Consider the following 142,419-nt stretch of genomic DNA (forward strand, 5'->3'; position numbering starts at 1 on the left):
AGGGGGAGACTGGGGTTAATGGAGAGAGACAGAGGAGTGGGGAGAGAGTGGGGTTAATGGAGAGAGACAGACGTGAGGAGAGAGTGGGGTTAATGGAAAGAGAGAGGAGTGGGGAGACAGTGGGGTTAATGGAGAGAGACAGAGGAGCGGGGAGAGAGTGGGGTTAATGGAGAGAGACAGAGGAGTGGGGAGACAGTGGGGTTAATGGAGAGAGACAGAGGAGTGGGGAGAGAGTGGGGTTAATGGAGAGAGAGAGGAGTGGGGAGACAGTGGGGTTAATGGAGAGAGACAGAGGAGTGGGGAGAGAGTGGGGTTAATGGAGAGAGACAGACGTGGGGAGAGAGTGGGGTTAATGGAGAGAGAGAGGAGTGGGGAGACAGTGGGGTTAATGGAGAGAGACAGAGGAGTGGGGAGAGAGTGGGGTTAATGGAGAGAGACAGAGGAGTGGGGAGACAGTGGGGTTAATGGAGAGAGACAGGAGGGGGAGACAGTGGGGTTAATGGAGAGAGACAGAGGAGTGGGGAGAGAGTGGGGTTAATGGAGAGAGACAGACGTGGGGAGAGAGTGGGGTTACTGGAGAGAGAGAGGAGTGGGGAGACAGTGGGGTTAATGGAGAGAGACAGGAGGGGGAGACAGTGGGGTTAATGGAGAGAGACAGAGGAGTGGGGAGAGAGTGGGGTTAATGGAGAGAGACAGACATGGGGAGAGTGGGGTTAATGGAGAGAGAGAGGAGTGGGGAGACAGTGGGGTTAATGGAGAGAGACAGAGGAGTGGGGAGAGAGTGGGGTTAATGGAGAGAGACAGAGGAGTGGGGAGACAGTGGGGTTAATGGAGAGAGACAGAGAGAGAGAGGAGTGGGGAGAGAGTGGGGTTAATGGAGAGAGACAGACGTGGGGAGAGAGTGGGGTTAATGGAGAGAGAGAGGAGTGGGGAGACAGTGGGGTTAATGGAGAGAGACAGGAGGGGGAGACTGGGGTTAATGGAGAGAGACAGAGGAGTGGGGAGAGAGTGGGGTTAATGGAGAGAGACAGACGTGGGGAGAGAGTGGGGTTAATGGAGAGAGAGAGGAGTGGGGAGAGAGTGGGGTTAATGGAGAGAGACAGGAGGGGGAGACAGTGGGGTTAATGGAGAGAGAGAGGAGTGGGGAGAGAGTGGGGTTAATGGACAGACATGAGTGGGGAGAGTGGAGTTAATGGACAGACATGAGTGGGGAGACAGTGGGGGTAATGGAGAGAGACAGAGGAGTGGCGAGACAGTGGGGTTAATGGAGAGAGACAGGAGGGGGAGACAGTGGGGTTAATGGAGAGAGACAGAGGAGTGGGGAGAGTGGGGTTAATGGAGAGAGACAGACGTGGGGAGAGAGTGGGGTTAATGGAGAGAGAGAGGAGTGGGGAGACAGTGGGGTTAATGGAGAGAGACAGGAGTGGGGAGAGAGTGGGGTTAATGGAGAGAGACAGACGTGGGGAGAGAGTGGGGTTAATGGAGAGAGAGAGGAGTGGGGAGAGAGTGGGGTTAATGGAGAGAGACAGGAGGGGGAGACAGTGGGGTTAATGGAGAGAGAGAGGAGTGGGGAGAGAGTGGGGTTAATGGAGAGAGACAGAGGAGTGGGGAGACAGTGGGGTTAATGGAGAGAGACATTAGTGGGGAGACAGTGGGGTTAATGGACAGACAGGAGTGGGGAGACAGTGGGGGTAATGGAGAGAGACAGAGGAGTGGCGAGACAGTGGGGTTAATGGAGAGAGACATGAGTGGGGAGACAGTGGGGTTAATGGAGAGAGAGGAGTGGGGAGAGAGTGGGGTTAATGGAGAGAGAGAGGAGTGGGGAGACAGTGGGGTTAATGGACAGACAGGAGTGGGGAGACAGTGGGGTTAATGGAGAGAGACAGACATGAGTGGGGAGACAGTGGGGTTAATGGACAGACAGGAGTGGGGAGACAGTGGGGTTAATGGAGACAGAGGAGTGGGGAGACAGTGGGGTTAATGGAGAGAGAGGAGTGGGGAGACAGTGGGGGTAATGGAGAGAGACAGAGGAGTGGCGAGACAGTGGGGTTAATGGAGAGAGACATGAGTGGGGAGACAGTGGGGTTAATGGAGAGAGAGGAGTGGGGAGAGAGTGGGGTTAATGGAGAGAGACATGAGTGGGGAGACAGTGGGGTTAATGGACAGACAGGAGTGGGGAGACAGTGGGGTTAATGGAGAGAGACAGACATGAGTGGGGAGACAGTGGGGTTAATGGACAGACAGGAGTGGGGAGACAGTGGGGTTAATGGAGACAGAGGAGTGGGGAGACAGTGGGGTTAATGGAGACAGAGGAGTGGGGAGAAAGTGGGGTTAATGGAGAGAGACAGACATGTCTAGAGATGTGCGCTGACTGGGCACCAGACTTCCTCGTCTCACTTCCCCTGCAGTCTGACAGCCCCTCTTGAAACCACAGTGAAGATGTAAAAATAACCCCTCAACACCACACAGCCTCTCACACAGCACAACGAAGCTCAACACCACACAGCCTCTCACACAGCACAGCGTAGCTCAACACCACACAGCCTCTCACACAGCACAGTGTAGCTCAACACCACACAGCCTCTCACACAGCACAGCGTAGCTCAACACCACACAGCCTCTCACACAGCACAGCTCAACACCACACAGCCTCTCACACAGCACAGCGAAGCTCAACACCACACAGCCTCACACAGCACAGCGAAGCTCAACACCACACAACCTCTCACACAGCACAGCGAAGCTCAACACCACACAACCTCTCACACAGCACAGCGAAGCTCAACACCACACAGCCTCTCACACAGCACAGCGAAGCTCAACACCACACAACCTCTCACACAGCACAGCGTAGCTCAACACCACACAACCTCTCACACAGCACAGCGTAGCTCAACACCACACAGCCTCTCACACAGCACAGCGTAGCTCAACACCACACAGCCTCTCACACAGCACAGCTTAACACCACACAGCCTCTCACACAGCACAGCGAAGCTCAACACCACACAGCCTCACACAGCACAGCGAAGCTCAACACCACACAACCTCTCACACAGCACAGCGTAGCTCAACACCACACAGCCTCTCACACAGCACAGCGAAGCTCAACACCACACAACCTCTCACACAGCACAGCGTAGCTCAACACCACACAGCCTCACACACAGCACAGCGAAGCTCAACACCACACAGCCTCTCACACAGCACAGCGAAGCTCAACACCACACAACCTCTCACACAGCACAGCGAAGCTCAACACCACACAGCCTCTCACACAGCACAGCGTAGCTCAACACCACACAGCCTCTCACACAGCACAGCGAAGCTCAACACCACACAGCCTCTCACACAGCACAGCGAAGCTCAACACCACACAACCTCTCACACAGCACAGCGTAGCTCAACACCACACAGCCTCACACAGCACAGCGTAGCTGAACACCACACAGCCTCTCACACAGCACAGCGAAGCTCAACACCACACAGCCTCTCACACAGCACAGCGTAGCTCAACACCACACAGCCTCTCACACAGCACAGCGAAGCTCAACACCACACAGCCTCTCACACAGCACAGCGAAGCTCAACACCACACAGCCTCTCACACAGCACAGCGTAGCTCAACACCACACAGCCTCTCACACAGCACAGCGTAGCTCAACACCACACAGCCTCACACAGCACAGTGTAGCTCAACACCACACAACCCAGAACCCAACACACAGCACAGTGTCATATAGACACACAACCCAGTCACACCACATAGTTGTGTGCACACGTGTGCTTGTTCACTTGTACGTTGTCTGCTGCTTGTTTGTGTGTTTATTGTCTTGATGCGCTGTCTGCACTTTGTGTTTTTACACTTTTTTACCATCGAGAGACTTTCTGTGAGTTACCACTCCAGTGCACCAGTACGTGAACCGGTCACACAGGGCAATAAAGTTTCAAGTTCAAGCAAACTCTCTCTCTCTCATGCAAAAAGTATAATTTTCAGCTTTTACCATCATGAAGTCCTCTGGCTGTGAAGTGCCTGTTTCTGGCTCTATTTTAATATTCTGTCTCCCTTTTCTGCATTTCTGATGTTTAAATAAAAACACACCTTCAGGGAGGGGAAAAGCAAGTGAAATGAAATCAGCCTGCGAAAGTCCTGCCTGAGCGGCTCGTCCGGCCAGCTCGGCCTCCTGCGAGGTCACTGCGCTCGCTCGGGCGCGGGAGCCCCTGCACCCCAAACCCGCGGGCCGGCTGTGTGCGACCTGCGGCAGGGGGACAGGACAAGCGCTCACGTGAGGAGACGGAGCCGAGCCGGGGTACTTCCCTCCCCCGGGCCTGACGCCTTTCCAACGCTGTTCGGAGAAAGGCGTGTGTGTGTGTGTGTGTGTGAGAGAGAGCGTGAGCGTGTATGTGCGTGCGTGCGTGTGTCTGAGAGTGTTTTGTGTGAGAGTGCGTGTGTGTGAGCGTGTGTACGTGTCTGTGAGTGTTTTGTGTGAGTGTGTGTGTGTGCATGCGTGCGTACGTGTCTGTGAGTGTTTTGTGTGAGTGTGTGTGTGTGCATGCGTGCGTACGTGTCTGTGAGTGTTTTGTGTGTGTGTGTGTGCATGCATGCGTGCGTGCGTGTCTGTGAGTGTTTTGTGTGTGTGTGCATGCGTGCGTGTGCGCATGCGTGTATGTGTGTGTGTGTGTGAGCGTGTGTGTGCGTGTCTGTGAGTGTTTTGTGTGTGTGAGCGTGAGCGTGCGTGTGTGTGAGTGTGAACACCCCCGAGTGGGCACAGAGCCGCCCCCAGTGTTTTATTAAGGCTCTCCCTCGGACCCGGGGCCGTGAGCTCCCTGCGCAGGGACGGGCCTCTGCGTGAACACACTTCTCCACCCAGCCAGACGACTGCCGCAGACGCAACACCGCTCTGACCCGGGAGCGACGCACGGGGGCCCTGGGGTGCAGGAACGTACAGGGAGGGGGGGGGCAGACCGGGGATATCCGTTTCCATGGCAGCCCAACCGCCCACAGCAGCGTCCAGCCGCACCAGGTCAGCCGGCGCTGGCCGGGAGCCCCCCGTGCCCCCTGCGGCCCCTCCTCCCGTCCTGCCCCGAGCCACAGTACGCAAGAACGCGCAGCATCCGCGAGGGGGCGACTATGTTCTGGGGGAGCTGTACCTCTCAGCTCACTGCAGGCGCTCCGGGCCGGACAGGCAGAGACTTTCCGCTCTCGTGCTGCAGTACCCCCGCCGGGCCTGAGAGGGGGCGCTCTCGCGCTGCAGTCCCACAGTCGGGCCCGAGAGGGGGCGCTCTCGCGCTGCAGTCCCACAGTCGGGCCCGAGAGGGGGCGCTCTCGCTCCGCAGTCCCACAGTCGGGCCCGAGAGGGGGCGCTCTCGCGCTGCAGTCCCACAGTCGGGCCCGAGAGGGGGCGCTCTCGCGCTGCAGTCCCACAGTCGGGCCCGAGAGGGGGCGCTCTCGCTCCGCAGTCCCACAGTCGGGCCCGAGAGGGGGCGCTCTCGCGCTGCAGTCCCACAGTCGGGCCCGAGAGGGGGCGCTCTCGCGCTGCAGTCCCACAGTCGGGCCCGAGAGGGGGCGCTCTCGCTCCGCAGTCCCACAGTCGGGCCCGAGAGGGGGCGCTCTCGCTCTGCAGTCCCACAGTCGGGCCCGAGAGGGGGCGCTCTCGCTCTGCAGTACCCCCGCCGGGCCCGAGAGGGGGCGCTCTCGCTCTGCGGTCCCACAGTCGGGCCCGAGAGGGGGCGCTCTCGCTCCGCGGTCCCACAGTCGGGCCCGAGAGGGGGCGCTCTCGCTCTGCGGTCCCACAGTCGGGCCCGAGAGGGGGCGCTCTCGCGCCGCAGTCCCACAGTCGGGCCCGAGAGGGGGCGCTCTCGCTCCACAGTACCCCCGCCAGGCCTGAGAGGGGGCGCTCTCGCTCTGCGGTCCCACAGTCGGGCCCGAGAGGGGGCGCTCTCGCGCCGCAGTCCCACAGTCGGGCCCGAGAGGGGGCGCTCTCGCGCCGCAGTCCCACAGTCGGGCCCGAGAGGGGGCGCTCTCGCGCCGCAGTCCCACAGTCGGGCCCGAGAGGGGGCGCTCTCGCTCTGCAGTACCCCCGCCGGGCCCGAGAGGGGGCGCTCTCGCTCCGCAGTCCCACAGTCGGGCCCGAGAGGGGGCGCTCTCGCGCCGCAGTCCCACAGTCGGGCCCGAGAGGGGGCGCTCTCGCGCCGCAGTCCCACAGTCGGGGCCGAGAGGGGGCGCTCTCGCGCCGCAGTCCCACAGTCGGGCCCGAGAGGGGGCGCTCTCGCTCTGCAGTACCCCCGCCAGGCCTGAGAGGGGGCGCTCTCGCTCCGCGGTCCCACAGTCGGGCCCGAGAGGGGGCGCTCTCGCGCCGCGGTCCCACAGTCGGGCCCGAGAGGGGGCGCTCTCGCTCCGCGGTCCCACAGTCGGGCCCGAGAGGGGGCGCTCTCGCGCCGCGGTCCCACAGTCGGGCCCGAGAGGGGGCGCTCTCGCGCCGCGGTCCCACAGTCGGGCCCGAGAGGGGGCGCTCTCGCTCCGCGGTCCCACAGTCGGGCCCGAGAGGGGGCGCTCTCGCGCCGCGGTCCCACAGTCGGGCCCGAGAGGGGGCGCTCTCGCTCCGCGGTCCCACAGTCGGGCCCGAGAGGGGGCGCTCTCGCGCCGCGGTCCCACAGTCGGGCCCGAGAGGGGGCGCTCTCGCGCCGCGGTCCCACAGTCGGGCCCGAGAGGGGGCGCTCTCGCTTCGCAGTACCCCCGCCGGGCCCGAGAGGGGGCGCTCTCGCGCTGCAGTCCCACAGTCGGGCCCGAGAGGGGGCGCTATCGCTCTGCAGTACCCCCGCCGGGCCCGAGAGGGGGCGCTCTCGCACTGCAGTCCCACAGTCGGGCCCGAGAGGGGGCGCTCTCGCGCTCAATACCACAGTCGGGCCCGAGAGGGGGCGCTCTCGCTCCGCAGTCCCACAGTCGGGCCCGAGAGGGGGCGCTCTCGCGCTCAATACCACAGTCGGGCCCGAGAGGGGGCGCTCTCGCTCCGCAGTCCCACAGTCGGGCCCGAGAGGGGGCGCTCTCGCTCTGCAGTCCCACAGTCGGGCCCGAGAGGGGGCGCTCTCGCGCTGCAGTCCCACAGTCGGGCCCGAGAGGGGGCGCTCTCGTGCTGCAGTACCCCCGCCTGGCCCGAGAGGGGGCGCTCTCGCTCCGCAGTCCCACAGTCGGGCCCGAGAGGGGGCGCTCTCGCGCTGCAGTCCCACAGTCGGGCCCGAGAGGGGGCGCTCTCGCTCCGCAGTCCCACAGTCGGGCCCGAGAGGGGGCGCTCTCGCTCCGCAGTCCCACAGTCGGGCCCGAGAGGGGGCGCTCTCGCTCTGCAGTCCCACAGTCGGGCCCGAGGGGGGCGCTCTCGCTCTGCAGTACCACAGTCGGGCCCGAGGGGGGCGCTCTCGCTCTGCAGTACCCCCGCCGGGCCCGAGAGGGGGCGCTCTCGCGCTGCAGTCCCACAGCCGGGCCCGAGAGGGGGCGCTCTCGCTCCGCAGTACCACAGTCGGGCCCGAGAGGGGGCGCTCTCGCTCCGCAGTCCCACAGCCGGGCCCGAGAGGGGGCGCTCTCGCTCTGCAGTACCCCCGCCGGGCCCGAGAGGGGGCGCTCTCGCGCTGCAGTCCCACAGTCGGGCCCGAGAGGGGGCGCTCTCGCTCTGCAGTCCCACAGTCGGGCCCGAGAGGGGGCGCTCTCGCGCTGCAGTCCCACAGTCGGGCCCGAGAGGGGGCGCTCTCGCTTCGCAGTACCCCCGCCGGGCCCGAGAGGGGGCGCTCTCGCTCCGCAGTCCCACAGTCGGGCCCGAGAGGGGGCGCTCTCGCGCTGCAGTCCCACAGTCGGGCCCGAGAGGAGGCGCTCTCGCGCTGCAGTCCCACAGTCGGGCCCGAGAGGGGGCGCTATCGCTCTGCAGTACCCCCGCCGGGCCCGAGAGGGGGCGCTCTCGCACTGCAGTCCCACAGTCGGGCCCGAGAGGGGGCGCTCTCGCGCTCAATACCACAGTCGGGCCCGAGAGGGGGCGCTCTCGCTCCGCAGTCCCACAGTCGGGCCCGAGAGGGGGCGCTCTCGCTCCGCAGTCCCACAGTCGGGCCCGAGAGGGGGCGCTCTCGCGCTCAATACCACAGTCGGGCCCGAGAGGGGGCGCTCTCGCTCCGCAGTCCCACAGTCGGGCCCGAGAGGGGGCGCTCTCGCTCTGCAGTCCCACAGTCGGGCCCGAGAGGGGGCGCTCTCGCGCTGCAGTCCCACAGTCGGGCCCGAGAGGGGGCGCTCTCGTGCTGCAGTACCCCCGCCTGGCCCGAGAGGGGGCGCTCTCGCTCCGCAGTCCCACAGTCGGGCCCGAGAGGGGGCGCTCTCGCTCCGCAGTCCCACAGTCGGGCCCGAGAGGGGGCGCTCTCGCTCCGCAGTCCCACAGTCGGGCCCGAGAGGGGGCGCTCTCGCTCTGCAGTCCCACAGTCGGGCCCGAGAGGGGGCGCTCTCGCGCTGCAGTCCCACAGTCGGGCCCGAGAGGGGGCGCTCTCGTGCTGCAGTACCCCCGCCTGGCCCGAGAGGGGGCGCTCTCGCTCCGCAGTCCCACAGTCGGGCCCGAGAGGGGGCGCTCTCGCTCCGCAGTCCCACAGTCGGGCCCGAGAGGGGGCGCTCTCGCGCTGCAGTCCCACAGTCGGGCCCGAGAGGGGGCGCTCTCGCTCCGCAGTCCCACAGCCGGGCCCGAGAGGGGGCGCTCTCGCTCCGCAGTCCCACAGCCGGGCCCGAGAGGGGGCGCTCTCGCGCTGCAGTCCCACAGTCGGGCCCGAGAGGGGGCGCTCTCGCTCCGCAGTCCCACAGCCGGGCCCGAGAGGGGGCGCTCTCGTGCTGCAGTACCCCCGCCGGGCCCGAGAGGGGGCGCTCTCGCGCTGAAGTCCCACAGTCGGGCCCGAGAGGGGGCGCTCTCGCGCTGCAGTACCACAGTCGGGCCCGAGAGGGGGCGCTCTCGCTCCGCAGTCCCACAGTCGGGCCCGAGAGGGGGCGCTCTCGCTCTGCAGTACCACAGTCGGGCCCGAGGGGGGCGCTCTCGCTCTGCAGTACCCCCGCCGGGCCCGAGAGGGGGCGCTCTCGCGCTGCAGTCCCACAGCCGGGCCCGAGAGGGGGCGCTCTCGCTCCGCAGTACCACAGTCGGGCCCGAGAGGGGGCGCTCTCGCTCCGCAGTCCCACAGCCGGGCCCGAGAGGGGGCGCTCTCGCTCTGCAGTACCCCCGCCGGGCCCGAGAGGGGGCGCTCTCGCTCTGCAGTCCCACAGTCGGGCCCGAGAGGGGGCGCTCTCGTGCTGCAGTACCCCCGCCGGGCCCGAGAGGGGGCGCTCTCGCGCTGCAGTCCCACAGTCGGGCCCGAGAGGGGGCGCTCTCGCTCTGCAGTACCACAGTCGGGCCCGAGAGGGGGCGCTCTCGCTCTGCAGTACCACAGTCGGGCCCGAGAGGGGGCGCTCTCGCGCTGCAGTCCCACAGTCGGGCCCGAGAGGGGGCGCTCTCGCGCTGCAGTCCCACAGTCGGGCCCGAGAGGGGGCGCTCTCGCTCTGCAGTCCCACAGTCGGGCCCGAGAGGGGGCGCTCTCGCTTCGCAGTACCCCCGCCGGGCCCGAGAGGGGGCGCTCTCGCTCCGCAGTACCCCCGCCGGGCCCGAGAGGGGGCGCTCTCGCTCTGCAGTCCCACAGTCGGGCCCGAGAGGGGGCGCTCTCGCGCTGCAGTCCCACAGTCGGGCCCGAGAGGGGGCGCTCTCGCTCTGCAGTCCCACAGTCGGGCCCGAGAGGGGGCGCTCTCGCTCCGCAGTACCCCCGCCGGGCCCGAGAGGGGGCGCTCTCGCTCTGCTGTCCCACAGTCGGGCCCGAGAGGGGGCGCTCTCGCGCTGCAGTCCCACAGTCGGGCCCGAGAGGAGGCGCTCTCGCGCTGCAGTCCCACAGTCGGGCCCGAGAGGGGGCGCTCTCGCTCCGCAGTCCCACAGTCGGGCCCGAGAGGGGGCGCTCTCGCTCCGCAGTCCCACAGCCAGGCCCGAGAGGAGGCGCTCTCGCGCTGCAGTCCCACAGTCGGGCCCGAGAGGGGGCGCTCTCGCGCTGCAGTCCCACAGTCGGGCCCGAGAGGAGGCGCTCTCGCGCTGCAGTCCCACAGTCGGGCCCGAGAGGGGGCGCTATCGCTCTGCAGTACCCCCGCCGGGCCCGAGAGGGGGCGCTCTCGCACTGCAGTCCCACAGTCGGGCCCGAGAGGGGGCGCTCTCGCGCTCAATACCACAGTCGGGCCTGAGAGGGGGCGCTCTCGCTCCGCAGTCCCACAGTCGGGCCCGAGAGGGGGCGCTCTCGCACTGCAGTCCCACAGTCGGGCCCGAGAGGGGGCGCTCTCGCTCCACAGTACCACAGTCGGGCCCGAGAGGGGGCGCTCTCGCTCTGCAGTACCCCCGCCGGGCCCGAGAGGGGGCGCTCTCGCTCCGCAGTACCCCCGCCGGGCCCGAGAGGGGGCGCTCTCGCTCCGCAGTCCCACAGTCGGGCCCGAGAGGGGGCGCTCTCGCTCTGCAGTCCCACAGTCGGGCCCGAGAGGGGGCGCTCTCGCTCTGCAGTACCCCCGCCTGGCCCGAGAGGGGGCGCTCTCGCGCTGCAGTCCCACAGTCGGGCCCGAGAGGGGGCGCTCTCGCTCTGCAGTCCCACAGCTGGGCCCGAGAGGGGGCGCTCTCGTGCTGCAGTACCCCCGCCGGGCCCGAGGGGGGCGCTCTCGCGCTGCAGTCCCACAGTCGGGCCCGAGAGGGGGCGCTCTCGCTCTGCAGTCCCACAGTTGGGCCCGAGAGGGGGCGCTCTCGCTCCGCAGTCCCACAGTCGGGCCCGAGAGGGGGCGCTCTCGCTCTGCAGTCCCACAGTCGGGCCCGAGAGGGGGCGCTCTCGCTCTGCAGTACCCCCGCCGGGCCCGAGAGGGGGCGCTCTCACTCCGCAGTCCCACAGTCGGGCCCGAGAGGGGGCGCTCTCGCGCTGCAGTCCCACAGTCGGGCCCGAGAGGGGGCGCTCTCGCTCTGTAGTCCCACAGTCGGAGGAGCTAATGTAAGCTGTTCTGCTAAGTCATGTCTGTGAACCGTGAGCCTGTCTCTGTTTTAACCTCTCTCTGTCCTCGGATCTCAAGAAGCACAGGACAGGACAGGACAGGCCAGCACCTCAGGGAACACGAAGGAGGAGACAGGACGCCACTGTCTTCAAACATACAAAACTTTACTGAGAGGAAGATTATAAAATCACATCGGTGTCAGTCCGGGTCTGGAGACAGGAGCAAGGAGGGGGAGAGAGAGAGAGAGGGAGAGGTGGAGACGGGAGGAAGACAGACAGGAACAGAGAGGGGGAGACGGGAGGAAGACAGACAGGGAGAGAGAGGGGGAGACGGGAGGAAGACAGACAGGGAGAGAGAGAGACAGAGAGAGAGGGGGAGACGGGAGGAAGACAGACAGGGAGAGAGACACAGAGAGAGAGGGGGAGACGGGAGGAAGACAGACAGACAGGGAGAGAGACACAGAGAGAGAGGGGGAGACGGGAGGAAGACAGACAGACAGGGAGAGAAAGACAGAGAGAGAGGGGGAGACGGGAGGAAGACAGACAGGGAGAGAGAGACAGAGAGAGAGGGGGAGACGGGAGGAAGACAGACAGGGAGAGAGAGGGGGAGACGGGAGGAAGACAGACAGGGAGAGAGAGAGAAAGAGAGAGGGGCAGAGAGAGGAGGGGGAAGGGAGCGAGAGGAGGGATCGGGGAGATGGAGGAGAGGCAGGCAGGCTGTGACCCTGGTCCAGCTGGGTCACCAGAACCTCTCGCCCTGGGTCCTGTCCTGGGCTCTGCCAGCCCGCCGGGCCCGCCGGGCCGGTCCTGCTCCTCCGCGCTCCGCGGGGTGATCCGCCCGGCTCGCTCCCGGACGGGAGCTCGCTCCTCTTCCTGGGAACGGCCCGTCGCGCTGCGGGGATGGAGGGCCCCGGGGCCCTGATCTCAGGGCGGGGCCATCGGAGAGCCGAGGCACAGCGACTCGAACCCGTGGCCCTCCCCTCGGGAGCCCGGCTGTCAGTCCACACTGCTGCAGATCTTCTCCACCGTGCGGTTGAAGTCCTCAGGCTGGTCAGCGTACACGTGGTGCGAGGCTCCTTCTATCACCTGGGAGAGAGAGGAGAGAGAGAGGGGAGAGAGAGAGAGAGGAGAGGGGAGAGGGAGGAGAGGGAGGAAGAGAGGGGAGAGGGGAGAGGGGAGAGGGGAGAGGGGAGAGAGGGAGGGAGGAGAGATTAAGTTACCTGTCTCTCTGCATGATTGTGTTTCTGTGTGTCTCTGTGTCCTGCTGTCTGTGTGTGTGTGTGTGTGACTGTGTGTCCTGCTGTCTGTGTGTGTGTGTGACTGTGTGTCCTGCTGTCTGCGTGTGCGTGTGTGACTGTGTGTCCTGCTGTCTGCGTGTGTGTGTGACTGTATGTCCTGCTGTCTGTGTGTGTGTCTCTGTGCGTGTGCATGTGTCTCTGTGTTCTGCTGTCTGTGTGTGTGTGTGTGACTGTATGTTCTGCTGTCTGTGTGCGTGTGTCTCTGTATGTGTGTGTGTGTGTGGCTGTGTGTCTGGCTGTCTGAGTAACCTGCTGTCTGTGTGCGTGTGTCTCTGTGTGTGTGTGTGGCTGTGTGTCTCCGTCAGACTCACCACTGTCTGTGTGAAGCTCCCGGGTCTCAGCTGTTTCACTCTCTCCCCAGTGTTGAAGTCAACCCAGGACTGAGCTCCATACACAAGAGACACGGGCAGCGTGGGGGACAGCTGGGTCACTCTGGGAAGCATGGGCCTCTTCGCCCACCCCAGAGACTGAGACAAGGCCTTGAACCCTACCTCACCGCTGGAGAGAGAGGGGTTCATACAGACACACTGACTGACTGGACACTCCAGTACATTAACACTGCACTGAGAGAGAGGGGTTCATACAGACACACTGACTGACTGGACACTCCAGTACATTAACACTGCACTGAGAGAGAGGGGTTCATACAGACACACTGACTGACTGGACACTCCAGTACATTAACACTGCACTGAGAGAGAGGGGTTCATACAGACACACTGACTGGACACTCCAGTACATTAACACTGCACTGAGAGAGGGGGGTTAATACAGACACACTGACTGGACACTCCAGTACATTAACACTGCACTGAGAGAGAGGGGTTCATACAGACACACTGACTGACTGGACACTCCAGTAGATTAACACTGCACTGAGAGAGAGGGGTTCATACAGACACGCTGACTGGACACTAGAGTACATGAACACTGGTCCAGGCAGCAGTCGGTCAGTGTACCTGGGACTCTGAGCGTTGCAGTGGTAGATGTAGTCAGTCATGGTGTCGTCGTCAAACAAATCCTCAAACTTCCTCTTGAAATCTGGGCGGAAGCGGTGTACTAACCCTGGACCTGAGACAGAGGAGAAGACATGAGAGCACACTCACACTCACACTCACACACCTGCCGCCGTCAGACACTCACACTCACACTCACACACCTGCCGCCGTCAGACACTCACACTCACACACCTGCCGCCGTCAGACACTCACACTCACACTCACACACCTGCCGCCGTCAGACACACACACTCACACACACACCTGCTGCTGTCACACACACACACACCTGCCACTGTCACACACACACTCACACACCTGCCGCCGTCAGACAGACACACACACTCACTCTCTCACACTCACACACACACACACACCTGCCACCATCAGACACACACACACACTCTCACACACCTGCTGCTGTCACACACACACCTGCCACTGTCACACACACACTCACACACCTGCCACCATCAGACAGACACACACACTCACTCTCTCACACTCACACTCACACCTGCCGCCGTCAGACACGCACACACTCACACACACACACCTGGCACTGTCAGACACACACACACACACACACACACACACACACACACACACCTGGCACTGTCAGACACACACACACACACACACACACACACACACACACACAGCACTGTCAGACACACACACACACACACACACACACACACACTGGCACTGTCAGACACACACACCTGCCGCCGTCAGACGCGCACGCACACACACACACCTAGCAGCCTGGTAAATAACTGGATGGGAGACCTCCTGGGAAAAACCAAGGTTGCTGCTGGGAGAGGTGTTAGTGGGGCCAACAGGGGGTGCTCACCCTGCGGTCTGTGTGGGTCCTAATGCCCCAGTATAGTGACGGGGACACTAGACTGTAAAAAGACTCTACCCTTCGGCTGAGACAAAAAACCGAGGTCATGACTCTCCGTGGGTATTCCTCGAAAAAAAATCAGGGTGTGACCCCAGTGTCCTGGACAGACTCCCCCTGGTCTTTACCAGTCATGGCCTCCTGATCACCCCCCTCTCTGAACTGCTCTCCTCCCCACTGAGAGCTGGAGCATCATCACACTGGGGGGGTGGAGGGGATCCCAGTACCAGTCAGAAAGGTGGTATATAAGCAGAAGGAAGTATCGGACACTCACCCCAGGGGCCGGCGGCGCGGATGACCGCCAGCGGGTTGAACAGCGACACCAAGGAGGCCACCATCTTGACCCAGCGGGGGGGGCCCTGCCTCTTCACCACGCTTGACCCCGAACCCGAGCCCGACCCGGGGGTCTCCGGCTCTCCCGCCTGGGGCCGCTCGGGAAAACCCCAGGGGTCAACCAGGATGAGGTGACTGACCCTGAGAGAGAGGTCAAACAGGGTTCAGTCCAGATCCCAGGACACTGTCAGTAAGAGTAGGGGTGTCCTGACTGCTGGTCAGTACAGATCCCAGGACACTGTCAGTAAGAGTAGAGGTGTCCTGACTGGTCAGTCCAGATCCCAGGACACTGTCAGTAAGAGTAGGGGTGTCCTGACTGCTGGTCAGTCCAGATCCCAGGACGCCGTCAGTAAGAGTAGGGGTGTCCTGACTGCTGGTCAGTCCAGATCCCAGGACACCGTCAGTAAGAGTAGGGGTGTCCTGACTGCTGGTCAGTCCAGATCCCAGGACACCGTCAGTAAGAGTGGGGGTGTCCTGACTGCTGGTCAGTCCAGATCCCAGGACACCGTCAGTAAGAGTAGGGGTGTCCTGACTGCTGGTCAGTACAGATCCCAGGACACTGTCAGTAAGAGTAGGGGTGTCCTGACTGGTCAGTCCAGATCCCAGGACACTGTCAGTAAGAGTAGGGGTGTCCTGACTGCTGGTCAGTCCAGATCCCAGGACACTGTCAGTAAGAGTAGGGGTGTCCTGACTGGTCAGTACAGATCCCAGGACAATGTCAGTAAGAGTAGGGGTGTCCTGACTGGTCAGTCCAGATCCCAGGACACTGTCAGTAAGAGTAGGGGTGTCCTGACTGGTCAGTCCAGATCCCAGGACACTGTCAGTAAGAGTAGGGGTGTCCTGACTGGTCAGTCCAGATCCCAGGACACTGTCAGTAAGAGTAGGGGTGTCCTGACTGGTCAGTCCAGATCCCAGGACACTGTCAGTAAGAGTAGGGGTGTCCTGACTGCTGGTCAGTCCAGATCCCAGGACACTGTCAGTAAGAGTAGGGGTGTCCTGACTGGTCAGTACAGATCCCAGGACACTGTCAGTAAGAGTAGGGGTGTCCTGACTGCTGGTCAGTCCAGATCCCAGGACACCGTCAGTAAGAGTAGGGGTGTCCTGACTGCTGGTCAGTCCAGATCCCAGGACACTGTCAGTAAGAGTAGGGGTGTCCTGACTGCTGGTCAGTCCAGATCCCAGGACACTGTCAGTAAGAGTAGGGGTGTCCTGACTGCTGGTCAGTCCAGATCCCAGGACACACTGCTCTAGTGGTCCAGATTATAGGTGAAGCTCTTTCAGATGAAAGTGCATTATGAATTCAGTGTGTCACTGTAAGGATATCAAAGGCATTTTGGATGAGAACCTTGAATCTATGAGTTACAAGATAACCAAAGGGCTAGACGAGCCCAGTGGCATCCTCTTATCTGCCGCCTGATTTATATTCCAATTTGTGAATACAACAGGAACCAGCCTCTGCAGATGGTCAACGAAATGAAATGAGACTTGGGCACAGCAGTGAACCCACAGGCTCCGCCCTCACCTCTCTGGATGGCGGACGGCATAGGAGGTTGCCAGGTAACCGCCAAGGCTGTGGCCCAATAGGATCATGCGCTCCAGCCCCATGGCCTGCCTCCACTCCTCGATGGCTGTCACGGATTGGTCCTCGGCCAACACGGGGTCAGAGGGGAATCGTGGGCGGGAGCTGCGGCCAAAGCCCAGCAGGTCGAAGGCGTGGACAGTTCGTGAGCGACACAGGGGGTCCAGATTCCTCACCCACAGACCCACACCTCCCCCAAAACCATGGAGCATCACCAGGGGAGTCCTGGAGGGCACTGAGAGAGAGGAGTTCATACAGACACTCTGACTGACTGGACACTCCAGTACATTAACACTGCACTGAGAGAGAGGGGTTCATACAGACACACTGACTGACTGGACACTCCAGTACATTAACACTGCACTGAGAGAGAGAGGTTCATACAGACACACTGACTGACTGGACACTCCAGTACATTAACACTGCACTGAGAGAGAGGAGTTCATACAGACACTCTGACTGACTGGACACTCCAGTACATTAACACTGCACTGAGAGAGAGGGGTTCATACAGACACACTGACTGGACACTCCAGTACATTAACACTGCACTGAGAGAGAGGGGTTCATACAGACACACTGACTGGACACTCCAGTACATTAACACTGCACTGAGAGAGAGGGGTTAATACAGACACACTGACTGACTGGACACTCCAGTACATTAACACTGCACTGAGAGAGAGGGGTTAATACAGACACACTGACTGACTGGACACTCCAGTACATTAACTCTGCGCTGAGAGAGAGGGGTTAATACAGACACACTGACTGGACACTCCAGTACATTAACACTGCACTGAGAGAGAGGGGTTCATACAGACACACTGACTGGACACTCCAGTACATTAACACTGCACTGAGAGAGAGGGGTTCATACAGACACACTGACTGGACACTCCAGTACATTAACACTGCACTGAGAGAGAGGGGTTAATACAGACACACTGACTGACTGGACACTCCAGTACATTAACACTGCACTGAGAGAGAGGGGTTCATACAGACACACTGACTGACTGGACACTCCAGTACATTAACACTGCACTGAGAGAGAGGGGTTCATACAGACACACTGACTGACTGGACACTCCAGTACATTAACACTGCACTGAGAGAGAGGGGTTCATACAGACACACTGACTGGACACTCCAGTACATTAACACTGCACTGAGAGAGAGGGGTTAATACAGACACACTGACTGACTGGACACTCCAGTACATTAACACTGCACTGAGAGAGAGGGGTTCATACAGACACACTGACTGACTGGACACTCCAGTACATTAACACTGCACTGAGAGAGAGGGGTTAATACAGACACACTGACTGACTGGACACTCCAGTACATTAACACTGCACTGAGAGAGAGGGGTTCATACAGACACACTGACTGACTGGACACTCCAGTACATTAACACTGCACTGAGAGAGAGGGGTTCATACAGACACACTGACTGACTGGACACTCCAGTACATTAACACTGCACTGAGAGAGAGGGGTTCATACAGACACACTGACTGACTGGACACTCCAGTACATTAACACTGCACTGAGAGAGAGGGGTTCATACAGACACACTGACTGACTGGACACTCCAGTACATTAACACTGCACTGAGAGAGAGGGGTTCATACAGACACACTGACTGACTGGACACTCCAGTACATTAACACTGCACTGAGAGAGAGGGGTTAATACAGACACACTGACTGGACACTCCAGTACATAAACAGGGAGAAAGGACTGAGTGTACCAGGCTGTGCAGATGTTTTGTTGGCTCTGTGGGTCACAGTCAGTGTCCAGATCTTCTCCTGGCTCTGGAGAGTGACAAACCGGGACCAGAGCTCATTCTGAATACCTGAGAGAGGTGGGTGGAGATCTGTGAAAATCACTGTCAACACAAGTACTTATGTCGTCATAAGTAATGAAATTTAGTGTAGTTCAGAGGAATGTATTTGACTGCAGTGATTTAGTAAAGAAAAATGTGATACAATATAGAGCAATGAATAGAAAAAAACAGAGCACAATATCTTTAGTAGAGTAATACCCACGATAAGACAGTGACTGAGAAGCAGCACAGTCCAACAGGGCAGAGACTCACAAGCTAGGATCTTGGCCTCTGTGCTCTTCAGCAGAGACATGGAGGTGGGACACCACGATGGCAACCAGCCTGACAACCAGCCCGAGGATCTGAGAGAGAGAGAGAGACAGAGGGGTTCATACAGACACACTGACTGGACACTCCAGTACATTAACACTGCACTGAGAGAGAGGGGTTCATACAGACACACTGACTGACTGGACACTCCAGTACATTAACACTGCACTGAGAGAGAGGGGTTCATACAGACACACTGACTGGACACTACAGTACATTAACACTGCACTGAGAGAGAGGGGTTCATACAGACACACTGACTGACTGGACACTCCAGTACATTAACACTGCACTGAGAGAGAGGGGTTCATACAGACACACTGACTGGACACTCCAGTACATTAACACTGCACTGAGAGAGAGGGGTTCATACAGACACACTGACTGACTGGACACTCCAGTACATTAACACTGCACTGAGAGAGAGGGGTTAATACAGACACACTGACTGACTGGACACTCCAGTACATTAACACTGCACTGAGAGAGAGGGGTTCATACAGACACACTGACTGACTGGACACTCCAGTACATTAACACTGCACTGAGAGAGAGGGGTTCATACAGACACACTGACTGACTGGACACTCCAGTACATTAACACTGCACTGAGAGAGAGGGGTTCATACAGACACACTGACTGGACGCTCCAGTACATTAACACTGCACTGAGAGAGAGGGGTTCATACAGACACACTGACTGACTGGACACTCCAGTACATTAACACTGCACTGAGAGAGAGGGGTTAACACACTGACTGGATGTTAAAGTACACTAACTCTGTGGATAAATAATTCCAAGAATGTCAAGGCATTAACATTTGAATTTTATTTGGCCTTGTGAATGTAAAAGAGAGAAAACAAAGAAGACTCTGTTTCAAACAATTGATACTGTACAAACACAGCTACCCAACACTGACAGAAACACAAAAGAAAGTGTCATTGTACAGCCATGACATCAAACTGGAGCTGTAGGAAACCACCAGAAGTGGTTTTTCAGTTAATGTGTATCTGATACAGTAAATGCTGAATCATTCCTCTTTGAACTAGTCTGTATTCAAGATGCGTGTATACAGTGTGTCCAGTAAGAGTCTGTACAGGTGTGTGTGTGTGTGTATACAGTGTGTCCAGTAAGAGTCTGTACAGGTGTGTGTGTGTGTGTGTATACAGTGTGTCCAGTAAGAGTCTGTACAGGTGTGTGTGTGTGTGTGTATACAGTGTGTCCAGTAAGAGTCTGTACAGGTGTGTGTGTGTGTGTGTGTGTATACAGTGTGTCCAGTAAGAGTCTGTACAGGTGTGTGTGTGTGTGTGTGTGTACAGTGTGTCCAGTAAGAGTCTGTACAGGTGTGTGTGTGTGTGTGTGTGTGTGTATACAGTGTGTCCAGTAAGAGTCTGTACAGGTGTGTGTGTCTATACAGTGTGTCCAGTAAGAGTCTGTACAGGGGTGTGTGTGTGTGTATACAGTGTGTCCAGTAAGAATCTGTACAGGTGTGTGTGTATATAGTGTGTCCAGTAAGAGTCTGTACAGGTGTGTGTGTGTGTATACAGTGTGTCCAGTAAGAGTCTGTACAGGTGTGTGTGTGTGTGTGTGTGTGTGTACAGTGTGTCCAGTAAGAGTCTGTACAGGTGTGTGTGTGTGTGTGTGTGTACAGTGTGTCCAGTAAGAGTCTGTACAGGTGTGTGTGTGTGTGTGTGTACAGTGTGTCCAGTAAGAGTCTGTACAGGTGTGTGTGTGTGTGTGTGTGTGTGTGTGTGTGTGTGTGTGTGTGTGTACAGTGTGTCCAGTAAGAGTCTGTACAGGTGTGTGTGTGTGTGTGTGTGTGTGTGTGTACAGTGTGTCCAGTAAGAGTCTGTACAGGTGTGTGTGTGTGTGTGTGTGTGTGTGTGTATACAGTGTGTCCAGTAAGAGTCTGTACAGGTGTGTGTGTCTATACAGTGTGTCCAGTAAGAGTCTGTACAGGGGTGTGTGTGTGTGTATACAGTGTGTCCAGTAAGAATCTGTACAGGTGTGTGTGTATATAGTGTGTCCAGTAAGAGTCTGTACAGGTGTGTGTGTGTATACAGTGTGTCCAGTAAGAGTCTGTACAGGTGTGTGTGTGTGTGTGTGTGTGTATACAGTGTGTCCAGTAAGAGTCTGTACAGGTGTGTGTGTGTGTGTGTGTGTGTGTGTGTATACAGTGTGTCCAGTAAGAGTCTGTACAGGGGTGTGTGTGTGTATACAGTGTGTCCAGTAAGAATCTGTACAGGTGTGTGTGTATACAGTGTGTCCAGTAAGAGTCTGTACAGGTGTGTGTGTGTGTGTGTATACAGTGTGTCCAGTAAGAGTCTGTACAGGTGTATGTGTGTGTGTATACAGTGTGTCCCATCAGAATCTCATTTGACACACTTCACAGTCTGTAAAGGTGTGTGTGCGTATACACTGTGTCACATCAGAGTCTGTACAGGTGTGTGTATGTATGTGTGTATACAGTGTGTCCAGTGAGAGTCTGTACAGGTGTGTGTGTGTGTATACAGGGTGTACAGGTGTGTGTGTATACAGTGTGTCCAGTAAGAGCCTGTACAGGTGTGTGTGTATACAGTGTGTCCAGTAAGAGCCTGTACAGGTGTGTGTGTGTGTATACAGTGTGTCCAGTAAGAGTCTGTACAGGTGTGTGTGTGTGTATACAGTCTGTCCAGTAAGAGTCTGTACAGGTGTGTGTGTGTGTATACAGTCTGTCCAGTAAGAGTCTGTACAGGTGTGTGTGTGTGTGTGTGTGTGTATATACAGTGTGTCCAGTGAGAGTCTGTACAGGTGTGTGTGTGTATACAGGGTGTACAGGTGTGTGTGTGTATACAGTGTGTCCAGTAAGAGTCTGTACAGGTGTGTGTGTATACAGTGTGTCCAGTAAGAGCCTGTACAGGTGTGTGTGTGTGTATACAGTGTGTCCAGTAAGAGTCTGTACAGGTGTGTGTGTGTGTGTATACAGTGTGTCCAGTAAGAGTCTGTACAGGTGTGTGTGTGTGTGTATACAGTGTGTCCAGTAAGAGTCTGTACAGGTGTGTGTGTGTGTGTGTGTGTGTGTGTGTGTGTGTGTGTATACAGTGTGTCCAGTAAGAGTCTGTACAGGTGTGTGTGTGTATACAGTGTGTCCCATCAGAATCTCATTTGACACACTTCACAGTCTGTAAAGGTGTGTGTGCGTATACACTGTGTCCCATCAGAGTCTGTACAGGTGTGTGTATGTATGTGTGTGTATACAGTGTGTCCAGTGAGAGTCTGTACAGGTGTGTGTGTGTGTGTGTGTGTGTGTGTATACAGGGTGCACAGGTGTGTGTGTATACATTGTGTCCAGTGAGAGTCTGTACAGGTGTGTGTGTGTATACAGGGTGTACAGGTGTGTGTGTATACAGTGTGTCCAGTAAGAGTCTGTACAGGTGTGTGTGTGTGTGTGTGTGTGTGTGTGTGTATATACAGTGTGTCCAGTAAGAGTCTGTACAGGTGTGTGTGTGTGTGTGTGTGTGTGTGTGTGTGTGTATACAGTGTGTCCAGTAAGAGTCTGTACAGGTGTGTGTGTGTGTGTGTACAGTGTGTCCAGTAAGAGTCTGTACAGGTGTGTGTGTGTGTGTGTATACAGTGTGTCCAGTAAGAGTCTGTACAGGTGTATGTGTGTGTGTATACAGTGTGTCCAGTAAGAGTCTGTACAGGTGTATGTGTGTGTGTATACAGTGTGTCCCATCAGAATCTCGTTTGACACACTTCACAGTCTGTAAAGGTGTGTGTGCGTATACACTGTGTCCCATCAGAGTCTGTACAGGTGTGTGTATGTATGTGTGTGTATACAGTGTGTCCAGTGAGAGTCTGTACAGGTGTGTGTGTGTGTATACAGTGTGTCCAGTGAGAGTCTGTACAGGTGTGTGTGTGTGTGTGTATACAGGGTGTACAGGTGTGTGTGTATACAGTGTGTCCAGTAAGAGTCTGTACAGGTGTGTGTGTGTATACAGTGTGTCCAGTGAGAGTCAGTACAGGTGTGTGTGTGTGTATACAGTGTGTCCAGTAAGAGTCTGTACAGGTGTGTGTGTATACAGTGTGTCCAATAAGAGTCTGTACAGGTGTGTGTGTGTGTATACAGTCTGTCCAGTAAGAGTCTGTACAGGTGTGTGTGTGTATACAGTGTGTCCAGTAAGAGTCTGTACAGGTGTGTGCGTGTGTGTGTGTGTGTGTACAGTGTGTCCAGTAAGAGTCTGTACAGGTGTGTGTGTGTATACAGTGTGTCCAGTGAGAGTCTGTACAGGTGTGTGTGTATACAGTGTGTCCAGTAAGAGTCTGTACAGGTGTGTGTGTGTGTGTATACAGTGTGTCCAGTAAGAGTCTGTACAGGTGTGTGTGTGTATACAGCGTGTCCAGTAAGAGTCTGTACAGGTGTGTGTGTGTACAGTGTGTCCAGTAAGAGTCTGTACAGGTGTGTGTGTGTGTGTGTGTCCAGTGAGAGTCTGTACAGGTGTGTATGTGTGTGTGTGTGTGTGTGTGTATACAGTGTGTCCAGTAAGAGTCTGTACAGGTGTGTGTGTGTGTGTGTGTGTGTGTGTATACAGTGTGTCCAGTAAGAGTCTGTACAGGTGTGTGTGTGTGTGTGTGTGTGTGTGTGTGTGTATACAGTGTGTCCAGTAAGAGTCTGTACAGGTGTATGTGTGTGTGTATACAGTGTGTCCCATCAGAATCTCATTTGACACACTTCACAGTCTGTAAAGGTGTGTGTGCGTATACACTGTGTCCCATCAGAGTCTGTACAGGTGTGTGTATGTATGTGTGTGTATACAGTGTGTCCAGTGAGAGTCTGTACAGGTGTGTGTGTGTGTGTGTGTGTGTATACAGGGTGCACAGGTGTGTGTGTATACATTGTGTCCAGTGAGAGTCTGTACAAGTGTGTGTGTGTGTATACAGGGTGTACAGGTGTGTGTGTATACAGTGTGTCCAGTAAGAGTCTGTACAGGTGTGTGTGTGTGTGTGTGTGTGTGTGTGTGTGTGTGTGTGTATACAGTGTGTCCAGTAAGAGTCTGTACAGGTGTGTGTGTGTGTGTGTGTGTGTGTACAGTGTGTCCAGTAAGAGTCTGTACAGGTGTGTGTGTGTGTGTGTGTATACAGTGTGTCCAGTAAGAGTCTGTACAGGTGTTTGTGTGTGTGTATACAGTGTGTCCCATCAGAATCTCATTTGACACACTTCACAGTCTGTAAAGGTGTGTGTGCGTATACACTGTGTCCCATCAGAGTCTGTACAGGTGTGTGTATGTATGTGTGTGTATACAGTGTGTCCAGTGAGAGTCTGTACAGGTGTGTGTTTGTGTATACAGGGTGTACAGGTGTGTGTGTATACAGTGTGTCCAGTGAGAGTCTGTACAGGTGTGTGTCTGTGTACAGTGTGTCCAGTAAGAGTCTGTACAGGTGTGTGTGTGTGTGTGTATACAGTTTGTCCAGTGAGAGTCTGTACAGGTGTGTGTGTATACAGTGTGTCCAGTGAGAGTCTGTACAGGTGTGTGTGTGTATACAGTGTGTCCAGTGAGAGTCTGTAGAGGTGTGTGTGTGTACAGGGGGTCTACGATAAGTGTACAATTGTCCAGTATGTGTCAGTACAACACAGCAGCAGGTGAGTTTCCAGTTATGTACTGAGTCACTTATGTAATGAGTCCTACCGTCAACTGGCGGTACTTACACAAGTGAAGTCGTGTTATATATCAGTAAAACAGACACAACGACGGAACGTAGAGTGTATAGCAGAAAGTGCCACTCTTCCTGCCCAACAAACAACTCCCGAATATGATAATTGATAGTATTCTTGTAATTGTTGTCGGATGTACTTACTCCGAGTCAGTCTCGTCGTGCATTGCAGCTGTCAGTAATGGCCGAGGGACAAAACCGCATTATCGAACATGAAAAGAAAAACAATTGAATCGGAGCCGCACGCCCGCTTCAGAGAGGAAGCTGCTCATCCGCTGTGTTAGTTTTGTAACCAACTTCGTGCTCCAGTCAGCTGACTCCTGCGTGACGCCATCGCGGCGCCCCGCTACCGGCTGGGGAAGAGAGGGGCGGGGCCGGACCGGACAGCTCATGAATATGCATGACCGAGCTCCTGCCTATCCGTCCCCTCCGTTCCGTCAATGAGCATAACCGGTCAATACGCTCTTCTAATTTGTATGGCTTCTTCCGCTGAAGGGCCTGTTGTCCCCTCTCTCTCGGCTCCGTGTCGTACAAATCAGTGAATCTGTCTCGCTGAATTTCGTCTGGGCTTTCCTGTTTGTGTTTAATCTCCCTCTATGTCTGTAACAAAAGGGCAAGAGGTATAGTCTATACACAGGCTGACTACATATACCGGTAATTAATTATCCAATGAGTCCTTTAAAAATAATATTCTCTGTTCTTCACACCGCGGTACTAATGCTTGAGGCTGGGGGGGGGCGAGTCGGTCCCTTTTCGCTGCGACACCGGTTTCCTGTCTCTCCCGACTGACGGAGCGACACGTCTTCTTCGGAGCGCAGCGCGGGGATTTCCGGTTCTGGACAGACGGGCACAAGGAGTGGGATTCCCAGGCACTTCGGCAGCGACCTCTTCAGCAAGCCCCACGCCCTCCTTCCCACGATGTCGAACTCGGTGCTGTCCGTGATCTCCCGGTTCCTGGACGAGTACTCCAGCAGCACGCTCAACCGGCTGAAGGTGGTGGACGCGTATCTGCTCTACATCCTGCTCACCGGGGCGCTGCAGTTCCTCTACTGCCTGCTGGTCGGCACCTTCCCCTTCAACAGCTTTCTCTCCGGCTTCATTTCCTGCGTGGGCTCCTTCATCCTCGGGGGTAAGACGCGCGGAGATGAAGACATTCCCGTGCGCGTGTCTGCGGTTTGAGTAGACGAGCCTTCTGTAATGTCCAGTGTGTGTACCCGCCTCCTCCTCCTCCTCCTCTAGCGCTTTATCACTTTGTTTCTGCATTCAGAGTGCAGTGTCAATGTACTGGAGTGTCCAGTCAGTGTGTCTGTATGAACCCCTCTCTCTCAGTGCAGTGTTAATGTACTGGAGTGTCCAGTCAGTCAGTGTGTCTGTATTAACCCCTCTCTCTCAGTGCAGTGTTAATGTACTGGAGTGTCCAGTCAGTCAGTGTGTCTGTATGAACCCCTCTCTCTCAGTGCAGTGTTAATGTACTGGAGTGTCCAGTCAGTGTGTCTGTATGAACCCCTCTCTCTCAGTGCAGTGTTAATGTACTGGAGTGTCCAGTCAGTCAGTGTGTCTGTATGAACCCCTCTCTCTCAGTGCGGTGTTAATGTACTGGAGTGTCCAGTCAGTCAGTGTGTCTGTATGAACCCCTCTCTCTCAGTGCAGTGTTAATGTACTGGAGTGTCCAGTCAGTGTGTCTGTATGAACCCCTCTCTCTCAGTGCAGTGTTAATGTACTGGAGTGTCCAGTCAGTCAGTGTGTCTGTATGAACCCCTCTCTCAGTGCAGTGTTAATGTACTGGAGTGTCCAGTCAGTCAGTGTGTCTGTATGAACCCCTCTCTCTCAGTGCAGTGTCAATGTACTGGAGTGTCCAGTCAGTCAGTGTGTCTGTATGAACCCCTCTCTCTCAGTGCAGTGTTAATGTACTGGAGTGTCCAGTCAGTGTGTCTGTATGAACCCCTCTCTCTCAGTACAGTGTTAATGTACTGGAGTGTCCAGTCAGTCAGTGTGTCTGTATGAACCCCTCTCTCTCAGTGCAGTGTTAATGTACTGGAGTGTCCAGTCAGTCAGTGTGTCTGTATTAACCCCTCTCTCTCAGTGCAGTGTTTATGTACTGGAGTATCCAGTCAGTCAGTGTGTCTGTATGAACCCCTCTCTCTCAGTGCAGTGTCAATGTACTGGAGTGTCCAGTCAGTCAGTGTGTCTGTATGAACCCCTCTCTCTCAGTGCAGTGTTAATGTACTGGAGTGTCCAGTCAGTCAGTGTGTCTGTATGAACCCCTCTCTCTCAGTGCAGTGTTAATGTACTGGAGTGTCCAGTCAGTCAGTGTGTCTGTATGAACCCCTCTCTCTCAGTGCAGTGTTAATGTACTGGAGTGTCCAGTCAGTGTGTCTGTATGAACCCCTCTCTCTCAGTGCAGTGTTAATGTACTGGAGTGTCCAGTCAGTCAGTGTGTCTGTATTAACCCCTCTCTCTCAGTGCAGTGTTAATGTACTGGAGTGTCCAGTCAGTCAGTGTGTCTGTATGAACCCCTCTCTCTCAGTGCAGTGTCAATGTACTGGAGTGTCCAGTCAGTCAGTGTGTCTGTATTAACCCCTCTCTCTCAGTGCAGTGTTAATGTACTGGAGTGTCCAGTCAGTCAGTGTGTCTGTATGAACCCCTCTCTCTCAGTGCAGTGTTAATGTACTGGAGTGTCCAGTCAGTGTGTCTGTATGAACCCCTCTCTCTCAGTGCAGTGTTAATGTACTGGAGTGTCCAGTCAGTCAGTGTGTCTGTATGAACCCCTCTCTCTCAGTGCAGTGTTAATGTACTGGAGTGTCCAGTCAGTGTGTCTGTATTAACCCCTCTCTCTCAGTGCAGTGTTAATGTACTGGAGTGTCCAGTCAGTCAGTGTGTCTGTATGAACCCCTCTCTCTCAGTGCAGTGTTAATGTACTGGAGTGTCCAGTCAGTCAGTGTGTCTGTATGAACCCCTCTCTCTCAGTGCAGTGTTAATGTACTGGAGTGTCCAGTCAGTCAGTGTGTCTGTATGAACCCCTCTCTCTCAGTGCAGTGTTAATGTACTGGAGTGTCCAGTCAGTGTGTCTGTGTGAACCCCTCTCTCTCAGTGCAGTGTTAATGTACTGGAGTGTCCAGTCAGTCAGTGTGTCTGTATGAACCCCTCTCTCTCAGTGCAGTGTTAATGTACTGGAGTGTCCAGTCAGTCAGTGTGTCTGTATGAACCCCTCTCTCTCAGTGCAGTGTTAATGTACTGGAGTGTCCAGTCAGTCAGTGTGTCTGTATGAACCCCTCTCTCTCAGTGCAGTGTTAATGTACTGGAGTGTCCAGTCAGTCAGTGTGTCTGTATGAACCCCTCTCTCTCAGTGCAGTGTCAATGTACTGGAGTGTCCAGTCAGTGTGTCTGTATGAACCCCTCTCTCTCAGTGCAGTGTTAATGTACTGGAGTGTCCAGTCAGTGTGTCTGTGTGAACCCCTCTCTCTCAGTGCAGTGTTAATGTACTGGAGTGTCCAGTCAGTCAGTGTGTCTGTATGAACCCCTCTCTCTCAGTGCAGTGTTAATGTACTGGAGTGTCCAGTCAGTCAGTGTGTCTGTATGAACCCCTCTCTCTCAGTGCAGTGTTAATGTACTGGAGTGTCCAGTCAGTCAGTGTGTCTGTATGAACCCCTCTCTCTCAGTGCAGTGTTAATGTACTGGAGTGTCCAGTCAGTGTGTCTGTATGAACCCCTCTCTCTCAGTGCAGTGTTAATGTACTGGGGTGTCCAGTCAGTCAGTGTGTCTGTATGAACCCCTCTCTCTCAGTGCAGTGTTAATGTACTGGAGTGTCCAGTCAGTCAGTGTGTCTGTATGAACCCCTCTCTCTCAGTGCAGTGTTAATGTACTGGAGTGTCCAGTCAGTGTGTCTGTATGAACAGTGTTAATGTACTGGAGTGTCCAGTCAGTCAGTGTGTCTGTATGAACCCCTCTCTCTCAGTGCAGTGTCAATGTACTGGAGTGTCCAGTCAGTCAGTGTGTCTGTATGAACCCCTCTCTCTCAGTGCAGTGTCAATGTACTGGAGTGTCCAGTCAGTCAGTGTGTCTGTATGAACCCCTCTCTCTCAGTGCAGTGTTAATGTACTGGAGTGTCCAGTCAGTCAGTGTGTCTGTATGAACCCCTCTCTCAGTGCAGTGTTAATGTACTGGAGTGTCCAGTCAGTGTGTCTGTATGAACCCCTCTCTCTCAGTGCAGTGTTAATGTACTGGAGTGTCCAGTCAGTCAGTGTGTCTGTATGAACCCCTCTCTCTCAGTGCAGTGTTAATGTACTGGAGTGTCCAGTCAGTCAGTGTGTCTGTATTAACCCCTCTCTCTCGGTGCAGTGTTAATGTACTGGAGTGTCCAGTCAGTCAGTGTGTCTGTATGAACCCCTCTCTCTCGGTGCAGTGTTAATGTCCTGGAGTGTCCAGTGTGATTAAAATGATATGTGGCTGGACAGGACAGTCAGTGCTTCTGCTTCACATGCTGTGGTCTGCTGTCTATGTGGAGTCTGCATGTTCCCCCATGTCCCTGGTGCCCTGCGGTCTTTCCTTCTCTGAATGCCCGCTAGACGGGTGTGATGGGCTGCAGTCAACTGTCCCTTTCTGTGCGGGGCTGGTGTCCGGGGCAGGGTCAGCCCTGTGCTCCGGCCCGTCGCTGCTCACCGGGACTGTGTGGGAACGCATGAGCGTGGAGTTCTGCCATGAGGCTGTGGATTTCTTGCTTGTTTTCCAGCTCTGTGGAGCTGCATCCCTTTGTCTGCTCTCTGGAGGTCGGCGGATAGCTGCGTTTATTCGGTCGCTCTGGGTTTTCCTGGGATGTGCGCTAACCCTGATATTGCCTCCCTGTTCCCTCTCTCTCCTCCTCCTCCTCTCCCAGTCTGCCTGCGCATCCAGATCAACCCCCAGAACAAGGGCGATTTCCTGGCCATCTCCCCGGAGCGCGCCTTCGCCGACTTCCTGTTCGCCCACACCGTGCTGCACCTCGTCGTCATCAACTTCATTGGCTGAGAGGACCGGCCCCGCCCCCTGCCCCTCCCCGCCCCTGGGCCAGGTGAGTGTGTGTGGTCTGCTGGGCCCGGAGTGGGGAACAAGCTGCCCAGCCATGTTGTTGAAGCCGATACCCTGGCTTCTCTCCAGACACAGCTGGGTGAGCTCCTCCAGTCAGGACAGGAGGCTCTTCTTTACACAGAGGGGGGTGAGGGTGGGGAACAAGCTGCCCAGCTGTGTTATTGAAGCCGATACCCTGGCTTCTCTCAGGACACAGCTGGGTGAGCTCCTCCAGTCAGGACAGGAGGCTCTTCTTTACACAGAGGGGGGTGGGGGTGGGGAACAAGCTGCCCAGCCATGTTGTTGAAGCCGATACCCTGGCTCCTCTCCAGACACAGCTGGGTGAGCTCCTCCAGTCAGGACAGGAGGCTCCTCTTTACACAGAGGGGGGTGGGGGTGGGGAACAAGCTGCCCAGCCGTGTTATTGAAGCCGATACCCTGGCTTCTCTCAGGACACAGCTGGGTGAGCTCCTCCAGTCAGGACAGGAAGCTCTTCTTTACACAGAGGGGGGTGGGGGTGAGGAACAAGCTGCCCAGCCATGTTGTTGAAGCCGACACCCTGGCTCCTCTCCAGACACAGCTGGGTGAGCTCCTCCAGTCAGGACAGGAGGCTCTTCTTTACACAGAGAGGGGTGGGGGTGTGGAACAGGCTGCCCAGCCCTGTTGTTGAAGCCGATACCCTGGCTTCTCTCCAGACACAGCTGGGTGAGATCCTCCAGTCAGGACAGGAGGCTCTTCTTTACACAGAGGGGGGTGGGGGTGGGGAACAAGCTGCCCAGCTGTTATTGAAGCCGATACCCTGGCTTCTCTCAGGACACAGCTGGATGAGCTCCTCCAGTCAGGACAGGAGGCTCTTCTTTACACAGAGGGGGGTGGGGGTGTGGAACAGGCTGCCCAGCCCTGTTGTTGAAGCCGATACCCTGGCTTCTCTCCAGACACAGCTGGGTGAGCTCCTCCAGTCAGGACAGGAGGCTCTTCTTTACACAGAGGGGGGTGGGGGTGTGGAACAAGCTGCCCAGCCATGCTGTTGAAGCCGATACCCTGGCTTCTCTCCAGACACAGCTGGGTGAGCTCTTCCAGTCAGGACAGGAGGCTCTTCTTTACACAGAGGGGGGTGGGGGTGTGGAACAAGCTGCCCAGCCATGCTGTTGAAGCCGATACCCTGGCTTCTCTCCAGACACAGCTGGGTGAGCTCTTCCAGTCAGGACAGGAGGCTCTTCTTTACACAGAGGGGGGTGGGGGTGTGGAACAAGCTGCCCAGCCATGCTGTTGAAGCCGATACCCTGGCTTCTCTCCAGACACAGCTGGGTGAGCTCTTCTAGTCAGGACGGGAGGCTCTTCTTTACACAGAGGGGGGTGGGGAACATGCTGTGGCTTCATGCTGTTGAAGCCGATACCTTGATTTCTTTCAACAGTGGAGATGCACAGGTATCCCAGTGGCGTTGTGGGATATTGGCGGGTCGAATGGGAGGTGTCTCTGCGCCCTGTCCCTGTCTGTTCTGGAGAAACTCCACTGGTGTGATGTGCTTCAGCCTAGCTGGCTTTATAAGTCGCCGTTAAATCACCGATTTCTCCCGGCCTGGAGAAGCTTAACAGTGATGAGCTGGACGGGCGACTGGCTTAAATTGAGGAAGTTAGGGACCATTTGACACCAAATTCTGAAGAGCGCTCAGCCCTCAAGGCCCAGAGTTCCCATATACAGCTGCAAGAAAACATTTGTGAACCCTTTGGAATTACCTGGATTTCTGCATTAATGACTCATAAAAATGTGGTCTGATCTTCAACGAAGTCACAATATTAGACAAACACAATCTGCTTAAACTAATAACACACAAACAAATGTACTTCTTCTTGTCAATATTGAACGCATCGCTTAAACATTCATAGTCCAGGCTGGAAAAATTGTGAACCCTTGTATTTAGTAACTGGTAGAACCTGCTTGAGCAGCAGTAACCTCCACCAAACGTTTCCTGTAGCTGCTGGGCTTGCAGAACGGATAGGAGGAATTTTAGACTATCCCTCCTTACACAACTGTTTCAGATCATTGATATTTCTGGGATTCCTTGTGTGAACAGCTCTCTTCAGGTCATGAGACAGCATCTCAATTGGGCTGACTTGGCCGTTCCAGAACACGAATTCTCTTCTGTTTAAGCATTTCTGTTGTTGATTTACTCCTGTGTTTCGGGTCATTGTCTTGTTGCATCACCCAACTTCTATTGAGCTTCAGGTGACGGACCACTACCCTGACATTCTCCTGTGAAATGTCTTGATACAGTTTTGAATTTCTTGTTCCCTCTGTGATAGCGAGCTGTCCAGGCCCTGAGGCAGCAAAGCAGCCCCAAACCGTGATGCTCCCTCCACCGTGCTTCACGGCCGGGATGAGGTTTTGGTGTCGGTGTGCAGTGCTTTTTTTTCCTCCAAACATAGCGTCGCGCGTTTCTGCCAAAGAGTTCAACTTTTGTCTCATCCGCACACAGAACATTGGCCCAGAAGCGTTGCGCAACATCCAGGTGGTCTTTTGCAAACTTGAGACGTGCAGCAGTGTTTTTATTTGGAGAGCAGTGGTTTCCTCCGTGGTGTCCTTCCATTAACACCCTTCTTGTTCAGTGTTTTTCTTATAGTGGACACATGAACAGAGACTTTGGCAAGTCCAAGAGATTCCTGCTGGTCCTTTGCTGTTGCCCTAGGGCTCTTTTTCACCTCCTTCAGCATTGCACGCTGTGCTCTTGCTGTGATCTTTGCAGGACGCCCACTCCTAGGGAGAGTAGCAGCAGTACTGAATTTCCTCCATTTGTAGACAGTTTGTCTTACTGTGGCTTGATGAACACCCAGGCCTTTAGAAATGCTTTCGTAGCCTTTTCCAGCTTTATGCGTCTCTACAATTCTTCTAAGGTCTTTTGATCGGGGCATGGTTCACACGAACAGCTCTTTCTTGAGAAGAGCAGACTCTGTCAGTAACCGGCCTTTGTGTGCCTTTTTTATAGGGCAGGGCAATTCCAGCCCACACCTCCAGTCTCGTGTCAGTGATGGGAACACCCGACTCCAGTTAGCTTTTGGAGAAGTCAATAGCCTAGAGGTTCACATACTTTTTTCCGTGAATGTTTAAACGATGTGTTCAGTACCGACAAGAAGACGTACAATTGTTTGTGTGTTATTAGTTTAAGTAGATTGTGTTTGTCTAGTCTTGTGACTTTCAGCTGAAGATCAGACCACATTTTTATGAAATCCAGGCGATTCCGAAGGGTTCACAAGCTTTTTCTTGCAACTGTAGGAACAAATGACCCTCCTGTTCGGTCTCTGGTCGTACGGAAAGAGTTGCCCCAGGGTGACCCGGATTGGAGCTCCGTAGGCCTGGGACCCCTGCCTTCGATCCGGACTCCTGATTTTACCGGGCTCTGTGCTGGCTGGGCTGCTAATGGGTCGGTGCGAGTGCGGTGGGCCAGGGTGTGAGGTCAGAGTCAGGGGGAGAAGGCAGGAACGCCCCCTGCTGCTGGTCACTGCTCACTGTGATGCTATTGGTCCTTCGGATATTTTTGATTCACTCAGGGCAGGCCCTGATTCGGCGCCCCCACCCCATCCCCATCTCTGCAGAGACAGCTTTGCAGTTGCTTCGGCATGAAAGGCACATGAAAAAAACCGCTAACGCTGCTAGCAGTACTCTGGTGCAATAGCGCCCCCTGTCAGGCACAGCTGGAGAACTGCAGTCAACAGGGTGAGACCACACAGGACAGAGAGAATGGCAGAGATGATCATATTCTTACACTTGTATAGCTGCATCGGGAATGGACAGAGCACTGCTCACAGGCTTCGCATGTTTTCAGCCCCCTGTTTTGTTCACTTGTTGGTGTTGTGTAGATGAACGAGTGGAGAGACGACGACTGAAACTCTGGATTTCGCTTTGGAATCTGTCCGGCTGCCCACCCTCAGTCTGCCCCGCCACCCTGGACCCCAGCAAAAAGCAACCCCGGTGCGCGAGAGAGCGCCCCCCTGAGCCTGCAGGCCCAGCGGTGGAACTGCAGCTGGCTGTGATGGCCGTAACATCGCACCGAGTTCCTCAGTCTGCGCGGTGACTCCTTCGTCGGCTCGTCTCCACAGCCCTCGGGCTCCTGGCTTGGGAAAGTTTGTGTGTTTTTTTTTTTCTAAACCTTCTGTAAAGAATAAACTTTCCTCCAGTAAGCCACTTGTTAACAAAATGAGCACAATGTGTTGGTTTCACTCTATGCATGTCCTATGTGCATTTGTCTCTGTGTGTGGGGTGTGTCTGTCAGACACTGTGTGTGTATGTATCTCCTCTGTGGGTGTACCTGTGTGGTGTCTCTGTGTGTGGTGTGTGATGTTGCCATTCCTGTGTGGGTGTGTGTGTGTGTTTTGTAGCGGGATGTGTTGCTGTAGGGGGTGAGGCGGCCTGTATGGTGAAAGGAAAAGCTTTTTGAAAGTCGGTTGTGGTGGATTCACTCTGGCCTGACCTACCTCTGAAAGCTAGTAGACGGAGTCTTTCCCAGCAGCTGCCAGAGTTTGAGGAAACGAGAAGAGGTAAAAAGTAAAACTTGCGTCACAGTTTCCAGCGGTAGACGGTCCGGTCCGGGTCTCCCGCACAAAAACACGGCTACAGTCGCCCGGGGCGGAAACGCTGTTGCTAAGCGACCAGGGCTACGGAAGTCACCGGGCGTCGCTAGGCAACCGGACGCCAAGGGCTGGACCGTCACAGGCGATTCGGCGGCAATGTACGGACCGGTCGAAGCGCGGTTAAAAACATATCGTTTACCACAGCGCTTCCGTCAGTTCAGTCTTTCCGCGGAAAGGACGTTTGTCACAGCAACCTGTTAAAGATGTCGCCCCCCAGAGCCCCGCCGGGATCATTCCTGCGTTGCGGAGGCACACGGAACCGGAAATGCGCCGCAATTCGCTTCCGTGTCGCAAAACACGACCGGCGACCTTTTCCGAAGAGTTTTTAAACCCCCTAGTAGTTATACTGGAGAACAGGATGTGCGGACTGTATTCCCAGAGTCATTTACCATGCCGCAGCGAGTGCTGGCGCCCTTAAGAGCGCTTCTCCACTCTGGTTGGAAAGGTAGCGGCCGTTGTTTCTGGGCCCGGGTGAGACAAACATCGTCCTGGGGCGGTTTCACCCACACGAACAGGACACGCGTGGGGCTGCACTGCCGCACCTTTATTACAGCAGTTTTGGTATCCAGGCTGTACACGACTGGGAAACCTCTCTCTCTCTCGCTCTCTCTCTCTCTCTCTCGCTCTCTCGCTCTGTGGTAATACACAGGATTGACCGCAAGGAGTCGCAGCGGTTTAGCGTTCAAGACTCAGTCTAAAAAATTCGTCCTGCTAATCGGACACTCCAGTACATTAACACTGCACTGAGAGAGAGGGGTTCATACAGACACACTGACTGACTGGACACTCCAGTACATTAACACTGCACTGAGAGAGGGCTTCATACAGACACACTGACTGACTGGACACTCCAGTACATTAACACTGCACTGAGAGAGAGGGGTTCATACAGACACACTGACTGGACACTCCAGTACATTAACACTGCACTGAGAGAGAGGGGTTCATACAGACACACTGACTGGACACTCCAGTACATAAACACTGCACTGAGAGAGAGGGGTTCATACAGACACACTGACTGGACACTCCAGTACATAAACACTGCACTGAGAGAGAGGGGTTCATACAGACACACTGACTGAGTGGACACTCCAGTACATTAACACTGCACTGAGAGAGAGGGGTTCATACAGACACACTGACTGACTGGACACTCCAGTACATTAACACTGCACTGAGAGAGAGGGGTTCATACAGACACACTGACTGACTGGACACTCCAGTACATTAACACTGCACTGAGAGAGAGGGGTTCATACAGACACACTGACTGACTGGACACTCCAGTACATTAACACTGCACTGAGAGAGAGGGGTTCATACAGACACACTGACTGACTGGCCACTCCAGTACATTAACACTGCACTGAGAGAGAGGGGTTCATACAGACACACTGACTGACTGGCCACTCCAGTACATTAACACTGCACTGAGAGAGAGGGGTTCATACAGACACACTGACTGACTGGACACTCCAGTACATTAACACTGCACTGAGAGAGAGGGGTTCATACAGACACACTGACTGACTGGACACTCCAGTACATTAACACTGCACTGAGAGAGAGGGGTTCATACAGACACACTGACTGGACACTCCAGTACATTAACACGTGCACTGAGAGAGAGGGGTTCATACAGACACACTGACTGGACACTCCAGTACATTAACACTGCACTGAGAGAGAGGGGTTCATACAGACACACTGACTGACTGGACACTCCAGTACATTAACACTGCACTGAGAGAGAGGGGTTCATACAGACACACTGACTGACTGGACACTCCAGTACATTAACACTGCACTGAGATAACAAGGAACTGGCAGAAGAAAGCAGATGACGGCAGACATCACCTCTCACTGGAGAATACCTGTGATACTGGCAGTATTTATTCATTTTGACAACAATCAAATACAAAATTTGTGTAGACACATTTAACAGTATACAGGCTACATGAGTTTGTGTACAGTTGACACATTTAACAGTATACAGGCTACATGAGTTTAACTGCGTACAGTCGACACATTTAACAGTATACAGGCTACATGAGTTTGTGTACAGTCGACACATTTAACAGTATACAGGCTACATGAGTTTAACTATGTACAGTCGACACAATTAAAACACCTTAACAATTATCCTTCACACAGCTCTTCAGGCAGGTAATACTGACGGAAACATTTGAGTACAGCAACAGTCACAATCATCAAGACTGAAGTCAGAGACTTCATGGAGGGGTTGACAAGTTCTGATTGACGGGAAAGGAGCAGGAGGACAGAAAGACTTCACTGCAGTCTGTGCATGAGCACGCCACACAGGCTGATGAGAGATTTTTAAATCATGTTTATAGTAGAGAGTAATAATAATAATAATGCTGAGGTTAAAAGCAATAACTAATGACTCTCCTACCTAACATCCTTGATGTCAGGCTCCACCAAACATATTACTGAAATGTCACAAACTATCTTTATATCAATAATTGTAAATGCCTGTCATTCAGTGGGAGTCTGAATATAATCACAGTCAATAACTAATCCAGTTTATGTTAAAGTCAGTCCAGACCAGGCTGGAGTGTCTCAGACTGCTCTGTCAGTGGAGTATGATTATAATCTCAGTTAATAACTAATCAAGATCACAGTCCAGTCAGTCCAGTCCAGCCTAGAGAGTCTCACACTGCTCTGTCAGTGTCAGTGGAGTCTGATTATAATCTCAGTTAATCACTAATCAAGATCACAGTCCAGTCAGTCTAGTCCAGCCTGGAGAGTCTCACACTGCTCTGTCAGTGTCAGTGGAGTCAGATTATAATCTCAGTTAATCACTAATCAAGATCACAGTCCAGTCAGTCCAGTCCAGCCTGGAGAGTCTCACACTGCTCTGTCAGTGTCAGTGGAGTCTTATTATAATCTCAGTTAATCACTAATCAAGATCACAGTCCAGTCAGTCCAGTCCAGCCTGGAGAGTCTCACACTGCTCTGTCAGTGTCAGTGGTGTCTGATTATAATCTCAGTTAATCACTAATCAAGATCACAGTCCAGTCAGTCCAGTCCAGCCTGGAGAGTCTCACACTGCTCTGTCAGTGTCAGTGGAGTCTGATTATAATCTCAGTTAATCACTAATCAAGATCACAGTCCAGTCAGTCCAGTAAAGTCCAGGAAAGCCCAGTGTGGCTCAGATTGCTTTTTCACTGGAGGTTTGTTTATGTCTCTAGTGACTGGTCACAGCTGATCCGGTTCACGGGACCTTTCTTTACAGTGCAAAGTCCGATCAGATCGTTATGAAAATAAAACAAAACAGATGTGAAATGTGAGAACCCTCTTGCCCTCCTCCCCTGTCTCTGTCTCTCCTCGTAGCTCTGCCAGAGGCTGACGTCTCCTCGGCGGGGAATCTGGCAGTGGTTACGCACCGGGACTGGGAGAGCCTCACTGGGACAGTTCTTGCTGGGGGTGGGTCAAGGAGACGCCCCCCGCCATGTGCTCTTTGGGGTGCACTCCAGCCTTGCGCCTCAGCCTCAGCCCTGGTCCCAGACGCCACGCTGCAGTGTTAGGGCCTGCTCCCTTTCGTGCTCGGTGTTTTGTGCCGTCGTTGTTTCGTGCCTCTACCAGCAATCGAGCATGAAGAATGGGAAACAGGGGCAGAGAGGCAGAGGACAGAGGGCAGAATGGACAGAGAGGACAGAGGAGCAGAGAGGACAGAGGACAGAGGGCAGAGAGGGCAGAAGACAGAGGGGCAGAGAGGGCAGAAGACAGAGAGGACAGAGGGTAGAGGGGCAGAGAGGGCAGAGGGTAGAGAGGGTAGAGGGGCAGAGGGGCAGAGGGGGCAGAGAGGACAGAGGGGCAGAAGGGGCAGAGAGGACAGAGTGGGTAAAGAAGGTAGAGAGGGCAGAGAGGTGTGTGTGTGTGTGGGGGAACATTCTCTGCCGGCGCTGTCCGCTGGTCACAGTGACAGGCTGAGATTCTGGTGCCCGGCCCTGTCCAGTCCGCCCACAGAGGGCACAGACCTCGTGAGCTGAAGGTGACGCCGCCTGACGATTACCGCCTCTCTGCGAGACGGCGCCTGTCCCCTCTCACAGCAGCGGAGGGAGGCTGGGGGGGGGGAGAGAGCTCGCAGCTGGAGAGACATGGCTGGAGAGCGCGGGGGGAGGGGGGGCTGGAGGGAGGGGGGCTCACAGCTTCTCCTTCACATTGATCTCCGTGACCCCGTGCACCTGGGTGAGCTGGCGGCAGTCCATCGAGGCGATTAGTTTCCTGAGGCCGGAGCGCGTGGGGACGAATTTCTCTGTCAGATTGACTGTGCAGTGTTTACCTATATCACTGAGAGAGAGACAGAGGGGTTAATACGGATATACACTGACTGACTGGACACTCCAGTACATTAACACTGCACTGAGAGAGAGGGGTTCATACAGACACACTGACTGACTGGACACTCCAGTACATTAACACTGCACTGAGAGAGAGGGGTTCATACAGACACACTGACTGACTGGACACTCCAGTACATTAACACTGCACTGAGAGAGAGGGGTTCATACAGACACACTGACTGACTGGACACTCCAGTACATTAACACTGCACTGAGAGAGAGGGGTTAATACAGACACACTGACTGGACACTCCAGTACATTAACACTGCACTGAGAGAGAGGGGTTCATACAGACACACTGACTGGACACTCCAGTACATTAACACTGCACTGAGAGAGAGGGGTTCATACAGACACACTGACTGACTGGACACTCCAGTACATTAACACTGCACTGAGAGAGAGGGGTTAATACAGACACACTGACTGACAGGACACTCCAGTACATTAACACTGCACTGAGAGAGAGGGGTTCATACAGACACACTGACTGGACACTCCAGTACATTAACACTGCACTGAGAGAGAGGGGTTAATACAGACACACTGACTGACTGGACACTCCAGTACATTAACACTGCACTGAGAGAGAGGGGTTCATACAGACACACTGACTGACTGGACACTCCAGTACATTAACACTGCACTGAGAGAGAGGGGTTCATACAGACACACTGACTGACTGGACACTCCAGTACATGAACACTGCACTGAGAGAGAGGGGTTCATACAGACACACTGACTGACTGGACACTCCAGTACATTAACACTGCACTGAGAGAGAGGGGTTCATACAGACACACTGACTGACTGGACACTCCAGTACATTAACACTGCACTGAGAGAGAGGGGTTCACACAGACACACTGACTGGACACTCCAGTACATTAACACTGCACTGAGAGAGAGGGGTTAATACAGACACACTGACTGACTGGACACTCCAGTACATTAACACTGCACTGAGAGAGAGGGGTTAATACAGACACACTGACTGACTGGACACTCCAGTACATTAACACAGTACGTGAACAGTATTAACTCCAGTTAATACAGACAGTGTGTGAAGTAAGACAGACTCAGAGACAGAGAAAAGGATGGACGTAGCTCTCTCACCCCACTGCGATCTCACGAACACTTTGCAGGCCCAGTCCCTCCACCCTGAAGACCACTCCCCTCAGTACGATGGGGAGGGGATTGGTAAAGGTGATCTTTGCCGTCATCTCGCTGCCCACCACAGCGTCCCCTAGTGGCTGGAAACGCACATTACAGCGATCAGAACCACCTGACAGTCGCGCAACTCACACCTGCTGGGCTAACAGCACACATTCCCTTTCCAGGACCTGCTAGTAAACATATGATTTTATCAATCATAGAAAAACGTATCTGGCACCCGCATTCTTGATTTACATTGATTATCACTCCCAGTGACCCGTGCAGGTCTGGTGTAATGGATTACCAGCTATTGATTAGTTGTCTAGATCGTGCATGAAGAGACAGCTGGCTGGTCCTTCTATTCTCATTTATTGATTCCTCGTTGCGGACCTGGATGTGTGGAAAACGCGTGAGTTACTCTTAGCTCTGAATGACTGATACCGTGCAGGTGGAAAAGCGTGATTGATTGATTGATTGATTGATTGATTACCTGTATGTTCAGGTCAGGCGTGCGTAAGCGGAACGAGTACTGAGTGGCCAGAACCTGTCCCGTCTCACTGACCCGGGCCGTCACAATGAGCATCAGAGCCGCCTGGTCCACCAGCTTGTCCTGATAGTCCTTATAGGGGAGGACCCAGTCCACTGTCTTCACTGAGAGAGAGAGAGGGGGGTTCATACAGACACACTGACTGACTGCTAGAAGGAAACTGATGTTATTGTAGCTCTGGACTGGTCAGTTCCTCCATTGCCATGACCACCGTTTCCCTCAACATCAACACAGTGCATCAGAGCTCACTGGCCACAGAGGGAGACCGACTCCTGTGTGGCTCCGAGTGTCCCTCGCCCCCGTCACCGGCCGGCGCGAGCCTGGCGCGAGAGGGCCACGGAGGCTCACCTTCGTTGCCCTGCAGCTCGATGAGCACCGTGTCCCTCCGGACGGCGGCCTTGAGCACGCCGGTGTAGTACATGACTGCCACCTGGCTGTGGACGGTGGTACTGCGCGGCGCGGCGCTGGTGTTGCGGATGGTGATCGCCAGGGTGGCGTCTCCGCCCATGCGGGGCTCCTCCCCCTTCAGGGAGACCTCGATGCCCACGTCTGCGGACGCGGGGGGGTTGTACACGTCGGGCTTGGTGCCATAGCGACAGGCCGTCTCCACGGCGATGCGTTCCTCCTCTGATCCTGGTGGACAGAGGCGGGGGGGGGGGGGAATGGCTGAGTGTACAGTGTAGGCTCTCCTCCTGTCTGTCCCTCACCCTCTCATCTCCTCTCTCTTCCTCCTGTCTGTTCCTCACCCTCTCACCTCCTCTCTCCTCCTCCTGTCTGTCCCTCACCCTCTCACCTCCTCTCTCCTCCTGTCTGTCCCTCGCCCTCTCACCTCCTCTCTCCTCCTCCTGTCTGTCCCTCACCCTCTCACCTCCTCTCTCCTCCTGTCTGTCCCTCGCCCTCTCACCTCCTCTCTCCTCCTCCTGTCTGTCCCTCACCCTCTCACCTCCTCTCTCCTCCTGTCTGTCCCTCGCCCTCTCACCTCCTCTCTCCTCCTCCTGTCTGTCCCTCACCCTCTCACCTCCTCTCTCCTCCTGTCTGTCCCTCGCCCTCTCACCTCCTCTCTCCTCCTCCTGTCTGTCCCTCACCCTCTCACCTCCTCTCTCCTCCTCCTGTCTGTCCCTCACCCTCTCACCTCCTCTCTCCTCCTCCTGTCTGTCCCTCACCCTCTCACCTCCTCTCTCCTCCTGTCTGTCCCTCAGCCTGTCACCTCCTCTCTCTCCTGTCCTTCACCCCTCTCACCTCCGCTCTCCCTCACCCTCTCACCTCCTCTCTCCTCCTCCTGTCTGTCCCTCACCCTCTCACCTCCTCTCTCTCCTCTCTCCCTCCTCTCTCTCTCCTCTCTCTCTCTCATCACTCTCTCTCTCCTCTCTCCTCTCTCTCTCCTCTCTCTCTCCTCTCCCTCCTCTCTGTCCCCTCTCTCTCCTCTCTCCCTCCTCTCTCTCTCCTCTCTGTCCCCTCTCTCTCCTCTCTCCCTCCTCTCTCTCTCTCCTCTCTGTCCTCTCCCTCCTCTCCCTCCTCTCTGTCCCCTCTCTCCTCTCTCTCACCCTCGGGGTGCTTGTAGAGGTCAGTGATGTCCATCCTCTCTCTGGAGCCCACAGCCTTGGTGCTGATGCTCTCTCTCTCCTCTCTCCTTCACCCTCTCTCCTCTCTCTCCTCTCTCTCTCCTCTCCCTCCTCTCTCCCTCCTCTCTCTCCTCTCTCCCTCCTCTCTGTCCCCTCTCTCCTCTCTCTCTCCTCTCTGTCCCCTCTCTCTCCCCTCTCTCTCCTCTCTCTCCTCTCTCCCCTCTCTCCTCTCTCTCTCCTCTCTGTCCCCTCTCTCCTCTCTCTCTCCTCTCCCTCCTCTCTCTCCTCTCTCTCTCCTCTCTCTCCTCTCTCCCTCCTCTCCCTCCCCTCTCTCTCTCCTCTCTCTCCTCTCTCTCTCCTCTCCTCTCTCTCTCCTCTCTCTCTCCTCTCTCTCCTCTCTCTCCCCTCTCTGTCCCCTCTCTCTCCTCTCCCTCCCCTCTCTCTCCTCTCTCTCTCCTCTCTGTCCCCTCTCTCTCCTCTCTCCCTCCTCTCTCTCTCCTCTCTGTCCCCTCTCTCTCCTCTCTCTCCTCTCTCCTCTCTCTCTCCTCTCTCTGTCCTCTCTCTCTCCTCTCTCTCCCCTCTCTCTCTCCTCTCTCTCACCCTCGGGGTGCTTGTAGAGGTCAGTGATGTCCATCCTCTCGCTGGAGCCCACAGCCTTGGTGCTGATGCTCTCTCTCTCTCTCCTTCATCCTCTCTCCTCTCTCCTCTCTCTCTCCTCTCTCTCTCCTCTCTGTCCTCTCTCTCCTCTCTCTCTCCTCTCTGTTCCCTCTCTCTCTCCTCTCTCTCTCCTCTCTCCCCTCTCTCCTCTCTCTCTCCTCTCTCTCCTCTCTCCTCTCTCTCTCCTCTCTCTGTCCTCTCTCTCCTCTCTCTCCTCTCTCTCCTCTCTCTCCCCTCTCTCTCTCCTCTCTCTCTCCTCTCTCTCACCCTCGGGGTGCTTGTAGAGGTCAGTGATGTCCATCCTCTCGCTGGAGCCCACAGCCTTGGTGCTGATGTAGTGGCCGACGGCCTTCGTCTCCGCGTGGATCTTTTTAAAGGTCCCGTCTGGGTTTCTCTGCCAGTAGATCTTGTCGCTGTTCACCTGGGAGACGGGGAGAGAAGAGGAGGGGGGGGGCAGGGGTCACCGACGACGCTCTGAGAAACTGGGCAAACATGATGGGTGGTGTGTGTCTGAGTCAGAGAGACAGACACAGACTTCATTCTTGAGATAGAGAGAGACAGGTACAGAGAGAGAGACGGGTACAGACACAGAGAGAGAAGGATCAGGGGAGAGACACAGGTACAGAGAGAGAGACGGGTACAGACACAGAGAGAGTAGGATCAGGAGAGAGAGACAGAGAGAGAGACAGGGACAGACACAGAGAGAGAAGGGTCAGCAGAGAGAGACAGGGGCAGACATACAGAGAGACAGGTATTGACAGAGAGACAGGTACAGACACAGAGAGAGAAGGGTCAGGAGAGAGAGACAGGGACAGACACAGAGAGAGAAGGGTCAGGAGAGAGAGACAGGTACAGAGAGAGACAGACACAGACACAGAGAGACAGGTATTGACAGAGAGACAGGGACAGACACAGAGAGAGAAGGGTCAGGAGAGAGACGGGGACAGACACAGAGAGACAGGGACAGACACAGAGAGAGAAGGGTCAGGAGAGAGACGGGGACAGACACAGAGAGACAGGGACAGACACAGAGAGACAGGTATTGACAGAGAGACGGGGACAGACACAGAGAGAGAAGGGTCAGGAGAGAGACGGGGACAGACACAGAGAGATGGGGACAGACACAGAGAGACAGGTATTGACAGAGAGACAGGTACTGACAGACACAGAGAGACAGGTACTGACAGACACAGAGAGACAGGGACAGGGACAGAGCCCCGCACCTCTGCGAAGATGAAGGGCGTGTCGTGCTTGAGGTAGACCATGCCCGTGCGGATGGCGCTGACAGAGGCCGGGCCGCAGCAGAAGGTGCCCTGGCTGGTCTCCTGGGGCGTGGCGTCCACCGCCTGCCAGCCGCCCATGCCCGGGGGCAGGTCCGGCCGCGCCATCCAGCAGTCGTTCCACACATGGAAGTTCCTGGGGGGGGCGAGGGGGGGGGAGAGGCGTGAGCGCGCCGCAGCCGGCCGAGCCGTGACGTCACGGCGATGAGGTCACGATCGCGCCGCCTCACCAGATGGAGTCGGAGTTCAGGCTCTCCAGCGGCTCCATGTCCTCGTCGAAGTAGATGTCGGTGGTCAGGGAAACGTCCGTGTCGTGGGCGGAGCTGAAGTTCGTAACAGGGCGTCCAGCAATACCCAGACAGCGCAGCACTGACAGACAGAGAGAGAGAGAGGAGTTAATACACTCCAGTACATTAACACTGCACTGAGAGAGAGGGGTTCATACAGACACACTGACTGACTGGACACTCCAGTACATTAACACTGCACTGAGAGAGAGGGGTTCATACAGACACACTGACTGGACACTCCAGTACATTAACACTGCACTGAGAGAGAGGGGTTCATACAGACACACTGACTGGACACTCCAGTACATTAACACTGCACTGAGAGAGAGGGGTTCATACAGACACACTGACTGGACACCAGTACATTAACACTGCACTGAGAGAGAGGGGTTCATACAGACACACTGACTGACTGGACACTCCAGTACATTAACACTGCACTGAGAGAGAGGGGTTCATACAGACACACTGACTGACTGGACACTCCAGTACATTAACACTGCACTGAGAGAGAGAGGTTCATACAGACACACTGACTGGACACTCCAGTACATTAACACTGCACTGAGAGAGAGGGGTTCATACAGACACACTGACTGGACACTCCAGTACATTAACACTGCACTGAGAGAGAGGGGTTCATACAGACACACTGACTGACTGGACACTCCAGTACATTAACACTGCACTGAGAGAGAGGGGTTCATACAGACACACTGACTGGACACTCCAGTACATTAACACTGCACTGAGAGAGAGGGGTTCATACAGACACACTGACTGGACACTCCAGTACATTAACACTGCACTGAGAGAGAGGGGTTAATACAGACACACTGACTGGACACTCCAGTACATTAACACTGCACTGAGAGAGAGGGGTTCATACAGACACACTGACTGACTGGACACTCCAGTACATTAACACTGCACTGAGAGAGAGGGGTTCATACAGACACACTGACTGACTGGACACTCCAGTACATTAACACTGCACTGAGAGAGAGGGGTTCATACAGACACACTGACTGACTGGACACTCCAGTACATTCACACTGCACTGAGAGAGAGGGGTTCATACAGACACACTGACTGACTGGACACTCCAGTACATTAACACTGCACTGAGAGAGAGGGGTTCATACAGACACACTGACTGACTGGACACTCCAGTACATTAACACTGCACTGAGAGAGAGGGGTTAATACAGACACACTGACTGACTGGACACTCCAGTACATTAACACTGCACTGAGAGAGAGGGGTTCATACAGACACACTGACTGACTGGACACTCCAGTACATTAACACTGCACTGAGAGAGAGGGGTTCATACAGACACACTGACTGGACACTACAGGAGGTCACACTGGTACCTGTGGTGGTGACGCCTGCGAAGACCCAGCACTGCCCATACTTGACCGGGACCCCCCCTGACTTGTGGTACTGCAGCAGGATGTCCACACTGCCTCCCCATGCAGTGGGGGCTCGTCCACACAGATAGTCACCAGACCAGTTCCCCTCCAGCACCCCGCGGTCATCCAGAGAGTTAATCTGAGAGAGAGGGAGAGAGGAGGTGTGGAATGGGAGAGAGATGGAGAGAGAGAGAATGGAAGAGAGGAGAGGGAGCGGTTGGGAGAGGGAGGGAACAGGGATTCAGATGAAAGAAGAGGGAGAGGAAGAGAGAAGGATAGGGGACAGAGAGAGAGACAGGTGCTTGTCAATTTACAGACACAACAGCAGGCTGTCAGTAATCCAGTGTTACAGCGCCCCCACTCCGTGTGCAGGCGCAGCTGGGAACTGCAGGTCGGAGTCGGCAATACTAATATAAAAAGTAGAAGTAATCATGATTCTCACCAAGGCAGAGATGATTCTGACCACGTTCACTGCATCCCCACGCCCTGAGTGGGGTGTATCACTCTTATCTAGCAGGAACAGACAGGCTTCCAGGACACCATTATCAAACTGAGAGAGAGAGAGATAGAAAGAGGTGAGTCAATAATAAAGCCAAACAGTTTTCTGATAGCAGCCCATGTCTCTACTGAGTCCAGACTGTAAATGAATGGCTGGCTAGGAACAGAACAATGACACAACAGAGCCACTGACTGACATACTGACAGACTGACTGACACACTTATTGAACAACACTGACTGACACACTGATACAGCTCACTTCATCTCACTGTGTCACGCTGACACTCTGAACAACGCTCTGACTGATACAATGATACAGGTCACTCCATCTCACTGTCTCACACTGAGACTCTATACAACACTCTGACTAACACACTGATACAGGTCACTTCATCTCACTGTCTCACACTGACACACTGAACAACACTCTGACTGACACACTGATACAGGTCACTTCATCTCACTGTCTCACACTGACACACTTAACAACACTCTGACTGACACACTGACACAGGTCTCTTCATCTTGCTCTTCGTCTCTCTGCCCTCACCTGCCCGTAGTTCCAGGTCCGCGCTCCGATCTGCTTGTCTGTGCCGTAGTAGATCATGCCAGTGTCGTTCAGCACATACTCCTTCCTCTCCTCTTCATCGTCCAGGAATACTGTGTCATCTAGGAATGACACACAGGAGTGTGGGTGTCTCTGTGCGTGTGTATCTATGAGGGTGTGTGTGTCTCTGTGTGTGAGTATGTGTCTGTGTGTGTGAGAGTGTGAGTGTGTGCTTGTGTGAGTGAGTGTGAGAGTGTGTGAGAAAGTGAGAGTGTTAGTGTGTTAGTGAGTTTAAGTGTGTGAGAGTGTGTTAGTGTGAGAGTGTGAGAAAGTGTTGAGGTGTGTGAGTGTGAGAGTGTGAGAGCGTGAGAGTGTGTGAGAGTGTGAGAGTGTGTGGGAGTGTGAGAGAGTGAGAGAGTGTGAGTGTGTGAGAGAGTGTGAGAGTGTCGAGGTGTGTGGGAGTGTGAGAGAGTGAGAGAGTGTGAGTGTGTGAGTTTGTGAGTGTGTGTGAGTGTGTGAGTGTGTGAGAGTGTGAGAGTGTGAGAGAGTGAGAGAGTGAGAGAGTGTGAGTGTGTGAGTGTGTGAGAGAGTGTGAGAGAGTGTCGAGGTGCCGCTGTGCTGACCTTCACACCAGGGGTTGAACAGGATGTAGACATCGCCCTGGGTGTTAGTGTGTGAGAGAGTGTGAGAGTGTTGAGGTGTGTGGGTGTGTGGGAGTGTGGGAGTGTGAGAGAGTGAGAGAGTGAGAAAGTGTGTGAGTGTGTGAGTGTGTGAGAGAGTGAGAGAGTGAGAGAGTGTGAGTGTGTGAGTGTGTGAGAGAGTGTGAGTGTGTGAGTGTGAGAGAGTGTCGAGGTGCCGCTGTGCTGACCTTCACACCAGGGGTTGAACAGGATGTAGACGTCGCCCTGGGTGTTAGTGTGTGAGAGTGTGAGAGAGTGTCGAGGTGCTGACCTTCACACCAGGGGTTGAACAGGATGTAGACGTTGCCCTGGGTGTTAGTGTGTGAGAGTGTGAGAGTGTGAGAGTGTGGGAGTGTGAGTGTGAGAGAGTGTGAGAGCGTGAGAGCGTGAGTGTGTGAGTGTGTGAGAGTGTGAGAGAGTGTCGAGGTGCCACTGTGCTGACCTTCACACCAGGGGTTGAACAGGATGTAGACGTTGCCCTGGGTGTTAGTGTGTGAGTGTGTGAGAGAGTGAGAGAGTGTCGAGGTGCTGACCTTCACACCAGGGGTTGAACAGGATGTAGACGTTGCCCTGGGTGTTAGTGTGTGAGTGTGTGAGAGAGTGAGAGAGTGTCGAGGTGCTGACCTTCACACCAGGGGTTGAACAGGATGTAGACGTTGCCCTGGGTGTTAGTGTGTGAGTGTGTGAGAGAGTGAGAGAGTGTCGAGGTGCTGACCTTCACACCAGGGGTTGAACAGGATGTAGACGTTGCCCTGGGTGTTAGTGTGTGAGTGTGTGAGAGTGTGAGAGAGTGTCGAGGTGCTGACCTTCACACCAGGGGTTGAACAGGATGTAGACGTCGCCCTGGGTGTTAGTGTGTGAGAGAGTGTCGAGGTGCTGACCTTCACACCAGGGGTTGAACAGGATGTAGACGTCGCCCTGGGTGTTAGTGTGTTAGTGTGTGAGTGTGTTAGTGTGTGAGTGTGTGAGAGTGTGTGAGTGTGACAGAGTGTCGAGGTGCCACTGTGCTGACCTTCACACCAGGGGTTGAACAGGATGTAGACGTTGCCCTGGGTGTTAGTGTGTGAGTGTGTGAGAGAGTGAGAGAGTGTCGAGGTGCTGACCTTCACACCAGGGGTTAAACAGGATGTAGACGTCGCCCTGGGTGTTAGTGTGTGAGAGTGTGAGAGTGTGAGAGTGTGAGAGAGTGAGAGAGTGAGAGAGTGAGAGAATGTGAGTGTGTGAGAGTGTGAGAGTGTGAGAGTGTGAGAGTGTGAGAGAGTGTCGAGGTGCTGCTGTGCTGACCTTCACACCAGGGGTTAAACAGGATGTAGCCCTGGGTGTTAGTGTGTGAGAGTGTTAGTGTGTGAGAGAGTGAGTGTGTGGGTGTGTGAGAGTGTGTGAGAGTGTGTGAGAGAGTGAAAGAGTGTGACAGAGTGTGACAGAGTGTGAGAGTGTGAGAGTGTGAGTGTGTGAGAGTGTGAGAGTGTGAGAGAGTGTCGAGGTGCTGACCTTCACACCAGGAGTTGAACAGGATGTAGACGTCGCCCTGGGTGTGAGTGTGTTAGTGTGTGAGAGAGTGAGTGTGTGGGTGTGTGAGAGTGTGAGTGTGAGTGTGAGAGAGTGACAGAGTGTGGCAGAGTGTGGCAGAGTGTGGCAGAGTGTGACAGAGTGTGAGAGTGAGAGAGTGTGAGAGTGTGAGAGTGTGAGAGAGTGTCGAGGTGCTGACCTTCACACCAGGGGTTGAACAGGATGTAGACGTCGCCCTGGGTGTTAGTGTGTGAGTGTGTGAGAGTGTGAGAGAGTGTCGAGGTGCTGACCTTCACACCAGGGGTTGAACAGGATGTAGACGTCGCCCTGGGTGTTAGTGTGTGAGTGTGTGAGAGTGTGGGAGTGTGAGTGTGAGAGAGTGTGAGTGTGTGAGTGTGTGAGTGTGTGAGAGAGTGACAGAGTGTGACAGAGTGTGAGAGCGTGAGAGCGTGAGTGTGTGAGAGTGTGAGAGAGTGTCGAGGTGCCGCTGTGCTGACCTTCACACCAGGGGTTGAACAGGATGTAGACGTCGCCCTGGGTGTTAGTGTGTGAGAGTGTGAGAGTGTGGGAGTGTGAGTGTGAGAGAGTGTGAGAGCGTGAGAGCGTGAGTGTGTGAGAGTGTGAGAGAGTGTCGAGGTGCCACTGTGCTGACCTTCACACCAGGGGTTGAACAGGATGTAGACGTCGCCCTGGGTGTTAGTGTGTGAGTGTGTGAGAGAGTGAGAGAGTGTCGAGGTGCTGACCTTCACACCAGGGGTTGAACAGGATGTAGACGTCGCCCTGGGTGTTAGTGTGTGAGAGTGTGAGAGTGTGAGAGTGTGAGAGAGTGAGAGAATGTGAGTGTGAGAGTGTGAGAGTGTGAGAGTGTGAGAGTGTGTGAGAGTGTGAGAGTGTGAGAGAGTGTCGAGGTGCCGCTGTGCTGACCTTCACACCAGGGGTTAAACAGGATGTAGCCCTGGGTGTTAGTGTGTGAGTGTGTTAGTGTGTGAGAGAGTGAGTGTGTGGGTGTGTGAGAGTGTGTGAGAGTGTGTGAGAGAGTGAAAGAGTGTGACAGAGTGTGACAGAGTGTGAGAGTGAGAGAGTGTGAGAGTGTGAGAGTGTGAGAGAGTGTCGAGGTGCTGACCTTCACACCAGGGGTTGAACAGGATGTAGACGTCGCCCTGGGTGTTAGTGTGTGAGTGTGTTAGTGTGTGAGAGAGTGAGTGTGTGGGTGTGTGGGTGTGTGAGAGTGTGAGAGTGTGAGTGTGAGAGTGTGTGAGAGAGTGACAGAGTGTGGCAGAGTGTGGCAGAGTGTGGCAGAGTGTGGCAGAGTGTGACAGAGTGTGAGAGTGAGAGAGTGTGAGAGTGTGGGTGTGTGAGAGTGTGAGAGAGTGTCGAGGTGCTGACCTTCACACCAGGGGTTGAACAGGATGTAGACGTCGCCCTGGGTGTTAGTGTGTGAGTGTGTGAGAGTGTGAGAGAGTGTCGAGGTGCTGACCTTCACACCAGGGGTTGAACAGGATGTAGACGTCGCCCTGGGTGTTAGTGTGTGAGTGTGTGAGAGTGTGGGAGTGTGAGTGTGAGAGAGTGTGAGTGTGTGAGTGTGTGAGTGTGTGAGAGAGTGACAGAGTGTGACAGAGTGTGAGAGCGTGAGAGCGTGAGTGTGTGAGAGTGTGAGAGAGTGTCGAGGTGCCGCTGTGCTGACCTTCACACCAGGGGTTGAACAGGATGTAGACGTCGCCCTGGGTGTTAGTGTGTGAGAGTGTGAGAGTGTGGGAGTGTGAGTGTGAGAGAGTGTGAGAGCGTGAGAGCGTGAGTGTGTGAGAGTGTGAGAGAGTGTCGAGGTGCCACTGTGCTGACCTTCACACCAGGGGTTGAACAGGATGTAGACGTCGCCCTGGGTGTTAGTGTGTGAGTGTGTGAGAGAGTGAGAGAGTGTCGAGGTGCTGACCTTCACACCAGGGGTTGAACAGGATGTAGACGTCGCCCTGGGTGTTAGTGTGTGAGAGTGTGAGAGTGTGAGAGTGTGAGAGAGTGAGAGAATGTGAGTGTGAGAGTGTGAGAGTGTGAGAGTGTGAGAGTGTGTGAGAGTGTGAGAGTGTGAGAGAGTGTCGAGGTGCCGCTGTGCTGACCTTCACACCAGGGGTTAAACAGGATGTAGCCCTGGGTGTTAGTGTGTGAGTGTGTTAGTGTGTGAGAGAGTGAGTGTGTGGGTGTGTGAGAGTGTGTGAGAGTGTGTGAGAGAGTGAAAGAGTGTGACAGAGTGTGACAGAGTGTGAGAGTGAGAGAGTGTGAGAGTGTGAGAGTGTGAGAGAGTGTCGAGGTGCTGACCTTCACACCAGGGGTTGAACAGGATGTAGACGTCGCCCTGGGTGTTAGTGTGTGAGTGTGTTAGTGTGTGAGAGAGTGAGTGTGTGGGTGTGTGGGTGTGTGAGAGTGTGAGAGTGTGAGTGTGAGAGTGTGTGAGAGAGTGACAGAGTGTGGCAGAGTGTGGCAGAGTGTGGCAGAGTGTGGCAGAGTGTGACAGAGTGTGAGAGTGAGAGAGTGTGAGAGTGTGGGTGTGTGAGAGTGTGAGAGAGTGTCGAGGTGCTGACCTTCACACCAGGGGTTGAACAGGATGTAGACGTTGCCCTGGGTGTTAGTGTGTGAGTGTGTGAGAGAGTGAGAGAGTGTCGAGGTGCTGACCTTCACACCAGGGGTTGAACAGGATGTAGACGTTGCCCTGGGTGTTAGTGTGTGAGTGTGTGAGAGAGTGAGAGAGTGTCGAGGTGCTGACCTTCACACCAGGGGTTGAACAGGATGTAGACGTCGCCCTGGGTGTTAGTGTGTGAGTGTGTGAGAGTGTGAGAGAGTGTCGAGGTGCTGACCTTCACACCAGGGGTTGAACAGGATGTAGACGTCGCCCTGGGTGTTAGTGTGTGAGTGTGTGAGATTGTGGGAGTGTGAGAGAGTGTGAGTGTGTGAGTGTGTGAGTGTGTGAGTGTGTGAGAGAGTGACAGAGTGTGACAGAGTGTGAGAGCGTGAGAGCGTGAGTGTGTGAGAGTGTGAGAGAGTGTCGAGGTGCTGACCTTCACACCAGGGGTTGAACAGGATGTAGACGTCGCCCTGGGTGTTAGTGTGAGAGAGTGTCGAGGTGCTGACCTTCACACCAGGGGTTGAACAGGATGTAGACGTCGCCCTGGGTGTTAGTGTGTGAGTGTGTGAGAGTGTGAGAGAGTGTCGAGGTGCTGACCTTCACACCAGGGGTTGAACAGGATGTAGACATCGCCCTGGGTGTTAGTGTGTGAGTGTGTGAGAGTGTGAGAGAGTGTCGAGGTGCTGACCTTCACACCAGGGGTTGAACAGGATGTAGACGTCGCCCTGGGTGTTAGTGTGTGAGAGTGTGAGAGAGTGTTGAGGTGCTGACCTTCACACCAGGGGTTGAACAGGATGTAGACGTCGCCCTGGGCCTCGTGGCTGCTGCTGGCCCTGATGCCCTGGCTGCTCGTGGACACGCTCAGCTGGTACCTGCTGACCACCGCAGTGGCTGGGGAGTTCACCGACAGCTTGATCTGGCAGCCCGACTTCTCCACTATCTTGGCCTCCCAGCGGTTATCTTCCAGCTCCTCAGCCAGCGGGATGATGATGTGTGTGCCCTTGGACACCTGCGGCACCGGACCTTAACAACAGAACACACAGGACAGTATAGCAGGATAGTCCAGTAGAGTAGAACAGTCTCCTTACAATAAGGGCTACAGTCCAGTACAGTAGAACGGTCCAGTTACAATAGGAGCTACAGTCCCAGTACAGTAGAACAGTCTGTTACAATAGGAGCTACAGTCCAGTACAGTAGAACAGTCCAGTTACAATAGGAGCTACAGTCCCAGTACAGTAGAACACTCCAGTTACAATAGGAGCTACAGTCCAGTACAGGAGAACAGTCTGTTACAATAGGAGCTACAGTCCAGTACAGTAGAACAGTCCAGTACAGTAGAACACTCCAGTTACAATAGGAGCTACAGTCCAGTACAGGAGAACAGTCCTGTTACAATAGGAGCTACAGTCCAGTACAGGAGAACAGTCTGTTACAATAGGAGCTACAGTCCAGTACAGTAGAACAGTCCAGTACAGTAGAACACTCCAGTTACAATAGGAGCTACAGTCCAGTACAGGAGAACAGTCTGTTACAATAGGAGCTACAGTCCAGTACAGGAGAACAGTCCTGTTACAATAGGAGCTACAGTCCAGTACAGGAGAACAGTCTGTTACAATAGGAGCTACAGTCCAGTAGAACTGGACCTGTTACAATAGGAGCTACAGTCCAGTACAGTAGAACAGTCCAGTTACAATAGGAGCTACAGTCCCAGTACAGTAGAACAGTCTGTTACAATAGGAGCTACAGTCCAGTACAGGAGAACAGTCCTGTTACAATAGGAGCTACAGTCCAGTACAGGAGAACAGTCTGTTACAATAGGAGCTACAGTCCAGTACAGGAGAACAGTCCTGTTACAATAGGAGCTACAGTCCAGTACAGTAGAACAGTCTGTTACAATAGGAGCTACACTGTACAGTCCAGTACAGTAGAACAGTCTGTTACAATAGGAGCTACAGTCCAGTACAGTAGAACAGTCCAGTTACAATAGGAGCTACAGTCCAGTACAGTAGACCAGTCCCGTTACAATAGGAGCTACAGTCCAGTACAGGAGAACAGTCCCGTTACAATAGGAGCTACAGTCCAGTACAGTAGACCAGTCCCGTTACAATAGGAGCTACAGTCCAGTACAGTAGAACAGTCTGTTACAATAGGAGCTACAGTCCAGTACAGGAGAACAGTCTGTTACAATAGGAGCTACAGTCCAGTACAGTAGAACAGTCTGTTACAATAGGAGCTACAGTCCAGTACAGGAGAACAGTCTGTTACAATAGGAGCTACAGTCCAGTACAGGAGACCAGTCCAGTTACAATAGGAGCTACAGTCCAGTACAGGAGAACAGTCTGTTACAATAGGAGCTACAGTCCAGTACAGGAGACCAGTCCAGTTACAATAGGAGCTACAGTCCAGTACAGGAGAACAGTCCAGTTACAATAGGAGCTACAGTCCAGTACAGTAGAACAGTCTGTTACAATAGGAGCTACAGTCCAGTACAGTAGAACAGTCTGTTACAATAGGAGCTACAGTCCAGTACAGGAGAACAGTCTGTTACAATAGGAGCTACAGTCCAGTACAGGAGAACAGTCTGTTACAATAGGAGCTACAGTCCCAGTACAGGAGAACAGCCCTGTTACAATAGGAGCTACAGTCCAGTACAGGAGAACAGTCCTGTTACAATAGGAGCTACAGTCCAGTACAGTAGAACAGTCTGTTACAATAGGAGCTACAGTCCCAGTACAGTAGACCAGTCCCGTTACAATAGGAGCTACAGTCCAGTACAATAGAACAGTCTGTTACAATAGGAGCTACAGTCCAGTACAGTAGAACAGTCCAGTTACAATAGGAGCTACAGTCCAGTACAGTAGACCAGTCCCGTTACAATAGGAGCTACAGTCCAGTACAGTAGAACACTCCAGTTACAATAGGAGCTACAGTCCAGTACAGGAGAACAGTCTGTTACAATAGGAGCTACAGTCCAGTACAGTAGAACAGTCCAGTACAGTAGAACACTCCAGTTACAATAGGAGCTACAGTCCAGTACAGGAGAACAGTCTGTTACAATAGGAGCTACAGTCCAGTACAGTAGAACACTCCAGTTACAATAGGAGCTACAGTCCAGTACAGGAGAACAGTCCTGTTACAATAGGAGCTACAGTCCAGTACAGGAGAACAGTCTGTTACAATAGGAGCTACAGTCCAGTAGAACTGGACCTGTTACAATAGGAGCTACAGTCCAGTACAGTAGAACAGTCCAGTTACAATAGGAGCTACAGTCCCAGTACAGTAGAACAGTCTGTTACAATAGGAGCTACAGTCCAGTACAGGAGAACAGTCCTGTTACAATAGGAGCTACAGTCCAGTACAGGAGAACAGTCTGTTACAATAGGAGCTACAGTCCAGTACAGGAGAACAGTCCTGTTACAATAGGAGCTACAGTCCAGTACAGGAGAACAGTCTGTTACAATAGGAGCTACAGTCCAGTACAGGAGAACAGTCCTGTTACAATAGGAGCTACAGTCCAGTACAGTAGAACAGTCTGTTACAATAGGAGCTACACTGTACAGTCCAGTACAGTAGAACAGTCTGTTACAATAGGAGCTACAGTCCAGTACAGTAGAACAGTCCAGTTACAATAGGAGCTACAGTCCAGTACAGTAGACCAGTCCCGTTACAATAGGAGCTACAGTCCAGTACAGGAGAACAGTCCCGTTACAATAGGAGCTACAGTCCAGTACAGTAGACCAGTCCCGTTACAATAGGAGCTACAGTCCAGTACAGTAGAACAGTCTGTTACAATAGGAGCTACAGTCCAGTACAGGAGAACAGTCTGTTACAATAGGAGCTACAGTCCAGTACAGTAGAACAGTCTGTTACAATAGGAGCTACAGTCCAGTACAGGAGAACAGTCTGTTACAATAGGAGCTACAGTCCAGTACAGGAGACCAGTCCAGTTACAATAGGAGCTACAGTCCAGTACAGGAGAACAGTCCAGTTACAATAGGAGCTACAGTCCAGTACAGTAGAACAGTCTGTTACAATAGGAGCTACAGTCCAGTACAGTAGAACAGTCTGTTACAATAGGAGCTACAGTCCAGTACAGGAGAACAGTCTGTTACAATAGGAGCTACAGTCCAGTACAGGAGAACAGTCTGTTACAATAGGAGCTACAGTCCCAGTACAGGAGAACAGCCCTGTTACAATAGGAGCTACAGTCCAGTACAGGAGAACAGTCCTGTTACAATAGGAGCTACAGTCCAGTACAGTAGAACAGTCTGTTACAATAGGAGCTACAGTCCCAGTACAGTAGACCAGTCCCGTTACAATAGGAGCTACAGTCCAGTACAATAGAACAGTCTGTTACAATAGGAGCTACAGTCCAGTACAGTAGAACAGTCCAGTTACAATAGGAGCTACAGTCCAGTACAGTAGACCAGTCCCGTTACAATAAGAGCTACAGTCCAGTACAGTAGAACAGTCTGTTACAATAGGAGCTACAGTCCAGTACAGTAGAACAGTCTGTTACAATAGGAGCTACAGTCCAGTACAGGAGAACAGTCCCGTTACAATAGGAGCTACAGTCCAGTACAGTAGAACAGTCTGTTACAATAGGAGCTACAGTCCAGTACAGGAGACCAGTCCAGTTACAATAGGAGCTACAGTCCAGTACAGTAGAACAGTCTGTTACAATAGGAGCTACAGTCCAGTACAGGAGAACAGTCCAGTTACAATAGGAGCTACAGTCCAGTACAGTAGACCAGTCCAGTTACAATAGGAGCTACAGTCCAGTACAGTAGAACAGTCTGTTACAATAGGAGCTACAGTCCAGTACAGGAGAACAGTCTGTTACAATAGGAGCTACAGTCCAGTACAGGAGAACAGTCCTGTTACAATAGGAGCTACAGTCCAGTACAGTAGACCAGTCCCGTTACAATAGGAGCTACAGTCCAGTACAGGAGAACAGTCCCGTTACAATAGGAGCTACAGTCCAGTACAGTAGACCAGTCCCGTTACAATAGGAGCTACAGTCCAGTACAGTAGAACAGTCTGTTACAATAGGAGCTACAGTCCAGTACAGGAGAACAGTCTGTTACAATAGGAGCTACAGTCCAGTACAGGAGACCAGTCCTGTTCCAATAGGAGCTGCAGTCCCAGTACAGTAGAACAGTCCAGTTACAATAGGAGCTACAGTCCAGTACAGTAGAACAGTCTGTTACAATAGGAGCTACAGTCCAGTACAGTAGAACAGTCTGTTACAATAGGAGCTACAGTCCAGTACAGTAGACCAGTCCAGTTACAATAGGAGCTACAGTCCAGTACAGTAGAACAGTCTGTTACAATAGGAGCTACAGTCCAGTACAGGAGAACAGTCTGTTACAATAGGAGCTACAGTCCAGTACAGGAGAACAGTCTGTTACAATAGGAGCTACAGTCCCAGTACAGGAGAACAGCCCTGTTACAATAGGAGCTACAGTCCAGTACAGGAGAACAGTCCTGTTACAATAGGAGCTACAGTCCAGTACAGTAGAACAGTCTGTTACAATAGGAGCTACAGTCCCAGTACAGTAGACCAGTCCCGTTACAATAGGAGCTACAGTCCAGTACAATAGAACAGTCTGTTACAATAGGAGCTACAGTCCAGTACAGTAGAACAGTCCAGTTACAATAGGAGCTACAGTCCAGTACAGTAGACCAGTCCCGTTACAATAGGAGCTACAGTCCAGTACAGTAGAACACTCCAGTTACAATAGGAGCTACAGTCCAGTACAGGAGAACAGTCTGTTACAATAGGAGCTACAGTCCAGTACAGTAGAACAGTCCAGTACAGTAGAACACTCCAGTTACAATAGGAGCTACAGTCCAGTACAGGAGAACAGTCTGTTACAATAGGAGCTACAGTCCAGTACAGTAGAACACTCCAGTTACAATAGGAGCTACAGTCCAGTACAGGAGAACAGTCCTGTTACAATAGGAGCTACAGTCCAGTACAGGAGAACAGTCTGTTACAATAGGAGCTACAGTCCAGTAGAACTGGACCTGTTACAATAGGAGCTACAGTCCAGTACAGTAGAACAGTCCAGTTACAATAGGAGCTACAGTCCCAGTACAGTAGAACAGTCTGTTACAATAGGAGCTACAGTCCAGTACAGGAGAACAGTCCTGTTACAATAGGAGCTACAGTCCAGTACAGGAGAACAGTCTGTTACAATAGGAGCTACAGTCCAGTACAGGAGAACAGTCCTGTTACAATAGGAGCTACAGTCCAGTACAGGAGAACAGTCTGTTACAATAGGAGCTACAGTCCAGTACAGGAGAACAGTCCTGTTACAATAGGAGCTACAGTCCAGTACAGTAGAACAGTCTGTTACAATAGGAGCTACACTGTACAGTCCAGTACAGTAGAACAGTCTGTTACAATAGGAGCTACAGTCCAGTACAGTAGAACAGTCCAGTTACAATAGGAGCTACAGTCCAGTACAGTAGACCAGTCCCGTTACAATAGGAGCTACAGTCCAGTACAGGAGAACAGTCCCGTTACAATAGGAGCTACAGTCCAGTACAGTAGACCAGTCCCGTTACAATAGGAGCTACAGTCCAGTACAGGAGAACAGTCTGTTACAATAGGAGCTACAGTCCAGTACAGGAGAACAGTCTGTTACAATAGGAGCTACAGTCCAGTACAGTAGAACAGTCTGTTACAATAGGAGCTACAGTCCAGTACAGGAGAACAGTCTGTTACAATAGGAGCTACAGTCCAGTACAGGAGACCAGTCCAGTTACAATAGGAGCTACAGTCCAGTACAGGAGAACAGTCCAGTTACAATAGGAGCTACAGTCCAGTACAGTAGAACAGTCTGTTACAATAGGAGCTACAGTCCAGTACAGTAGAACAGTCTGTTACAATAGGAGCTACAGTCCAGTACAGGAGAACAGTCTGTTACAATAGGAGCTACAGTCCAGTACAGGAGAACAGTCTGTTACAATAGGAGCTACAGTCCCAGTACAGGAGAACAGCCCTGTTACAATAGGAGCTACAGTCCAGTACAGGAGAACAGTCCTGTTACAATAGGAGCTACAGTCCAGTACAGTAGAACAGTCTGTTACAATAGGAGCTACAGTCCCAGTACAGTAGACCAGTCCCGTTACAATAGGAGCTACAGTCCAGTACAATAGAACAGTCTGTTACAATAGGAGCTACAGTCCAGTACAGTAGAACAGTCCAGTTACAATAGGAGCTACAGTCCAGTACAGTAGACCAGTCCCGTTACAATAGGAGCTACAGTCCAGTACAGTAGACCAGTCCCGTTACAATAGGAGCTACAGTCCAGTACAGTAGAACAGTCTGTTACAATAGGAGCTACAGTCCAGTACAGTAGAACAGTCCCGTTACAATAGGAGCTACAGTCCAGTACAGTAGACCAGTCCCGTTACAATAGGAGCTACAGTCCAGTACAGTAGAACAGTCTGTTACAATAGGAGCTACAGTCCAGTACAGGAGACCAGTCCAGTTACAATAGGAGCTACAGTCCAGTACAGTAGAACAGTCTGTTACAATAGGAGCTACAGTCCAGTACAGGAGAACAGTCCAGTTACAATAGGAGCTACAGTCCAGTACAGTAGACCAGTCCAGTTACAATAGGAGCTACAGTCCAGTACAGTAGAACAGTCTGTTACAATAGGAGCTACAGTCCAGTACAGGAGAACAGTCTGTTACAATAGGAGCTACAGTCCAGTACAGGAGAACAGTCCCGTTACAATAGGAGCTACAGTCCAGTACAGTAGACCAGTCCCGTTACAATAGGAGCTACAGTCCAGTACAGGAGAACAGTCCCGTTACAATAGGAGCTACAGTCCAGTACAGTAGACCAGTCCCGTTACAATAGGAGCTACAGTCCAGTACAGTAGAACAGTCTGTTACAATAGGAGCTACAGTCCAGTACAGGAGAACAGTCTGTTACAATAGGAGCTACAGTCCAGTACAGGAGACCAGTCCTGTTCCAATAGGAGCTGCAGTCCCAGTACAGTAGAACAGTCCAGTTACAATAGGAGCTACAGTCCAGTACAGTAGAACAGTCTGTTACAATAGGAGCTACAGTCCAGTACAGTAGACCAGTCCAGTTACAATAGGAGCTACAGTCCAGTACAGTAGAACAGTCTGTTACAATAGGAGCTACAGTCCAGTACAGGAGAACAGTCTGTTACAATAGGAGCTACAGTCCAGTACAGGAGAACAGTCTGTTACAATAGGAGCTACAGTCCAGTACAGGAGAACAGTCTGTTGCAATAGGAGCTACAGTCCAGTACAGTAGAACAGTCTGTTACAATAGGAGCTACAGTCCCAGTACAGGAGAACAGTCTGTTACAATAGGAGCTACAGTCCAGTACAGTAGAACAGTCCAGTTACAATAGGAGCTACAGTCCAGTACAGGAGAACTGTCCTGTTTTTTTATATTACTTATTATAACAAAATGTACAACCACAAAGTGTAAAAATACAAAACAAATCACAGATGGGCAAAGAGGCAGACTAGTAGCCCAGTTTTGTGATGAAGAAGTGACGTCTGTCAGTGTAGTTCTGTTACTTTTAAAAGAAGAGACACACCCTAATGTTGTGCTCTAATTACAGACCCTCACAATGGTGGAAATCCATCCTCCCAGAAACGTTCCCAAACCACACCCTGCTTCTACCTACAGGGAGTGTCTTAAAATAACACCAGTCTGTTATTTCTGGAATTTCTCTCAGAACATTCCCTGTAACTGGTTCCACGTGTTCCTGATAGCAGCCTGTGGGCTGCAAATGACAGGCAGCAGTTTTCACTCCCAGTGCCTCCCTAACCTGCTCTGGCTCTGTATCCATGTCTCTGTTTCTCTCCCTGTCTTTCTGTCTGTCTGTCCCTCTCTCTCTCTGTCTGTCTGTCTCTATCTGACTCACAAACTGAACCTCACACATGTGGGAGACATGTGTGTATGTATGTGTGTAATTCCTATTACACTGTTTTTGTCTGTTTTTCTCATATGTGTGCATGTTTGTAACACAAGTTAGAGTATGTATGTAACTCTTGTATGTGTGTAATTCTCGAGTGTGTGTGTGTGTAATTCCTGTGTGTGTATAATTTCGTTTGTGTAATTCTTGTGTGTGTGTGTGTGTGTAATTCTTGTTTGTATGTAATTCTGGTGTGTGTGTGTGGGTGGGTGTGTGTAATTTTCATGTGTAATTCTCGTATGTGTGTGTGTATGTGTGGGGGTGGGTGTGTAATTTTCGTGTGTACAGTACATGAGGTCCAGCCCTATAGGAACTTGGCTTAAGGAGTAGCCTCCTCTATAATTGCTTAATTGCTAATGACCTGACCACACTCTCCACAGACAGGTAACACCACCCCCCCCCCCCACACACACACACAGCCTCAGCCTCTGGAGTGTGTCTGTGCTGAGGCTCAGCAGTGTGGAAGAGACTGGTGTTGAGTCACTTTCCTGTCACCTACACATTAACCGGCAGGTAACCGCAGGAGGTAAGAGCACAATACATCTGCGGTTCACAAAGTTCAGCCGTTCTCTCCCTGCAGGAGGTCATGTGAAGCCGACTCTGGCTCCTGGTGTAGGAGTGCTTGTAGGGGAGGCAGCAGGATCACAATCAGGCTGGACTGACAGGGAAAACACGCAAAACAGAGCTGCAGGAATTTGCATTCTTCCACTGATAATAAACATTCCACACATTTTCACAATCAGTTTCAGAAGGAGTACTTTCAGCCTAGTTCAGTCTCGTTAATACAGACACACTGACTGGACACTCCAGTACATTAACACTGCACTGAGAGAGAGGTGTTCATACAGACACACTGACTGGACACTCCAGTACATTAACACTGCACTGAGAGAGAGGGGTTCATACAGACACACTGACTGACTGGACACTCCAGTACATTAACACTGCACTGAGAGAGAGGGGTTCATACAGACACACTGACTGACTGGACACTCCAGTACATTAACACTGCACTGAGAGAGAGGGGTTCATACAGACACACTGACTGGACACTCCAGTACATTAACACTGCACTGAGAGAGAGGGGTTCATACAGACACACTGACTGACTGGACACTCCAGTACATTAACACTGCACTGAGAGAGAGGGGTTCATACAGACACACTGACTGGACACTCCAGTACATTAACACTGCACTGAGAGAGAGGGGTTAATACAGACACACTGACTGACTGGACACTCCAGTACATTAACACTGCACTGAGAGAGAGGGGTTCATACAGACACACTGACTGACTGGACACTCCAGTACATTAACACTGCACTGAGAGAGAGGGGTTCATACAGACACACTGACTGACTGGACACTCCAGTACATTAACACTGCACTGAGAGAGAGGGGTTCATACAGACACACTGACTGACTGGACACTCCAGTACATTAACACTGCACTGAGAGAGAGAGGGGTTAATACAGACACACTGACTGACTGGACACTCCAGTACATTAACACTGCACTGAGAGAGAGGGGTTCATACAGACACACTGACTGGACACTCCAGTACATTAACACTGCACTGAGAGAGAGGGGTTCATACAGACACACTGACTGGACACTCCAGTACATTAACACTGCACTGAGAGAGAGGGGTTCATACAGACACACTGACTGACTGGACACTCCAGTACATTAACACTGCACTGAGAGAGAGGGGTTCATACAGACACACTGACTGACTGGACACTCCAGTACATTAACACTGCACTGAGAGAGAGGGGTTCATACAGACACACTGACTGACTGGACACTCCAGTACATTAACACTGCACTGAGAGAGAGGGGTTAATACAGACACACTGACTGGACACTCCAGTACATTAACACTGCACTGAGAGAGAGGGGTTCATACAGACACACTGACTGACTGGACACTCCACTGAGAGAGGGGAAGGACGCAGGAGGAAACTGGCAGGGGGTTGGTGACTGTGGACGTGGCCCAGTGAGGAGCTGAGCTCTATAAATAGTGTCTGTGTCAGAGCAGGAGGTGCCGGGCTGGTAACCGGATCCCAGACAGACAGCGAGACATCTGTCACCCAGCAGTGTCCCGCCAGCTCAGGGAGCGGGGGCGGGCGCTCCTGCAGGCCTGGAGCTGAGCCCCCCGTTGCCCTGCCAGTATCCCGAGCCCACCAGAGCAGCAGGGAGAGCAGAGGAGGGAGTGTTTGCTGCTCTGTGCTGATCAGAGGGCAGACACGCTGACGGAGGGGTCTGAGGGCGAGGTACACAGGGAGACAGGTCTCACTGATCAGGGAGCGGAGGACATAGAAGTGGAATAGAGCACAGTGCAGACTCCCCCCCTGATCTCACCGTACTGTACTGTACTCCCACCCTGATCTCACTGTACTGTACTGTACTCCCACCCTGATCTCACTGACCTGTACTCACACCCTGATCTCACTGTACTGTACTCCTACCCTGATCTCACTGTACTGTACTGTACTCCCCCCCTGATCTCACTGGGCTTTACTGCACTGTACTGTACTGTACTCCCACCCTGATCTCACTGTACTCCCACCCTGATCTCACTGTACTGTACTGTACTCCCCCCCTGATCTCACTGACCTGTACTCCCACCCTGATCTCACTGTACTGTACTCCTACCCTGATCTCACTGTACTGTACTGTACTCCCACCCCTGATCTCACTGTACTGTACTGTACTGTACTCCCACCCTGATCTCACTATACTGTACCGTACTCCTACCCTGATCTCACTGTACTGTACTGTACTCCCCCCCGATCTCACTGTACTGTACTGTACTGTACTCCCCCCCTGATCTCACTGACCTGTACTCCCCCCCTGATCTCACTGTACTCCCACCCTGATCTCACTGTACTGTACTGTACTCCCCCCCTGATCTCACTGACCTGTACTCCCACCCTGATCTCACTGTACTGTACTCCTACCCTGATCTCACTGTACTGTACTGTACTCCCACCCCTGATCTCACTGTACTGTACTGTACTGTACTCCCACCCTGATCTCACTATACTGTACCGTACTCCTACCCTGATCTCACTGACCTGTACTCCCACCCTGATCTCACTGTACTGTACTGTACTCCCCCCCGATCTCACTGTACTGTACTGTACTGTACTCCCACCCTGATCTCACTGACCTGTACTCCCACCCTGATCTCACTGAGTACTCCCACCCTGATCTCACTGACCTGTAGTCCCACCTTGATCTCACTGTACTTTACTGTACTCCCACCCTGATCTCACTGTACTGTACTCCCCCCCTGATCTCACTGACCTGTACTGTACTCCCCCCTGATCTCACTGTACTGTACTCCCACCCTGATCTCACTGACCAATACTCCCACCCTGATTTCACTGGGCTTTACTGCACTGTACTCCCACCCTGATCTCACTGGGCTTTACTGCACTGTACTGTACTGTACTCCTACCCTTATCACACTGGGCTTTACTGCACTGTACTGTACTGTACTCCTACCCTTATCACACTGGGCTGTACTGTTCTCTCACCCTGATCTCAGTGTACTGTTCTCCCACCCTGATCTCACTGTACTGTACTCCTACCCTGATCTCACTGTACTGTACTGTACTCCCCCCCTGATCTCACTGACCAATACTCCCACCCTGATTTCACTGGGCTTTACTGCACTGTACTCCCACCCTTATCACACTGGGCTTTACTGCACTGTACTGTACTGTACTCCTACCCTTATCACACTGGGCTGTACTGTTCTCTCACCCTGATCTCACTGTACTGTACTCCTACCCTGATCTCACTGTACTGTACTGTACTCCCCCCCGATCTCACTGTACTGTACTGTACTCCTACCCTGATCTCACTGGGCTTTACTGCTTTACTGCACTGTACTGTACTCCTACCCTGATCTCACTGTACTGTACTGTACTCCCACCCTGATCTCACTGGGCTTTACTGCACTGTACTGTACTGTACTCCCACCCTGATCACACTGTACTGTACTGTACTCCTACCCTGATCACACTGGGCTGTACTGTTCTCTCACCCCGATCACGCTGGGCTGTACTCTCACCCTGATCTCACTGGACTGGTAAAGGGCTTTTATAAGGGAATCTGGTGTCCCTGAGTCTGTAAATACTGTTCATACTGTTGAACCATCCTCAGAGTAAGTCTCCACAGATCTTCTGCTTCTACCTCTTGACCTCCCTGCGGTTACCATGACAACGGTGAGCAAACAGAACAGCAAAACACACACGTGCACACACGCGCTCATGCTCCCTCTCCAGTCTCTGCCCCAGTCTCCCTGCCAGGAAATGCCTGCTGCAGAGCTGATCGTGACTCTGGGCCGGGAGGAGGGAGAGCAGCCCGTCGGGTCCCTGTGTCCGAGTCGCACGCGGCCCAGCCTTGAGCCTCACAGGGCCAGCGACTGCAGCTGAGCGAGCAGCCACAAGGAGGTCCAGCAGCTCACACCGCCTCAGCAGTGCCAGCAGTAGTAAAGTAGCAGTAACAGTGGAGTACTACCAGCAGTAGTGTTAGGAGCAGTAACAGTATTAGGAGAGGTACCAGTGTTAAAGCAGCAGTAAAAGTATTAACAGCAGCTGTTAATAGCAGCAGTAACAGTAGTAAAGCAGCAGTAACAGTAGTGACAGTAACAGCAGCAGGACTGTTAGCTGTGGTGCTAGCAGCAGTAACAGTAGTGACAGTAATAGCAGCAGTAATGGTAGTGACAGTAATAGCAGCAGGACTGTTAGCTGTGGTGCTAGCAGCAGTAACAGTAGCGACAGTAATAGCAGCAGTAACAGTAGTGACAGTAATAGCAGCAGTGACAGTAATAGCAGCAGTAACAGTAGTAAAGCAGCAGTAACAGTAGTGACAGTAATAGCAGCAGGACTGTTAGCTGTGGTGCTAGCAGCAGTAACAGTAGTGACAGTAATAGCAGCAGTAACAGTAGTGACAGTAATAGCAGCAGTGACAGTAATAGCAGCAGTAATGGTAGTAAAGCAGCAGTAACAGTAGTGACAGTAATAGCAGCAGTAACAGTAGTGACAGTAATAGCAGCAGGACTGTTAGCTGTGGTGCTAGCAGCAGTAACAGTAGTGACAGTAATAGCAGCAGTAACAGTAGTGACAGTAATAGCAGCAGGACTGTTAGCTGTGGTGCTAGCAGCAGTAGCAGTAGTGACAGTAATAGCAGCAGTAACAGTAGTGACAGTAATAGCAGCAGGACTGTTAGCTGTGGTGCTAGCAGCAGTAACAGTAGTGACAGTAATAGCAGCAGTGACAGTAGTGACAGTAATAGCAGCAGGACTGTTAGCTGTGGTGCTAGCAGCAGTAACAGTAGTGACAGTAATAGCAGCAGGACTGTTAGCTGTGGTGCTAGCAGCAGTAACAGTAGCGACAGTAATAGCAGCAGGACTGTTAGCTGTGGTGCTAGCAGCAGTAACAGTAGTGACAGTAATAGCAGCAGTGACAGTAGTGACAGTAATAGCAGCAGGACTGTTAGCTGTGGTGCTAGCAGCAGTAACAGTAGTGACAGTAATAGCAGCAGGACTGTTAGCTGTGGTGCTAGCACACCGGCTGGTAATAGTAATAGCAGTATAGAACCAGTCCCAGTAGTAAAGCAGCAGTAATAGCAGTGTAGAACCAGTCCCAGTAGTAAAACAGTAGTAACAGCAGTACAGAAGCAGTCCCAGTAGTAAAACAGTAGTAACAGCAGTACAGAAGCAGTCCCAGTAGTAAAGCAGCAGTAATAGCAGTATAGAAGCAGTCTCAGTAGTAAAGCAGCAGTAACAGTACTGTATTTAGCCACAGTAGGGGAGGCAGTCACTATGGCTGTGGTTACGACAGCACCAGTGCTTGTAACACTGCACTTTAATTACTACCAGCCCATGAACAACAATAACAATAATAATCGTTAACAACAATAGTGATAGTGGAGAGCACTGACCGGTCTTGAGCTCCAGGAAGAGCTTGTCTGTGCCGGGGGTGAAAGGTCGAGACAGGGTGAGGAGGATCTGGAAGGTCTGCCCCCGGCGAATGATGAGGTCATCACTGTGGTACAGATCGGTGTGGTGCTCCTTGCGGTTCTGACCCGAGGGGGACTTCAGCAGGTCCACTGACACCACGGACAGCGTCAGCTCTACACCAGAGAGAGAGGAGGGAGTTGACACACTGACGGTTTCCCCGGAGCAGAGACAGACAGGCGGTCCGCACCCCCATCCATCACTTTCTAACTGCAACTTCCAGTACAGAGCCACAGGGGAGCCGGAGCCTGTCCCAGCAAGCAACTGGGCACACGGCAGGGTACCGCCTGGAGAGGACACCTGTCCATCACAGGACACACACACACACACCCTGGACAGGACACCAGTCCATCACAGGACACACACTCTGTACAGGACACCAGCCTCTCACAGACACACACACACAGACACCCTGGACAGGACACAGATACACACTTGCACCAGTCACACTCACACCAGACACAAACACACACATCAGACACACTCACACCAGACACAGAGACATACACACCACACAATCACACCAGACACACACTCACTCAGACACACACAATCATAGCAGACACAGCACACACTCAGACACATACTCACATCAGACACACACTCACACCACACACTCACACCAGACACAGCACACACTCAGACACATACTCACATCAGACAAACACTCACATCAGACACACACTCACACCACATACTCACAGCAGACACAGCACACACTCAGACACACACTCACATCAGACACAGAAACACACACTCAGACATACACTCACACCAGACACAGCACACACTCAGACACATACTCACATCAGACACAGAAACACACACTCACACCACATACTCACACCAGACACACAGTCACATCAGACACAGACACTCACTCAGACACACACTCACACCAGACACAGCACACACTCAGAAACATACTCACATCAGACACAGACACTCACTCAGACACACACTCACATCAGACACACACTCACACCACATACTCACACCAGACACAGCACACACTCAGACACACACTCACATCAGACACAGAAACACACACTCACACCACATACTCACACCAGACACAGCACACACTCAGACACACACTCACATCAGACACAGAAACACACACTCACACCACATACTCACACCAGACACAGCACACACTCAGACACACACTCAGACACATACTCACACCAGACACAGACACTCACTCAGACACACACTCACATCAGACACAGAAACACACACTCAGACCAGACACACACACAGACACACACACACAGTAGGACCAGTTCTCCCAGAATGAGCCCATGTGACCATGGGGAGACCACACAAACAGCACACACACAGCACCCCAGGTCTGGAATCGAACCCAGGGCCCCAGCGTTGACCTCTGCGCCACCCCGCCACCCCAGTCTGGGTATTACCGTCCAGTTCCTTGCCCCCAGTGTGAGGGATGGAGGGCTTCTCGGCGGCGTCGGTGGTGGTGGTCTCGGTGACCTCAGCCGAGTCTGTCTTCCTGGCGCGGATGCAGGGACACAGACTGTGATACCAGCGGCGACGGCCCCCTGACCCAGCCTCCTCCTGCTGTTGCCCGTCCCCCTGGACAGGCTCCTCCCCCCTGCCCAGAGTGACAGCCGGCCATCGTCCCACTGCGGAGCGGTCCCGCACTGAGGCTCCCTCCAACGGCATTCTGGGAGAATATAGGGAGAAGAATACAGACGAAGTGAACAGAGGGATACTGTACATTAACACTGCACTGAGAGAGAGGGGTTAATACAGACACACTGACTGACTGGACACTCCAGTACATTAACACTGCACTGAGAGAGAGGGGTTCATACAGACACACTGACTGACTGGACACTCCAGTACATTAACACTGCACTGAGAGAGAGGGGTTCATACAGACACACTGACTGGACACTCCAGTACATTAACACTGCACTGAGAGAGAGGGGTTCATACAGACACACTGACTGACTGGACACTCCAGTACATTAACACTGCACTGAGAGAGAGGGGTTAATACAGACACACTGACTGGACACTCCAGTACATTAACACTGCACTGAGAGAGAGGGGTTCATACAGACACACTGACTGGACACTCCAGTACATTAACACTGCACTGAGAGAGGGGGGTTCATACAGACACACTGACTGGACACTCCAGTACATTAACACTGCACTGAGAGAGAGGGGTTCATACAGACACACTGACTGACTGGATACTCCAGTACATTAACACTGCACTGAGAGAGAGGGGTTAATACAGTCACACTGACTGACTGGACACTCCAGTACATTAACACTGCACTGAGAGAGAGGGGTTGATACAGACACACTGACTGGACACTCCAGTACATTAACACTGCACTGAGAGAGAGGGGTTAATACAGACACACTGACTGGACACTCCAGTACATTAACACTGCACTGAGAGACAGAGCAACTATGTCACGTGATGTCAGTGAGTCAGAGACTGTGTCAGTAAGTCCTCAGCGATTTCCACAGAGGTCCTGACAGAGCAGTGTTCAGTGATTCCCACAGAGGTCCTGACAGAGCAGTGTTCAGTGATTCCCACAGAGGTCCTGACAGAGCAGTGTTCAGTGATTCCCACAGAGTTCACGACAGGAACAGAGTTCAGTGATTGTCACAGAGGTGGTCCTGACAGAACAGTGTTCAGTGACTCTCACAGAGGAGGTCCTGACAGAACAGTGTTCAGTGATTCCCACAAAGGAGGTCCTGACAGAACAGTGTTCAGTGATTCCCACAGAGTTCACGACAGGAACAGAGTTCAGTGATGGTCACAGAGGTGGTCCTGACAGAACAGTGTTCAGTGATTCTCTCTTCCTCACAGACACCCTCTTCTGTCTCGCTCCTGCTCCTCTCCCTCTGTCTCCTAATTTCCTTCTCCTCTCACCACTCTCTCTTCTCTCCTCTCTCCTCGTTCCCCTCTCTCTCCTCTCCGTCTCCTCTCACCTCTCTCCTCTCTCCTCTCTCTCCCAAACCTCTTGTCCTCTATCCCCCTTTCCTTTCTCTCCTCTCTCTCCCCTCCTTCTTGTCTCTCTCCTCCCCCCCCTCTCCTCTCTCTCCTCTCTCTCTCTCCCCCCTCTATCCTCTCTCTCTCCTCTCTATCCCCTCTCCCCTCTCTCTCCTCTCCCCCGTCTCTCCTCTCTGCCCTCTCTCTCTCCTCTTGATTCAGTTCAGTTCAGTTCAAGGTGCTTTATTAGCATGACCGATGGGTACAATCAGTGTTGCCAAAGCAAATAAAAATAATGAAATTCACATGAAACAAAACAAAAAATAAAAGTAAAATAAAATCTACAGACATGTTACAGACATTTTACAACAAAGACATATTATAAAATATTGACATATTCTGTAGGCGGCTGGAGCATTATTGGGAGACAGACTCACTGTTCCTCAGGCTGTGACAGGAGCTCACATACTGGGCTGCCAGTTCCACTGAGTTCCCTCCTCCCTCTCCCAGTAGGATTGGGACCCGTTGTGATTCTGGCAGGTGTGGGAACTCTGGGACTAGATTTCTGAGTTTAGGGAAGAATGTTTCTCTAATCCCAGAGTATCTGTCACAGTGCAGTAGGAAGTGCACTCTCTCTCTCCCCCCCCTCTCTCATCTCTCTCTCATCTCTCTCCCCTCTCTCTCCTCTCCCCTCTCTCCTCTCTCACTCCCACGTCCCACCCAGCCCCGGTCTGCTCCCTCCCCTCTCTCCACTCTCTCTCCTCTCCCACATTCCTCCCAGCCCCTGTCTCCTCTCTCCTCTCTCTCTCCTCTCCCCTCCCTCTCCATCGTGTTTGTGTTGGCAGCACTGCTCTGCTCACCCTGTTCCACTTCAGTAAAAACTGTTTTTCTAGGGAAAACAATGAAATGCTTGTGGCCTCCTGTTGGCAACTGGAGAGAGACGAAAGAAATATGTGAGAGTGAGATAAAGTGAACCAGGAAAGATCCCAGAACAGTGTGGCTCATAATCAAAGCATACTCATAGTGAGAGAAAGAATAATACAGACTGCCTGGACACTCCAGTACACTAACACTGCACTGAGAGAGAGGGGTTCATACAGACACACTGACTGACTGGACACTCCAGTACATTAACACTGCACTGAGAGAGAGGGGTTCATACAGACACACTGACTGGACACTCCAGTACATTAACACTGCACTGAGAGAGAGGGGTTCATACAGACACACTGACTGACTGGACACTCCAGTACATTAACACTGCACTGAGAGAGAGGGGTTCATACAGACACACTGACTGACTGGACACTCCAGTACATTAACACTGCACTGAGAGAGAGGGGTTCATACAGACACACTGACTGACTGGACACTCCAGTACATTAACACTGCACTGAGAGAGAGGGGTTAGTATACTGATTGGATTTATGGAGTTGCCTCATAGTTTCTTCCAGCACTATTAGGGAGGTTGAGGGAGGTTGAGGCCAACAGATGTCTGACTTGCTGCCATGCAGGGTATCCCAGGAATGCAGCAGAAATATGTGTGTTCTAGCTGGAGGACATATTTTTGCAGTGTATAAATAAACGTCACAATCACACAGGCCGAAGGGGAACCACAGTGTCAGCCCGCGGGTCGAGCCCATCAGTCTGCCCTTCTGGGTTTATTCTGATTTTCACACCCAGTCATTCTTTCCTGGTGCTTGTCAGCTCCTTCCAAAAGGCACTATATTAAATTGTGCATGGGTGTGATGCTGGTATTCCTGACCACCCCCCCGAGTCTGATCCCACCCTGCCTCAGCAGCCATTCGGATCCACCGCTGCCAGGAGCTTCAGTGCAGACTCCAGCGTGACAGGTGAGTTAGCGTGTGATCGAGGCCTCTCTGCAGCGCGACAGGTGAGTTAGCGTGTGATTCTGTGACTGTTATCAACACATCTACAGTATAGTCAGGTGGAGTTTCTGCACATCCAGAACCTGACCGAAACGATCACTGACCCAACACATCCACAGTAAAGTCAGGTGGAGTCTGAACACTTCCAGAACCTGACTGAAATGATCATTGTCCCAACACACCTTCAGTAAAGTCAGGTGGAGTCTGAACACTTCCAGAACCTGATTGAAACGATCACTGACCCAACACATCCACAGTAAAGTCAGGTGGAGTCTGAACACTTCCAGAACCTGACTGAAATGATCATTGTCCCAACACACCTTCAGTAAAGTCAGGTGGAGTCTGAACACTTCCAGAACCTGACTGAAGCGATCACTGACCCAACACATCCACAGTAAAGTCAGGTGGAGTCTGAACACTTCCAGAACCTGACTGAAACGATCACTGACCCAACACATCTACAGTAAAGTCAGGTGGAGTCTGAACACTTCCAGAACCTGACTGAAGCGATCATTGTCCCAACACACCTTCAGTAAAGTCAGGTGAAGTCTGAACACTTCCAGAACCTGACTGAAGCGATCATTGTCCCAACACACCTTCAGTAAAGTCAGGTGGAGTCTGAACACTTCCAGAACCTGACTGAAGCGATCACTGACCCAACACATCCACAGTAAAGTCAGGTGGAGTCTGAACACTTCCAGAACCTGACTGAAGTGATCATTGTCCCAACACACCTTCAGTAAAGTCAGGTGAAGTCTGAACACTTCCAGAACCTGACTGAAGCGATCATTGTCCCAACACATCTACAGTAAAGTCAGGTGGAGTTCGAACACTTCCAGAACCTGACTGAAGCGATCATTGTCCCAGCACACCTTCAGTAAAGTCAGGTGAAGTCTGAACACTTCCAGAACCTGACTGAAGCGATCACTGACCCAACACATCCACAGTAAAGTCAGGTGGAGTCTGAACACTTCCAGAACCTGACTGAAGCGATCATTGTCCCAACACATCTACAGTAAAGTCAGGTGGAGTCTGAACACTTCCAGAACCTGACTGAAGCGATCATTGTCCCAGCACACCTTCAGTAAAGTCAGGTGAAGTCTGAACACTTCCAGAACCTGACTGAAGCGATCACTGACCCAACACATCCACAGTAAAGTCAGGTGGAGTCTGAACACTTCCAGAACCTGACTGAAGCGATCATTGTCCCAACACATCTACAGTAAAGTCAGGTGGAGTCTGAACACTTCCAGAACCTGACTGAAGCGATCATTGTCCCAGCACACCTTCAGTAAAGTCAGGTGAAGTCTGAACACTTCCAGAACCTGACTGAAACGATCACTGACCCAACACATCCACAGTAAAGTCAAGGTGAAGTCTGAACACTTCCAGAACCTGACTGAAGCGATCACTGTCCCAGCACACCTTCGGTATACAATCCCCAGGCCACTGTTATTGAACTATTGCATGTCTGACGACTTTGCTACTGTTTCGTTACTACACAGTGCTACCTTCTCCTTCTTCAGGAGTATCCGCAGGAGTGAGCCTGGACCTTACCGAGAGCACCACTAACAGCACACTAACACCAGTCCACAGACCGTTACACCTTTTACTGCTTTGTCACTGCTTTATAGCTTAATGTATTAATACTTAACATAACGAGCACAAACACGCTCTTCCCCTGAGAAAACGTAAGGACCTCTACGACAGTGGGAGCCCATTTCTCGGAGGCGAAGTCGCAATGGATTCCTCTCTCCCGCGACATCGGCGACGTCAGGGCTGTCCGGTGGACAGGCCAGCGCTCCGGTTCCGAATCCCGCAGCCAGGCGGCAGAATGGGCTCTCGCTGACCCGGATCTCCACCTTCCGGGCTCGTCTGCCCCCGTCCAGGAAAGCAGCGGGCAGAGACCTCCAGCGAGGCACTGGTCCTTCCCAGGGGCTCAACACACACACACACTCACACACACACACACACACACACACACACACACACACACATAGTCTCACACACACAAACTCTCACACACACACACACTCACACACACAGACACGCACACACACACATAGTCTCACACACACACACACACACACACACACACATAGTCTCACACACACAAACTCTCACACACACACACACTCACACACACAGACACGCACACACACACACTCTCACACACACACACACACACACACACATAGTCTCACACACACAAACTCTCACACACTCACACACACACACACACTCTCACACGCACGCGCGCACACACACAGACTCACACACACAGACACACACACACACTCACACTCTCACACACAAACTCTCACACACACTCACACTCTCACACGCACGCCCGCACACACACAGACTCACACACACACACACACACACACACACACACACTCTCTCTCACACACACACACGACCTGCGCCTCACCCAGGGAAAGTCGGTGGTGTCGAAACCCCTGCAGGAGCGGTGAGCTGCCTGGTCATCAGTTCTCCCTCCCTGCCTCTTCCTGCTGGCCCCTGCGTCTGCACAGCAGCACCGCGCGGGCCCCAGGCGGGGCGCGGGACAGCGGACTCCCTCTCGCCCGCCACTCCTTGGTAGCTATTTGACTTGAGGAGCCGATCCAGCTGTGCCTGTGTTGTGTTTAACTGTGTTGTGTTTAACTGTGTTGTGTTAATAAGAACATCAGCAGAGGATGATCGGGGGCTCATGTTAACTGCCACACGCAGAGCTCTGGCTCACTGCACTCTGCTGTATCACACCCTGTACAGTATTAGACTATACTGCACTCTGCTATATCACACCCTGTACAGTATTAGACTATACTGCACTCTGCTCTATCACACCCTGTACAGTATTAAACTATACTGCACTCTGCTGTATCACACCCTGTACAGTATTAGACTATACTGCACTCTGCTGTATCACACCCTGTACAGTATTAGACTATACTGCACTCTGCTCTATCACACCCTGTACAGTATTAAACTATACTGCACTCTGCTGTATCACACCCTGTACAGTATTAGACTATACTGCACTCTGCTGTATCACACCCTGTACAGTATTAAACTATACTGCACTCTGCTGTATCACACACTGTACAGTATTAAACTATACTGCACTCTGCTGTATCACACCCTGTACAGTATTAAACTATACTGTACTCTGCTATATCACACCCTGTACAGTATTAAACTATATCGAATGTGCTATATCACACCCTGTACAGTATTAGACTATACTGTACTCTGCTATATCACACCCTGTACAGTATTAAACTCTATCGACTGTGCTATATCACACCCTGTACAGTATTAGGCTATCCTGTACTCTGCTATATCAAACCCTGTACAGTATTAAACTATATTGTACTCTGTTATATCACACCCTGTACAGTATTAAACTAAATCGACTCTGCTATCCCACATGTGCAGCATATTGTCAAAACAAAATTTTATCTCCTCAGAAATATTGCTAGACTACACCCTATGCTATCACTAACTGTGGCTGAAAAGCTGATCAACACATTTCTGTTCTCTCGAATTGGCTACTGTAATGTTCTACTCACATTGAACAAGCTGCAGTATGTCCAAAATTCATCAGCCAGAATCCTGACCAGGTCTAGTGCAAATGATCACATTACTCCTATCCTGGAGTCCTTGCACTGGCTTCCGGTCAAATTCCGTGTGGACGTTAAAATCCTCATGGTCACCTACAGTATAAGGCTCTGCATGGCTTGGCACCTCAGTACCTGTCTGAACTATTATCGCCCTACTCCCCACCTCGCAACCTTCGCTCCTCTAATTCTGCTCTCCTTACTGTCCCCCAAGCCCGTCTACATTGTAGGGGTGACAGGGCCTTCTCCTGTAATGCCCCCAGGCTCTGGAACTCTCTGCTCAAGGATATCAGAGAGTCACCTTCTCTAAACTCCTTCTAATCCAGACTCAAAACCCTCTTCTTCAGAAGAGCCTTTACTGAACTGGTTCCATTCTTCACCCCTCTGCGCTTCTTAGTACCACCATCCACAGTCTCCTCTGTGTATTGTAATTGTGTTTAATCTTGTGTATTCTCCTTATTTAATGGTGTTTTGAGAAGCCACCTTTAAAGGCACTATATAAATTCAAGTTTATTATTATTATTATTATATCACACCCTGTACAGTATTAAACTACTGTACTCTGCTATATCACACCATGTAGATTATTATGCTACATTGACTCTGTTATATCACACACTGTACAGTATTAACCTATATGGCACTCTGCTATATCACACCCTGTACAGTAATAAACTATACTGTACTCTGCTATATCACACCCTGTACAGTAATAAACTATATTGACTCTGCTATATCACAACCTGTACAGTATTATGCTACATTGACTCTGCTATATCACACACTGTACAGTATTAACCTACTGTATATGGCACTCTGCTATATCACACCCTGTACAGTAATAAACTATATTGACTCTGCTATATAACAACCTGTACAGTATTAACCTATACTGCACTCTGCTAAATCACACCCTGTACAGTATTATGCTACATTGACTCTGCTGTATCACACACTGTACAGCATTATGCTACTATACCAGTATAACACCCACACTCTCCTCTCTCACACTAGAGTCACAACACCAAGACACACTGCTGCTCAGGACACTGTCTCTGCTCCTGCAACAGTATAGCCCCCACACTCTCCTCTCTCACACTAGAGTCACAACACCAAGACACACTGCTTCTCAGAGCACTGTCACTGCTCCTGCAACAGTATAACACCCACACTCTCCTCTCTCACACTAGACTCACAACACCAAGACACACTGCTGCTCAGAGCTCTGTCACTGCTCCTGCAACAGTATAACACCCACACTCTCCTCTCTCACACTAGAGTCACAACACCAAGACACACTGCTGCTCAGGGCACTGTCACTGCTCCTGCAACAGTATAACACCCACACTCTCCTCTCTCACACTAGAGTCACAACACCAAGACACACTGCTGCTCAGAGCTCTGTCACTGCTCCTGCAACAGTATAACACCCACACTCTCCTCTCTCACACTAGAGTCACAACACCAAGACACACTGCTGCTCAGGGCACTGTCACTGCTCCTGCAACAGTATAGCCCCCACACTCTCCTCTCTCACACTAGAGTCACAACACCAAGACACACTGCTTCTCAGAGCACTGTCACTGCTCCTGCAACAGTATAACACCCACACTCTCCTCTCTCACACTAGAGTCACAACACCAAGACACACTGCTGCTCAGAGCTCTGTCACTGCTCCTGCAACAGTATAACACCCACACTCTCCTCTCTCACACTAGAGTCACAACACCAAGACACACTGCTGCTCAGAGCTCTGTCACTGCTCCTGCAACAGTATAACACCCACACTCTCCTCTCTCACACTAGAGTCACAACACCAAGACACACTGCTGCTCAGAGCTCTGTCACTGCTCCTGCAACAGTATAACACCCACACTCTCCTCTCTCACACTAGAGTCACAACACCAAGACACACTGCTGCTCAGGGCACTGTCACTGCTCCTGCAACAGTATAACACCCACACTCTCCTCTCTCACACTAGAGTCACAACACCAAGACACACTGCTGCTCAGAGCTCTGTCACTGCTCCTGCAACAGTATAACACCCACACTCTCCTCTCTCACACTAGAGTCACAACACCAAGACACACTGCTGCTCAGGGCACTGTCACTGCTCCTGCAACAGTATAACACCCACACTCTCCTCTCTCACACTAGAGTCACAACACCAAGACACACTGCTGCTCAGGGCACTGTCACTGCTCCTGCAACAGTATAACACCCACACTCTCCTCTCTCACACTAGAGTCACAACACCAAGACACACTGCTGCTCAGAGCACTGTCACTGCTCCTGCAACAGTATAACACCCACACTCTCCTCTCTCACACTAGAGTCACAACACCAAGACACACTGCTGCTCAGAGCTCTGTCACTGCTCCTGCAACAGTATAACACCCACACTCTCCTCTCTCACACTAGAGTCACAACACCAAGACACACTGCTGCTCAGAGCTCTGTCACTGCTCCTGCAACAGTATAACACCCACACTCTCCTCTCTCACACTAGAGTCACAACACCAAGACACACTGCTGCTCAGGGCACTGTCACTGCTCCTGCAACAGTATAACACCCACACTCTCCTCTCTCACACTAGAGTCACAACACCAAGACACACTGCTGCTCAGGGCACTGTCACTGCTCCTGCAACAGTATAACACCCACACTCTCCTCTCTCACACTAGAGTCACAACACCAAGACACACTGCTGCTCAGAGCACTGTCACTGCTCCTGCAACAGTATAACACCCACACTCTCCTCTCTCACACTAGAGTCACAACACCAAGACACACTGCTGCTCAGAGCTCTGTCACTGCTCCTGCAACAGTATAACACCCACACTCTCCTCTCTCACACTAGAGTCACAACACCAAGACACACTGCTGCTCAGAGCTCTGTCACTGCTCCTGCAACAGTATAACACCCACACTCTCCTCTCTCACACTAGAGTCACAACACCAAGACACACTGCTGCTCAGGGCACTGTCACTGCTCCTGCAACAGTATAACACCCACACTCTCCTCTCTCACACTAGAGTCACAACACCAAGACACACTGCTGCTCAGAGCACTGTCACTGCTCCTGCAACAGTATAACACCCACACTCTCCTCTCTCACACTAGAGTCACAACACCAAGACACACTGCTGCTCAGGGCACTGTCACTGCTCCTGCAACAGTATAACACCCACACTCTCCTCTCTCACACTAGAGTCACAACACCAAGACACACTGCTGCTCAGAGCTCTGTCACTGCTCCTGCAACAGTATAACACCCACACTCTCCTCTCTCACACTAGAGTCACAACACCAAGACACACTGCTGCTCAGAGCTCTGTCACTGCTCCTGCAACAGTATAACACCCACACTCTCCTCTCTCACACTAGAGTCACAACACCAAGACACACTGCTGCTCAGAGCTCTGTCACTGCTCCTGCAACAGTATAACACCCACACTCTCCTCTCTCACACTAGAGTCACAACACCAAGACACACTGCTGCTCAGAGCACTGTCACTGCTCCTGCAACAGTATAACACCCACACTCTCCTCTCTCACACTAGAGTCACAACACCAAGACACACTGCTGCTCAGAGCACTGTCACTGCTCCTGCAACAGTATAACACCCACACTCTCCTCTCTCACACTAGAGTCACAACACCAAGACACACTGCTGCTCAGAGCTCTGTCACTGCTCCTGCAACAGTATAACACCCACACTCTCCTCTCTCACACTAGAGTCACAACACCAAGACACACTGCTGCTCAGAGCTCTGTCACTGCTCCTGCAACAGTATAACACCCACACTCTCCTCTCTCACACTAGAGTCACAACACCAAGACACACTGCTGCTCAGAGCTCTGTCACTGCTCCTGCAACAGTATAACACCCACACTCTCCTCTCTCACACTAGAGTCACAACACCAAGACACACTGCTGCTCAGAGCTCTGTCACTGCTCCTGCAACAGTATAACACCCACACTCTCCTCTCTCACACTAGAGTCACAACACCAAGACACACTGCTGCTCAGAGCTCTGTCACTGCTCCTGCAACAGTATAACACCCACACTCTCCTCTCTCACACTAGAGTCACAACACCAAGACACACTGCTGCTCAGGGCACTGTCACTGCTCCTGCAACAGTATAACACCCACACTCTCCTCTCTCACACTAGAGTCACAACACCAAGACACACTGCTGCTCAGAGCTCTGTCACTGCTCCTGCAACAGTATAACACCCACACTCTCCTCTCTCACACTAGAGTCACAACACCAAGACACACTGCTGCTCAGGGCACTGTCACTGCTCCTGCAACAGTATAACACCCACACTCTCCTCTCTCACACTAGAGTCACAACACCAAGACACACTGCTGCTCAGAGCTCTGTCACTGCTCCTGCAACAGTATAACACCCACACTCTCCTCTCTCACACTAGAGTCACAACACCAAGACACACTGCTGCTCAGAGCTCTGTCACTGCTCCTGCAACAGTATAACACCCACACTCTCCTCTCTCACACTAGAGTCACAACACCAAGACACACTGCTGCTCAGGGCACTGTCACTGCTCCTGCAACAGTATAGCCCCCACACTCTCCTCTCTCACACTAGAGTCACAACACCAAGACACACTGCTGCTCAGAGCTCTGTCACTGCTCCTGCAACAGTATAACACCCACACTCTCCTCTCTCACACTAGAGTCACAACACCAAGACACACTGCTGCTCAGGACACTGTCTCTGCTCCTGCAACAGTATAGCCCCCACACTCTCCTCTCTCACACTAGAGTCACAACACCAAGACACACTGCTGCTCAGAGCTCTGTCACTGCTCCTGCAACAGTATAACACCCACACTCTCCTCTCTCACACTAGAGTCACAACACCAAGACACACTGCTGCTCAGAGCACTGTCACTGGTACTGAAATAAAAGGAGATACAGCCACACTCTCCTCTCTCACACTAGAAGTTACGATACAAACTTACCTTTTCTGCCTTGATCTTCTTTCTGGAAGTACCCCAAAAATAAAGTTTCAAGTCTGACAGAAGCAGAGTACAATTTGTGTTCCTAAACAAGCGACTCTTCCCTCGTTGTTTGCCTTTTTCGTTTGTCTTCCTCCTGCTCTCGCCCTGCCGGTCCTGCTCGCTCTCTCTGAGTCGCTGCAGATGGTATTTAAAGACCGTCAGGCAGTCCCAGAACTATGTGAGCGCTGAGAGGGGAAGGAATGTTTCAAGAAGGCATGAAACACTCCCTCAGCCTCTCCCCCTGTCCCCTCCCTCCCTCTCTCGCCCCTCCCTCCCTCTCTCTCCCTGTTCTCTGAATATAAACCATAGCCTCTAAAGTCTCATTTACTTAAAAACGTTCATTAACACCGCACTGAGAGAGAGGGGTTAATACAGACACACTGACTGACTGGACACTCCAGTACATTAACACTGCACTGAGAGAGAGGGGTTCATACAGACACACTGACTGACTGGACACTCCAGTACATTAACACTGCACTGAGAGAGAGGGGTTCATACAGACACACTGACTGGACACTCCAGTACATTAACACTGCACTGAGAGAGAGGGGTTCATACAGACACACTGACTGACTGGACACTCCAGTACATTAACACTGCACTGAGAGAGAGGGGTTCATACAGACACACTGACTGGACACTCCAGTACATTAACACTGCACTGAGAGAGAGGGGTTCATACAGACACACTGACTGACTGGACACTCCAGTACATTAACACTGCACTGAGAGAGAGGGGTTCATACAGACACACTGACTGACTGGACACTCCAGTACATTAACACTGCACTGAGAGAGAGGGGTTCATACAGACACACTGACTGACTGGACACTCCAGTACATTAACACTGCACTGAGAGAGAGGGGTTAATACAGACACACTGACTGGACACTCCAGTACATTAACACTGCACTGAGAGAGAGGGGTTCATACAGACACACTGACTGGACACTCCAGTACATTAACACTGCACTGAGAGAGAGGGGAAGTGAGAGACAGAGAGGAAATCTTGGGGAGGAGTGAAATGTATCAGAGGTCCTGCGCTGCGAGAGACCGGAAGGCGGGGGTGATGGAGTTGGGGGTGGGGTAGTATCACACTGCTCTGGGGATTCTATTCTTTCACTTCTCAGTGGTGAAAAGTTCACAAACTGTCCTGTCAGAGTTGTGGAATCTTGTTTGCTTTTCTAATGGTACAGAATCAGGAGGTGCAGCTCTGTGCCGAGTGGCTCAGTTCGGTGACACCCAGGGCTGCTGATGTAGCTCACAGGCGTAAGAGAACTACAGTGTATAAGTTAGCAAAAGTACGCTGCACTGTTAAACGTGTCAATATGGCCATAGCTCACTTTTGTTCATAATGTCACTGCGTTAATGTTAGTGCCCTGCATTGCTTTTGTACAATAGAACTACAAATAGTATACCCTGCTATACCCTACAATACTATACTAGTGCAGTATAGAATAGAGAGGGTCAGTACACTGCCTTGCCATACTACAGTGAGATTAGTTCAGGTGGGCAGCTGCATCAGCATGCATAGGCTACAAAGGAACAAGTAAAAGGTCTATTCCAGACTCAAAAGAGAAGTGAGAAAACAGTACTATAGTGAGTGTAGTGAGGTTCAGTACAGCGTGTGACAGTACTATAGTGAGTGTAGTGAGGTTCAGTACAGCGTGTGACAGTACTATAGTGAGTGTAGTGAGGTTCAGTACAGCGTGTGACAGTACTATAGTGAGTGTAGTGAGGTTCAGTACAGTGAGTGAGATCAGTATAGTGAGTGTAGTGAGGTTCAGTACAGTGTATTACAGCACTATAGTGAGATTAGTATAGTGAGTGTAGTGAGGTTCAGTACAGTGAGTGAGATCAGTATAGTGAGTGTAGTGAGGTTCAGTACAGTGTATTACAGCACTATAGTGAGATTAGTATAGTGAGTGTAGTGAGGTTCAGTACAGTGAGTGAGATCAGTATAGTGAGTGTAGTGAGGTTCAGTACAGTGTATTACAGCACTATAGTGAGATTAGTATAGTGAGTGTAGTGAGGTTCAGTACAGTGAGTGAGATCAGTATAGTGAGTGTAGTGAGGTTCAGTACAGTGTGTTACAGCACTATAGTGAGATCAGTATAGTGAGTGTAGTGAGGTTCAGTACTGTAGGGAGTGTAGACTGTACTGGGACTGTAGACTGGAGTGTACACTGTACTCACTCACTCACACACCCTCTCATACTGACACACACACTCACACCCATACTCCCAAACACTCTCATATGCACACTCACACAATTACACTCACACACACATTCAAACATTCACAAACTCACACAGACTCTCACACACACATTCAAAAGATTCACACACAATCACTCTTACACACTCTCATACACATATACTCACTCTCACATTCACACTCACAAGCACAATCATATACACTCACTCTCACACATTCACACACCCTCACACACCCTCACATGTACACACACGCTCACACATACACACACGCTCACTCATACACACTCTAGCACACACTCTCACACACGCTCACTCATACACACTCTAGCACACACTCTCACACTCTCGCACACTTGCACACTCACACACGCTCTCGCACACTCACACATGCTCACTCATACAGTCTCACACACACACTCTAGCACACACTCTCACACAAACTCTCGCACACTCACACACGCTCACTTATACACACTCACACACACACTCTAGCACACTCTCACACACACTCGCACACTCACACATGCTCACACGTACACACGTTCACTCATACACATTCTCACACACACTCTCACACTCTCACACACACACTCTCACACACACTCTAGCACACTCTCACACACACTCTCACACACTCACACAGGCTCACTCATACACACTTTAGCACACACTCTCGCACACTCACACATACACACATGCTCACTCATACACACTCTAGCACACACTCTCACACTCTCGCACACTCACATACACTCACTTATACACACTCACACACGCTCACTCATACACACACGCTCACTCATACACACTCTAGCACACTCTCACACACACTCTCACACACTCACACACGCTCACTCATACACACTTTAGCACACACTCTCGCACACTCACACATACACACATGCTCACTCATACACACTCTAGCACACACTCTCACACTCTCACACACACTCACACACGCTCACTCATACACACACGCTCACTCATACACACTCTAGCACACACTCTCACACACACTCTCACACACGCTCACTCATACACACACGCTCACTCATACACACTCTAGCACACACTCTCACACACACTCACACATACACACTCACACACTCACTCATACACACTCTAGCACACACTCTCACACACACTCACACATACACACTCACTCACACACTCACTCATACACACTCTAGCACACGCTCACACATACACACTCACTCACACACTCACCCTCACTCACAGACAGGGAGAGGAGAATCCGCTCTGCGCTGTCAGAGGGCAGCAGGAGCTGTCAGTACACTGTGAGATTCCCCCTCTCTGTCTCACACAGACCCCCGGCTCCTTTCCCAGTCCACCTCTGGGTCCCTGGAGAGAGCACACCCGCCCGCAGCCCTGCCCTCTTCCTCCTCCTCCTCCTCCTCCTCCTCGGTGGGACGGGACACTCACTGGTGTGTCACATGTGGACACTCTCGATCTGGTGATCAGAGCTGAGCCTGGTGTGGTCAGAACTGGCACTGGGCCCATCGGACTCCAGCCCAGTCCAAACGAGCGACTCTGACAGAGAGAGAGAGCTCTGAGCTCAGAACTGGCACCGGGCCCATCGGACTCCAGCCCAGTCCGAATGAGCCAGGAGGGAGCAGACAGTGGGGTGAGGAGCAGGCTGTGTCTCACTCTGACACTCTGACAGTGGGGTGAGGAGCGGGCTGTGTCTCACTCTGACAGCAGGGTGAGGAGCAGGCTGTGTCTCACTCTGACAGTGGGGTGAGGAGCAGGCTGTGTCTCACTCTGACAGTGGGGTGAGGAGCAGGCTGCGTCTCACTCTGACACTCTGACAGTGGGGTGAGGAGTGGACTGTGTCTCACTCTGACACTCTGACAGTGGGGTGAGGAGCAGGCTGTGTCTCACTCTGATAGCAGGGTGAGGAGCAGGCTGCGTCTCACTCTGACACTCTGACAGTGGGGTGAGGAGTGGACTGTGTCTCACTCTGACACTCTGACAGTGGGGTGAGGAGCAGGCTGTGTCTCACTCTGATAGCAGGGTGAGGAGCAGGCTGTGTCTCACTCTGACACTCTGACAGCAGGGTGAGGAGCAGGCTGTGTCTCACTCTGACAGCAGGGTGAGGAGCAGGCTGCGTCTCACTCTGACACTCTGACAGTGGGGTGAGGAGTGGGCTGTGTCTCACTCTGACACTCTGACAGTGGGGTGAGGTGCAGGCTGTGTCTCACTCTGACACTCTGACAGTAGGGTGAGGAGCAGGCTGTGTCTCACTCTGACAGTGGGGTGAGGAGCAGGCTGTGTCTCACTCTGACAGTGGGGTGAGGAGCAGGCTGTGTCTCACTCTGACAGTGGGGTGAGGTGCAGGCTGTGTCTCACTCTGACAGCAGGGTGAGGAGCGGGCTGTGTCTCACTCTGACACTCTGACAGTGGGGTGAGGAGCAGGCTGTGTCTCACTCTGACAGCAGGGTGAGGAGCAGGCTGTGTCTCACTCTGACACTCTGACAGCAGGGTGAGGAGCAGGCTGTGTCTCACTCTGACAGCGGGGTGAGGAGCAGGCTGCGTCTCACTCTGACACTCTGACAGCAGGGTGAGGAGCAGGCTGTGTCTCACTCTGACACTCTGACAGCAGGGTGAGGAGCAGGCTGCGTCTCACTCTGACACTCTGACAGCAGGGTGAGGAGCAGGCTGTGTCTCACTCTGACACTCTGACAGCAGGGTGAGGAGCAGGCTGTGTCTCACTCTGACAGCGGGGTGAGGAGCAGGCTGTGTCTCACTCTGACAGTGGGGTGAGGTGCAGGCTGTGTCTCACTCTGACACTCTGACAGTGGGGTGAGGAGTGGGCTGTGTCTCACTCTGACACTCTGACAGTGGGGTGAGGAGCAGGCTGTGTCTCACTCTGACACTCTGACAGTAGGGTGAGGAGCAGGCTGTGTCTCACTCTGACAGTGGGGTGAGGAGCGGGCTGCGTCTCACTCTGACACTCTGACAGTGGGGTGAGGAGTGGGCTGTGTCTCACTCTGACACTCTGACAGTGGGGTGAGGAGTGGGCTGTGTCTCACTCTGACACTCTGACAGTGGGGTGAGGAGCAGGCTGTGTCTCACTCTGACAGTGGGGTGAGGAGCAGGCTGTGTCTCACTCTGACAGTGGGGTGAGGAGCAGGCTGTGTCTCACTCTGACACTCTGACAGTGGGGTGAGGAGCGGGCTGCGTCTCACTCTGACACTCTGACAGTGGGGTGAGGAGTGGGCTGTGTCTCACTCTGACACTCTGACAGTGGGGTGAGGAGTGGGCTGTGTCTCACTCTGACACTCTGACAGTGGGGTGAGGAGCAGGCTGTGTCTCACTCTGACAGTGGGGTGAGGAGCAGGCTGTGTCTCACTCTGACAGTGGGGTGAGGAGCAGGCTGCGTCTCACTCTGACACTCTGACAGTGGGGTGAGGAGCAGGCTGTGTCTCACTCTGACACTCTGACAGTGGGGTGAGGAGCGGGCTGTGTCTCACTCTGACAGCAGGGTGAGGAGCGGGCTGCGTCTCACTCTGACACTCTGACAGTGGGGTGAGGAGTGGGCTGTGTCTCACTCTGACACTCTGACAGTGGGGTGAGGAGTGGGCTGTGTCTCACTCTGACACTCTGACAGTGGGGTGAGGAGTGGACTGTGTCTCACTCTGACACTCTGACAGTGGGGTGAGGAGCAGGCTGTGTCTCACTCTGATAGCAGGGTGAGGAGCAGGCTGCGTCTCACTCTGACACTCTGACAGTGGGGTGAGGAGTGGACTGTGTCTCACTCTGACACTCTGACAGTGGGGTGAGGAGCAGGCTGTGTCTCACTCTGATAGCAGGGTGAGGAGCAGGCTGTGTCTCACTCTGACACTCTGACAGCAGGGTGAGGAGCAGGCTGTGTCTCACTCTGACAGCAGGGTGAGGAGCAGGCTGCGTCTCACTCTGACACTCTGACAGTGGGGTGAGGAGTGGGCTGTGTCTCACTCTGACACTCTGACAGTGGGGTGAGGTGCAGGCTGTGTCTCACTCTGACACTCTGACAGTAGGGTGAGGAGCAGGCTGTGTCTCACTCTGACAGTGGGGTGAGGAGCAGGCTGTGTCTCACTCTGACAGTGGGGTGAGGAGCAGGCTGTGTCTCACTCTGACAGTGGGGTGAGGTGCAGGCTGTGTCTCACTCTGACAGCAGGGTGAGGAGCGGGCTGTGTCTCACTCTGACACTCTGACAGTGGGGTGAGGAGCAGGCTGTGTCTCACTCTGACAGCAGGGTGAGGAGCAGGCTGTGTCTCACTCTGACACTCTGACAGCAGGGTGAGGAGCAGGCTGTGTCTCACTCTGACAGCGGGGTGAGGAGCAGGCTGCGTCTCACTCTGACACTCTGACAGCAGGGTGAGGAGCAGGCTGTGTCTCACTCTGACACTCTGACAGCAGGGTGAGGAGCAGGCTGTGTCTCACTCTGACAGCGGGGTGAGGAGCAGGCTGTGTCTCACTCTGACAGTGGGGTGAGGTGCAGGCTGTGTCTCACTCTGACACTCTGACAGTGGGGTGAGGAGTGGGCTGTGTCTCACTCTGACACTCTGACAGTGGGGTGAGGAGCAGGCTGTGTCTCACTCTGACACTCTGACAGTAGGGTGAGGAGCAGGCTGTGTCTCACTCTGACAGTGGGGTGAGGAGCGGGCTGCGTCTCACTCTGACACTCTGACAGTGGGGTGAGGAGTGGGCTGTGTCTCACTCTGACACTCTGACAGTGGGGTGAGGAGTGGGCTGTGTCTCACTCTGACACTCTGACAGTGGGGTGAGGAGCAGGCTGTGTCTCACTCTGACAGTGGGGTGAGGAGCAGGCTGTGTCTCACTCTGACAGTGGGGTGAGGAGCAGGCTGTGTCTCACTCTGACACTCTGACAGTGGGGTGAGGAGCGGGCTGCGTCTCACTCTGACACTCTGACAGTGGGGTGAGGAGTGGGCTGTGTCTCACTCTGACACTCTGACAGTGGGGTGAGGAGTGGGCTGTGTCTCACTCTGACACTCTGACAGTGGGGTGAGGAGCAGGCTGTGTCTCACTCTGACAGTGGGGTGAGGAGCAGGCTGTGTCTCACTCTGACAGTGGGGTGAGGAGCAGGCTGTGTCTCACTCTGACACTCTGACAGTGGGGTGAGGAGCAGGCTGTGTCTCACTCTGACAGTGGGGTGAGGAGCAGGCTATGTCTCACTCTGACAGTGGGGTGAGGAGCAGGCTGCGTCTCACTCTGACACTCTGACAGTGGGGTGAGGAGCAGGCTGTGTCTCACTCTGACACTCTGACAGTGGGGTGAGGAGCGGGCTGTGTCTCACTCTGACAGCAGGGTGAGGAGCAGGCTGTGTCTCACTCTGATAGTGGGGTGAGGAGCAGGGTGTGTCTCACTCTGACAGTGGGGTGAGGAGCAGGCTGTGTCTCACTCTGACTGACAGCAGGGTGAAGAGCGGGCTGTGTCTCACTCTGACAGTGGGGTGAGGAGCAGGCTGTGTCTCACTCTGACAAGCAGGGTGTGTCTCACTCTGACAGTGGGGTGAGGAGCAGGGTGTGTCTCACTCTGACACTCTGACAGTGGGGTGAGGAGCAGGCTGTGTCTCACTCTGACACTCTGACAGTGGGGTGAGGAGTGGGCTGTGTCTCACTCTGACACTCTGACAGCAGGGTGAGGAGCAGGCTGTGTCTCACTCTGACACTCTGACAGCAGGGTGAGGAGCAGGCTGTGTCTCACTCTGACAGTGGGGTGAGGTGCAGGCTGTCTCTCACTCTGACAGCAGGGTGAAGAGCGGGCTGTGTCTCACTCTGACAGAGGGGTAAGGCGCGGGGCGTGTCTCACCCTGACAGGCACAGGCAGGAATGTGACAGTTGCATCACTGCTGAGTCGGACTGGTTCAACGGGACTGTGGCATGATGAGTCCCTGCAAACTGACTGGAGCTCCATTCCTGCGAAACTCTGAAGGAACACAGGAGTGTTCCTGTCTAATCTAACACTGCACACAGAGAGAGGGGTTCATACAGACACACTGACTGACTGGACACTCCAGTACATTAACACTGCACTGAGAGAGAGGGGTTCATACAGACACACTGACTGACTGGACACTCCAGTACATTAACACTGCACTGAGAGAGAGGGGTTCATACAGACACACTGCCTGACTGGACACTCCAGTACATTAACACTGCACTGAGAGAGAGGGGTTCATACAGACACACTGACTGACTGGACACTCCAGTACATTAACACTGCACTGAGAGAGAGGGGTTCATACAGACACACTGACTGACTGGACACTCCAGTACATTAACACTGCACTGAGAGAGAGGGGTTCATACAGACACACTGACTGGACACTCCAGTACATTAACACTGCACTGAGAGAGAGGGGTTCATACAGACACACTGACTGACTGGACACTCCAGTACATTAACACTGCACTGAGAGAGAGGGGTTCATACAGACACACTGACTGACTGGACACTCCAGTACATTAACACTGCACTGAGAAGGGTTCATACAGTACAGTAACACTGAAAGAGGGTGTGTATCTCTACAAGGGGGTCAATGGGGAGTCAGTGATTCAGCGATGAGCTCACTGCTGTGCGAACGGTGAAAAGTGCCGCAATCGAGTTCTGTCTCAATCAGCTTCCTTTGCCAGGTGTTGAAGTCTTTGCGATGATGTCACAGTACAGTGGGCAGCGGAAGTCCTGCCCCTCCCTCCGGCGAGCTGACGCCCTCAAGCTGTCGGACCGGGTGAGAGACGCGCCTGTGCGAACTCGGCGTGACCTCGTCTTGTGGTTCCACGGGGTTTTGTTTTTCCTCCTCCCGCAGCTGGCGAGATGAGCCTGCGCCCAGAATTGTCCCCGGTGTTAGAACCACAAGCCGCGCTGCAGCTGCTCCACTCACGCGGGCTCCACGCGTGGATATTGCACTTTTCACTGCCTCTTCAGTCGCTCTCCGTGCCGCGCAGGTATTAAGGACTTCCCGGGACAGCTGTCGTGTCGTGTAGTGTCATTCTCCCCAGGCACTCTGATCCTCCCCTCCGTCACACGCGTGGGGGGACACTCCACGATCCCGTCACGCCCTCCCGTGAACTGTGTCAACATTTTGAAAAGCTGACGTAATTAAGGAGTTTTGCATTCTACCTGCGTTAAATACGCCTTTCAAAGACGTGTGAAGTTTCAACCCGCCTTTCAATACTTTCAAGAAGTTTCTAGCTATTGAGAAAGGTTGGATCGGGCAGGTTAAAAGACCGCTGCTGTACTATTGTTTCATCAGAAAGAAATACACAGACAGGGAAAAGCGCCAGGAAATTGTTTTACACAGTGTGTTTCGTTAGGGGGACTGTGTGCTAAGGTGGCCTGAGTAATTAATGACAAATCTGCACAACAACCTTGAAACACTACCGCATCACACTTACAGTATTATTATTATTATTTATGAACTTCACAAGTACGGCCCGCGTTTGAATGGGAACTTTTGTTTTTCCAATTAGACGGTTCTTTCTGTCATTTCAAGCAGATGAAAGATGTCCTCAAGTAACAAATAACTGAATAAATGTACACAGGTGGTGAGTCCTTAAAAACTGTCCGTGTTAAAGTCATTGTATTCCAAGGTCTCTTTGGCATGTAACCCCATGAGATGACAGGATGTTCTTTTTTCTTTCTGCTCTGTTCATTCTTGGAGAGCAGTGCGCAGTGGGGGCACACCCTGACTCCCGAAGTCCCAGATGGGTTCGCCCTGGTCTCTCGCGGGTGAAACTGTGTCGTTTGAAATCTGCAAAGCAGTTGTCAGCTCAATGATCATTTTTATGCTGAAATACTCAAATCCATGACATCTAATACTGGCACTGAATTGTCTGTCTCTACACGCTCCGATTGCATCATTCCATCTTATTGCCTAACTCGGACATAGGGTGACTCACAATTTCCTTCATTTTCACTGCAACAAGGCCGAAGCCTCGCTTCTCGGCTCCTCCCGTCAGCTGTGGACAGACAGGGAGGTAATCGTGTCTCTGGGAGGCACCAGGCTTGAATTTCATTTCTAAATGATGAGTTTAGGGGTGGTATTTTTTCCCTGGCTTGACTTTTGACCTTCACGTGCAGAATGCTGTAAAAACATCATTCTCCCACCTCAGAAATGTTGCTGGACTACATCCTATTCAGTCTCTGATTGTAGCTGAAAAGCTGAGCGACACATTTGTGTTCTCTCGAATTGACTACTGTCATGCTCTACTCGCTGCGGTATCTAAATCTGCTCTGAACAAACTGCAGTTTGTCCAAAATTCAGCAGCCAGAATCCTGATCAGGTCTAGTGCAAGTGTTCACATTACTCCTGTCCTGGAGTCCTTGCACTGGCTTCCTGTGAAATTCTGTGTGGACTTTAAAATCCTCATGCTCACCTATAAAGTTCTGCGTGGCTTGGCACCTCCTACCTGTCTGAACTATTATTATTATTATTATTAATAATAATAATAATAATAGTTGCTTTATTAACCCTATACAGTCTCTTGCATCAGGAATGTGTCTTTTCCCAGACCCCAGCTTGTTCTCCAGGAGACACACAGGCAGGGAGAGAAGCTGGGGGTCAGAGCGCAGGGTCAGCCATTTATACAGCACCCCTGGAGCAGCTGGGGTGAAGGGCCTTGCTCAGGGGCCCAGTGGAGTAGGATTCCTCTGCCAGCTGCGGGATTCGAACCGGCAACCTCCCAGCCACAGGCGCAGATCCTGAGCCACAGAGCCGCCGCTCCGCCTGTTACTCGTCGTAGTGGAGCGGTGGGGATTGTACAGGGGCTCTCATGGACTGGGGGTCCATGCGGCCGTGGAGCGGTCCGGCCACGGCGCCAGGTTCCTCAGCGAGGCGTCATCATCATCATCATCAACACACAAGCCACACGCTCTGCCTCCGCGGGAGGGGAGCCACACCCTCGCCCCCAGTCTGCTTTGGGGAGACACGCCTGTGGGCTGGTCCTGGGGTCTCAGGGGCTGTGGGGCTTTCCTGCAGGCTGCTGTTGCCAACGGTGACAGATGTTTGTACTGTAAGTGTGTCTTGTGAACTGTTACTGTACTACGTCAGTCATACAGGGGGGTACAGAGAGAGACAGAGGGGTACAGAGAGATGGATGTTTGTACTGTAAGTGTAAGTGTCTTGTGAACTGTTACTGTACTACATCAGTCATACAGGGGGTTCAGAGAGAGAGGGGTACAGAGAGATACACAGAGAAATGTTTGTACTGTGTCTTGTGAACTGTTACTGTACTACATCAGTCATACAGGGGGTTCAGAGAGAGAGGGGTACAGAGAGAGAGAGGGGTACAGAGAGAGAGATACACAGAGAAATGTTTGTACTGTGTCTTGTGAACTGTTACTGTACTACATCAGTCATACAGAGGGGTACAGAGAGAGGGGTACAGAGAGATGTTTGTACTGCAAGTGTCTTGTGAACTGTTACTGTACTACGGCAGTGATACAGAGGGGTACAGAGAGAGAGGAGGGGTACACTGGGAAAGAGAGGTACAGAGAGACAGATGTTTGTAATGTAAGTGTAAGTATCTTGTGAACTGTTAGTGCTCTGGAGCACTGTACAGAGAGAGAGGGGGGTACAGATAGAGAGACTCAGGGGGACAGAGAGAGAGGTACATACACAGAGAGACAGGTGTTTGTACTGTAATGGTCTGTAAATATGCTGTTAACTTTTACAGCACTGTAATCCATCAGTCATACAGAGGGGTACACAGAGAGATAGAGGGGTACATACACAGAGAGAGGGGTACATTGATAGAGAGGTACATACACAGAGAGACAGGTGTTTGTACTGTAATGGTCTGTAAATATGCTGTTAACTGTTACAGCACTGTAATCCATCAGTCATGACAACACAGCTCTTGGACTGACCCACAGGCACACTGCGGACTGGAGGACCACAGGGGACCCCTGAAACACACTTCGTTTCCCAGGGGGCAAGCAGCTCACCTGAAACACAGACCCTGCAACACTGCACACTGAACACCCCTGCCTACCAGCCCTCCAGGAATCTGCCCTCCTGCGACGGCCATTTTGGCTCCACCTGTCCCATCTCCGATGCACCCAGCTGAAACAGCACTCTGAGCCAAAATGGGAGGCAGTTTCCCCAAAGATTAAAAAACACAGAGACGAGCTCTTCGTGGATCAGGCGCTGGCCTGTTTTTCTTTATTCACAGAAGTGGATTAAGCTGTGACAACGCACACACTCCTGCCTGGCGTGTCTCCTCTCTCTCCCTCCGACCCTGAGCCAGCTCTCCGGGGAGAGGTCACAGGGAGCGAGCCAGGGAGAGGAGCATTGTGATACAGAGAGGGAGAGGAGCACTGTGATACAGAGAGGGAGAGGAGCACTGCGATACAGAGAGGGAGAGGAGCACTGCGATACAGAGGGAGAGGAGCACTGGTACAGAGGAAGGGAGAGACAGAGCGCGGGGGGTAGTGTTTAGGGAGCAGGGGTCCCTGTGTGCTTCCACCACACGGGCTGACGGGCTGTCATCTGCCCCCAGCAGTCCCTCACAACAGCAGCTCCGTAACCGTCGGCAGCAGCTCGGCCAGCTCCGATTGGACCTCAGCAGCCCCGCCCACCGCGTTGCCGCGGAGATCGAGCCTGACCAGTCTGGGGCAGGTGGCCAGAGGTCGGAGGTCGGACACCTGGGAGATGCCTGAGGAAGCCGAGTCAAAGAAACATCCCGCAGAGTGAAGGCGAACGGGACCAGAATTCCTGCTCTTCTCGGCAGGAGCGGGAGCAGGAGCAGCGCTGTCCCTGTCCTGACTGGGTCGGTACCACTGCTCTGCGGGGGGGGGGGGGGGGGGGGGAGATGGTTGAAAAGGATACGATTGTTTCTGAGAGACACCTCCTCCAATCTGGGCAGGTGGTACAGTCCCTCCAAACTCTCTATCAGGTTGTCATCAGCTTCTAACACCTGGAGAGAGACAGACAGGTGAGCAGGCACAGGGAGGGAGAGAGACAGGCGAGCAGGCACACAGAGGGAGAGAGACAGGCGAGCAGGCACACAGAGGGAGAGAGGCAGGCGAGCAGGCACACAGAGGGAGAGAGACAGAGACAGGTCAACAGGCATGGAGAGAGAGAGAGACAGGTGAACATGCATGGAGGGAGAGAGACAGGTGAACAATCATGAAGAGAGAGACAGGTGAACAATCATGAAGAGAGCAAGAGACAGACGGGCAAACAGAAACAGAGAGTGAGAGACAGATAAACAGGCAAGAAGAGAGAGAGAGGTGAACAGGCACAGAGAGGGAGAGAGACAGGTGAACCATCATGGAGAGAGACAGACAGGTGAACAGATATGGAGAGAGAGAGACAGACAGGTGAACAGACATTAAGAGAGAGAGACAGACAGGTGTACAGACATTAAGAGAGAGAGACAGACAGGTGTACAGACATTAAGAGAGAGAGACAGACAGGCCAAGACTGTCTCTGGTACACAGTTGCAAAGCCCTGCAGCCTTCAACAGAGCCACCCCTTGTGCAGACAGGGTGCCGTGCAGGGCCTGACACATACACTCACGCCCACAGGGGGCCTGGACAGTCCCAGCTAGGGCTGGGGGCCTGGCTGTCCCGGCGGAGCTCACCTCCAGGCACTGCAGCATGGCGAAGTTGGGGGGCAGCGAGCGCAGCTGATTGGACGACAGGTTGAGGTGGGTGACCAGCAGGAGCTGGTCCAGGTGACACAGGGTCGTCAGGCTCTGGACGAGAGGGGGGGACAGGGGTCAGTGTCAGGGAGCGGCGAGTAATGAGGGCTATAATTCTGTGCATTCGAGGATTGAGCCCTAAACAGAATGACAGGTCTTAACCTACTGGCAACATCATTATACTGGATAATACTGCCAATCCAGCACTAACACCCTGTAACTACAGTCGTCACCCTGTAACTACAACCAATCTAGCACTAACACCCTGTAACAACAGTCAACACCCCGTAACTACAGCCAATCCAGCACTAACACCCTGTAACTACAGTCAACACCCTGTAAATACAACCAATCCAGCACTAACACCCTGTAACTACAGTCTGTCCTATACAAACACCCTGTAAATACAACCAATCCAGCACTAACACCCTGTTACTACAGTCAACACCCTGTAACTACAGCCAATCCAGCACTAACACCCTGTAACTACAGTCTGTCCTATACAAACACCCTGTAAATACAACCAATCCAGCACTAACACCCTGTAACTACAGTCTGTCCTATACAAACACCCTGTAACTACAGCCAATCCAGCACTAAACCCTGTTACTACAGTCAACACCCTGTAACTACAGCCAATCCAGCACTAACACCCTGTTACTACAGTCGACACCCTGTAACTACAACCAATCCAGCACTAACACCCTGTTACTACAGTCGACACCCTGTAACTACAGCCAATCCAGCACTAGCACCCTGTTACTACAGTCGACACCCTGTAACTACAGCCAATCCAGCACTAACACCCTGTTACTACAGTCGACACCCTGTAACTACAGCCAATCCAGCACTAACACCCCGTTACTACAGTCAACACCCTGTAACTACAACCAATCCAGCACTAGCACCCCGTTACTACAGTCAACACCCTGTAACTACAACCAATCCAGCACTAGCACCCCGTTACTACAGTCAACACCCTGTAACTACAACCAATCCAGCACTAGCACCCTGTAACAACAGTCTGTCCTGTACAAACACCCTGTAACAACAGTCAGCACCGTGTAACAGGAAAACACCCTGTAACAACAGCCAATCCTACTCAAACACCCTGTAACAGCAGTCTGTCCTGTACAGACAGACAGACAGACAGACAGACAGACAGACAGACAGACAGACAGACAGACAGACAGACAGACAGACAGACAGACAGACAGACAGACAGACAGACAGACAGACAGAACTTGTGTGTCAGACTGAAGACTCGGGCCTCGGCGTATTCCATCTTCAGGACAGTGTTCTCTATCATGAACTTGCTGCACAGGTCACTGTAATAGGAGCTGCGCATAGAGTCCACACTCTGAGAGAGAGAGATGTCTGTCTGTAAACAGCTTGTTCATTGTTACCACTTTTGCAACACTGGAATTCATCAGTCATGATAATGCAGCTATTTGAATTGAACTGAACTAAATCGAGAGAGAGGGGGGTTAATACAGACACTGGGCCCAGAGAGAGAGACAGGGGTTAATACAGACACTGGGCCTAGAGAGAGAGAGGGTTTAATACAGACACTGGGCCTAGAGAGAGAGGTTAATACTGACACTGGGCCTAGAGAGAGAGGGGGGTTAATACAGACACTGGCCCCAGAGAGAGAGAGGGGTTAATACTGACACTGGGACTAGAGAGAGAGAGGGGGGGGGTTAATACAGACACTGGGACTAGAGAGAGAGGGGGGGGTTAATACAGACACTGGGCCCAGAGAGAGAGAGGGGTTAATACAGACACTGGGCCCAGCGAGAGAGAGGGGTTAATACAGACACTGGGCCCAGAGAGAGAGAGAGGGGTTAATACAGACACTGGGCCCAGAGAGAGAGAGAGGGGTTAATACAGACACTGGGCCCAGAGAGAGAGAGGGGTTAATACAGACACTGGGCCCAGAGAGAGAGAGGGGTTAATACAGACACTGGGCCCAGAGAGAGAGAGAGGGGTTAATACAGACACTGGGCCCAGAGAGAGAGAGAGGGGTTAATACAGACACTGGGCCCAGAGAGAGAGAGAGGGGTTAATACAGACACTGGGCCCAGAGAGAGAGAGGGGGGTTAATACAGACACTGGGCCCAGAGAGAGAGAGGGGTTAATACAGACACTGGGCCCAGAGAGAGAGAGAGGGGTTAATACAGACACTGGGCCCAGAGAGAGAGAGAGGGGTTAATACAGACACTGGGCCCAGAGAGGGAGAGAGGGGTTAATACAGACACTGGGCCCAGAGAGAGAGAGGTTAATACATACACTGGGCCCAGAGAGAGAGAGGGGTTAATACAGACACTGGGCCCAGAGAGAGAGAGGGGTTAATACAGACACTGGGCCTAGAGAGAGAGGGGGGTTAATACTGACACTGGGACTAGAGAGAGAGGGGGGGGTTAATACAGACACTGGGCCTAGAGAGAGAGGGGGGGGGGGGTTAATACAGACACTGGGCCTAGAGAGAGAGGGGTTAATACAGACACTGGGCCCAGAGAGATAGAGAGGGGTTAATACTGACACTGGGCCGAGAGAGAGAGAGGGGTTAATACTGACACTGGGCCCAGAGAGAGAGAGAGAGAGAGAGGGGTTAATACTGACACTGGGCCTCACATATCGCATTTTAGCATTATTTATATAGCGAGCTGCAGATCTCCTGCTGTGCCTGCACTGAGCGAGATGGCGTTATTTCTAACTAGATCATCATCTTCATCATCATCACGACTCTGACCTTCAGCGTGTCGAAGTGAGCCAGCGTCTCCCTCTCGTACCCCAGTGGGTCCAGCGCCCTCATCAGGAGGATGATGGTCAGCACACACCCTGAGAGAGAGAGAGGGGAGGGGGCACGGTCAGACAACAGCAGGCAGGGCTCGATCCAGACAGCCTCTTCCAGCGCAGGGAGCGCAGGCGCGGGGCTCTGGGGCTCCACTCGCCAGGCAAGCTGAACCCCCCACCCACCGGGGATACAGTGGCCCAGGCCGGAGCAGTTTTGGGGTTCAGGTAAACCACCTGTAGGTACGGTGCTGGGAGCTACTGACTGACCACTGCTGGGGATCACCCCTTCCCCCAAAAAACTTGCACCTCGCTTCCTCTTCAACCCAGCCAGTTCACACAGTCAGCACAGGGGTGTGTGTGGGAGTGAGCAGAGACAGGCCGGGAGATGGAGAGACAGGCAGGCAGTGTGCAGGCAGGGAGATGGACAGACAGGCAGAGAGGCAGGGTGCAGGCCGGGAGATGGAGAGACAGGCAGACAGGCAGTGTGCAGGCAGGGAGATGGAGAGACAAGCAGGCAGTGTGCGGGCAGGGAGATGGAGAGACAGACAGAGAGGCAGGGTGCAGGCAGGGAGATGGAGAGACAGGCAGGCAGTGTGCGGGCAGGGAGATGGAGAGACAGGCAGACAGGCAGGGTGCAGGCAGGGAGATGGAGAGACAAGCAGGCAGTGTGTGGGCAGGGAGATGGAGAGACAGGCAGACAGGCAGTGTGCAGGCAGGGAGATGGAGAGACAAGCAGGCAGTGTGCGGGCAGGGAGATGGAGAGACAGACAGAGAGGCAGGGTGCAGGCAGGGAGATGGAGAGACAAGCAGGCAGTGTGCGGGCAGGGAGATGGACAGACAGGCAGAGAGGCAGGGTGCAGGCAGGGAGATGGAGAGACAGGCAGGCAGTGTGTGGGCAGGGAGATGGAGAGACAGGCAGACAGGCAGGGTGCAGGCAGGGAGATGGAGAGACAAGCAGGCAGTGTGCGGGCAGGGAGATGGAGAGACAGGCAGGCAGTGTGCGGGCAGGGAGATGGAGAGACAGGCAGGCAGTGTGCGGGCAGGGAGATGGAGAGACAAGCAGGCGGTGTGCAGGCAGGGAGATGGACAGACAGGCAGACAGGCAGTGTGCAGGCAGGGAGATGGACAGACAGGCAGTGTGCAGGCAGGGAGATGGACAGACAGGCAGACAGGCAGTGTGCAGGCAGGGAGATGGACAGACAGGCAGTGTGCAGGCAGGGAGATGGACAGACAGGCAGTGTGAACAGAAAGGCGAACACTCTGACCAGCAGACAGGCAGACACACACCGTGGTAGTCATAGAGGTGCAGAGAAAGAGAGACAGGATCAGAGAGAAAGCCAGGGTCATTGTCATCATGACAGAAGAGACTCACACTTATTCTCAGGCTCCAATTCCAGCAACTGAGTGCAGGACTGCAGCTCTGACTGAAGAACAGAGGTCTTCTCTACTGAGAGATCACTCCTGGTAGGGAGAGAGACAGGTTAATACAGACACACTGACTGGACACTCCAGTACACTAACACTGCACTGAGAGAGAGGGGTTAATACAGACACACTGACTGACTGGACACTCCAGTACATTAACACTGCACTGAGAGAGAGGGGTTCATACAGACACACTGACTGGACACTCCAGTACATTAACACTGCACTGAGAGAGAGGGGTTCATACAGACACACTGACTGGACACTCCAGTACATTAACACTGCACTGAGAGAGAGGGGTTCATACAGACACACTGACTGGACACTCCAGTACATTAACACTGCACTGTGAGAGAGGGGTTAATACAGACACACTGACTGACTGGACACTCCAGTACATTAACACTGCACTGAGAGAGAGGGGTTAATACAGACACACTGACTGACTGGACACTCCAGTACATTAACACTGCACTGAGAGAGAGGGGTTAATACAGACACACTGACTGGACACTCCAGTACATTAACACTGCACTGAGAGAGAGGGGTTCATACAGACACACTGACTGACTGGACACTCCAGTACATTAACACTGCACTGAGAGAGAGAGGGGTTCATACAGACACACTGACTGGACACTCCAGTACATTAACACTGCACTGAGAGAGAGGGGTTCATACAGACACACTGACTGACTGGACACTCCAGTACATTAACACTGCACTGAGAGAGAGGAGTTCATACAGACACACTGACTGGACACTCCAGTACACTAAGAGAGAGAGTTTAATGTGATAGGAGAGCAGTGAAAGCAGTAAAGTGAGTCTGTGACAAGAGTCATACCTGAATAGCTCCTGGTCTGTTGCAGAGTCTCGACACCAGCTCTCTGAGCGACCTGAGAGAGAGGAGGGGAAACCCTTTTCACACACACTGGCTCAGAGAGAGACAGACATGCAGGGGGTGAGAGCCAGACAGGTTCACAGACATACACACAGAGACACAGACAGACAGGTACACACAGACAGACAAGCACACAGAGAAACGCAGACAGACAGGTTAACAGACAGGTACACAGACACACAGAGACACAGATGGACAGGTACACACAGACAGACAGGTTCACAGACAGGTACACAGACACACACAGAGACACAGATGGACAGGTACACAGAGAGATACCTACAGTACACAGACAGATACACAGACATACCTACAGTACACAGACAGATACAGCACACAGACACACAGACACACAGACACACAGACACACAGACACACAGACACACAGACACACAGACACACAGACACACAGACAGAGGGGTGGGTGGAAGAGGCAGCTGTGTTACCTGAGTAGAGCGCACACTCGCGCTGAGTGTGTCTGTCTCTCCAGTGCACAGTCAGGCTGTGCTCCACACTGGGGTCACTCACTGTCCCTGGGGGCAGTTCACACACCTGCAGGCCACTGTTAAAGACAACCCCCAGACAAACCAGACACCCCACTGCTTTATAGACACCCCCTAGACACCCCCCATTGCTGTATAGGCACCCCACTGTGTTACAGACAAACCCCAGGTAAGTCTAACAATGGATATATAAACAGATAAAAGGATACCCACAATACACTGTGGCGCAGAAGGGGGTGGGCACTGCGCCATGAGACCTCAAGGGGCTGACCATCTACAAACAGCACTAACTCTCCTGTGAGCACCTGAGAGAGAGAGGGGTTAATACAGACACACTGACTGGACACTCCAGTACATTAACACTGCACTGAGAGAGAGGGGTTCATACAGACACACTGACTGACTGGACACTCCAGTACATTAACACTGCACTGAGAGAGAGGGGTTCATACAGACACACTGACTGACTGGACACTCCAGTACATTAACACTGCACTGAGAGAGAGGGGTTCATACAGACACACTGACTGACTGGACACTCCAGTACATTAACACTGCACTGAGAGAGAGGGGTTCATACAGACACACTGACTGACTGGACACTCCAGTACATTAACACTGCACTGAGAGAGAGGGGTTCATACAGACACACTGACTGACTGGACACTCCAGTACATTAACACTGCACTGAGAGAGAGGGGTTCATACAGACACACTGACTGACTGGACACTCCAGTACATTAACACTGCACTGAGAGAGAGGGGTTCATACAGACACACTGACTGACTGGACACTCCAGTACATTAACACTGCACTGAGAGAGAGGGGTTCATACAGACACACTGACTGACTGGACACTCCAGTACATTAACACTGCACTGAGAGAGAGGGGTTAATACAGACACACTGACTGGACACTCCAGTACATTAACACAGCACTGAGAGAGAGGGGTTAATACAGACACACAGTGGTTAATGAAAGGTTATCCACTACCAATCTCAACCCATTCTGGCAGACAGACTGAGAGGTGACTCACATTGACAGGCCTAGAGAAGACCACCACCAGTCTCTCCCCCTCTCGGCTGATGTACAGACAGCTGATCGTCTCCTCCCGCTCAGCTGAGAGAGAGAATTTAATAGCCTGAATTCAATAGTCTGTAATATGTCTGTAGATTTTATTTAATTTGTATTCTTTGTTTTGTTTCATGTTAATTTTATTTTTATTTGCTTTGGCAACACTGATTGTACCCATCGGTCATGCTAATAAAGCACCTTGAACTGAATTTAACTGAATTAAAAAGCTCACTACCCAAAGCAGCCAAACACACTGCACAGTACAGATAGAGCCAGAACTGCTGAGTGCTGAGAACCAGACAGCATGGCAGACCGCAGAGAGAGCCAGACAGCACTGCAGAGTGCAGAGAGAGAGCCAGACAGCACTGCAGAGTGCAGAGAGAGAGCCAGACAGCACTGCAGAGCACAGAGAGAGAGCTAGACAGCACTGCAGAGTGCAGAGAGCCAGAACTGCTGAGTGCTGAGAACCAGACAGCACAGCAGAGCGCAGAGAGAGCCAGACAGCACGGCAGAGCGCAGAGAGAGAGCCAGACAGCACGGCAGAGCGCAGAGAGAGAGCCAGACAGCACTGCAGAGCGCAGAGAGCCAGAACTGCTGAGTGCTGAGAACCAGACAGCATGGCAGAGCACAGAGAGAGAGCCAGACAGCACTGCAGAGTGCAGAGAGAGAGCCAGACAGCACTGCAGAGTGCAGAGAGCCAGAACTACACAGTGCTGAGAACCAGACAGCATGGCAGAGCACAGAGAGAGAGCCAGACAGCACTGCAGAGTCCAGAGAGAGAGCCAGACAGCACTGCAGAGTGCAGGGAGACAGAACTGTAGAGTGCTGTGAACCAGACAGCACAGCAGAGCGCAGAGAGAGCCAGACAGCATTGCAGAGCACAGAGAGAGAGACAGACAGCACTGCAGAGCACAGAGAGCACGGCAGATTGCAGAGAAAGAGCCAGACATTATTGTAAAGTGCAGAGAGCCAGAACTGCAGAGTGCTGTGAACCAGACAGCACGGCAGAGTGCAGAGAGAGAGCCAGACAGCACTGCAGAGTGCAGAGAGCCAGAACTACACAGTGCAGAGAGAGAGCCAGACATCACTGCAGAGTGCAGAGAACCAGAAAGCATTGCAGAGCACAAAGAGAGAGCCAGACAGCAATTCAGAGTGCAGAGACCAGGAGTGACACCAACGGACCGAGACACTGACCTCTGCCCAGCAGCCAGCGGTAGTAGAACCAGGCGCTCTGGTCGTTGGGGTCGGTGAAGAAGGCATTCTGCACCAGCTCGTACTCTAAGGAGAAAGACAAGTCCCGAGATCACCACCACTCTGTCAGCACAGCGCTCTGATCCAGCACACTGTATCTCACTCCTGACACACACAGCCCCTCCACACCAGCGTCTCACTCCTGACACACACACAGCCCCTCCACACCAGTGTCTCACTCCTGACACACACAGCCCCTCCACACCAGTGTCTCACTCCTGACACACACACAGCCCCTCCACACCAGTGTCTCACTCCTGACACACACACAGCATCTCCACAACAGTGTCTCACTCCTGACACACACACAGCATCTCCACAACAGCGTCTCACTCCTGACACACACACAGCATCTCCACAACAGCGTCTCACTCCTGACACACACACAGCCCCTCCACACCAGCGTCTCACTCCTGACACACACACAGCCCCCTCCACACCAGCGTCTCACTCCTGACACACACACAGCCCCTCAAAACCAGCGTCACACTCCTGACACACACACAGCCCCTCCACACCAGCGTCTCACTCCTGACACACACACAGCCCCTCCACACCAGTGTCTCACTCCTGACACACACACAGCCCCTCCACACCAGTGTCTCACTCCTGACACACACACAGCCCCTCCACATCAGCGTCTCACTCCTGACACACACACAGCATCTCCACACCAGCGTCTCACTCCTGACACACACACAGCCCCTCCACACCAGTGTCTCACTCCTGACACACACACAGCCCCTCCACACCAGTGTCTCACTCCTGACACACACACAGCTCCTCCACACCAGCGTCTCACTCCTGACACACACACAGCCCCTCCACACCAGTGTCTCACTCCTGACACACTACTCCAAAACTCTACACCACTGCCCCACACTGCTCCTCCACTACTCCAATACTCTACACCACTGCTCCACTACTCCAATACTCTACACCACTGCCCCACTACTCCAATACTCTACAGCACTGCCCCACACTGCTCCTCCACTACTCCAATACTCTACACCACTGCTCCACTACTCCAATACTCTACAGCACTGCCCCACACTGCTCCGCCACTACTCCAATACTCTACACCACTGCTCCACTACTCCAATACTCTACACCACTGCCCCACTACTCCAATACTCTACAGCACTGCCCCACACTGCTCCTCCACTACTCCAATACTCTACACCACTGCCCCACTACTCCAATACTCTACACCACTGCCCCACACTGCTCCTCCACTACTCCAATACTCTACACCACTGCCCCACTACTCCAATACTCTACAGCACTGCCCCACACTGCTCCTCCACTACTCCAATACTCTACAGCACTGCTCCACACTGCTCCTCCACTACTCAATTACTGTACACCACTGCCCCACACTGCTCCTCCACTACTCCAATACTCTACAGCACTGCCCCACACTGCTCCTCCACTACTCCAATACTCTACAGCACTGCCCCACACTGCTCCTCCACTACTCCAATACTCTACACCACTGCCCCACACTGCTCCTCCACTACTCCAATACTCTACACCACTGCCCCACTACTCCAATACTGTACACCACTGCCCCTCCACTACTCCAATACTCTACACCACTGCCCCACACTGCTCCTCCACTACTCCAATACTCTACACCACTGCCCCACTACTCCAATACTGTACACCACTGCCCCACACTGCTCCGCCACTACTCCAATACTGTACACCACTGCCCCACACTGCTCCTCCACTACTCCAATACTCTACACCACTGCCCCACTACTCCAATACTGTACACCACTGCCCCACACTGCTCCTCCACTACTCCAATACTCTACACCACTGCCCCACACTGCTCCTCCACTACTCCAATACTCTACACCACTGCCCCACTACTCCAATACTGTACACCACTGCCCCACACTGCTCCTCCACTACTCCAATACTCTACACCACTGCCCCACACTGCTCCTCCACTACTCCAATACTCTACAGCACTGCTCCACTACTCCAATACTCTACACCACTGCCCCACACTGCTCCGCCACTACTCCAATACTCTACACCGCTGCCCCACACTGCTCCTCCACTACTCCAATACTCTACACCACTGCCCCACTACTCCAATACTCTACAGCACTGCCCCACACTGCTCCTCCACTACTCCAATACTGTACACCACTGCCCCACACTGCTCCTCCACTACTCCAATACTCTACACCACTGCCCCACTACTCCAATACTGTACACCACTGCCCCACACTGCTCCTCCACTACTCCAATACTCTACACCACTGCCCCACACTGCTCCTCCACTACTCCAATACTCTACACCACTGCCCCACACTGCTCCTCCACTACTCCAATACTCTACACCACTGCCCCACTACTCCAATACTGTACACCACTGCCCCACACTGCTCCTCCACTACTCCAATACTCTACACCACTGCCCCACTACTCCAATACTGTACACCACTGCCCCACTACTCCAATACTGTACACCACTGCCCCACACTGCTCCTCCACTACTCCAATACTCTACACCACTGCCCCACTACTCCAATACTCTACAGCACTGCCCCACACTGCTCCTCCACTACTCCAATACTCTACACCACTGCCCCACTACTCCAATACTCTACACCACTGCCCCACACTGCTCCTCCACTACTCCAATACTGTACACCACTGCCCCACTACTCCAATACTCTACAGCACTGCCCCACACTGCTCCTCCACTACTCCAATACTCTACAGCACTGCCCCACACTGCTCCTCCACTACTCCAATACTCTACACCACTGCCCCAAGACTCTATCCTGCTGCTCCAGTGCTCCCAGTGTTCCCAGTGTTCCCAGCGCCCCCAGTGTCCTCACCCTTGAGCAGCTGCTCTTCGCAAACGCGGGCACGCTGCCCGGCCCCGCGGGGCCCGGGGGCCTGTGTGTCGGGGTGCGTGTCGGGGTGCAGCGCGGGCAGCAGGGTGCTGCGGTAGTGCCAGCTGGAGTAGTTGGAGAAGTTGGAGCCGATGAGCCGGTCGGTGAAGCGCAGCTCCTCCTCCAGGGGCACACCGCAGCGCTGAACACACAGCCGGCGGTAATCCCAGCAGTGGACTGCAGGAGAGAGAGAGGAGACACAGCTCACAGACACTCTGCACACCCAGTTCTGTACACACACAGCCAGCGGTAATCCCAGCAGTGGACTGCAGGAGAGAGAGAGAGAGAGAGAGGAGACACAGCTCACAGACACTCTGCACACCCAGTTCTGTACACACACAGCCAGCGGTAATCCCAGCAGTGGACTGCAGGAGAGAGAGAGAGGAGACACAGCTCACAGACACTCTGCACACCCAGTTCTGTACACACACAGCCAGCGGTAATCCCAGCAGTGGACTGCAGGAGAGAGAGAGAGAGAGAGAGAGAGAGAGAGGAGACACAGCTCACAGACACTCTGCTCACCCAGTTCTGTACACACACAGCTGGGGGTAATCCCAGCAGTGGAGTGCAAGAGAGAGAGAGGAGACACAGCTCACAGACACTCTGCAAACCTAGTTCTGTACACACACAGCCAGCGGTAATCCCAGCAGTGGACTGCAGGAGAGAGAGAGAGAGAGGAGACACAGCTCACAGACACTCTGCACACCCAGTTCTGTACACACACAGCCAGCGGTAATCCCAGCAGTGGACTGCAGGAGAGAGACAGAGAGAGGAGACACAGCTCACAGACACTCTGCACACCCAGTTCTGTACACACACAGCCAGCGGTAATCCCAGCAGTGGACTGCAGGAGAGAGAGAGAGAGAGAGAGAGGAGACACAGCTCACAGACACTCTGCACACCCAGTTCTGTACACACACAGCCAGCGGTAATCCCAGCAGTGGACTGCAGGAGAGAGAGAGAGAGAGGAGACACAGCTCACAGACACTCTGCACACCCAGTTCTGTACACACACAGCCGGCGGTAATCCCAGCAGTGGACTGCAGGAGAGAGAGAGAGGAGACACAGCTCACAGACACTCTGCACACCCAGTTCTGTACACACACAGCCGGTGGTAATCCCAGCAGTGGACTGCAGGAGAGAGAGAGAGAGAGGAGACACAGCTCACAGACACTCTGCACACCCAGTTCTGTACACACACAGCCAGCGGTAATCCCAGCAGTGGACTGCAGGAGAAAGAGAGAGAGGAGACACAGCTCACAGACACTCTGCACACCCAGTTCTGTACACACACAGCCGGCGGTAATCCCAGCAGTGGACTGCAGGAGAGAGAGAGGAGACACAGCTCACAGACACTCTGCACACCCAGTTCTGTACACACACAGCCGGCGGTAATCCCAGCAGTGGACTGCAGGAGAGAGAGAGAGAGGAGACACAGCTCACAGACACTCTGCACACCCAGTTCTGTACACACACAGCCAGCGGTAATCCCAGCAGTGGACTGCAGGAGAAAGAGAGAGAGGAGACACAGCTCACAGACACTCTGCACACCCAGTTCTGTACACACACAGCCGGCGGTAATCCCAGCAGTGGACTGCAGGAGAGAGAGAGAGAGAGAGAGAGAGAGAGAGAGAGAGAGAGAGAGAGAGAGAGAGAGAGAGAGAGAGAGAGAGAGAGAGAGAGAGGAGACACAGCTCACAGACACTCTGCACACCCAGTTCTGTACACACACAGCTGGCGGTAATCCCAGCAGCAGAGAGAGGAGACACACCCAGTTCTGTACACACATCCATCCTCCACGTGCAGAGAAAAACCTGTAGGAACGCGTGCAGGGCCGAACTGGGCCAGTACACTTAATGCCACAGTGTAAATCAGCAGTGCAGTCATGGAAATGAAGCTTGATGAACTGAACTGCAGGGGGAGAGAGGAGACAGAAGAAGGGAGATATGCAGGCAGAGAGGAAAGAGAGGGGAAGGGAGAGAGAGGGGGAGATAGAATGGAGCCGCAGAGAGAGAGAGAGAGAGAGAGAGAGAGAGAGAGAGAGAGAGTGGAATAGAGAGACAGGAGAGGAGGAAGGAGGGAGACAGGGGTAAAGGAGGGGAGAGGAGAGAGAGGGAGGAGACGGGAGAGGCGCTCACAGTTCCTGTCGTCGGTCTGCAGGAAGCGCTCACACAGCCCCAGCTCGCGGGCCCAGTCGGGCCGGGGCAGGCGGCCCGTCACCCAGCCCCGGTGGTGCCAGCTGCCGTAGGACTTGGGGTTCACCTTCAGACACTGCTCCAGGAACCCCAGCTCCGACTCGTACAGAGCCTGCACCTCCTGCTCCGCCCTGTGGGACACCGGGGAGAGGGAGAGATCTCACAGGGCTCTCTGACACCCAGTTCAGTTCAGTTCAGTTCAAGGTGCTTTATTAGCATGACCGATGGGTACAATCAGTGTCGCCAAAGCAAATAAAAGTAATGAAATTCACATGAAACAAAACACAAAATAAAAGTTAAATAAAATCTACAGACGTATTACAGACATTTACAACAAAGACATATCATAAAATACTGACTTATACTGTAGGCGGCTGGAGCATTATTGGGAGACAGACTCACTGTTCCTCAGGCTGTGACAGGAGATCACATACTGGGCTGCCAGTTCCACTGAGTTCCCTCCTCCCTCTCCCAGTAGGACTGGGACCCGTTGTGACTCTGGCAGGTGTGGGAACTCTGGGACTAGATTTCTGAGTTTAGGGAAGAATGTTTCTCTAATCCCAGAGTATCTGTCACAGTGCAGTAGGAAGTGCACCTCTGTCTCTATTTCTCCCCGCTGGCAGTGGGAGCACAGCCTGTCCTCTCTGGACAGCCAGGTCTGTCTGTGTCCAGTGTCTGTGTCCAGGCTGTGGTCACTGAGCCTGTCCTCTCTGGGCAGCCAGGTCTGTCTGTGTCCAGTGTCTGTGTCCAGGCTGTGGTCACTGAGCCTGTCCTCTCTGGGCAGCCAGGTCTGTCTGTGTCGCCCAGTTTCTATGGCCAGGCTGTGGTCACTGAGCCTGTCCTCTCTGGGCAGCCAGGTCTGTCTGTGTCCAGTGTCTGTGTCCAGGCTGTGGTCACTGAGCCTGTCCTCTCTGGGCAGCCAGGTCTGCCTGTGTCGCCCAGTTTCTATGGCCAGGCTGTGGTCACTGAGCCTGTCCTCTCTGGACAGCCAGGTCTGTCTGTGTCCAGTGTCTGTGTCCAGGCTGTGGTCACTGAGCCTGTCCTCTCTGGGCAGCCAGGTCTGCCTGTGTCGCCCAGTTTCTATGGCCAGGCTGTGGTCACTGCGCCTGTACTTCATCAGGGTCTGTTTCTGCTTGTTGTTTCTTATTTTGGTCAAATATTCAGCTAGTGTGTATTGTCTGTTTAGGGTTCTGTAGCATTCCAGTTTATATTGTGTTTGTGTGTGTGTGTGTCCCAGTGTGTGAGATATGGCTGTGTGATCTGTGCTGTGCTTGATTCTAGCAGTGCTGTCCTGAGGCTGGCTGGTGTCGGTGTGGCTCAGGTCGGTGAGCCTCAGGACCAGCTGGCTCAGGGGGCTCCTCTCTGGGCTCAGCTCTTGGCTCAGCAGGGCTTTGTGGTGGTAGGAGTTTTGGTCGCTGTTTTTTAGGTGTAGCCAATACTTTAATATTCTGTTCTGTATGTTTATCAATAGTGGGTACTGGCCTAATTCGGCCCTGCACCCGTTGTTAGGTGTCTTTCTCTGCACACGGAGGATGTTTCATCTCCATGTGCAGAGTTTCTGTGGGGTGTTTGTCCCATTGAGTGTACTCCTGGTCTGTGAGGGGACCCCACACTTCACTGCCGTACAGGGCAATGGGTTGGATTACACTTTGAAATATTTGGAGCCAGATTCTTGTTGGTGGGTTGATGTTGAAGAGCCTCCTTCTTATTGTGTAGAAAGCCCTGAGTGCCTTCTCCCTCAGTGCCTTCACTGCCAGGTCAACACTCCCAGAAGAGCTGATGGTGAGACCGAGATGTGTGTAGCTGGATGTGTGCTCCAATGTGTTGCTGTTGAGTGTGAATGGTCAGTGTCACTGTCAGTCTCTCTCTCCTCACTGTCCCTCTCTCCTGTTTTTGGACTCTCTTCCATGAATAATAATAATAATCTAGACACACATGAACAGATCCTCTCAAATTCAATCACACCTCACCAGTCAGTGCGATGGGCACGGGCCCGTTAATTACCTGAGTGTCTCCAGGTGCCCCAGGATCTCCCTCCTGAAGTTCCAGAGGGAGGCGAAGTCCGGGTTCGAGCCCAGGAGCTGAGCTGTGAGCTGCAGACTGTCCTCATCGAGCTGGCCCTCCGTCCTCTGGGAGACACAGAGACAGAGAGAGACATGCGAGACAGAGAGTCAGCGTAACTCCGCGTCTCTGTGACAGTCTCTGCGCGTCCTCCGGGGTGCTCGGTGCAGGAGCGGTCAGCCTGACCTTCTGAAAACAGGCGTCCCGGGCAGTGATGTACACTTTCAGCTTCTTCTCTCGCTCCTGACGCTTCTCCTCCTCCTGCTGCGCCGTGGATTTTAATTTCACACGTCCATGCTGAGAGAAAGAGAGACACTCAGTCCATTACCACTGCACTGAGAGAGAGGGGTTCATACAGACACACTGACTGACTGGACACTCCAGTACATTACCACTGCACTGAGAGAGAGGGGTTCATACAGACACACTGACTGGACACTCCAGTACATTAACACTGCACTGAGAGAGAGGGGTTCATACAGACACACTGACTGACTGGACACTCCAGTACATTAACACTGCACTGAGAGAGAGGGGTTAATACAGACACACTGACTGACTGGACACTCCAGTACATTAACACTGCACTGAGAGAGAGGGGTTCATACAGACACACTGACTGGACACTCCAGTACATTAACACTGCACTGAGAGAGAGGGGTTCATACAGACACACTGACTGGACATTTCAGTACATTAACACTGCACTGAGAGAGAGGGGTTCATACAGACACACTGACTGACTGGACACTCCAGTACATTGACACTGCACTGAGAGAGAGGGGTTCATACAGACACACTGACTGGACACTCCAATACATTAACACTGCACTGAGAGAGAGGGGTTAATACAGACACACTGACTGACTGGACACTCCAGTACATTAACACTGCACTAAGAGAGAGGGGTTCATACAGACACACTGACTGGACACTCCAGTACATTAACACTGCACTGAGAGAGAGGGGTTCATACAGACACACTGACTGGACACTCCAGTACATTAACACTGCACTGAGAGAGAGGGGTTCATACAGACACACTGACTGGACACTCCAGTACATTAACGCTGCACTGAGAGAGAGGGGTTAATACAGACACACTGACTGACTGGACACTCCAGTACATTAACACTGCACTGAGAGAGAGGGGTTCATACAGACACACTGACTGACTGGACACTCCAGTACATTAACACTGCACTGAGAGAGAGGGGTTAATACAGACACACTGACTGACTGGACACTCCAGTACATTAACACTGCACTGAGAGAGAGGGGTTCATACAGACACACTGACTGACTGGACACTCCAGTACATTAACACTGCACTGAGAGAGAGGGGTTCATACAGACACACTGACTGGACACTCCAGTATATTAACACTGCACTGAGAGAAAGGGGTTCATACAGACACACTGACTGGACACTCCAGTACATTAACACTGCACTGAGAGAGAGGGGTTCATACAGACACACTGACTGGACACTCCAGTATATTAACACTGCACTGAGAGAGAGGGGTTCATACAGACACACTGACTGACTGGACACTCCAGTACATTAACACTGCACTGAGAGAGAGGGGTTAATACAGACACACTGACTGACTGGACACTCCAGTACATTAACACTGCACTGAGAGAGAGGGGTTCATACAGACACACTGACTGGACACTCCAGTACATTAACACTGCACTGAGAGAGAGGGGTTCATACAGACACACTGACTGACTGGACACTCCAGTACATTAACACTGCACTGAGAGAGAGGGGTTCATACAGACACACTGACTGACTGGACACTCCAGTACATTAACACTGCACTGAGAGAGAGGGGTTCATACAGACACACTGACTGGACACTCCAGTACATTAACACTGCACTGAGAGAGAGGGGTTAATACAGACACACTGACTGGACACTCCAGTACATTAACACTGCACTGAGAGAGAGGGGTTCATACAGACACGCTGACTGACTGGACACTCCAGTACATTAACACTGCACTGAGAGAGAGGGGTTCATACAGACACACTGACTGACTGGACAATCCAGTACATTAACACTGCACTGAGAGAGAGGGGTTCATACAGACACACTGACTGACTGGACACTCCAGTACATTAACACTGCACTGAGAGAGAGGGGTTCATACAGACACACTGACTGGACACTCCAGTACATTAACACTGCACTGAGAGAGAGGGGTTCATACAGACACACAGGACACAAGATTACTTCATCAGTAACAATAATGTAATTACTCTCACCATGACTCCTGTCAATTAGGGATTGTCAGTCCTGGAAATAAGCAAAGCAGAGTTAGAAACAGACTGACAGGCAGAGAGACAGACGGGCAAGGTCAATCACAAAGACAGACAAGCCAGAGGAAGACACGCTGTCAGTGAGACCTGGAGACACGTTAAAGCCGGTTTCCACGATCTCTGCAGAGAAACACTGTCCAGTCAGCGTGCTGAAGTCCTGTTCACACTGCTGAGCGGCCCCTGCAGATCATTGAGCATCAACAGCAACAACAGCATCGCAGCAATAATAACACGGGAGCAGGAAGAGAAACACCCGGACCTGAACTGGACTCAGACGTAGTGACCCCCCTGCCCGCGTCTGTCCCTACTGGACCTGTACTAAATCTCGACTGGACCTGTACTGGATCTCTACTGGACCTGGACTGGACGTGTACTGGCCCTGTACTATATCTCTACTGGACCTGGACTGGACCTATACTATATCTCTACTAGCCCTGTACTATACCTGGACTGGACCTGTGCTATATCTCTACTGGACCTGTACTGTACCGGTGTCGGTCAGTCCGGATCCCGGATATCAGAACCTCTACAGCGTCGCCTCGAGCCGCCGCGCTCTTCCGGGTCTGGCAGGAGAACCGTGGAGCCGCGCACTGCCCTGCCGTGAGGCGGGGGGGGGGTCATTTTAAACACATCGTGACACCGGATCTTCAGATTAGTGAAAACGGGGTTCTGACAACATACAACGATCGTCAAATCACACAGTGATAAACAATCAATAAACTTGTTTTAACGTATTTATCTGCCAACTCAGCATGGCATCTGCGCTTTGTTTGTGTGTACTACCCGGTTAACCTGTCCCCCTCTTGCACTGCTAGCTTGGTTCAGTCCAGCGGCGTTTCCTCCTCGGTCTTTGTTTATATCTGCGCGTCCCTGTGATTCGCGAGAGTCAGTGATATTAGAAAACATGTGAACGTTTTTGAAAAACGCAGTTCCGAGAAAGACCCACTACAGCACATTAACACTGACCTGGTGTGGAAACGTATCTAATTTAATGTCAGCAGAGAAACAAGGAGGAAGTGATCAGTCGATACAGCAGTTATATCGTGTGTGGATGTTGTTACAGGCTGAGGTGGATGACAATGGAGGTCTCGGAGATCATTTTCTCAGAAGTGCAAAGTGTTTATTGTGAGGAGCTGGGTTCCCAATGTCCACACCTAAAAAAAAATTACTGTGAAAAATACAGATTAACCAAAGGGGTGTAAAAACACACAAATGTAGTTACAAGAAGATACACCTTAATTGCTTTAAAAGTTGATTGCAGTAATCCTACTCTACACTACTGCAAGTTTTCTGCTATTTTTTTTTAAAAAAACTTAGTTTTATTTTTATGTATATAAAAAAATACAACAACCAGGGTGTACGGATGTCACAACATCATATGAACGAAACAGAATAACAATTCAGAACCTTATCAACAGTACAAAGGTTGTGTGATGTTAGGGGGTCACATTAAATCATTTATTGTGCATCATTAAGTTTAGATAATAATGTATATGTAATAAATGTATATGCTAAAAGATTTCTGTAAACCAATTCACCAAGAATATTTTTTAAAATTTTTAATAAATTTGAGTATAGCTTAAATGAATGAGAAAATTCTTTAAAGCACATAGGAGTTTTGTTTTTACTCTACACATATGTATGTAAAATGTTGCCAACATGAGAATGACATTTAACATCATACAGACTTCTTTGTTGGAATTCAGAACACCAAGAACGATGTCCTTAAAAGTTGGATTTACACAAACATTACTATTATTTAACCAAGGACATACAGAGGCCAGAGAGATGTTGAATGATGATTAAATAATTGTGCGTAATTAAGTTTAGATAATAATTTATATGCGAAAAGATTTCTGTAAACCAATTCACCAAGCATATTTTTATATTTTTAATGAATTTGAGTATAGCTTAAATGAATTAGAAAATTCTTTAAAGCACAGTTTTTTTACTCTACACATATGTGTACTGTACACATACACATAAAACTTAAATTTACACAGATATTACTATTATTTAACCAAGGACATACAGGGGGTCATAAATCTATAATAATAATAATAATAATAATAATAATACAAAATTGCTTACACTTATAGGGCGGTTTTCTGTACATTCCACTCAAAGCTCTTTACAGGTAATGGGGATCCCCTCCACCCCCCCCAGCTGGATGATGCGATGGCAGCCATAGGTTGAATGATGACATGAGAAAAAAATGTGTTCGGTTGTTTCAATATCTGATTCACAAAAAGCACAGGTGTTACAGTCAAAGTGAAACCATTTTCTGAGAAATTCCTTAGAGAAATATGTGTTGCTCAGTATTTGAAAATGTCTTCAGTTTTTGGTGGTTTGAGGAGAGTAATGTATTCAGGGTTAGCAGAAATAAGAGAATCATTGTCTATATCAATAAAAATTACTTTCTCCTTGATGACAGGGAAGAATCTCTTGGCCATAATTGTTCAGATGTATTTATTATTGTACTTTTTTTTCTAAAATATTGTTACAGCTTTAAGTGACTGATGTGTATCTTTGATTTTAGATAAAGTTTGTGACACTGGGAAGAGTAAACTCTTCTAACTTCAAAGCAGAGCAAATGTTTGCTGAAGTCTAGGGGTCCCTTGAGCAGAAACCATTAAAGGTGCCTTTTTACAGTCTAGTGTCCCCATCACTATACTGGGGCATGAGGACCCACACACACCACAGAGTGAGCGCCCCCTACTGGTCCCACTAACACCTCTCCCAGGAAACTCCTCTCCAGGACCTGACCAGGCTCACACCTGCTGAGCTTCAGGGGGCTGACAGGGATGAGTTTCAGGGTGATATAGCTGCTGACGTTATATCATGATGAAGATGAAGATGAAGACCAAATGTCGAATATTCAGAATGACAGAGTTTATTTAATACAGAAATAGTTCTATCTGAGTCCAGGCCATGACAGTGAAGCAGCAATGTCCATCATGTAGAAAGCGACTGGCATTCAGCTGACGTGTTAGTCTGTGTCTGATGGTGACCCAACTGGTCAGCCATGAATCTGGAGAATTTACAGGTAAGAGATAAAGAAAACACCTGTGACTCAATTTTACTGATTTACTGAAAGACATGATTAATGCAGAGCAAATAGAATAGAGCAATGACATGGACTGAAAGTAGAAAGTAGAACAGTTTGACACAAGCGAGTAATAATTTCATTTTCCAAGAGAGCCCCTCCCACAGGTGATGTTGTTTCTGGTGACTGAACGAGTAGCGTTGAGAGCAGATGTGGACATGCCCAGCAGTGGGTGGAGAAAACAACACCGAAGAAACAGAAGAACAATTTCAAATGAAAAAGACGAAATGATTTACATTCCAGGAGAGAGAATCAGACAATGTGCTGATTCAGCCTGTGTGACTGACAGGACAGATGATCAGTGGGGCTGAGTTTGCACCTCCCCGATGAAGACCAGGGCAGAAGTATGGAAAGAGTTTCTCAGTGAAGGAGGCAGTGAAGGTGTAGATATGAGACCTGTTGTCCACATTGTAAAAGGAGACCTGTCCCCCCTCATAGTCCACATACACCCCCACCTTCTGGGGCTTCTGGCTCAGGGGGAGGAGGACAGAATTAGCCTTATACTTGTTCCCATTCCTTAGATAAAGAACCCAGTAACCATCCTGGCTGGTGTATCTGTTCTGCCCCTTCCTGCTGCTGGACTCTCCGGTGACGCCTAAATCACAGGCAGTCTTCTCCCCCACTGCCACCTCCCAATAGTGTCTCCCTGAGGTGATCCCATCCTTTCCCAGGACACTGACAACAGTATCAAATCTCTCTGGATTGTCAGGGAGATCCTGTGGTGTGCTTCCATGTCTCACTTGTTTCCCATCCTCAGACAGGATGAGATTGGGATGAGCTGTATTGGGGTCCAGAGTCACATCAGCTGTGGATCAGAGAGCAGACAGACAGGATGAAATGATCTGTATCTCACTCCTCTCTCAGATGAAAGTACAGATGCAGGTGTCTAGAGTGTGTATCAGGATTCACACCAGCAGGAAGCTCACTGCAGTAAACTACAGTTCTGTTCAGTCTGCTGATTTCAGCTGGACTGGGCCTGCCTGTCCTGAAACACCCAGGGCATTCAGGGACAAAGATAAAACTGAGTGATTGATGAATTAAACTGATTGCTTTATTAACTAATGGTACAAAACCCGTTGTCCTCTTTTCCACTGTTCTGGTACAGTTTGAACGTGATGCCTGCAGTCACAGGTTCACATCACTGGTTTGGGTTGAACTCGTCTGCAGTCACTGGTGCTTGTTTGTGTGCAGCAGGTAAAAATAAAGAAAACACTTCAGAAAGTGTCAGTATTGTGCGGCCAGCGTGTAGTGGACATTACAGTGTGGACAGGACCGGTCCAGATGCTCTGGATGTGTTCTGATGTGACTGGAGAGACTGGGCAGGCGGACCTGTGGAAATGGGGTCTCCTGGGTTGGTCAGGACAAACAGGCCCAGCCCGGCTGAGATGAGCTGTGAGCGTGTGCAGAGCTCTCACACTGCGAGAGTCTGGCTCCTGTGGGAGAAAGTGTCTTTAAATCTGAAGGAGACCTGATGATCCACTGTGTGCAGATCACACGGCTGAGGGCATCTCTATACTGATGGATACATTATTTCTCAAGAAGAAAAATGATCAAACTGTCTTTTCATGGTTATTCTGGTTCCTCTCTATCAGTTAGATTGTAAAAGTCTCATTAAGACAAAATTCTTAGAAGCTGAAATTGCTGCCACTTCATTAACAATAACAGGGACCTGAATCACACAGGCAGTAACTGCAAGCTTGTCTCCTCCTGCGCTGCTGAGGACAGTAATAAAAAGGATCTGTTGTTTGTGTGTGTTAAGAGCTGTCTGTCAGTGTATTGAACTCTGTCACCTGAATTAAGGCTGAAGTTGTCTTTACACAAGACAGGGGAACCCGAGAGAGAACAGACAAAGCTTGTGTGTGTCTTTTTTTCTTGTTCGTTACACACAAATCAGTGTAATACGTATGGAAACCTGAAAAACAGACATTGTGGGTCAGTTGTAACGAAGTGACACAGCGCACTAACTGGAGCTCAGCCCCTGGTCAGCACACAGCTCCGTGTTAAACCAGCGCGCCAACTTCAGACCAAGAGCAACGAACTTGGCCGCTGAAATCAGTCCGCAGCTCCGAGCTGAACCTGCTCTCCACTGCAACGAGCCCAGAGTGAGAGCTGCTGCCCTCTAGAGGTGACTGGAGTACAGGACTGACTCCCAGCGCCTCTTCACATGGGGAGACAGCTCCGTGTGGGACAGGCGGAGCTCTGGATCACAGGAGAATAGAGGGGAAACAACACCGGCACTACGGCAGGAAGTCATGTGTCCGTCGCTCAGAAAAGGATTGTAATGTTTAGCTTAAAATACTTTCCAGTTAAACCACATTCATTAATAATAAAGTTTATTGATGTGTTTATTCATAAGAATCATTTATTAAAAACTAATTTTATAGGATATCAACAGCTGTATGTAAAGCATTATATATGCAAAAGTGAATTTTCAGATATCCCAGGGAGTGAAGAGAACTGAAAATAAGAAAATATTTAGTTTGAGAGTCTTAAATGTGTTTTGTCACATCTGGGTGTGATTTGAACAGATTTGTTATTTATTTGTTGTGATGAGTCTCTACAATTGTATTTCTTAAGGGAAAGCAGGGATATTCAGAAATTGGGGGCAGATATTAAAGTTATGTAGTTTAAATGTAAAGGTTAAAGATATAAAAATACTGTAATCGCCATCTTTTTAAAAGTGATGATTTGTGTCAGTTCTAGATGAAGGCAGTCTGCAGGAATGGCTGTAAGAGCTGATGGAAGGACATCTGTGGATATTACTGCACAGAATGATTTAACCTCAATACCTTTTCTTACTCGTTATGACATCAGTTTGCTTGACTAATAATTAATTTCCCACCAGATCTCACTGTTTTCACTGTTTGTATTTGTTGAGCCATGTGTTGGTGACCCTGCTCTTCAAGGCTCAGCTGTGTGAGTCTGCAGGTGTGTGTTCATGCTGAAGATCACGATGGTCAGGTACAGTATAACTCCTACAGGCAGCGCCTGGCTCAGACAGACTACAGAAGGAGAGAACCTGGCAGTTCTGCTGCAGACCAGTGAAGAGAGCTTTCCCTGGATGGCCAGGTGAGAGGATGGAGTCACTGGTACTGAACTCCTCTGTGCAGAACCGTGCGTCTCGAGAGCAGTGCCAGCAGGAAATGCCGAGTGGCCCTCAAGCTAATAGCAGCGAGGGGCCACACCTCCTCCTGGGTACCAGTGCAACAGCTCCAGAGCAGCCGAGAGTTACCATGGAGATACAGCAGGGAGCCCAGAGACTGCCCCTGAGCCAGGAGACACTGACCCACGGTGCGAGGGAGCAGCATCCTGAAACTGAGGACAGGGGCTCGGCCTTCAAGACCACAACAAAATCAGACAAAATGGTGGAGGAGCTTTCTCAGCAAAGCAAAGAGGGACTGAGTGAGGCAGAGCAGGGACGACCAAGGACTCTGCTACGAGAGTTTGCAGATGTGTTTGCTGGAAGAGAGGAAGACTGTACTCGTACAAACAAAGCTCAGCGCACCATCGACACTGGCGAAGCAAGACCCATCTGTATCCCTCCCCCCGCCTGGCCATCCACAAGAGAGCCGAGGCAGAGGAAGCAGTCCGGGGTCTGACTGCAGCAGGGGAGATCGAGCCCTCTGACAGGCCCTGATCTCCCCCTGCAGAAGGACGCTTCACTGCTGGTCTGTACAGACTACAGGGACTCAACAACGTCACCAAGAAGGACTCTTGTCCCCTGAGCCACACTGACGAGGTGCTGGATTATGTCTCAGGGTAGCGCTGGTTCAGCTCTCTGGAACTGTACAGCAGCTACTGGCAAGTTGAGGTGCCCCAGAGGTCAGGCCAGAGACTGCCTTCTCCAGAGGTCAGGGGCTGTGGCAACACACGCTCCAGCCTTCTGGACTGTGCCCTGCCCAGCCAGCTCTGAGCGGCTGATGGGAAGGGAGCTCAGTGGCGTGCCCAGGTCAGAGTGCCCGGTGTGCCTGGATGACCCTCATTCTCCAGGTCCTGGACAAGTGAAGAAAGGTCAGGGACCTCATGAGGAGGACAGGTCTCAAGACTCACTGAAGACATGAATCTCCTACAGCAAGAGACTGGTTTCCTGGGAGCTTCTGAGCCAGAAGGGGTCTCCACAGGCCCTGAAGAGGAGCCACAGTAAACTCCTGACCAGCCCCCCGGTCAGTTCAGGATGTGAGGAGTTTCATTGGACCGGCATCCTACTACTGCTGGTTTGACCCCTAGTTTGCTGACGTTGCTGAACTCCTTATGTTTCTCACACATAGAGCACCATCATCCCTCTGGGGTGAAGATTGTCAATGTGCTTTTGAACAGCAAGAGCTGTCCTTGCAGAGTCTCCAGTGTTGGCCCAGCTTGACCCAGAGACCCATTCAACCCAGACACAGATACCAGCAGTGATGGTGTCTCTACTTGAGCCAGGACCTCAGCTGTGCTGAGAGAAACCACACACCCTGCTGCATGTTCACGAGAGGAGCTGCATACTGACCAGGGGAGGAGCTCAGAGTCAGCTGTCTTCAGGGAGGTGTGCCAGTGTTTAGGGATCCATAAGACTGGGAGAATCCAGTACATCCCCAGAGTGATGTATATCAGGTGTCAGATTATATCAGGTGCTTTAATCTGACACCTGATATACAGCTCACTGCCGTCCAGCAGAAGGACTGGGGCAGACACTCTAGACAGCTTGTTACAGTCTCCCACCACTCTATCTGTAAAGGTGTCTGTTCCAGAGCTGATCCTCCAGTGCCTGAGGCTGTGTGCCTGTGTCCAGTGTGGACTGGAGAGCAGTGGGTGTCCTTCAGTGGGACCGGCTGCTTCACTGTAACACCTCTATCTGGAGGAGCAGAGGGCCGGACATCCTGTCTCTCTCCCTCTTCTCTGCTCTCATTTCACCCTCTTCCTCCCTTGACAAGTCCTTCCTCTCCTCTTAGTCTCTCACAGGTAGTACATTTCGAGCTCCTGTCTCAGACTGTTGTGTTCAGTGTTTTGTGTGTCTGCAGGCTCCTAGTTGTCAGTGTAGATTCTAGTTTAGAGGTTTAACAGGATTAAAATCCTCTGTTTCACAATGATGTAAAGGAGAACTGCAGTCCTGACACAGTGATGGGGTCTTCAATCTGTGTATTGGGGATCCCAAGACATGGGTCAGTGTTGGTGTCCTCACAGTGTGCCACAGTGTTGGGGTCCAATTCCTCATCAGTCCTGATAAGCACAAAGCCCATCTGAGGGACTTTGATCACAACATTAAACACATCAGCTGTGTATAAAGCAGGAGTTACAACATGTCCCCCTGTTAGAGTAAGAGCCTGTATTGACCCCTGTGACCCTGCTGTGACCTTTGTAAATGACAAGTTCCTGTCAGTGACAACAGACTCACCTGCATGTTTGCGAAGCCTCTCAAACTCTGCAAACAGAGAGAAAGATGTTAGAGAGCTGAGAGCACATTCCTGCGGGAGTCTGGTCTCCAGGTGTGCAGTGTTGTGTGCTGTAGTGCTGTGCTGATCTCTCAGGCAGGACAGTAACACACAGGAGTGTGTTGTCTGGCCAGTGGAGCTGTGGGTCTGTAAGAGACACTGACAGCTCATCCAGCTTGTTATCACACAGTCCAGCTCGACACCTCCCACTGCCTCCAGTACAAAGACAAGGACAGGAGTGACTGAGCAGCCTCCACACAGGAGTCTGAGCCCTTTCTCTGTTCCAGAGCTTCTGACTGTGAAGCACTGAGGCAGAGCTGAGGCTCAGGGACAGAGAGCAGTTCAAACTCCCTGTGGGAGGAGCAGCATCACACAGCACTTTCTCCAGCTGAACACACCCCTGACACACAAGATCACCCTGCTGCACACCTGATCTCAACACAGACAGCAGTGAGACACACCTGTTCACACACCTGATCTCAACACAGACAGCAGTGAAGACACACCTGTTCACACACCTGATCTCAACACAGACAGCAGTGAGACACACCTGTTCACACACCTGATCTCAACACAGACAGCAGTGAGACACACCTGTTCACACACCTGATCTCAACACAGACAGCAGTGAAGACACACCTGTTCAGACACCTGATCTGAACACAGACAGCAGTGAGACACACCTGTTCACACACCTGATCTCTACACAGACAGCAGTGAGACACACCTGTTCACACACCTGATCTCAACACAGACAGCAGTGAGACATACCTATTCATAACACAGATGGAGAAGAAGAGACACACCTGATTCTTCATAGTAAATTGATTGAGTGCCATTGACAGGTGTTTAGAACCTTATAGACAAGCTGTGTTCACACAGTAATACTCACTGACTCCAGGTACTTTCTCCATTTCATCAATGAGTCTGTCCTCCAGCTGACACACAGCCCTCCTCACAGCCCCCAGACAGAGATCAGGGTGAACAGTGATGTCAGACCAGTCCTTGGGGTGTGGAGGGGAGCACAGGGAGGGGAAACTCTACAGCAGGAGAGACTCAGAGTCATGGGGGGTCACAGCCCTCTAAGGCAATAAGTCACCTGTGAGTCTGAAACCTAGAGCCCAGTATAGATCACTAAGAGACACAAAGTGAGCTCTCTCTGCTCTCTGTAGATACTGTATCTGCTCTCTACAGTGTGTGCTGACCTGTAGGTCTCTCTGCTCTCTGTAGATACTGTATCTGCTCTCTACAGTGTGTGCTGACCTGTAGGACTCTCTGATCTCTGTAGGTACTGTATCTGCTCTCTACAGTGTGTGCTGACCTGTAGGTCTCTCTGCTCTCTGTAGATACTGTATCTGCTCTCTACAGTGTGTGCTGACCTGTAGGACTCTCTGCTCTCTGTAGATACTGTATCTGCTCTCTACAGTGTGTGCTGACCTGTAGGACTCTCTGCTCTCTGTAGATACTTTATCTGCTCTCTACAGTGTGTGCTGACCTGTAGGACTCTCTGCACTCTCTAGATACTGTATCTGCTCCCTACAGTGTGTGCTGACCTGTAGGACTCTCTGCACTCTCTAGATACTGTATCTGCTCCCTACAGTGTGTGCTGACCTGTAGGACTCTCTGCTCTCTGTAGATACTTTATCTGCTCTCTACAGTGTGTGCTGATCTGTAGGACTCTCTGCTCTCTGTAGGTACTGTATCTGCTCTCTACAGAATGTGCTGACCTGTAGGACTCTCTGCTCTCTGTAGATACTATATCTGCTCTCTACAGTGTGTGCTGACCTGTAGGACTCTCTGCTCTCTGTAGATACTGTATCTGCTCTCTATAGTGTGTGCTGACCTTTAGGAAGTGGATGTGGTCTTCAGTGTGGGAGAGCTGCTCCAGCTCAGTGTTTCTCCTCTTGAGCTCAGTGATTTCCTGCTCCAGCTCTTTAATGATCCCTTCAGCCCTCCTCTCTGCTGCTCTCTGCTTCTCCTCAATCAGCTCGATGAGCTCAGCCTGGCTCCTCTCAATGGAGTTTCGAAGAGCAGTGAAGACCTGCACACTGTCCACAATTTCTCTTTCTGCAGAGCTCTGAGGAGACACCAGGAGACTTCTTGAGTTAACAGGAATAAGAAAAATATTATTGAAATGCGAGAGTGAACAAATGAATTGCTAGTACATTAATTGTTTCAGTTCAAAAGAGAAGGGAAACACTTCACACACTATGTGGGTCACTCCACTACTGGGTGACAGAATATCTCATCCGTTATCTGGATAATGACTTTTTCATTATCTTGCTAACTGTCCTCTCTGTCAGGCAACTGATCGGTAGAATAGGAGGATCCTTATGCGTAACCGTGAATCCCACAGAATCCAAAAGACGTTATCCAGGGGCTTGGTCAATTAGGGAGGCAATGAGTCCGGTAACGAGGGAAACCCAAAAGGCAGGAGCAAAGGTTTGGTACCAGGAGATCAATCAAAAGGCTTAGAAAGGCACACAAGAGAGTTCTGCAGGAGGCTTCTCAACAGTGAGCAAGGGTTGTTGTGTGAGGGAACTCTAAATACTGAAGGGAAAGGGATGTGGTTGGATAATTGGTCCGGGAGTGAGAATTTGTGGAATCTGGTGCCTGTGGGAATGTGATGGGTTCAGTTGGGAATGAGATTGTGAAACAGTGCGTTTGGGAATGCAACAGCGTTTGTGAGGAAGAGTGTGGGGCGTGACAGGATGGAACAGCGTTTGCACTCAGTCTTCCTAAGTGTCCTCTCTCTGTGCAGAGAGCAGTGACCCCAGCACTGAGCCCTGCAGTACCCCACTCAGAAGGATTGACAGGACTCACTTTGCTGAGCTCCACTGCCTGTTTGATCTCCTCCACCTTCTTCAGTCTGTCCTGGATCATCTGTTGTACTTCTGCCTCAGTCTTCCTCAGCTGAGTCTGTGGACAAACAGGGGAACAGAGACACTGAAGTCACTGCTGCTGTTGCACTAACACTGCACAACAGACTCACACACTGAAACAGGTCAACAGACTCTCACACTGAACTGGGCTGGTCAACCGACTCTCACACTGAACTGGGCTGGACAACAGACTCTCACACTGATGCTGGGGTGGTCAACAGACTCTCACACGGATGCTGGGCTGGACAACAGGCTCTTACACCAGGGAAGTTGTGCTAAGATACCATCAGTTTCTGAACATATTGATCATAGCCACTGATCCATATTCTAGTGATTATACTAATTTAATTCACAATAATTTTAAATTAATTTTAATTTTTAAGTTTAAATTTTAAAGTAATATATAACCGTAAACCCACCTTTTTCACTCCACATTCCTGCTCTAAAGGGACAGTGCTGTGTGTCCTGTGGTCTGACTCAGAGCAGAAATGACAAACACAGGTCTGGTCAGTCCTGCAGAACAGCTCCAGGAGTCTCTCATGCTTCTCACACAGCCTGTCCTCAAGGCTCTCCACAGGCTCAATCAGTCTGTGCTTCTTCAGTTTAACAAGGTCATAGTGAGGCTGGATGTGAGCTGAACAGTATGACATCTGACACGTCAGACAGGATTTCACAGCCTTGAGTTTTCTCCCAGTGCAGGAATCACAGGACACTTCTCCAGGTTTAGCACAAAGTCCTTCATCACTGCTGACTCTGGTCCTCTTGAACTGCTCAGTGATTTCTGCCAGACTTCTGTTCACACGGAGATCAGGTCTTCTGTAAAATGTCTCTTTACACAGCGGACACTGACACACATCACTGCTGTCCCAGTATCCTCCAATACAGGCCAGGCAGAAGCTGTGTCCACATGGAGTGGACACTGGGCTGGTGAATGTGTCCAGACAGATAGAGCACAGGAACTGCTCTTCAGACAGGACACTGCTGGGTGAGGCCATTCCTACACAGAGAAGCAGAAACAGAGACGATCAGAGGAGAAGATCAGCACCTTCTCAATACAACACAAACAGCAAAAAGTAATACAGGTGAGTAACTCCAGTCACACACCAAACAACACAGCAGAAGAAAGAAAACTTCCTCTCTCTCCCATCTGGGCCAGCCTAAATCCCCTGAGCTCCCAGTGTTATGATGTTTTTTAAGGACCCTTTGCAGAATCCGGAGGGGAGTGAACAGACACGGGGAGGAGAAGAGGAACTGGGCTGGTAGACGAACTGGGGGGCGTGACGAAGGTGCTCAGGTGCTCGGGGGGCGTGACGAAGGTGCTCAGGTGCTCGGGGGCGTGACGAAGGTGCTCAGGTGCTCGGGGGGCGTGACGAAGGTGCCCAGGTGCTCGGGGGCGTGACGAAGGTGTGCAGGTGCTCGGGGGGCGTGACGAAGGTGCTCAGGTGCTCAGGGGGCGTGACGAAGGTGCTCAGGTGCTCGGGGGTGTGACGAAGGTGCTCAGGTGCTCGGGGGGCGTGACGAAGGTGCTCAGGTGCTCGGGGGGCGTGAAGAAGGTGCTCAGGTGCTCGGGGGGCGTGACGAAGGTGCTCAGGTGCTCGGGGGGGCGTGATGAAGGTGCTCAGGTGCTCGGGGGGCGTGAGGAAGGTGCTCAGGAGCTCGGGGGGCGTGACGAAGGTGCTCAGGTGCTCGGGGGGCGTGACGAAGGTGCTCAGGTGCTCGGGGGGGCGTGACGAAGGTGCTCAGGTGCTCGGGGGGCGTGACGAAGGTGCTCAGGTGCTCGGGGGGGTGTGACGAAGGTGCTCAGGTGCTCGGGGGCGTGACGAAGGTGCTCAGGTGCTCGGGGGGGCGTGACGAAGGTGCTCAGGTGCTCGGAGGGCGTGACAAAGGTGCTCAGGTGCTCGGGGGGCGTGACGAAGGTGCTCAGGTGCTCGGGGGGATGTGACGATGGTGCTCAGGTGCACGGGGGGCGTCCAGAGGGAGTCCGTAGGGAAAACCAGGGCGAAGTCCGATCACCCAAAAACCAGGAAATCCAAATGACAACATGACAGAGATAAAAAGGGCTCCAGGTCCCGGACTCGGCTGGTTCAGGACGCCGATAGGAGGCCTCTGCCCTCGAGCCACAGACGGAGGGCGACACGGAGATAGGCGGGCCTCCGGGCGTCCGTGATCCAGTGCAGAGCCCGGAACACAGGGAGCGTCTGGCTTTTGAGGTGGGCTGGAACAGGGAGCAGGAGCACAGAATCAACTCAAATGTAAAAGAGCCAGAGCACCCTTCATGGGGAGGGATTACAATCGTGACACCCAGGGACCATCTGACAGGACAGAATACTGCCGTACAGGAAACCCCAGACTGGACTGACTGGGAGAGTCACTGGGAGCTTTAACTGGGGAGAACAGCACTCAGGAAACTGAAGTCTGAATCAGAAACAAAACTGAAAGTTAATTCTCCCGCCAAACACAACTTCCTGCAAGAGCAGCACTTACAGTGTCTCTTCAACAGTTCCTCCCGTCCCTAAATCCTCAGCACACTCCTCCAGCACAGAGGAACAGGCTGCCTGCTGTCCAGACCTGTCCCAGTCCTCAGCACAGCAGCTCTGCTCTCTATTGTAGTGAAGGAGCCTGCAGTGTCAGAGCTGAGTCCAGCTCCAGGTCCAGCCTTTCCATCTCTGAGCTCTTTATTCCCTCTGTCCTTTCCCTCCTCTGCCAGTCAGACACACCGCAGCTCAGTCCTCCTCACACAGGGCCAGGGCTCCAGTCCAGCAGGTGCTCATGTCTTCATGAAGAGGAAACAGGGCAGCAGCTCTGTTTTGTTGTGTGTGCTGTAGTGTGTGTATTGTCATTGATCAGAAAGATTTGTTGAACCAAGTGTACCTGGATTATTATTCTTTTCACTACAGCTGTTCCAGAGAACAAAGAATTCATGTTCCTGTAGTTCTCCCAGCCGCTCGGGTAGATTCTGGAGAATCTCTTACAAGCTGACTCAGCCTCTCAGTCAGTTCCTTATCTTCACTTCACCAGTTTCGTTCCCCCAGTGGCAACAATACTGTCACGCCCAGTACACCTAGAGGGCGCTCTGCTGCTCTCCTGTTCCCAGTCCCTGTGATTATTCTTGTCTTTCAGGTGTGTCTTGTTGTGTAGCCTGTTTACTTCCTGTTTCTGCTCTGCTCTTCGCTCAGCGTTGAGGTTCGGATGTCCTGAGACCCTCCTAGGACCAGGTCACCCCACGTCCGCTACCTGAGGGCCTAGGTTTCTATAGGGCTTCTCCTGAACAGCTGAGCCCGGGCTAACCCCCGTCTCGCCGCTACGCATAGGGTCTTCCTCACCCTCATGCCATTCCACAGTTCGTCCCTTCAGACATCCCTGACAAATACTGTACAAGCTGCACACAGACAGAGCCCAGGAGCTGGGCTCAGGGCTCCAGTGCTGGGAGGATGCAGTGTTAAACACTGTGACACTGCTCTGTCCAGCAGCACTTACTACTGACCTGAATTCAACCTGCAGTACAAGGTCCAGAAATACACAGCATCCTGGACAGCAACACTCACAGCAGGTTCACACCCACCTGTCTCTTTCCTGACAGGAGGTTAATTACAGTCCAGATCGTGGAGAAAACTTTTATGTTTCTAGTTTTCACGGAAGTTGCTCACAGAGTGAGATGCCGTTCAACTACAGGAAGCACAAAGTGAAAGAGAAATCTTCAGGAAAGACAGGAAATATATTTATTTATCTGTTTGTCTGCCGTCAGAGTCGATACGTTGAAATAAAGGAGAAAACTCAAACATTTGACACCATCAGGTTATGATTCACATCAATAAGTCGTGTGTTTAGTGACTAACTGTCTGAGTGTACAGGACAGCAGCTAGCCCTGCAGCACACTGTGCTGTTAACTGCTCGGAGACAGACAGGATACTTACAGACTGGACAACCTGCTCCTGCTGCTCTGAGCTCCTCTCTCTCTTGTTCTGAAAGAAATATTTGAGTATCTGAGGCCTCTTAATAACTAGATTTGAAAAACGATCTGTTTGCCTCCCCTCTCACACCGTTAATGAGAGTAACGGAATATTTTCACTTTCTGTTCTCAGTGAAACACAGAGAGGAGTGCAGGAGAGGATTCTGGGAAACTGGGCTGTGGCGGCAGGTTGTGCTGTAGTCATGTGACTCACAGCTCTGTGTTCAAGGACATTTCTGTGGAAATTAGAATATTAACACTCATATCAGTATACCACCCTGGAGCCCCTCTCTCCTTGTCCACAGACTGTGAGACGGCAGCTCCTCTCTCCCTGAAAGGAGCCTCACAGACAAGATGAGTTCACTTCAGCTCAGCTGCCTGTGAGACAGTGAGTGTGGCTCCTGTTGGGCCTGTGTGTGACCATGAGCCAATATTACTGCCTGCTCATGGGGACACCCTGCTGAATGAGGCCCATCTGATCCGAGTGAGTCTTCTGCTCTGTGATGAAGAGGGATTTGAAGTGAGGGAGAGGAGCTGTCAGGATACCCTGCTCCTCTGGGCTGATTCATCCACTGGGAAGAGCAAAGGTTTCTGTCTCCATCTGGGCTCCAGCAGGAAGGAACAGGAGTGTTTTTGCTAGAGGGCTGGTCTGTCTTCCAGGCCTGTGGGAGTCAGAAATCCAGGGCTGCTTGAGGAGATACAGCTTGGATTCTGGGCAGATGGCTGTGTGGTCGCTCATTTCTCAGGCCCATGAAAGGCTCCCAGTGTGCTGCAGGGAGCAGAGGGGCTGTTCAAGCAGGACTGAGCTGAGGCACTGCTGCTGCAGGAGTGAGGCAGCGGCGTATCGTCTCCCCACAGCTGAGAGAGACAGGGAGCACAGGCTGAGTCCACAGGCCCCTGGTCTCCCATCCGCACAGACAGGAGCTCTCTCAGCACGAGGGGAGAGGAGCCAGCAGACCTGCGCTGCCATGTCAGGGATATGAGAGCTGCTCACACACAGGCTGCACCCGGTCAGCTGGGACAGCCAGTGAAGATCTGGTGCTCAGTGAAGAGTGAGAGTGAAGAGTGGAGATGCAGTGGAAACGTGAGGAGAGAGAAGTGGGAGACACAGAGCTTACTGGATTGAGTCCTCAAGTGTCCAGAGAGGGAGGAGCTAGGGAGAAGATCCAGGGAGAAGAGTCAAGAGAAGAGCAGAAGAGGAAGAGGAGGACTGTGCAGTCTTTTCTGAGACCAGTTCTGGTCACACTTCTGTATCCAAGGACATTTCTGTTACTTGTTTACTTACTACTTACTTACTAAAGGGTTACTGAAGTGCTGCAGCGGGCCGAGAGTGTGGACAACGCGCCGTGCTGTCCCCCGGTCCCCAGGCAGTGCACGAGGATCGCTTTGTTCCGGGCGTCCGGCACGTTTGTGAGCTCAGGTGCAGCCCAGCGAGTCCTGAAAGAGTCCAGCCAGCGAGTCCAGGGCGCTGGAGGCTCAACAGGTCCAGTGAGGAACAGGGGGGTGGTGGAGTGAAAGCTCCTTCCTCGCCGCCAGTGTGACACCGAGGAAGACCAGGGACTGAGACGTCCGCTCTTCATTGTGCATAACTCGTAACTGACACCCGCCAAGGCACGTCAGTACCGTAAAGAGGTAACCCCCAAACCCCAAGCGCAGCAGCGTCGTAACCCCCAAACGGACTCTGTGAGCGATATAACAGTGTTCCTCCGCTGAAGCCGCAGTCGAGATATATTTTGGAATTTGCGTGCACCAGGGTGCAATTACTTGTTGGGAGATCGTGATGTTGTCGTCTACAGCTCTCCTGAATGAAGACCCGCAGCACCTGAAGGGCTCTTCCAGCAGATCCACAAGGCAGGACTGGCAGGAACAGCAGCGGAGAGCTCTTCATTACAGAAGGAGGTGTTGTTCCTGGGGTATGTTGTCAGCAGTGGGGTGTTGGAGCACCAGGTACACAAGATCAAGGCCTTGCTTGACAAACCGCGGCCAGCCCGGAGAAAACAAGTCTGATCCTCCTTCGGACTCGTGGGCTGGTACCGCAGGTTTCTTCCCAGAGTCTCCCACAGATCTGACCAGAACGACAGCGAGGAACAGAGCCTCTTCTGGACTGAAGCATAAGAGCGAGCAGGTACTGACTGGAAAGGGGAACTGTGTGCAGACCCAGGGCGCAGTGTCTGGATTCTGACTTGCCGTTCGTGGTCCAGACTGTGTTACTGCAGGGAGAGGGGAGAACAGGAGGCCCATCCTGTAGATCAGCAGGAAACTCTTCCCCTGTGCCTGCAGGTCTACTGTGGGATTTCAGTGCCCAGCAGTAAAGTGGGCTCTGGGCACTTTGCAGTATTACCTGTCAGGGAAGGATTATCTTGTTGAGACTGACCACCGAGCTGTCAAATGGTCACACCGTACGAATGACAACAGCGCTCCTGTGTCACAGTGGTACTTGTCTCCACAGCCCTTTAAGTGTAGAGTCCAGTACAGGACAGGAATTAAACCAGTTCGAGGACTTCAAGAGGGGTGAGGGGGTGAGACACTTTGGCTCTCGTCCCCGAAAATTCATCTCGAAGCACTCTAAAGAGCCGCAGTTTTACCTTGTGGTGAAGTCGCAGTGGGGATATATTGTGGAATCTGTGTGTGATGACTTGTTAGGTCTATGCCAGTACCATAACACAGTGAAAGGGGAAAGCGGAACACATTCCCAGAGCGATCAACAAGTCTAGCATCAAGGTTTCATGTAAATTCTAGCACAATCGTAGGTCGTACTGGTTTCAGTGCTGTGCCATGTGATCATAATCACACGACACGTAACGATTCCTCTGAAGAGTTTCAGCCCGTTTTGGAAGAACACAGTGGACTCTTCCAGCAGAGGGGACTGGGAAAGGGACAAGTCAGGATGGAGAAGAAAGGACATAATTCAGTTTATCCCACACAGACTGAGAGGGACAGACTGAGATAAAGAGAGGACTGTATTCTGTGATTGTGGATTACCACTGTGACAGGCTTTCTGTCATTTTCTGTCGGCCATTTTTCTAAATATTTATTATATATAGAATATATGTATAAAAGGGGATATGTGCAATTATTTTTTTTGGTTCTGAGTGGAGAACCTCTCACTCTCTATAACTACCATTTTTAATTTTATCTAAGCAACTTTTGGGGTGTCCCACTTCCAGAAGGATGCAGGGAGGGGCAACACATGGTTGGCGACAGCACCAACACTAATATCAAAACTATATTTTTATTCTCATTTCAATTGCAGGTATATCATTACCTGAACCCATGTTCCACAGTAAGTATAAACCTGACCAGAGTTTCAGTTTTCATTTACAGTGTAGCTGAACACAGAAGATACAGAAATGCATTTTAAAGAAGCAGTTGCTTGAGGAGCTGATAGAAACTCTAATTCCACACATGTTTCTCAGGAAGCAGTCATTCATTCAATGCTTTTTAGACAAATTGATTTACTGAGTTTGTGGATGGGTGCTTTAAGCACTCTTACAGGAGCTCAAACTCTAGGGTTAGAAAAATTGCAAAGTATTGGCTTTAGCTGTAGTTGTAGTCCTCATGGCTTAAAAGGGACAGTGTGATAAATGCTTTGAAAAAACTTTAAATTGTATTCTAGCAGAATGTAGGTTTTATTCTGAGAGAAACAACTTCAGTACGTTACATACAGTATTTCCCTGGTGACCACTGTTCCAGCATTTGAATTATAAACCAAAACCCCATTAATACACACAGGATCCACAACACAACAGTCTGTCTAACTGTCCACTGGACACCACTTATCCACCAGAAACCCTCGCTCACAGAACAGCACCAGAACCCCACGGACCCAGTTACTAAACCCAGTGTCCCAAAGGTGCAGTCCAGCAGTGTTACTCTCTCGAACCCAGGTCCACTCACTCAGCTGGGGTGCCTCCTTCCACCAGGGTGAAGGAGCCCAGTGTCCTCCGGAGGCCTTCAGCTTCCTCTTCAGTCCCAGCTGTCCTGAACACCGTGTCCCTCACGCTCCCCCTCCAAGCCCAGTGTTGGGTAGACGGGAGGAAGATGATGCTGGCCTCTTCCTCATCTGCTGTCTGTGGAGTCCTGGTGTTCTAGTATCTCCTGGATCCCTCACTGCCGCCTGAGACCCCTGACTGGGGCTCTGGCCGCCCCCTGGCCAGGACTCAGGGCTCAGGACTCTGTCCCTGAGGGACGTGTCCCTGGGAGTCTGGGTTGGGCAGAGCCGACTGCTCGGCTCCTTCAGCAGCTGTCTGTGAGCAGAAGGCCAGCTGTGAGGAAGCTCTGTGTGTCTGAACCCTGTCCAGAGCCCCTCTGAGTCTGACAGCGAGACCTGTCCCCCCTCTGAGCTGCGTGGAGATTAAACATCTGTGCAGGAAGAAGCTCAGGAACAAGGAAAGACCAACACAGCTCCCTCACTGCCACACTGGGCACTTCAAGACAACACAGTCCCAACACCTGTGACCCCAACATCCGTAACCCCCTCACTCTGTCACCCCGACCCCAACACCTGTGACCCTAACATCCATAACCCCCTTACTCTCTCACCCTGACCCCAACACCTGTAACCCCAACATCTGTAACCCCTAACCCAACACCCATAACCCCACCATCCGTAACCCCCTCACTCTCTCACCCTGACCCCAACACCTGTAGCTGCTCCCCCAAACCCTATGACCAGAAAGCAGTCCTGCCCAGAGGGATTCGTTCCCCAACAGACCTTCAGCTCCTCTTCCCACAGGGAACAAGTCTGCAGTCCTCTGTTCCATGAGAAAGCTGGAACAGACTAATTCCTGCTGAACTCCCGAGTTCTGCATTCCTCTTCCTCCCCACTCTATAAACTCGTTCCTTCCGCTCCCTGGAGCCCCTGGCACACTCAGAAGGGCTCTCCCACCCGTGGCCAGTCTTCCCTTTCCCAGGAAGAAGCCTGTCCCCTCCCTACTCTGGGACCTCCTGGCACCCTCAGGCGGGCTCACACTTCCTCGGCCGGTCTTCCCTGCGCTGGGAGACGATCCACATCTCTTCCGAGACCTGCTGGTGCGCCTCACCCTCTGGCTCCCAGTTTCCAACTATAAACTCTACTGGTCTGCTCCACTGTGGAGACTACAGAGAATTCAGACTCATCCAGGAGTGCAGCAACACTGAAAGACTGAATTCTCTCTGGAGCCACTGATCTGTACTAAACCCCAGACCTAACAAACTCCTTGCCAGTCGTCCTTCTGTCTTTGGGACTTCTCAGCCCTGAACTGGACTCCAGACTGCTGGCTGGTGCTGATGTTACAGCACAGGAGTGAGACTCCACACTGAGCTGGGACACAGCTCCCTGCCCTCTGCGCCTGACGCTGCTCTCCTGAGGAAAGTCCCAGTGAGGCACAGGGCCAGTCAGCCGATCCCTGTCAGTCCAGTGAGTCAGTCAGGGCAGGAGAGTCCAGCTCAGTGCACTGAAGGAAGAGGCTCTGACTGAGCTTCAGTTTGCTCCATCACACTGAGGCAGATTAGAAACTGTGCGGTCCAGCTGATGAGGTCTGACCTGCCTGTGTCCAGTTCTACTTTGCAAGTCAGAGCTGAGAGCAGACTCCCGCCCTCATCCCCTTCTTTCAGAGCGACGAGTAACAGACGCTGGGCTCACTGTGCTGCTGCAGCGTGATGATGGCTGGAGCCCAGGCGCAGGTTCCAGTGTGCTGGGTAAGATGATCTAGAAACGGCGCTGGAGGCAGGAGCAGGACATACAAGTGGGGTTTGATACAGAAGGACCGGCGGACAGTTCGCGAGCAGCGCGCTGAAACAAGCCAGGCTCCCAGCTGGGAAACAGAGAGGGGAGGCTGAGAACGGTGAGGAAACTGGGAGAAAACTAGGAGAAGGGTGCAAAGAAATGAAGCAAGAAAACACCAAGAGCAACAAAAAGGAACATCAGGCTGATGAGCCGACGGCGATGAAAAATGAAAAGGAAATGAGGCACAAAATGAGCAAGACAGAAAGGAAAAAGAGGGAAGAAGGAGGAAAAGGAATCGCTGTATCGCGACAGGGAATCAGAGCAGCAGAGAAGAGGGGAACGAGACACTCTCGTCTCGGAGAGAACCGAGCGCTCGCAGGGAGAAGGAGGCTCTGACAGCGGAGCACCGACACCGCGGTAAGAAGGAAGTCAATCCGGCTGCTGATTCACGGGACTGGGAACAGATCGGGTCTGGTGGGAGAGGTGGGATTAACCGAACGGCGACCCGATCCAGTTGGAGTGACGGGTCGGGAGCTCGTGGGAAGGTTGCTGTTGCCAGGGGCAACCGCAGGACGCGAGTCGGACCCGAGCCAGGCAGGACAGTCGCTTGTGAAGAAAGACAACAGCTGTGACAGTATTTTACTGATTTACTGAAAGACATGATTAATGGAGAGACAACAGAAAATAGAGCAATGACATGGACTGAAAGCAGAACAGTTTGACACCAACGAGTAGAATAATTGTTTTCTCCAGGAGAGCCCCTCCCACAGGTAGTGTGCTGATTCAGCCTGTGTGACTGACAGGACAGATGATCAGTGGGGCTGAGTTTGTACCTCCCTCATGAAGACAGGGGCAGAAGAATGGAAAGAGTTTCTCAGTGAAGGAGGCAGTGAAGGTGTAGATATGAGACCTGTTGTCCACATTGTAAAAGGAGACCTGTCCCCCCTCATAGTCCACATACACCCCCACCTTCTGGGGCTTCTGGCTCAGGGGGAAGAGGACTGAGGGTTCATCAAGAGCCTTGTACTCATTCCCATTCCTCAGCCACACAGTCCAGTAACCATACTGGGGTCTCACTGTGATGCTCCCCTTCCTGTTGATGGACTCTCTGGCGACGCCTAAAACCCACTCAATCTTCTCCCCCACCTCCACCTCCCAGTAGTGTCTCCCTGAGGTGATCCCATCCTTTCCCAGGACACAGACAGTATCAAATCTCTCTGGATTGTCAGGGAGATCCTGTCGTGTGTCTCCATCTCTCACTTGTTTCCCATCCTCAGACAGGATGAGATAAGGATGAGCTGTATTGGGGTCCAGAGTCACATCAGCTGTGGATCAGAGAGCAGACAGACAGGATGAAATGATCTGTATCTCACTCCTCTCTCCGATGAAAGTACAGATGCAGGTGTCTAGAGTGTGTATCAGGATTCACACCAGCAGAAAGCTCACTGCAGTAAACTACAGTTCTGTTCAGTCTGCTGATTTCAGCTGGACTGGGCCTGCCTGTCCTGAGACACCCAGGGCATTCAGTGACAAAGATAAAACTGATTTGTTGATACATTAATTACACAAAACCCGTTGTGCTCTTCTCCACTGTTCTGTCACAGTTTGCACGTGATGCCTGCAGTCACAGGTTCACATCACTGGTTTGGGTTGAACTCGTCTGCAGTCACTGGTGCTTGTTTGTGTGCAGCAGGTAAAAATAAAGAAAACACTTCAGAAAGTGTCAGTATTGTGTGGCCAGCGTGTAGTGGACATGACAGTGTGGACAGGACCGGTCCAGATGCTCTGGATGTGTTCTGATGTGACTGGAGAGACTGGGCTGGCGGACCTGTGTAAATGGACTCTCCTGGGTTGGTCAGGACAGACAGGCCCAGCCCGGCTGAGATGAGCTGTGAGCGTGTGCAGAGCTCTCACACTGCGAGAGTCTGGCTCCTGTGGGAGAAAGTGTCTTTAAATCTGAAGGAGACCTGATGATCCACTGTGTGCAGATCACACGGCTGAGGGCATCTCTATACTGATGGATACATTATTTCACAAGAAGAAAAATAAGCAAACTGTCTTTTCATGGTTATTCTGGTTCCTCTCTATCAGTTAGATTGTAAAAGTCTCATTAAGACAAAATTCTTAGAAGCTGAAATTGCTGCCACTTCATTAACAATAACAGGGACCCTGAGTCACACAGGCAGTAACTGCAAGCTTGTCTCCTCCTGCGCTGCTGAGGACAGTAATAAAAAGGATCTGTTGTTTGTGTGTGTTAAGAGCTGTCTGTCAGTGTATTTAACTCTGTCACCTGAATTAAGGCTGAAGTTGTCTTTACACAAGACTGGGGAACCCGAGAGAGAACAGACAAAGCTTGTGTGTGTTTTTTTTTCTTGTTCGTTACACACAAATCAGTGTAATACGTATGGAAACCTGAAAAACAGACATTGTGGGTCAGTTGTAACGAATTGACACAGCGCACTAACTGGAGCTCAGCCCCTGGTCAGCACACAGCTCCGTGTTAAACTAGCGCGCCAACTTCAGACCAAGAGCAACGAACTTGGCCACTGAAATCAGTCCGCAGCTCCGAGCTGAACCTGCTCTCCACTGCAACGAGCCCAGAGTGAGAGCTGCTGCCCTCTAGAGGTGACTGGAGTACAGGACAGACTCCCAGCGCCTCTTCACATGGGGAGACAGCTCCGTGTGGGACAGGCGGAGCTCTGGATCACAGGAGAATAGAGGGGATACAACACCGGCACTACGGCAGGAAGTCATGTGTCCGTCGCTCAGAAAAGGATTGTAATGTTTAACTAAAACTACTTTCCAGTGAAACCACATTTATTGATAAAGAACTTAGTTAACGTGCTTATTAATAAGGGTAATTTACTAAAAATTAATTTAATTGTATATAAGTAACTGTATGTAAAGCATATTACAGTATATATGCGATAGTGAATTTTCAGATATTCCAGGGATGGAAGAGAACTGAAATTAAGAAAATATTTAAATAGGGTGTGAATCTCAAATGTGTTTTGTCAAATCTGGGTGTGAATTGAGCAGATTTGTTATTTATTTGTTGTGATGTGACTCTACAATTATAAAGGTTAAAGAAATCAAAATATTGAAATCTCCATATTTTTAAAAGTGATGATTTGTGACAGTTCTAGGAAGGCAGTCTGCAGGAATGGCTGTAAGAGCTGATGGAAGGACATCTGTGGATATTACTGCACAGAATGATTTAACCTCAATAACTTTCCTTACTCGTCTCGACATCAGTTTGCTAGACTAATAATGAATTTCCCACCAGATCTCACTGTTTTCACTGTTTGTGTTTGTTGAGCCATGTGCTGGTGATCCTGCTCTTCAAGGCTCAGCTGTGTGAGTCTGCAGGTGTGTGTTCATGCTGAAGATCACGATGGTCAGGTACAGTATAACTCCTACAGGCAGCGCCTGGCTCAGACAGACTACAGAAGGAGAGAACCTGGCAGTTCTGCTGCAGACCAGTGAAGAGAGCTTTCCCTGGATGGCCAGGTGAGAGGATGGAGTCACTGGTACTGAACTCCTCTGTGCAGAACCGTGCGTCTCGAGAGCAGTGCCAGCAGGAAATGCCGAGTGGCCCTCAAGCTAATAGCAGCGAGGGGCCACACCTCCTCCTGGGTACCAGTGCAACAGCTCCAGAGCAGCTGAGAGTTACCATGGAGATACAGCAGGGAGCCCAGAGACTCCCCCTGAGCCAGGAGACACTGACCCACGGTGCGAGGGAGCAGCATCCTGAAACTGAGGACAGGGGCTCGGCCTTCAAGACCACAACAAAATCAGACAAAATGATGGAGGAGCTTTCTCAGCGCAGCAAAGAGGGACTGAGTGAGGCAGAGCAGGGACAACCAAGGACTCTGCTACGAGAGTTTGCAGATGTGTTTGCTGGAAGAGAGGAAGACTGTACTCGTACAAACGAAGCTCAGTGCACCACCGACACTGGTGAAGCAAGACCCATCTGTATCCCTCCCCCCGCCTGGCCATCCACAAGAGAGCCGAGGCAGAGGAAGCAGTCCGGGGTCTGACTGCAGCAGGGGAGATCGAGCCCTCTGACAGGCCCTGATCTCCCCCTGCAGAAGGACGCTTCACTGCTGGTCTGTACAGACTACAGGGACTCAACAACGTCACCAAGAAGGACTCTTGTCCCCTGAGCCACACTGACGAGGTGCTGGATTATGTCTCAGGGTAGCGCTGGTTCAGCTCTCTGGACCTGTACAGCAGCTACCGGCAAGTTGAGGTGCCCAGAGGTCAGGCCAGAGACTGCCTTCTCCAGAGGTCAGGGCTGTGGCAACACACGCTCCAGCCTTCTGGACTGTGCCCTGCCCAGCCAGCTCTGAGCGGCTGATGGGAAGGGAGCTCAGTGGCGTGCCCAGGTCAGAGTGCCCGGTGTGCCTGGATGACCCTCATTCTCCAGGTCCTGGACAAGTGAAGAAAGGTCAGGGACCTCATGAGGAGGACAGGTCTCAAGACTCACTGAAGACATGAATCTCCTACAGCAAGAGACTGGTTTCCTGGGAGCTTCTGAGCCAGAAGGGGTCTCCACAGCCCCTGAAGAGGAGCCACAGTAAACTCCTGGCCAGCCCCCCGGTCAGTTCAGGATGTGAGAAGTTTCATTGGACCGGCCTCCTACTACTGCTGGTTTGTCCCCTAGTTTGCTGACGTTGCTGAACTCCTTATATTTCTCACACATAGAGCAGCTCTAGGATGAAGATTGTCAATGTGCTTTTGAACAGCAAGAGCTGTCCTTGCAGAGTCTCCAGTGTTGGCCCAGCTGGACCCAGAGAGCCCATTCAACCCAGACACAGATACCAGCAGTGATGGTGTCTGTTCTTGATTCAGGAGCTCAGCTGTGCTGAGAGAAACCACACACCCTGCTGCATGTTCACGAGAGGAGCTGCATACTGACCAGGGGAGGAGAGAGTCAGGTGTCTTCAGGGAGGTGTGCCAGTGTTTAGAGATCCATAAGACTGGGAGACTCCAGTACATCCCCAGAGTGATGGGTTACTGCTTCAATCTGACACCTGCTACACAGCTCACTGCCACCCACCAGAAGGACTGGGGCAGACACTCTAGACAGCTAATTCCAGTCTCCCACCACTCTATCTGTAAAGGTGTCTGTTCCAGAGCTGATCCTCCAGTACCTGAGCCTGTGTGCCTGTGTCCAGTGTGGACTGGAGAGCAGTGGGTGTCCTTCACTGAGCCCTGCAGTCCCTCTTCTCTGCTCTCATTTCACCCTCTTCCTCCCTTAACAAGTCCTTCCTCTCCTCTTAGTCTCTCACAGGTAGTGAATTTCAAGCTCCTGTCTCAGACTGTTGTGTTCAGTGTCTTGTGTGTCTGCAGGCTCCTAGTTGTCAGTGTAGATTCTAGTTTACAGGTCTAACAGGATTAAAATCCTCTGTTTCACAATGATAGAATAGAGAACTGCAGTCCTGACACAGTGATGTCTTCAATCTGTGTATTGGGGATCCCAAGACATGGGTCAGTGTTGGTGTCCCCACAGTGTGCCACAGTGTTGGGGTCCAATTCCTCATCAATCCTGATAAGCACAAAGCCCATCTGAGGGACTTTGCTCACAACATTAAACACATCAGCTGTGTATAAAGCAGGAGTTACAACATGTCCCCCTGTTAGAGGAAGAGCCTGTATTGACCCCTGTGACCCTGCTGTGACCTTTGTAAATGACAAGTTCCTGTCAGTGACAACAGACTCACCTGCATATTTGCGAAGCCTCTCAAACTCTGCAAACAGAGAGAAAGATGTTAGAGAGCTGAGAGCACATTCCTGCTGGAGTCTGGTCTCCAGGTGTGCAGTGTTGTGTGTTGTAGTGCTGTGCTGATCTCTCAGGCAGGACAGTAACACACAGGAGTGTGTTGTCTGCCCAGTGGAGCTGGGGGTCTGTAAGAGGCACTGACAGCTCATCCAGCTTGTTATCACACAGTCCAGCTCCACACCTCCCACTGCCTCCAGTACAAAGACAAGGACAGGAGTGACTGAGCAGCCTCCTCACAGGAGTCTGAGCCCTTTCTCTGATCCAGAGCTTGTGACTGTGAAGCACTGAGGCAGAGCTGAGGCTCAGGGACAGAGAGCAGTTCAAACTCCACTGTGGGAGGAGCAGCATCACACAGCACTTTCTCCAGCTGGACACACCCCCTGACACCCAAGATCACCCTGCTGCACACCTGATCTCAACACAGACAGCAGTGAGACACACCTGTTCACACACCTGATCTCAACACAGACAGCAGTGAAGACACACCTGTTCACACACCTGATCTCAACACAGACAGCAGTGAAGACACCTGTTCACACACCTGATCTCAACACAGACAGCAGTGAGACATACTGTACCTGTTCATAAAACAGATAGAGAAGAAGAGAGAAACCTGATTCTTCATAGTAGGTTGATTGAGTGCCATTGACAGGTGTTTTGAACCTCATAGACAAGCTGTGTTCACACAGTAATACTCACTGACTCCAGGTACTTTCTCCATTTCTTCAATGAGTCTGTCCTCCAGCTGACACACAGCCCTCCTCACAGCCCCCAGACAGAGATCAGGGTGAACAGTGATGTCAGACCAGTCCTTGGGGTGTGGAGGGGAGCACAGGGAGGGGAAACTCTACAGCAGGAGAGACTCAGAGTCATGGGGGGTCACAGCCTTCTAAGACAATAAGTCACCTGTGAGTCTGAAACCTAGAGCCCAGTATAGATCACTAAGAGTCACACAGTGAGCTCTCTCTGCTCTCTGTAGATACTGTATCTGCTCTCTACAGCGTGTGCTGACCTGTAGGACTCTCTGCTCTCTGTAGATACTGTACTGTATATGCTCTCTACAGCGTGTGCTGACCTGTAGGACTCTCTGCTCTCTGTAGATACTGTATCTGCTCTCTACAGTGTGTGCTGACCTGTAGGACTCTCTGCTCTCTGTAGATACTGTATCTGCTCTCTACAGTGTGTGCTGACCTGTAGGACTCTCTGCTCTCTGTAGGTACTGTATCTGCTCTCTACAGTGTGTGCTGACCTGTAGGTCTCTCTGCTCTCTGTAGATACTGTATCTGCTCTCTACAGTGTGTGCTGACCTGTAGGACTCTCTGCTCTCTGTAGATACTGTATCTGCTCTCTACAGTGTGTGCTGACCTGTAGGACTCTCTGCTCTCTGTAGATACTGTATCTGCTCTCTACAGTGTGTGCTGACCTCTAGGACTCTCTGCTCTCTGTAGATACTGTATCTGCTCTCTACAGTGTGTGCTGACCTGTAGGACTCTCTGCTCTCTGTAGATACTGTATTTGCTCTCTACAGTGTGTGCTGACCTGTAGGACTCTCTGCTCTCTGTAGATACTATATCTGCTCTCTACAGTGTGTGCTGACCTGTAGGACTCTCTGCTCTCTGTAGATACTGTATCTGCTCTCTACAGTGTGTGCTGACCTGTAGGAAGTGGATGTGGTCCTCAGTGTGGGAGAGCTGCTCCAGATCAGTGTTTCTCCTCTTGAGCTCAGTGATTTCCTGCTCCAGCTCTTTAATGATCCCTTCAGCCCTCCTCTCTGCTGCTCTCTGCTTCTCCTCAATCAGCTCGATGAGCTCAGCCTGGCTCCTCTCAATGGAGTTTCGAAGAGCAGTGAAGACCTGTAAACTGTCCTCCATCTCTCTCTGTGCAGATCTCTGAGGAGACACCAGGAGACTTCTTGAGTTAACAGGAATAAAAAAATATTATTGAAATGTGAGAGTGAACAAATTAATTGCTTCAAAAAAGAAGGGAAACACTTTACACACTATGTGGGTCACTCCACTCCTGGGTGACAGAATATCTCATCCGTTAACTGGATAATGACTTTCATTATCTTCCTAACTGTCCTCTCTGTCAGGGAACTGATCGGTAGAATAGGAGGATCCTTATGCGTAACCGTGAATCCCACAGAATCCAAAAGACGTTATCCAGGGGCTTGGTCAATTAGGGAGGCAATGAGTCCGTTAACGAGGGAAATCCAAAAGGCAGGAGCAAAGGTTTGGTACCAGGAGATCAATCAAAACGCTTAGAAAGGCACACAAGAGAGTTCTGCAGGAGGCTTCTCAACAGTGAGCAAGGGTTGGTGTGTGAGGGAACTCTAAATACTGAAGGGAAAGGGATGTGGTTGGATAATTGGTCCGGGAGTGAGAATTTGTGGAATCTGGTGCCTGTGGGAGTGTGATGGGTTCAGTTGGGAATGAGATTGTGAAACAGTGGGTTTGGGAATGCAACAGCGTTTGCGAGGGAGAGTGTGGGGCATGACAGGAATAGAACAGCGTTTGCACTCAGTCTTCCTAAGTGTCCTCTCTCTGTGCAGAGAGCAGTGACCCCAGCACTGAGCCCTGCAGTACCCCACTCAGAAGGATTGACAGGACTCACTTTGCTGAGCTCCACTGCCTGTTTGATCTCCTCCACCTTCTTCAGTCTGTCCTGGATCATCTGTTGTACTTCTGCCTCAGTCTTCCTCAGCCGAGTCTGTGGACAAACAGGGGAACAGAGGCACTGAATTCACTGCTACTGGTGCACTAACACTGCACAACAGACTCACACACTGACACAGGTCAACAGACTCTCACACTGATACTGAACTGGACATCAGACTCTCACACTGATGCTGGGCTGGACAACAGACTCTCACACTGATGCTGGGCTGGACAACAGGGTCTTACACCAGGGAAGTTGTGCTAAGATACCATCAGTTCATAGCCACTGATCCATATTCTAGTGATTATACTAATTTAATTCACAATAATTTTAAATTAATTTTAATTTTTAGGTTTAAATTTTAAATTAATATATAACCATAAACCCACCTTTTTCACTCTGCATTCCTGCTCTAAAGGGACAGTGCTGTGTGTCCTGTGGTCAGTCTCAGTACACAGCACACAAACACAGGTCTGGTCAGTCCTGCAGAACAGCTCCAGGAGTCTCTCATGCTTCTCACACAGCCTGTCCTCAAGGCTCTCCACAGGCTCAATCAGTCTGTGCTTCTTCAGTTTAACAAGGTCATAGTGAGGCCGGATGTGAGCTGAACAGTATGACATCTGACACGTCAGACAGGATTTCACAGCCTTGAGTTTTCTCTCAGTGCAGATATCACAGGACACTTCTCCAGGTTTAGCACAAAGTCCTTCATCACTGCTGACTCTGGTCCTCTTGAAGTGCTCAGTGATTTCTGCCAGACTTCTGTTCACACTGAGATCAGGTCTTATAGGAAATATCTTCTTACACACTGGACACTGACACACATCACTGCTGTCCCAGTATCCTCCAATACAGGCCAGGCAGAAGCTGTGTCCACATGGAGTGGACACTGGGCTGGTGAATGTGTCCAGACAGATAGAGCACTGGAACTGCTCTTCAGACAGGACACTGCTGGGTGAGGCCATTCCTGAGCACAGAGAAGCAGAAACAGAGACGATCAGAGGAGAAGATCAGCACCATCTCAATACAACACAAACAGCAAAAAGTAATACAGGTGAGTAACTCCAGTCACACACCAAACAACACAGCAGAAGAAAGAAAACTTCCTCTCTCTCCCATCTGGGCCAGCCTAAATCCCCTGAGCCCCCAGTGTTATGATGTTTTTTCAGGACCCTTTGCAGAATCCGGAGGGGAGTGAACAGACAGGGGGAGGAGAAGAGGAACTGGGCTGGTAGACGAACTGGGAGGCGTGACGAAGGTGCTCAGGTGCTCGGGGGGTGTGACGAAGGTGCTCAGGTGCTCGGGGGGCGTGACGAAGGTGCTCAGGTGCTCGGGGGGGCGTGACGAAGGTGCTCAGGTGCTCGGGGGGCGTGACGAAGGTGCTCAGGTGCTCGGGGGGGCGTGACGAAGGTGCTCAGGTGCTCGGGGGAGTGTGACGAAGGTGATCAGGTGCTCGGGGGGGCGTGACGAAAGTGCTCAGGTGCTCGGGGGGGCGTGACGAAGGTGCTCAGGTGCTCGGGGGGGCGTGACGAAGGTGCTCAGGTGCTCGGGGGGCGTGACGAAGGTGCTCAGGTGCTCGGGGGCGTGACGAAGGTGCTCAGGTGCTCGGGGGGGCGTGACGAAGGTGCACAGGTGCTCGGGGGGCGTGGCGAAGGTGATCAGGTGCTCGGGGGGCGTGACGAAGGTGCTCAGGTGCTCGGGGGCGTGACGAAGGTGCTCAGGTGCTCGGGGGGCGTGACGAAGGTGCTCAGGTGCTCGGGGGGGCGTGACGAAGGTGCTCAGGTGCTCGGGGGGCGTGACGAAGGTGCGCAGGTGCTCGGGGGGCGTGACGAAGGTGCTCAGGTGCTCTGTGGGCGTGACGAAGGTGCTCAGGTGCTCGGGGGGCGTGACGAAGGTGCGCAGGTGCTCGGGGGGCGTGACGAAGGTGCTCAGGTGCTCAGGGGGGCGTGACGAAGGTGCTCAGGTGCTCGGGGGGCGTGACGAAGGTGCGCAGGTGCTCGGCGGGCGTGACGAAGGTGCTCAGGTGCTCAGGGGGGTGTGACGAAGGTGCTCAGGTGCTCGGGGGGCGTGCTCCATGTGACAATCCAGAGGGAGTCCGTAGGTTAGACCAGGGCGAAGTCCGATCACCCAAAAACCAGGAAATCCAAATGACAACATGACAGAGATAAAAAGGGCTCCAGGTCCTGGACTCGGCTGGTTTAGGACGCCGATAGGAG

At 52.2% G+C, this 142,419-nt stretch overlaps 6 protein-coding genes across 13 annotated transcripts in view; 1 reads left to right on the forward strand and 5 right to left on the reverse strand.

The window, feature by feature from the left end:
* Positions 1-11,193: 11,193 nt before the first annotated feature.
* On the reverse strand, positions 11,194-24,343 carry abhd4 (abhydrolase domain containing 4, N-acyl phospholipase B). The gene is made up of 8 exons (XM_088916342.1): positions 24,162-24,343; positions 18,269-18,357; positions 17,921-18,025; positions 16,105-16,396; positions 14,524-14,723; positions 13,307-13,418; positions 12,659-12,845; positions 11,194-12,135 (listed from the first exon to the last, which is right to left on the reverse strand). Exons 1-8 carry the CDS (start codon positions 24,182-24,184, stop codon positions 12,046-12,048), a joined length of 1,098 nt encoding a protein of 365 aa, XP_088772468.1. The 5' UTR covers positions 24,185-24,343; the 3' UTR covers positions 11,194-12,045.
* Positions 24,344-24,791: 448 nt separating this feature from the next.
* dad1 (defender against cell death 1) lies at positions 24,792-33,253 on the forward strand. The gene is made up of 3 exons (XM_088916343.1): positions 24,792-25,146; positions 28,891-29,064; positions 32,916-33,253. Exons 1-2 carry the CDS (start codon positions 24,936-24,938, stop codon positions 29,019-29,021), a joined length of 342 nt encoding a protein of 113 aa, XP_088772469.1. The 5' UTR covers positions 24,792-24,935; the 3' UTR covers positions 29,022-29,064; positions 32,916-33,253.
* A 2,313-nt stretch (positions 33,254-35,566) lies between these two features.
* On the reverse strand, positions 35,567-79,536 carry tgm1l1 (transglutaminase 1 like 1). The gene is made up of 14 exons (XM_088915645.1): positions 79,317-79,536; positions 67,248-67,513; positions 65,751-65,942; positions 51,585-51,836; positions 46,014-46,132; positions 45,407-45,514; positions 44,926-45,103; positions 43,489-43,627; positions 43,202-43,394; positions 42,246-42,399; positions 40,108-40,392; positions 39,703-39,863; positions 39,174-39,310; positions 35,567-38,003 (listed from the first exon to the last, which is right to left on the reverse strand). Exons 2-14 carry the CDS (start codon positions 67,510-67,512, stop codon positions 37,856-37,858), a joined length of 2,331 nt encoding a protein of 776 aa, XP_088771771.1. The 5' UTR covers position 67,513; positions 79,317-79,536; the 3' UTR covers positions 35,567-37,855.
* Positions 79,537-91,737: 12,201 nt separating this feature from the next.
* On the reverse strand, positions 91,738-111,302 carry rabggta (Rab geranylgeranyltransferase subunit alpha). Its single transcript, XM_088917182.1, has 17 exons — positions 111,195-111,302; positions 110,652-110,682; positions 108,563-108,673; positions 108,320-108,444; positions 106,259-106,446; positions 104,064-104,297; positions 101,146-101,229; positions 99,914-99,996; positions 99,085-99,180; positions 98,819-98,924; positions 98,316-98,367; positions 97,419-97,507; positions 96,003-96,091; positions 94,494-94,610; positions 93,191-93,304; positions 92,434-92,521; positions 91,738-92,260 (listed from the first exon to the last, which is right to left on the reverse strand). The coding sequence occupies exons 2-17, from the start codon at positions 110,652-110,654 to the stop codon at positions 92,112-92,114; spliced, it is 1,728 nt and encodes a 575-aa protein (XP_088773308.1). The 5' UTR covers positions 110,655-110,682; positions 111,195-111,302; the 3' UTR covers positions 91,738-92,111.
* Positions 111,303-113,584: 2,282 nt separating this feature from the next.
* Positions 113,585-126,184, reverse strand: LOC148834092 (zinc-binding protein A33-like). 4 transcript variants are annotated; one of them, XM_088917184.1, is made up of 8 exons: positions 126,019-126,166; positions 125,589-125,770; positions 122,524-123,101; positions 122,046-122,141; positions 121,066-121,299; positions 120,115-120,262; positions 119,186-119,212; positions 113,585-114,616 (listed from the first exon to the last, which is right to left on the reverse strand). In XM_088917184.1, exons 3-8 carry the CDS (start codon positions 123,097-123,099, stop codon positions 114,081-114,083), a joined length of 1,617 nt encoding a protein of 538 aa, XP_088773310.1. In that variant the 5' UTR covers positions 123,100-123,101; positions 125,589-125,770; positions 126,019-126,166; the 3' UTR covers positions 113,585-114,080. The 4 variants fall into 4 exon arrangements, with proteins under 4 accessions (XP_088773310.1, XP_088773311.1, XP_088773312.1 ...); XM_088917185.1 differs by having other exon boundaries at positions 125,667-125,770; positions 126,019-126,147; XM_088917186.1 differs by lacking the exon at positions 125,589-125,770 and having other exon boundaries at positions 126,019-126,184.
* Positions 126,185-129,666: 3,482 nt separating this feature from the next.
* LOC148834093 (E3 ubiquitin-protein ligase TRIM39-like) overlaps positions 129,667-142,419 on the reverse strand; it is a 14,790-nt gene continuing 2,037 nt past the window's right edge. For 4 of the 5 annotated variants that reach the window (XM_088916298.1, XM_088916299.1, XM_088916296.1 and 1 more), the window contains 6 exons: positions 140,593-141,170; positions 140,159-140,254; positions 139,201-139,434; positions 138,245-138,392; positions 137,487-137,513; positions 129,667-133,085 (listed from right to left, as the gene is read on the reverse strand). In XM_088916298.1, the coding sequence (XP_088772424.1) occupies positions 132,544-133,085; positions 137,487-137,513; positions 138,245-138,392; positions 139,201-139,434; positions 140,159-140,254; positions 140,593-141,168 (1,623 nt within the window). In that variant the 5' untranslated portion in view covers positions 141,169-141,170 and the 3' untranslated portion in view covers positions 129,667-132,543. Of the gene's footprint in view, positions 133,086-137,486; positions 137,514-138,244; positions 138,393-139,200; positions 139,435-140,158; positions 140,255-140,592 lie in introns of all 5 variants that reach the window. The other variant, XM_088916295.1, reaches the window with a different exon arrangement.

The sequence above is a fragment of the Atractosteus spatula genome, chromosome 5 (assembly GCF_055471065.1).
Source record: "Atractosteus spatula isolate fAtrSpa1 chromosome 5, fAtrSpa1.hap1, whole genome shotgun sequence".
NCBI lineage: Eukaryota > Metazoa > Chordata > Actinopteri > Semionotiformes > Lepisosteidae > Atractosteus > Atractosteus spatula.

Coding starts and splice junctions, on each gene's coding strand:
- LOC148834092 (XM_088917186.1), bottom strand. CDS start 123,099: ATGGCCTCACCCAGCAGTGTCCTGTCTGAAGAGCAGTTCCTGTGCTCT. Junction 119,213..120,114: donor GGAGAAAGTACCTGGAGTCA/GTGAGTATTACT, acceptor CTCTGTTTGCAG/AGTTTGAGAGGCTTCGCAAA. Junction 114,617..119,185: donor GAGGCTTCGCAAACATGCAG/GTGAGTCTGTTG, acceptor TCTGATCCACAG/CTGATGTGACTCTGGACCCC.
- rabggta (XM_088917182.1), bottom strand. Junction 99,997..101,145: donor CCGCTGGCTGCTGGGCAGAG/GTCAGTGTCTCG, acceptor TCTCTCTCTCAG/CTGAGCGGGAGGAGACGATC. Junction 98,368..98,818: donor CGAGTGTGCGCTCTACTCAG/GTAACACAGCTG, acceptor CCTCTCTCTCAG/GTCGCTCAGAGAGCTGGTGT.
- tgm1l1 (XM_088915645.1), bottom strand. CDS start 67,512: ATGCCGTTGGAGGGAGCCTCAGTGCGGGACCGCTCCGCAGTGGGACGA. Junction 45,104..45,406: donor TCAGAATCATCTCTGCCTTG/GTGAGAATCATG, acceptor CCTCTCTCTCAG/ATTAACTCTCTGGATGACCG. Junction 42,400..43,201: donor CGCCCTTCATCTTCGCAGAG/GTGCGGGGCTCT, acceptor CCCGTCTCCCAG/GTGAACAGCGACAAGATCTA.
- abhd4 (XM_088916342.1), bottom strand. CDS start 24,184: ATGCACGACGAGACTGACTCGGA. Junction 18,026..18,268: donor AGAGGCCAAGATCCTAGCTT/GTGAGTCTCTGC, acceptor CACCTCTCTCAG/GTATTCAGAATGAGCTCTGG. Junction 14,724..16,104: donor GCCGTCCGCCATCCAGAGAG/GTGAGGGCGGAG, acceptor CCTCTCTCTCAG/GGTCAGTCACCTCATCCTGG.
- dad1 (XM_088916343.1), top strand. CDS start 24,936: ATGTCGAACTCGGTGCTGTCCGTGATCTCCCGGTTCCTGGACGAGTAC. Junction 25,147..28,890: donor GGGCTCCTTCATCCTCGGGG/GTAAGACGCGCG, acceptor CTCCTCTCCCAG/TCTGCCTGCGCATCCAGATC.